Source organism: Hemibagrus wyckioides, linkage group LG06, assembly GCF_019097595.1.
Source record: "Hemibagrus wyckioides isolate EC202008001 linkage group LG06, SWU_Hwy_1.0, whole genome shotgun sequence".
NCBI lineage: Eukaryota > Metazoa > Chordata > Actinopteri > Siluriformes > Bagridae > Hemibagrus > Hemibagrus wyckioides.
In genome coordinates, this window is record NC_080715.1 from 7,489,573 (window position 1) to 7,614,572 (window position 125,000).

The 125,000-nt window shown below is 40.5% G+C and overlaps 2 protein-coding genes across 5 annotated transcripts in view; both read right to left on the bottom strand.

Moving 5' to 3' along the window:
- Nucleotides 1-30,353, bottom strand: part of znf385b (zinc finger protein 385B) — a 225,347-nt gene extending 194,994 nt beyond the window's left edge. For 3 of the 4 annotated variants that reach the window (XM_058393037.1, XM_058393036.1, XM_058393034.1), the window contains exon 1: nucleotides 30,233-30,353. The gene's annotated coding sequence lies outside the window, so the exon portion shown is untranslated. Of the gene's footprint in view, nucleotides 1-9,736; nucleotides 9,875-30,232 lie in introns of those variants that run through there. The other variant, XM_058393035.1, reaches the window with a different exon arrangement.
- A 12,218-nt stretch (nucleotides 30,354-42,571) lies between these two features.
- Nucleotides 42,572-87,827, bottom strand: cwc22 (CWC22 spliceosome associated protein homolog). Its single transcript, XM_058392250.1, has 21 exons — nucleotides 87,703-87,827; nucleotides 84,535-84,637; nucleotides 81,315-81,490; nucleotides 81,159-81,214; nucleotides 80,984-81,067; nucleotides 79,537-79,788; nucleotides 78,091-78,219; nucleotides 77,521-77,689; nucleotides 77,191-77,244; nucleotides 76,498-76,633; nucleotides 73,374-73,580; nucleotides 70,104-70,166; nucleotides 69,250-69,348; nucleotides 67,916-68,000; nucleotides 58,661-58,721; nucleotides 51,802-51,879; nucleotides 49,235-49,387; nucleotides 48,867-48,994; nucleotides 48,683-48,784; nucleotides 46,821-47,008; nucleotides 42,572-44,706 (listed from the first exon to the last, which is right to left on the bottom strand). The coding sequence occupies exons 1-21, from the start codon at nucleotides 87,754-87,756 to the stop codon at nucleotides 43,082-43,084; spliced, it is 4,002 nt and encodes a 1,333-aa protein (XP_058248233.1). The 5' UTR covers nucleotides 87,757-87,827; the 3' UTR covers nucleotides 42,572-43,081.
- Nucleotides 87,828-125,000: the final 37,173 nt, after the last annotated feature.

Below are 125,000 nucleotides of genomic sequence, written 5' to 3' on the forward strand. Positions count from 1 at the left end.
ATAAGTTGAAGAAAAGAAGAAGAAAATAACAAAAAATGAAGATGAAGAAAAGAAGAAGAAGAAGCCGGCCTCTGTAGGTAAAGGTGGGAACGATTTACCCCTCATGACCCTCGGCGGGGGCAAACACAGGCTCAGACAAGGCAGAGCGGCTTTTAATTACTAACAGCAGCAGTGCAGCTGCAGGAGGATGCAGGAATATAAATAACACCAATTATTAAATAAGCATCAAGATACACCAGAGACCACAGGCGGAGAAAAGGAGGACGGATGAAGAGACAGGAGGACAATTCCACCCTTCTCCCCCCCCCTCTCCAACACACACACACACCCGGTCTTTCATACACACCTGGTCCCCTTTAACAGAAAATAAAAAAGGGGAAGCGAGTCTCTTACTCTGAGCTCTGTTTCTTCAAAATACAGTGTGTTTTCATGCCACCATCATACCAGGTGAGAGAGGGAAAGATAAAGAGGAAGGAAAGAGGCATCTTTTAGCATTTTATCACCTTTCCCCCCCTCACACCACAACGCTGCTGAATTCTGTGCTCTGATTGGTCAGCTGCTGTTGATTCCTTTTCTAAAAGCAGCAGCTCTTACAGCACTGCCATATCCCTGCTTTCCAGGTGCTCTGCTGTCCTCGTTACTATAGTAACGACCTGTTCACACAACACACAGAATCTGAACATGAACAAGTTTTACTTAACAAAGGAAATCGTTAATAATCACTGAGACGCTGATGGTTTCTGTAAAGACACTTTATTTTGAACCTTTATTGAAGGAGTCTCCAGTGTAGATGCTTCCTCCAACAGGGGAATTTGATGCATTCGCGATAACATACAGAGAGAGAGAGAAAGAGAGAGAGAGAATATTGAGAAACACAGAGTGAGAAAGTGAGGGAGAGGGAAAGGTATTGAGAGAGAGAGAGAGAGAGAGAGAGAGAGAGAGAGAGAGAGAATATTGAGAAACACAGAGTGAGAAAGTGAGGGAGAGGGAAAGGTATTGAGAGAATATTGAGAAACAGAGTGAGAAAGTGAGGGAGAGGGAAAGGTATTGAGAGAGAGAGAGAGAGAGAGAGAGAGAGAATATTGAGAAACAGAGTGAGAAAGTGAGGGAGAGGGAAAGGTATTGAGAGAATATTGAGAAACAGAGTGAGAAAGTGAGGGAGAGGGAAAGGTATTGAGAGAGAGAGAGAGAGAGAGAGAGAGCGAGAGAAAGAGAGAGAGCGAGAGAATATTGAGAAACAGAGTGAGAAAGTGAGGGAGAGGGAAAGGTATTGAGAGAGAGAGAGAGAGAGCGAGAGAAAGAGAGAGAGCGAGAGAATATTGAGAAACAGAGTGAGAAAGTGAGGGAGAGGGAAAGGTATTGAGAGAGAGAGAGAGAGAGAGACAGAGAGAGGGAGATAATTGAGAAACAGGGTGAGAAAGTGAGGGAGAGGGAAAGGTATTTTGAGAGAGAGAGAGGTGTCCCAGCTCAGCTCCAGTCAGCCATGCTTGTTTCAAACACGTAGCCTGTGTTGCTAAACCTCACAGCTAAAACACTCTCTGCACCAGATGGTCCTTCCCTGTGTGCTAATGCCTTTCTCTGGAAGCTGTGTGCAGAATCAGGATATAGCGGCCAAGCACTTGACTCACGTAAGCTTTTTCTGCTCACTGACAACACACACAACATCTGGGCAGAAGGCAGCAAAATGGTGTGTAATAAAAAGTTGAGAGATTATAGCATTTCACTATCTCTCTTTCTCTCTCTCACACACACACACAAAGTGAGGTGAAGACCCCAAATTGATTAATAAGCCCTCTTATTAGGATGGAAGTCAAACAAGAAGCTGGCGTTAGTGTTTAACTTCCTAACCTTTAGCAAGTCTGTGATCAAATCAGTGGAACAGCAGCTAATAAATAAACCCAAGCAGCGTATCAGAAACAATAAAAAAATAAAAAATAAATAAGACAGCTATATAACTTGAGGGAGCTAATTGGCTAATAATAAGCATGTTATAACTATTTCTTTGCCTTTCAAAACAATGTTTTATAGATTATTTCTCAGCAAAAGTGATAAATAGCTCAATTTACATCATATTTACCACAGAAGAAACTAGCACGCTAATGCTAGGAAGGCTAGGTGACCACCTTACTGAGGAGTTACAAAGCTACAACGGACACTTTGCTCGGCTAACACACGAGCAGCATCTCTGCTTCGGGGGCCGACGTTATAATCGTCAAACCTTGAAGCTGTAAGCGTCGTGAGGCGTTGTATGCCTTTAATTTCTCTCTGGTATAATTTCTGAGATTGCTGTGTCCTTCCCGTCAGCGTTATTTTCCTCTCTGACCTTCTCTCATCAACAAGGTGTTTCCACCCACTGAATCTAAACTTCAGACACTAGTGTGTTGTGTGTGAAAATCTCAGGAAATCAGCAGTTTCAGAGATCCTCAAAACGTCCTCTCTGGTACCAGCGTCTATGCTATGGTTACATACACAGAGCTGATGCTAACTGAACAGTAACTGAAGCTCTTCACATGAATCTGTGTTTTATTCACAGTAGTGCTGCCATATGACTGAATGATTAGATAACTGTATAAACAAGCAGGTGTTCCTACGTGTGTTTGTATGTGTCTCTCATCAGTGCAGGCTTAGCATTAGCATTAGCACTGACAGGACACCAAGTCACCAGGTTCTTCCAGAGTTGCAGTATTTTAGCTGAATTGTACTCACAGTTTTTAAGTTCTAGGGGAAGGGCTAGCTCAGTGGGTAAGGTGTTGGACTACTGACCAGAAGGTTGTGAGTTTAACTCCATAAACCACCTTAGCAAGGCAAACCATTTATTTTATTATTTTTTAATGAATTAATGCATTTAGTTTATTTTCATTTTGTTTTCTTCTTCTTATTATTATTATTAATTATATCTAAAGTATAAATGAATTTTATATATAAAATAAAAATGAATAAAATGTTATTTATTATATTACTTTATAACAGATGATAACTATCAAGCTGCCACTGCTGGACCCCTTTTTTTTTTTTTTTATTAATGAATGCACTTATATCCTATTTTCATTTTCTTTTTGTGGCCTATTTTAAACTTAACAGTGCTGTACTTTTAATAGACACTTCTTTTATTTTAGCAATAATAATGAAACTCAAATTAAATTAAATTAAAAAATAAAATAATAATAATGCTAATAATAAGAATAAGGTTTTATCCATCAGCCAAATGTCAAGCAGGATGGATATGTGAGGGTTATTGCTAAGTGTCAGAGAGCAGACTTAGTCTCGTTACAGCAAGAGGGGGGGAAAAAAAAGAACTGTTCTAGATCCATTATTATTATTATTATTATTATTATTATTATTATATAAACAATAAAAGCATGCATAAGACCATAATGTGATCTCAAACCCTCAGGTTTATTGTTTGTGTTATTTATTAAGACAGAGATTTGTTAGAGTGAGGATTAAAAGCCTGTGAGCTAGTGATGCTCTGTGCGTGTGTGTGTGTCAGTAAAAAAGTTTAAAAAAAAAAAAAAAAAGGTAATAAGATGGAGACAGTGGTGTGGATTCCTCGCTCAGGAATGCTGAGTGTTTGGGAAAATCAGTCAAGATTACATCTGCTTAGAGGAAAAACTGCAATGTCCTCACCATGCAGGTGTGATACCTCCAACTCAGCATATTCTCACACACACACACACACACACACACACACACACACACACACACAGCAGTGGCCAAGGAGGTTCAACCTTTGATGTTTTTGACCTTCATTAAAATAACTTTTAATCGCTTTTAAATGAGTTTTCCTGTGTGTGATTTTTTTAAATTAATTGATGAACTCATGTACTGTTTTCTTCTTTTCTTTTTGTTTATTTTCATTTTGTTGCCAATTTTTTTTAATAAACTTTTAATAGCCACTTCACTTATGTTAACAGTAACAGTGAAAATTAAATGATTATTATTATTATTATACAATTTAAATAAATAAATGTAATTTATTATATTACTTTATAACAGTTGATTTATTTATTCTACTGTCTACCTTTTTAAAGCAAAAAAATGTTTTAACATGTCACTGATTTTTTAACTATTATTACTTTATTGCTTTCTAAATTAATTTAAATATGGTCATTTTTATGATAAGTTTTCTTTACACAATTTTTTTTTATTGCTGCTATAAAAATAAATACTACGATAAAGCAAGAGTCCATTATATTTTTACATCCAATATCTCATGTATACAGTGAAAGAGACTTCTCCTTGGTTACTGTGCACACTCAGCCAAACACACCATAAATCATAAGAAGCGTGGTCTTTTTTCTAACAAATATCCAAAGGAGTGTTCATTTTTTCCTGGTTTGTGGTGACTAATTCTGCAAACACTGGTCTGTCTGGGAAAACGTCCTGCACCATGGTTCGGTCTCGCTCAGAAAAAGTGCCTCCTCCTGTTAACAGTGCTGCCACAGCTAATAAAACACTTCATAGGTGGGCAGCAGAGACGGGAAAGAGTGACACACTCCAGATTTAACACCCACCCGAAGCAGAGAAGGTGGGAAACGTGTTCTCAGGTAGGAAAGCCACAAGCCTCCATTATTCTCAGTACAGCAGTCAGAGTTTCCAAACACAGCTGAATTTACAAGACAGTATAAACTTACATAAACTTCAGGGCACAGAGGGGGTAAAGGTATTAGTAAGGTATTCTGTAGTATTTTATTAATAGATCTGCTCATAATCAGGAGGTAATGCTTGCTTAGCGATAGATAGATAGATAGATAGATAGATAGATAGATAGATAGATAGATAGATAGATAGATAGATAGATAGATGTACAGACAGAGACAGACAAACAAATGGACAGGCAGACAGACAGAGAAAGACAGACACAGACAAATGGATAGACAGACAGACCGACTGAGATAGGCAGACAGACAAATTGATAGGCAAATAGATAGATAGATAGACAGACAGACAGACAGGCAGGCAGGCAGACAAATGGATAGGCAGATAGATAGACAGATAGAGAGAAAGACAGACAAATGGATAGACAGAGAGATGTATAGACAGACAGACAGACCAAAAGACAGATAAACAAACAGATAAACACAGAAAACTAAGAAAAAACAAAATTCTTGTTTTCCTCAGCACAGCATTTCCAAATTTATCTTTAAGTTGGAGAGCTGAACTGTTTGCTTTTACTCATTCCCATCTGTCAGCATGTGGCTACAGTCACCATTTCTCCCGAGACCAAATTATATGATTACACTGCCTCTCAGTTAGCCCTGAGGAAGATTCGCCTCCATAATAAACCTCAAACAAAGTCTTGACCGTCCAGCTGTCTCTCTGGCATGTGTTGTTTAGGAATCTAGCTTTCGCATCTATTCAAGCCGATCAAAACATGTTTTCCTAAACCTGGTATCTGAATGACGCTAGGGTGCTTAGAAATGTTCTAAATAAATATAAACTGTAATGAAAGTCTTAAGTGTCCTCACATGTATGCAGTTTATTTCCACCAGTCTTAATTCTAGTATTTGAGTATTACACTTGGTGACTACACAGTGTCCAGAACACCATGCATTTATTCTCCTTAATCTGTGTTCTGAATTGAGGTACATTTACAGATCAGACTACAGAAACTCAGTGCAGCAGATGAGTGCTTGGTCAGCTTATTCTTAGACAAGGAAGAAGCACAATGAAATTCTATCATGCGTTTACATTTCTGGGATTTGGCAGACACCATTATCCAGCGTGACTTATAATTCTCATTTTATGCAACTGAGGGTTAAGGGCCCTGCTCAAGGCCACAGCAGGGGCAGCTTGGTGGACCTGGGATTCAAACTTACAACCTTCCAATCAGTTGTCCAACACCTTAACCACTAAGCTACCACATTCCCTCATGATGCAACATCCCTCCCCTGGACCAGGAAGGGTTAAGGGCCTTGCACAACAGTGCTGCTGAAGTTCAGAGTGAACAGAAGTGATTTGTTTAAACTGGACCCATCTTTTTAATCTCCTACAAGGTTAACGAGACTAAATCTCAAAGCTCAGTCCTCTACCTCCAACACCAACGTCTCTGATATTTCACCCTGTTCTCATCCCGAACTTCAGGGATTATTTTGTTTATATCTCTGATCAGCTCTTGGTCTTTATCTTTATTATGTGAGTGAATGAAGATCCTCGTGATGATTCGTTTACTCTAAACTGCGCCGAGTTTCCGCGTCCTTGCTTGACTTCCCTCCAAACTGTAATCTGATATACAAGCTCCACTGGAAAGGACGGCAGTCGGCCTTGAGAACATAAAGATCGATGTACATGAGCTATTCAGGGAAATGTACGATGATATAATGTTCCCTAGAGAAGGATGTAGACCACATATATTCTATATATATTTATGTGGCTCAGCGTTTTTCCCCAGCACATGCTGACACTGGCACACTGGGAACTTGTAAGTAGGACATTATTAAATAGCAGTAAAGAGGGAAAAAAATGTGGAAGGAGGAGAGGAGATAGAATGATGAGGAGGAAGAGTAAATATTTGCAATTAGCACACTTTTTCGAGCTGTTTGCTCTGCAGGGGAACAGGAGGCACTGTAGGACACCAGGTCAGGGTCAAGCATCTTCGTTTCAGAAGCCTCGGGTAGGCACCGAACGTGACCCTGATACTGAAGATGTCCCCGAAGCTCGTCTCATCTCCTAGCAGGTTTAGGAAAAAGAGAGCGAGAGAGAGAGAGAGCGAGCGCAAGCGAGAGCGAGAGAGAGTAGTCGCTTTTTCATTTCGTTTCGTTTAATTGGAGAAAAATGCTTCGGGACATCTCCATCATCCTAATGGAAGACTGCTCATTCTAGTAAATACACTTTATTTATCCCCAAAGGGGAAATACTCCACGGGAACTGCATTTATTCGCCCTGTTCAGAATGGGATTAACTTTACATGCATTTGCATGTGATTTTATTTTCAACTCCTGTTAATCAGACCAAATCATCTACTGCTGGTTGAACGACTCTACGGTGGTCTGATACTTTCAGGGTGTTTTCACATGCGTCTGAATATCCAAGGAACAATTCTGGGCTCGTTTGGGGCGGAGCTTATAACCACAGGTTTGTTTTCACTGAAAAATTCCTTCCTTTTTATCATTTTTCTGGAGGTAACAGCACTCAGATGCTTTTGTCAGATGCACAGCAATGCCATCAAGCAATGTGACTGGACTTTGAGCTCAAAAACAGTTTTCTCTAACAAAAAAAAACTATGAAAACATCAGTCCTGAGGTAGCAGATGTGTCTGCGATTTGTCTGGAGGATTTAAAAAATGTATGCATTAGTACACTACTTGCTGAGGGTATGTATCTATCAAACACACCAGACAGCAAAAAGATGAATGCTTTGGAGAAGTCTTCCAACACCTTACCTGATTTGGATTACAGACACACCTTTATCTCCATATTGCTAACAGTAGGAGTCCATTAACATGAGAAATCAATCAGAAAAGCACCATCATGCAGCTGGATTTAATGCTCTGTCATTTAAATCTACAGGTATAAAGCTGCTTTATATTCACCCCTACTGAAATATTATGCAAGGTTTATGTAGAAATAAATAACCGAGCACTTGTATCACTCTATGTTTATTATTCATGTAAAGCTGGATGATGGCAAATAAAAATCAATCGTTTAGGTTCGTGGGAAATCGACCTGTCAGAAAGCCGTCCCTCTCTGGTTCTCTCATTGCCATTCGGATACGAGAGATTTACAGAACTGTCTGTTTCTTTGATTAGCTACCAGAAACATTAGCTAGATGAATGTTTCACACTCAGATGCACTTTACTTATTACTGTAAACTAATAAGAGTCTCTGTAAATATTACACCCAGCTAGCAAACTAGCATTCCAACATGTATTTTGGCTAATTTCTGCTCTTCCTACAAGATCCAATAGTGCCACTGGGATCCAAGTGTGGATGATAAAATGAGATAAAACCGTAAGTCGCTCTTGATAAGGGTGTCCGCCAAAAATAGCCAATTAACGCTAAGGTAAATGGAATAAAAATGAGCTAAAGGAATAAAATTAGACACAATGAAGTAGAAACAGAAAATCTACAGCAATTATGGTGGAATAGAAAAATAAATGTTAAAAATAGAGTGTCTGAATTCAGTTACTGGATCCAAGTATGTGAATATACAGATGATGCGTATGAATACGAAAAGAGAATCTTACATATACATTGTAAAAAGTGACTAGTGAGCTACAGAGTTAATGCTAAATTCCTGGAACTGTGCATCTCTGATTAATTTCACACCAAATACAGCAAGCTCCTTCCCTAGATATACCCTGGACTCATCAGGGGACGGCGTCCGGCTTGTTTTAACATGATCTTACAGTCTGAACCAACTTGCACTTAAGGGAAATTATTTATAATTCAATGTCACCCAGATGAGGATGGGTTCTCTGGTTCCACTCAAGCTTCATCATATCGTCTCAGGGAGTTTGTCCTCGTCACATCACCTCTGGCTTGCTCATTTGGGTTACATTTAAAATGTATAACTTATGTCCTAAAATTCTTTTATATATAGATACAGTATAAACACGCTATACAAAAATAGAACTGATCAAAGCTGATCAGTTTATATCACCATTTTTTACGTCACTTCTGCTGCAGGAAAAATGCAATTTTTTACCAATTTACTGCTCCAATTAATGTCCATTTAGATCAATGCTTGTGTATACACAAAGATGTAGTTCATTTTCATCAAAAAGTCCAGACGGTTCCCAGTTTCAGACTCCATCTTTCATAACTAATTTACAGGTTCAGCTTTTTAACCATTGTGCAAGCAGTATACACCAAAGTAGTACTAATGTCTAGTCAGGAAAGCATTCGCCATAACAAGGGGGTTAAAATTTGAATGCTGCAACTGGGAGTCCAAAATTTTTCGTAGTCAAAGTGACTTAAGAATCCTGGCCATCATGTCTGTGGAAAAGGGCAGAAAGGGGCACTTTTCTCTAGGTGTTCAGCTGCCATGTGACACAGCGATGGTGACTGGCTTCAACTGTATCTGAGTATCTGAGAAAATGCACAGCCTTCACCCTTTCCAGCTTCCACCTTTCCATGTTATAACTTCCAACCCTGAAAGGTGTGGTAGCTTAGTGGTTAAGGTGTAGGACCACTGATCAGAAGGTTATGAGTTTGAATCCCAGGTCCACTAAGCTGCCACTGTTTGGCCCCTGAACAAGTCCCTTAACCCTCAGTTGTATAAAATGAGAAAAAATGTAAACTGCTCTGGATAAGGGTGACTGATTTTTTTTCTGCATTTTCATCCCAGCCCTTGCCTATCCTAGTTGTGGAGAAATTAACAAACTGGGAGAAAATCACTTTACAAATCTACCACCAAAACTGGTGAAATCAGCTTGGAAATAATGGGGCAAGTCCAAGGTGAATAATTTCATTTATGTTAAAGAAACAAGACTTTTATTGTGTTTAGTCTTGAAATATTAGCTCACAACCATATCTATATTTTCAAACCAATAGGTCTTAAAGTGACCGGCTAAAAGATGAAACACTCTCGCACTTCCTCAGACCTTCACAGCTATCAAAGACTAAGGTCTACTTTAAGACACACAAAGAAATCCTCCAAGAAAAGCTCTTAACAGCACAGTTGGTATACACTACAGTTGATTTCTGTCACTTTACACAGAACATGAGACATACTTTAGACACATTTCAACAGTTGCCACACAAAACTGTTCTATACAATGACAATAAAAGCTTACCTTATACAGCAATGAAAAATTGGCACTACACCGATATTCAGACCAAGCTTATACAGATGGACTGAAGCTCAGCCAATTTGTGAATGACTGACGCTGTCACCACACAACAAACAGTATTATAACACAATCTGATAACAGTGTGTTCATATGTGTGTGTGTGTAGAGTGCTGATTCTTAACGGCAGCAGGGGGTGGAAATGGGCCAGGCCTCAATATCAATAACACGCAGCAGAGGAAACAGAACGTTCCTCAGCATGGGCTGGAGATAACGTAATCAGAGAGAGAAATGTGTGTGAGTGAGAGAGAGAGAGAGAGAGAGAGAGAGTGTGTGTGTGTGTGTGTGTGTGAGTGAGTGAGTGAGTGAGTGAGTGAGTGAGTGAGAGAGAGCGAGCGAGAGAGAGAGAGCGAGAGAGAGAGCGAGCGAGCGAGCGAAGGAGAGAGAAACATAGCATTAAGGATACAGTGACCTTGTTGAGGGACACCTTAATTAACCCGATCTGCTTGCATGGTGAACAAGCGTACAGGGGAAAAAGATGAATTATTAAAGAGGTTCCGAAGATAAAGCCTCTTGAAGAAGGACACTTATCAATCACATTACGCTGATACAATGTGAAGAGCAGGGAGGTGATTCACACACCTTATCAGCCAAATTAAACCATCGCAATGTCAAGACAAGGAAGGTAAAATGACTCCGATGGGTCAAAATATGATAAACAATAAGAACATAAAACATTCAGAAAAACATAGTGCTGCAGAAGAATGCATGAAAAAAGTAAAGAATAAAATACTTCAGGGGTATGCTGTAGTAAGAAATATTAAGTAATAATCATTTCTGTAAAGCTGCTTTAAGATAAAGTCCATTGTTAAAAGCGCTACAGAAATAAATCTGATTTGATTTGTATTGAAATAAAGTGATGGGGTGGGGTGATGCAGCCAGAGGTAACCTGGAGTCACTGTTACCATCATAAAGTTTCCAATTACAGCACATCCTGAAGTGTTGTATTCTTAAATTTATGGCATTTGGCTCTTATCCAGAGCAACTTACATTTATCTCTCTCTCTTTTATACAACTGAGCAATTAAGTGTTAAGGTCCTTGCTCAAGAGCCCAAACTCACAACCTTCTGATCATTAATCCAACACCTTAACCCCTGAGCTACCACGTCCCTTTGTATTCGTCTTCTACAGTGTGAAATCATTAATTAAACATTAGAACTGGAGACTCCTTCCATAGAGGTTAAATAAATCTTACAGAAATAATCATAATAATAATAATAATAATAATAATAATAATAATAATAATAATAATAATAATGACATTTTCTTAGCTGCTTGTTATTAGGCTTTGATTACACAGAATATCTGCCATCAAGGTTCCTGTGGACTATTTATACCAAGCTGTGGTGGCTCAACAGTTAAGCCACTGGGTTAGGTTGGGGGTTCAAGCCCCAGCATTTCCAAACTGCCCTTGTTGGTTCTTTGTGCAAGATCCTTAACCCTCACATGTTCTCTTTACAGGGTGGTGGTAGCTCAGTGGTTAAGGTTAAGATCAGGGTCCAAGCCCCAGCACTGCCAAGCTGCCAGTTTTGGGCCCATGAGCAAGGTCCTCAACCTCTCCTACTCCAGGGGTGCGGCATCATGGCTGACCCTGCGCTCTGACCCTAACCCTTGAAGGATGGGATCTGTGAAGAAAGACTTTCACTGTGCAGTAATGTGTATGTAACAAAGGGTACTCAAGTCTATACCATACAAATTCCCATACAAATACTGTTAGATATTGTGACTATAATGAGTTTAATAAACAAATATCATCCCCAAAATATAAATATATAGAACCCTTATCCCTATAATTATCCAAAAGCTCCAAATCCATCCCTCACTAATCATCTCAGAGAAGGACATTTCCACACACAGTCCTGCTCATAACCTACATGGTGATCAGGGCTATAATTTGTCCCTCTGTGTGTGCAGATTATCTTTAATCGAAATGATCTGCATCCTCAGTGAAGGGATTAGCTTTAAGCACTGTGTTTTGAGCATGGACCGGATACGAGCGCGCTGATGAGTGTCCTCTGGTCAGTCACCTACTTTTGTCCTTGATGAGGTCAGGAACATAGGATTCCCGTAAACTGTGTTTGTGCAGCTGAATCGAGAGCTTGGGATATTGCCTTTGAAGAGATTTGTGAGTTTGTGAGGCTGTGGGTGCTCCAGTTTGCTTGCATCTCTTGAAGACATGCCAGTAGCTGGACTCTAAATTCCCGCCAGAGGTGAATGTGTGTGTGTGTGTGTGTGTGTGTGTGTGTGTGTGTGTGTGTGTGTGTGTGTTCCGGCCGAGTGTATATTCCCGCAGGATAGGCCTGGGATCCATGACAACTGTGACTAGGATAAAGTGATTTGACACAGATTATGTTTAATGATATAAACCTGTGTTTAAGGGTATTTTTAAAGCAGCAGAGCCGCTGAGCTAGAAAATCTTCGCTACACTGAGCTATAAAATCTAAATGAAGAGTGATGCACCGGGTCGATGCTGCATTAAATCGCTGACCAGTGAACTGGAAAGAAAAAAAAAAAATGCAGGTCAAACTGAAGACCGTACAATCAGGAGTAGCAAAGAATAAAGACGATCAAAGGATAAAAGAATAAAATGAGAGCATGACACAGATTTCACGGAAAAATACCACCACCAGGTCTTGCGTGATCCGAGGGAGGATAACCAGCCCCTCTCCGATTACACATATTCCCGTTTATCCAGATACGTTTCATGAAAAATTAAGAAGCCGCTCGCTGGCACTAATGGAGGCCGCCGGCTTCGTAACGCAACCACAGGCGCCGGCGCTTACCTGAGAAGACAGAGCAGAGAGACAAGCGAGGAAAAGTGGCACATAAGGTCAAGCTAATGCTCTTGATCACATTAAAACAACCTCAGTGTTGGAAATGCATCGACTCCACTTTCTATATAAAGCTCCAAGCAAAGCGCAGGAGGCTTCTCTTTCCATTCCCGTCTGACGTCAGTGGTTTTTCTGGGCCACTATCGGACCCGGTGGGGTGTGAGTTACCTCTCACACTCTCTGATGTCAGCGTTGAAAGGATTAGCGGTGTCCTAATGTTCCCCATCTGTTCCACGGCCCGGTCGTCCCTCTGCTCATCTTTTCGTGCAAGCTGCCAGCCGTGATTTGGATTTTTTTTCCTTTACCCCAAATCACATTTAACAAATGAGACTACAAACCCCACCGAACACTCACTCCCAGTAAACATCTTCTTCCTGTTTTTAATATCCCAGGTATAATGCCCCATCCCCTCCTGTGTGCAGACTGTTTATATAATACACGTGTGTAGGCTTAGGAATCAGGTGTTTTTCTCTATCCTTTAATATCAGCTGTAATGATATTCTCCGGTGTGGCATTTACAGTCTGATGTAGTTTAGACCACAAAAAGAAAGTACACAATTCAATTTTATCCCTGAATAAGTCGATCAGACATGATATTTTTTTATAGTTTTACTTTCACACTGAAGCTACAAACTTCTTACATAAAATTTCACACAGACTTTCCACAATGGAATAATGAACAAAAGAGAAAGCGCTAATATAATAAGACAATTCCATATGTGTATTTGTGAGTAATTAACACAACACATAGCACTGATGACTATATCTTTCTTTGTGTATTAATTGCACTAATCTGTACAGAAAAGCTCATTCTTGGAGCTACTAGCCTGCAAGCTTTACTAGCTACAACTCTGGTACTAACCAGTTAGCTAAACCTCTGTGCTACTAGCCAGCTAGCTACACCCCGATGTATTAGACACAAAGCTAGACCCTGAGCTACTAACCAGCTAGCTCCAATGCTGTGGTACTAGCCAGCAAGCAATAACTTTGAGCTAATAGCCAGAAAGCTACACTTTAAGCTACTAACCAGCTAGCTACAATTCTGTGCTACTTGCCAGCTAGCTACAAACTGATGTATTACAGACCTAGCTACACCTTGCTGTACTAGCCAGATAGCTACAACTCTCAGCTACTAGTCAACTTTCTATAACTCAGAGCTGTGAACCAGCTAGCTACACTACTACTACTAGCTGCTACTAGACAGCTAGCTACACCCTGATGTATTAGACTGCTAGCTACATCCTAAGGCACTAGCCAGACTAGCCTGAAGTGTTAGATACCTTTCTATCAGATATTAGCCAGCTAGCTACACTCTGAGCTACTAGGCAGCTAGCTACACTTCCTTGAAAGAACATTATTTGTCAGGATGGATCTACAGCCTGTTTGTTTTAGCTATAGAACATATTTTTTTCATAAATGTTTCAAAAGCCACATCAGAAAGTTTGCTGGCAAGTGTGAGAAAGACGAGTATGATGATTTGGATGTTTATTATGGATGATGATAATCTGCTAGCTATAAACCATTCAAATTTGCTAGACACGTTACCCTTTTAGTTTCAGAACAAAAGTAAAGAAGCAACCTGTCTTGGCAAATTCTTACTACGCACCTTTAATTGAACAGTACATCAGTCGATGCGCGCACGTGCACACACACACACACAAGCTAAGCATCCAAAACTTTCTGCATGATTTACATTCATTACATAAATCTTTAATGCAATATGAAATATAAATAGCTTTACACACACAATTCACAACTTTCTCTCTCTCAGTTTATCTGTGTATTTCTCTGCATCTGTCTATCTAGTCTATCTATCTGTGGATATACATATAGATAGATCTATCTATCTGGCTCTCAGTCTGTGTCTCTGTCTCTCTTTCTCCCTTTCTCCCAATCTGCCTGTTTGTGTCTCTTATTCTCTGTCTGTCTGCCTCTCTTATTCTCTCTCTGTCTGTCTGTTCGTCTCTCCGTCTTCCAGTCTCTCATTTTCTGTCTGTCTGTCGCTGTGTCTTTCACAGTCTCTCTCTCTCTCTCTCTCTCTCTCTCTCTCTCTCTCTCTCTGTGTGTGTAAACCGTGACTGGCTGAGGAACAGAGAGAGGGTGAAATGAGTGTGTCAGGGTAAACAGAGTGAGATCTTTTAGAGCTCAGGTGTGAATGAATCACACACGCAGAAAGAGAAGTTCAGTGAGATGAACGTAAACCTCAGCCCTCTGTGAACCAATAAATCTCTCAGTTATCCCTCTATAATTCTGGTGAGAAATACTTAGCAAATACTCAGTTTATTAACTGTTTCACTCAGTATCACAGTGTAAGCTGCATGCTTTCAAAGTGGAGCACATTAAACGTCACAGAACGCCACAACGAATGAACTATTTATTCTTTTCATCAGCATTAGTGTGTAGAAAGTACTTCATATGCATTTCTGGTATAAACCCTAATCTTACAATAGAAATGGTCTGTATATCAAAGACAAACTATTTACACACAATTATATTTTTCCTTTTTTTCTTTTTTTTTTAGTTCAGGTGATTTTCCAAAAGCAAGATCTTGGTACCTGGGGCATCTTGGAGTATTTTTCATTTCCATTATAAAGTAAATGTTTATAGAGATCATGTGGGGCAGCCTGAATCCTGCCCCTTAGAATCTCTAGCCAGGCAAACAAATGATTGACCAATCATCTTAAACTTAATAAATAAAAATAAAATATATAAAAATAAATAAATTTTCTGAAATTGGTGGACACTTAAATGAAAAATAAATTTGTTTAGAGTTTAATATATGGATAAAAGGTTAAAAAAATGGAATGGTGTAAAAGCAAAAATTCAGTCATTCCTTATTAATTAAAATAACGTCAAAATGTATTATAAGAAAAATAAAACGCTTCAGGATTCGCAGTTACAGAAAAATCATCAACGTCGGGGTGATAACAGGAACTCCATTTTGCATCTGAATTCATTTCAGCAAGCAAAATAATTATTTTAAACCTAAAAGCATCGTTTCCTTTAACTTTTTATAAATGAGGACAAACATCTGTAGCACGGTCCATGTTACATGAGAACAGAAAGCTGACAAATTATTGAGGAAGAAAAAAATACCCAAACAATCGAGAAGCAGAAGAGTCCAGGTCAAAAATAGCACTGGCATTGTGAAAACAGCTGTCCAGAAAAACCAAACTGTGGTACAAACAGTGTGACAAACCCGAGAGAGACAAATCTGAGTGTAAACAGAATAAAGTAAATCAACTGGGAACCGCACAGACATAAAGGACTGACCACACATTACAACAGGAAGTGACACGTAACTGGCTGGATGTTAAAATCGATTCTTTTTTTTTGTACTGGACAGTTAAAATGAGCCATATTGTTTTGCCATAATGACCAAATAATATTATACTTGTTGTGTATACGTGTTTTTTTTTTTTTTTTAAATGTTATTGCACATCATAAAAGTGACAAACTAAGAATATCCAGCATAAAAATACAACATGAATCAGCTACTGTTTATTGCACATATTTGTTGTTTTATGAAAGAATAATGACGTTTGTGTACCAACGCTGACAGATTTGTGTTACAAATCATAACAGATTTATCTTTGGGCTGTCAGCTCAAAGCCACTTCTAAAACTTGTACTTCATTTATTCTGTCTGTCTGTCTCTCTTTCTCAGTGTCTGTGTGTCTCTCTCTGTCTGTCTGTCTGTTTGTGTCTCTCCATCAGTCTGTCTGTTTGTGTCTCTCTTTCTCAGTCTGTCTATCTGTCCCACTTCTAAAACTTATACTTCATTCACTCTGTCTGCGTCTCTCTTTCTCAGTCTGTCTGTGTGTGTCTCCCTTTCTCAGTCTGTCTGTCTGTCTGTCTCCCTTTGTCTGTCTGTGTCTCCCTTTCTCAGTTTGTCTGTCGGTGTCTCCCTTTCTCAGTTTGTCTGTCTGTCCCACTTCTAAAACATATACTTCATTCACTATTATGTTATGCTGATCATTAAACTCCAGACTTGAACAGTTAAAACCTGAATCAGTGTTATGTCATCATACAGAGCAAGTTGTAAATCAAACAACAAGCAGTACCAACTTTAATAAGCTGACATTTTGCAAAAAGAATAAGTGTCAGTCTGCGTTAATGCTAAACGGGTGTTCGAGATAAGGAACCGCGCTTTCACAAACACACAAACCACAGAAGCAGCGGCAGGCAAACTGGAAAAGGTGCTGATGATGTTATCGACTGTGACGCGACAGCTCCAAATGCCACCACGCTGGCTTCTTGCTGCTCGACAACAAGAGAGTTATAAAGTGTAATAAAGTTTCATATGGATGTGAAAAGCACGTATAATATAAACCACAGCTGACTATAGAAAATGATTCATCACTTACTTTTTCTGCACCAAATGAATGAACGCAAGATGCAACCTGTCCTAAAGCGCACAATCTTGGCTACACCTGTTTTCAGAGAGACTCTCAGTTTCTAAAGAGTCATAGAAGCACCAGATCAAGTATTCAGACCATGTAGTTATGCTAACAAATAAAAAACATCCTCATATTTAATTAATTTAAGGTTGCTTTATTTAAATATAGCAACCACCAGTCTGCTAGCCTAGAAGCAGGTTGTTTGCTGTATTTGTCATGTTTCCTGTGGTGTGTATCATGCTGTGTGCGTGTGTGTGTCACTGGGACCCGTCATCTGTCTCTGCTCTGTTCCCGCGGAGTTTGGCCTAAGATTAATGAAGCGGAGAAAAGTAAGCCGAGCACAAACGCAAGCCTCCTGTGCATTTTACAGCACGGTTTTCCTGAAACAGATCAAAGCTATTTGCGGACTAAATTACGCTGAGGCTGGGGATTCTCTCTGTACAGATAAAACCTTATCTCAGCTCGACAATCTATCAGTCTACGTACTGTACAGCTGTCAGGGGAAAAATGTTCCATAAAACCCGCTGTTCCTCAGTCCCAAGGCACTTAGCTGCTCTATTAACTGATTTCTTTTTAGTGTGGGGAAACTGGCTGGAGATCCATCAGCCTACGTGCTGTCTACATTTAGCCAACTGTTTTATCCATGAGTCACAATCCAATCCAATCCAATCCAACCACAGTGCAAAGGGTTAAAGGTCCTGCACCGGGATCCTATGGTGGCTCTATATTTCACAATTTAAACTCATAACCTTTTGGTTATTAGCAGAGAAAAAGAAATTGCAGTATTAACTGCAATGACATCAACCTTGAAAGTTGAAACCTTGAAACCGTCAAACTCCATCCCGAATGAAACTCATCTCTTACCTGTTCCTACAAAATACCACATGTTGTCAAATACTGTCATATATCGACTGTATCCTGGTAGGGGTCACGGTGACAACAGGCTGAGAAGGTCAGCCCAGATATCTGTATTCATGACGCCAGACTCCAGTGTGTCCTGGGCCTGCACTGTGGTCTCTAGCAAGTAGGATGTGCCTGACAGATCTCTAGTGGCAGCTGACCAAAGGGTATCCTTGTAAGGTGCCTGAACCACCTCAAATGGATCTTCTCGATTCATAGGAGCAGTGGTTCTACTCCAGGAATCTCCCAGATTGTCAAGCATTCCCACTCATCATGGAGTGTAAACCCAGCATCCCCGTGAAGGAACCTTATTTCCACTGCATGGACTTGTGACCTTATTGTTTTGGGCAATACCACAGCCTGTGGCAATAGGTAAGGATAGGGTAAAAAAAAAAAGAGCGCTTCATTTATAAGATTCTGAGATTCTATCAAGTCACAGGATCCCTCTTCACCTGAAGAAATCATCCCATACCTTTGCAAGACAGAATCATGGCCTTAGAGGTGCTGATTTTCCACTCCAAAGCACTCTCATATTGTCATGTATCCCTGTGGAGGGACTTGTACTCGCAACCTTTTGTACCACAGCTTGTGACCATATGTGAGGATGTTTTGTCTGCAACCTGACCAGACAACCTAGGATAAACTGTGGCTGTAACACTGCTGCCATTGACCCAATCAACTGACAAAATTCCTCATGAACAAGATATTAAAGTTCTTAAATTCCTCTACCAGGGTTGAGGTCTCTCTCCTAAACCAGCAAAGGTATAAAATTGCCTTGCCTTGGACCTGTAGATGCTGATTTTTGTCCACAAACTGGTCAGACAGTTTGAAACCACCACTACCCCCACTGCACCAATCCTCTGACCCCACTCCTGATGAATAAGTTTACCATGGATCTTAGGGTTACAGAACAACTTGGTTTTCTCTCAGAACATCAATAACAACACATATCTGAGTTTTGATGATCTAAAATAACACATCAGCAATTTTCTGCTCAGGTCTGGAACATGTCTCGAAACACTCATTTCCAAGAACACATCTGCTTGCACTGACTCCGGACTCTGAAATGACTTACTTCTTCATCCAGGTAGACAGGTGCAGTTCCCTTCAGCTGCCTCCTCTCTCAAGTTTTCTTTTAAGTGACTTTATAAATGACATGCAATTACAGGGGTACAGGGGTGAATAAATCAATAGCCCAGGTGCCTGGTACAAGCAGATTACCACATGTCCAGACTATTCTTTTAGGTCCAAGTAGAATCCTACCCCTTACTGGCTTAAGGCTTACTGGCTTGAATCTTTTAAGAATCCGGTCCATGCAAGTGAATGAAAACTGAAGAAACTGAAGAAAATAAAGCGAGACAAAGCCACCATATAACAAGGCAATTCACAGTTAAACAGAGACAAAAATAAAGACACTAGATACTATGCTTGCAAAACCCAAATCCTATTATATGTGATGCATATAATATCTAGTAGCTGAAACGTACCGACTTTTTAACAAAGATACATTAAGTGAATGACGCTATAATAGCATAGTTAGTGTTTCTTAGTCTGCATCACTGCACAAGGTGTCATGACGAGATCACATCTAGACCTCAGGATGGGTTGGTAAGAGGAGGAGGAAATCAAATATTTAGAAAGAACATGTTTGAACTGCAGATTGATGTTTTATGCAGATTGCTCTACATGGCCACCATGTTCTTTTCTCTTCCTCTCCCTCTAAAGAGGAGTCCCAGTACTGTCAGAAAAAGTGCTGGAGGAGTGATTCATTACCTAGCTCTCTCTCTCTCTCTCTCTCACAGCACTCTCCCTCATGCTAATTACCCGAACTAGTTGACCTTCCACATATCCTACTTTCCCAGCTCAGGTTATCGTGTGTTAAGCTCCAGAGACGTTCGAGACATGGAGGCAATTTATTTCTGCCCCGTTCCCCAGCATCCGCCTCGCACTCCTCAATCGGACAAAACATACGGGAGGTCTGCCAAGTGATGGAGGTGTGTGTCCCATAGCGTGTGTGTGTGTGTGTATCAAAGCTGAAACTAAAGGCGATGCTGCACATTGCTGCTCTGACATAGCAGTAAGGAAAAGAAAACAAATTCTCAACTTTAAAGTGACAGATGGGCTAAAAATGAAATGTACACACACATTATCCCTTGCTTCTTTAATTCCGCACTAGAGCTACAAGCCTAATAAATCAGGAACCCTTAAAGCTTCCAGTTTAGCAGCGCATCATTTGTAGGTTGTTAAATTTGCCTCAACGCTTTGATATACACAAAGCAAGAGCGTGACAAAAAAAAAGGGGCACAAGAACAAGTCGACAGAACAAGGTGAAGAAAGCTCAGGGAAGAAAGGGATAAAAATAACCCAGAAAAAGCCATATTAAGCACATTTTCACACATGGAGCTGTCAGTTTGTCATAAAATCGTCATGCATCAACAACTGTAACACACACACGCTTCATATTTAGATGTGAAAATAACCGCCATTGCAATATTTCCACACGGAGAGACGGATAATAAAATTATCTTTTCTAAAAATACAAGATCATATTAACATTACAGGTGCAATGCTCAAGCAGAACCTCTGCCTAAAGCCATAGATCACTTTCCCCCTCAGCCGAGAGGGCTATAAATCACCACAGACAGAATGAGACCAATAACCGCTCACCTGCACCACTCCAGCACAGCTTTTTATGGGAGGAGAGAAAACTGTACTGTATGTCAGAAAATGCCCTTTACTGAAATTCTGCAGCGAGACAGCATCTGCTCTGCAAAGACAAACAGGACACTTTGGATTATCACTCAATTTCCTCTACAGCAAACAGGCTTTCTGTTCTACTCACAATACATACATCCTGTCCATACTCAGAGACATGATCATATCTCCATTTGTCCCAGAGACACGCCCACCTCTCTATCTGTCCCCACTCAGAGACAGACCCACCTCTCTATCTGTCCCCACTCAGAGACATGCCCATCTCTCATTCTGTTCCTCTCAGAAATACAGCCATCTCTCTATCTGTCCACTTGCAGAGGCATGAACATATCTCCAGCTGTCCTACTCAAAGACACACCCATCTCTCTGTCCCAATCAGAGACATGCCCATCTGTCTATTTGTCCCACCCGGATATACAACAATCTCTCTGCCTGTCCACCTGCAGAGGCATGAACATATCTCCATCTGTCCTACTCAGAGACACACCAATTCTCTCTGTCCCAATCAGACACACAACCGTCTTTTCATCTATCCCACTCAGAGCCACACCCATCTCTCTATTTGTCCCACTCTGAGATACAACCATCTCCAGCTGTCCCACTCGGAGACACGCCCATGTCTCCAGCTGTCCCACTCGGAGACACATCCATCTCTCCATCTGTCCCAGAGACACACCCACCTCTATATCTGTCCCACTCACAGACACCTCCACCTGTCCCACTCACAGACACCTCCACCTGTCCCACTCACAGACACCTCCACCTCTCCCACTCACAGACACCTCCACCTCTCCCACTCACAGACACCTCCACCTCTCCCACTCACAGACACCTCCACCTCTCCCACTCACAGACACCTCCATCTGTCCCACTCAGAGACACCTCCATCTCTCCATCTGTCCCACTCAGAGACACCTCCATCTCTCCATCTGTCCCACTCAGAGACACCTCTATCTCTCCATCTGTCCCACTTAGAGACACCTCCATCTCTCCATCTGTCCCAGAGACATGCCCGTCTCTTCATCTGTCCCCACTCAGAGATACAACCATCTCTCCCACTTAGAGATACTCCCACCTCTCTCTATCCATCCCTTTAAAGACACGCCCATCACTCCATCTGTCCATTTTTTGTTCATCATTCATAAGGAAACTGTTGGATAATAAAACAAATTCCTAAATCAACTTATATCACAGTATTTTGCTACAAAATTGCAAGCTTTTCCTTTTCACGCTGCCCTGACTGGAATCCGGACTCGTTTCTGACATTTGACCCTGCAGGAATCTCACAAAGTCATGTCTTAGTCCACTTTGAGGTTGGGTGCTGAGTAGTGAATGTGCAGAGATTGAACTGAGCAATGAGTTAAAATCAATACATGACCTGCTGTTAGAGTCCAGCTGTGAAATTGACAAGGTCTTTAAGCAGCCATGTGTAAATGATGAGGGAGGGGACAGAGGGAGTCAGACATGTGTTCAACTCTCTTCCTCTATATATAAAAAAAAACAAAAGCATACATATAAAACAATCCTGATAAGACTGAGCATCACAGAGTAGTCAAGTCATTTGTGTAGATTATTATGGTGAATAAAAATCTGGAGAACATCTGAATAACACTGTGGATTCTGCATCAGCATGTGGGGTTCAAATGTGTAAGAATCTTATTATATATTATTAGAAGCTTATTTTTAGCTCAAGTGGTTAAGGCTCTGGGTTGTATATTGGAAGATCTGGGGTCAAGCCCAAGCACCGCCAAGCTGCCACTTTTGGGTCCTTGAGCAAGGCCCTCAACACCCTCACCCCCCCGTCCCCCCGCTCCAGGAATGCTGCATCATAGCTGACCCTGCACTCTTACAACAAATCTCCAAGGATGGGATATGTGAATTTCACTGTGCAGTAATGTACATGCGACAAATAAAGACTACTTAACTAACTTAACCGCAATTCCCGTTAAACAGAATCCTGGGTTTTCTTTCACGTTTCACACTGCTTATACTTTATCTGGGGTTAACAATTTTGTCATCTTTTACAGCTTTCTAATCTTCTTTCTCTATTTTTTCCACCTAATTTTCCCCCTCGCTACTGATTACACTGCTAAGATGTTCAGGGTTTTGCCGCCTGACACTACCAAGCTGTTGTTGCCATGTCTTGGTTTTTTTACGTTTTATGAGGCATTCAGGGGCGCGGTGTCATTTCTCATGTTGTTGCTAAGCCTCTTGCCGTAGCATTCTGACACCCCCTTGTTTCACGCTTTACATGTTCAGCACCACAATATGTGGTTAACACTGCGAGAAGTCAGGCTAATCCTGCTTCAGATGAGAATTTTTGAAGAAGAAAAAAGCAGCCACGCTAACCCCGCGTTCATTTACCTTGGGTTAAAAACAACAATAATATCCTGGGGCTAAAAGCACTAATGTATACCAGAAACTAGAGGTTTGCATGATTGTTTCAAAGCTATAATAATAATAATAATAATAATAATAATAATAATAATAATAATAATAACCCAGGCAGAACATCACTGCATTAAACCTAAAGTTTTTGTTTTTTACAAAAAGTGAGAAAATCAGTAAACTGACTAAATAATAAAACACTGTTGTGGCAAAAAATAATCAATAATGTTACTGGGGATGTGCTAGCTTTGTGGTTAACGTGTTTGACTAATGATCGGAGGGTTCGAATCCTAGGTCCATCAAGCTGCTACTGCTTAACCCTCAAATGCTCAGAGATAAAATCAGATAAAATGCAAATCACTCTGGATAAGGGCATCTGCTAAATGCTGTACACGTTAGCATACTGAAGAGGATTTATTTTTCTTTAAATCACATATCCTGTGTGTTTTATTCCTCTAATACCACAGCAATTCGTCAACAATCAAAAACTTCTGACCAATCAGAACCGTGAACTATTAATCCATGACTTTGAATACAGCAATTTCTCTATTACTGATTTATTGTAGCGATAACTCGGTCATGCTAACTAGCTGCCAAGTTAGTTTGACCTGCTAGTAACTGGGTACTAGTAATTAACACACTGACTGGATTTCTTGAACGTTTTATTTTTTTTGTAAATACAGACATTATAAATCACAAGCATTTTGTTAGCAATCGAGCAAGTTAGCAAAGAAATATGATTTTCCACACAGTTTATGAAATACTGCTTGTAAATCTCAGAAGAGCTTATCAGGTGTCAGCTACACACTCTCTCCTTTCCCTTGTAACAGTTTTAGGGCATGAAAAGAATCTGACAAGGTCGTATTAAATGGTATTGGAAGACAGGGCACGTCTGTGTGTTTGGCTAGCGCTAATTTGATATCGTTTTAGTTCCCCTCTGCAAAATATTCAACAGCAGTAGATGAGACCTCACTGAACCTTTTTTTGTTAAATCACCAAAAATCTCCTAAATGTTTGGAAGAAACCATGAGAAAATCACAGCCGAGTTTTACAACACGACCATTCATTTAATCTTTTACAGCAGTTGAGTGTTGATGAGCATCATAACCGTGGGTTTATTTCCAGACTCGCTCTGCTACAAATCCACCGTTTAGCTCGCTTTAGTGCGTCCAATAAAACCCGGCTCTGTGTTTCATTGGCGTCGTATAAATCAAGGCGGCGTATGAACACAACTCGGCCCAGCTCGCCTTGCCAAAAGCTGTGGAGCTGCAGCCAAAGCTTCCATCAGCTTATTTACACACCGGACACCCGATAGCCTCCGTGGCACCATCACACACCAGCGGCCTCCTGCAGAACAGAATTAATCAGCGATGCAGCTCGTAAATCTCTGATTAACAGGCATTAGCGGATCCTGGCTTGGGCGTACAACTGATACCAAGCCGCGAATGCCATGTTAGAGTAAGCGGAGATGTTTGTTATCATGAGGGAATAGGAAACAATGGTTTGAAGATGAATAAATGATTCAACTTCAAGATTACTACAGATTGAGAGGATAACACCACTTCACTGAAACTTCACTACCTATTAACCCTTTTATACCAGTATATTCATGTGGTAGCTTAGTGGTTAAGGTGTTAGATTACTGACCCGAAGGTTGCGAGTCTGAATCCCAGATCAACCAACCTGCCACTTCTGGGCCCCGGAGCAAGGCCCTTAACTCTCAGTTGTATAAAATGAGAAACTGGCACTCTTAATAAGGGTGTCTAAAAAATGTCATTTTCAATCAGTATTAAAAAAAATACATCTATTTTCTGACCACAAATCTGATATAAAATGAGTCAAGGACTCCGTTGTCTTTCAGTGCGAGTCATGTGTTTTTCCCTCTGTTTGATTACACAGAATTTTAGTGGTTGAAGATAAACACCTTCAAATTTTAGCTGCTTATGAACAAGTACTTCAGCATCTCAGAGAGCAGAAATGGGTTTGATAACATTTACACAGAAAACAGAAACATTTGTGTGGGGAAACAAATCCATTTTTGTTTTTAGGAACTTTTCTATGCATATATTGCCCCTAGCAGGTTAGAGAATAAACAGAAATACTTATGGAAAACTACAAACTCTTAAAACTGTGAGTATCTACTTTCATATTTACATTTCTGGCATGTGGCAGACACTCATATCCAGAGCGACTGGATATGAGGGTTGAAGGGCCTTGCTCAAGGGCCCAGCAGTGGCAGCTTGGGCTCAGCAGTGGCAGACCACACCCTCATATGAGCTTCATATTAACCACCACTGTGTGTGAGAGTTTGGGGGTTTCCTCATGGTACTATAGTTTCCTCCTCCAGTCCATAAAGATGAATATAAACTAAAATTGTCCAGTGTGTGAATAAGTGTGAGGGTGTGTGATTGTGCCCTGTGATAAATCGGCACCCTTTCCAGAGTGTCCCCCGAGTTTCTGGAATAGACTCCCAGATCCTTGCTACTCTGTGACAGAAAATGGATGGATATATCCAGTAATATAGTCTGGACAGATTTTCCTACAATTCTCTGAATTCTCAGTGAATTCACGCAGTGAATGAAGATAAAGGTAACAAGGTAAAAGTGGAAGCGCTACCATGTTTTTCTATTTAAGCTAAACATTAACACGTTTATTAAACCTTGCACAAAAATGTTCTAGATTGATTAACTGGACTTGCTTTGGAAACGTTTTATGGTAGCGTAGCCTGCTTCTCCTCAGAGTCCTTGAATCATTTGTTCATCTCGGTTTTAATTCAGAGCGTGAGTCATTCAGCTGAGTCATTTTGTTCAAGAACTACATTCTACAACCTTCTTTTATTCACGGAATCCTAAGTAAATTCATGGTCAGTGGTGGGGGTTTTTACATTCAGCCATTTCCCCAACCAAGGACAGGGTGTTCACTCGTGTGTGTGTCCTGGATCCCAAAGTCAAATGATTCAACACATGGTTTATTTGTTCATCTTCAGTTAGCAGTTTATCCACCAAGTCTGGAGAAATAGATTTTTTGGAGCAGTGGTGGTTCAAGTTCTGGGTTGTTGATCAGAGGATTGGGGTTGAAGCTCCACTTGGGGTGGAGTCAGCTGCTTGCAGCCGGTTAGCTCTCTTTTCTAGGGCAGTGGTAGCTCAAGTAGTTAAGGCTCTGGGTTGCTGACTGGAAGATCAGGTTTCAAGCCCCAGCACTGCCACGCTGCCACCGTTGGGCCCTTGAGCAAGGCCCCCAACCTACCCTGCTCTAGGGGCACTGTATCATGGCTGACCCTGTGCTCTGACCCCAACCCTCCAAGGATGGGATATGCAAAGAAATACATTACTGCACAGTGAAATTCTATGTGACAGACTACACTGTTGGACAATCGAGCAAGGCCCTTAACCCTCTCTGCTCCAGGGGCGCTGTATCATAGCTGCACCTGTGCTCAGAACTTCCTCAGCTGGGATATGTGAAGAAAAGAATTCCACTGTGCTGTAATGTATGTGTGGGGATAATAAAGGCTTCTTGCCCTCAGTTCTTCTTCTAATCCTGGGAATATTTGGGGAATACTGGATGTGAGGTGGGAATACACCTTGTCTGTCCCAGGATATCACACACATGTTCACACAACCTTCACACACTCATTGATGCAATTTAGAGTTGCCAAGCCAAGCCGACGGATCCACCAGAAAACAAAGCTCAGGCTCAAACCCCAACTATTTGCCATACCAGCAGGCTGAGATGAAGTTGCAATTCAGTGGTTAAGATCTTGGATTACTGCAAATCCCAAGACCACCAATCTGCTACTTCTGGGCCCTTGAGCAAGACCCTTAACCTGCACAACTGTATAAATGTAAGTCACTCTGGATAAACATGGCCATGAATGTAAAAACATTTATGAACTGGAGTGAGGTTGAGGAACTGTTAGAACCAGAATTCAGGATTTTTCAGGAAACTATGAGACACAATGAGATGCATGATCACCTGAGATACCTAATCAGTAGATTGATTTCTGGTTACTCACGTGAGAAATCTACAGATGAATCATATTATGTTTTAAAAATGCCTTATGCATTAAAGGCCACCAAAAACTGGCTAAATTGGCTAAATTCAGTCAGAAAAAAACAAGACCATGGGCATAAAAGCAGCTAATAAAAACAGAATATGGGTTTGTTTATAATTCTAGTGTTTCCACATGTTTTTTGGAAGTGACAGGTGGAATATTACTCATTTAGCTCCCACAGTGGAAGCAAAAATTAATTTCAGACCCTGACTCCGGCTCTCGGCGTGGGAGACGCTGCTGTGTGAATGGATTTCCCTGAGAATGTGAAGAGCCTCCGAGTTCTGCTTTGATGTAGCGCGTTAGGACGCAAATAATAAAATTACCCCGTTCGCTGTTCTGCATAATAAACAAGCTGGTTTCAGACTTCTGTTTGAAATGTAGGAAATGTTGAGGTCTCCTCTGAGATTTCAGGAAAGTGTGTGTTCACATCAGCAGCATGCTCACTACACAGCAAGGAGATACCCGGCGTGTTAAACACGAGAGATACAGTGTCGATGTGGAGGTGAGTCAATGTCATCGTGAAGGTCAGGGACTCTGAGGAAGTACATTATTAATGATAGATTAAATCGATTTGAATTCTGGTTACAACTCATTACAAGTTCCCTGGTAATGGGGTAAAAAAGCATTTACACACAAAAAACAAAACAAAAACAATAAAGCAATAAAGTTAAACACTGGAACAACCGACAATGCAACACCATGCAGTCATAAAACCGCAATTTATGTCTCTGTCAATCATCTACGTTTAAACATGTATTAAAATAGTAGTTCCGTCCTTTTTTTGGAGTTTGATATAAACCCTGATAGATTAGTTCCAGTTACGCTGGAGTCTCACTAGACAATAACACAAGTGCTGACTCTACAAGTGGTTCTTTAAAGAGGAATCAAATTCACAGCAAAAGTGCTGTGAAAGATATCTGACCAGACACACTCCTTTCTCAGACACACTGTCAGTTTTCTTCACCTTGTTGTTGCCCAATTCAATAAAGCAAGTGGAAAATCTAAAACATTACCAAGCCAGAGAAAAACAACAACAGCACATCTAAGATGCACCTGATTTTTATAAACCATTATATTTCCATACCCTGGGCTATTTCGGTCATTCAGTGTGTAAAATCTGCATGTCCCGTATTCACTGATTGCTTATGAGACCTATCACCTGATTCCACCCCACAATTATGGACTAGCGTATAAAACTCCAGTTCAATAAAGTATTCCACTTCTCCTTGTGGGAAAAGGTAAGTGGAGCAGCGGTAGCCTCAATGTGTCAATGTGCAAATGCAACCTTTCTAACCTTTATATAGACAAAATGTGCCTTCATTTTAATGTCTGGTTCACCAGCTCTAGCTTTCCGAGGGATTTTAATTTAGGCTGTGGCATTTGGGGGCACATCGTCACACTCACTGTTGACTTTGTGACTGGCGCTAGATTTTCAGGCATTTGGTGCGAGTCAGAGTTCCCATGGACCATGTTCCCAGCAACTAATCAAATGGTACCATTGTTCCCAATGACTAATCATTGTCTACAATAAACTAATCACCAATTGTTGTTCCCTTACAACTAATCACTGCTTGACTAACTCACTAAACAACCAATCACTAAACAAGTAATCTAAAAAAAATACTAAATCACTGGTCACCATTGTTCCTGATGACTAATCACTGGATCACCGTTTCCAAAAATAATAATTGATCACCATTGTTCCCAAAGACTAATCACTGGGTTTGTCAGTGACTAATCACCTATCACAGATGTCTGCAACAACCAATTACTGTTGTTCCCTTACAGCTAATCAATCACCGGTTGACTGCTAAACGACCAATCACCATTGTTGCCAATGACATATCAGGGATCACCACTGTTGCAAATAAATAAACAAACATGTTCTCACTGACTAATCACCATTGTTCTAAAAATACTAATTCTTGATCACCATTGTTTTCTCAGGGACTAATTACTGATCAGCATTGTTCCCACTGACTAATCACCCATCACCATTGTCTGCAACAACCAGTCACCAATTACTGTTGTTCCCTTACAACTAATCACTGGTTGATTAACGGACTAAACGACCAATCACCATTGTTGCCAATGACATCAGGGATCACCACTGTTCCCAATAACTAATAACTGATTACTGTTGTCCCCAGTGACTAATCACCCATCACCATTGTTCCCAACAACTAATAACCGTTCACTATTGTTCCCAAAAACAAGTCATTGATCACCATTTTTCCGAGTAACTATTGCCCCTAACAAATTCATTGATCACCACACGACCATATTTAGAGCAACAAAAGCAAGCCATTTCATCCATTGCAGATTCCTTCATACCTTCATGCCTCTTTTAGTCTGAGTTCTTAATAGTTTGTTTGAAGAGAACACCTCTCTCTCTCTCTCTCTCTCTCTCTCTCTCTCTCTCTTTATAAGCAAAATATTACCATTTCATATCTTCTCCGCTGATATAACTCTATTCTCTTCTGAGCCTTTTTCAGAAAATCCTCATGCAACACGTTTCGATGTCATTTAATAAATACGCACGTTAGTCTAGTGCGTTATATGATGGTTTCTAAAGACCCTTCCGAGCATGCGTGAGCTACTTTCTCCTGGAAAGAACTTTGCGTAAAACAGGTTCATCCAAAAATTCCACATTTCAGTGCAGTTCCTCTGTGTGTGTGTGTGTGTACAGCTTGGCTCCTGCGGATTACAGATGGACACACTGCACTGTGCTTGTGCACTTTGAATGATACCGCAGAAATGTATTTCCTTTTAGTCCTGGAAGACGATGCATTGATAAAGAAAGAACCGTCAATTCACATCGCACGCGCTTCCTGGAAACCCACCCCAGCACAGGTGAGACTTTTTAAGAGACGTGACTCAATATTAACCTGGACCGCACGTGCAAGAGAGGCAGAGGATTATTTTGAAACTTGTTTTCATCACAAACATCCACCGACATGTATACACCGGATACCTGTATTTCATCCTGTGCACCTTTCACATCTCGCGCACACCCCCTAAAAAAAGATCCGCGCGTGCATCCTTCAACACGCTGCAATAAAACTACTCAAACATATACAGAAAAGAAAAAAATAATAACAACAACAATGCACCCTTCCCGCAGTTCTCTCTGACTTAAACCTGGGACAGTTACTGACCTTGTAGGAATAGGAGCTGGTTTTCCAGTACTAAAGTTGAGCGTTGTCTTCCTGCAGCAGGTCGGACGGCGCGCGGAAGCTATTTCTCAGCGATGTGTGATACGCGCGCGCGCCCTCGTGCCCGCGCCTTTAAGCGGCAGCGCGCCGCGTGCACGCGCCTGGTTCAAACATAGGCTAGCATACACTGACAGCGTTAGGGCTGTTAGGGTTTTCTTTTTTTTTTTCTTAATATATACATTTTAAAAGAAGAAACATCTCAGTGTTAAAATTGGTTTTAAATTCAATTCCTTGAGCTACCATATAGGATTTATTAGAGCTGGTAGATACTGTACTGTAATATAAGTATCTTCCCAATACACATATATGAGATATCAATAGTTTCATAAAACTACACTGTTCTCCGTATTAGGTTTGTGGTTTTCCTGTTATCCATTCTGGAAACGTTCACGGTTCCAATCCCCAGAAACACTGGGCACAAAGTGGGATTGATGGGATGTCAGTCCTTTACATGGACTAGGGGCAATTCAGCATATCCAGTCCATATAAGGGAAATGGGAGAACTCAAACTCAAACCAAGAAGCTGTGAGGCAGCAAAATACATTCATAGGTGTAATAAACAGGTGCGAGGTGGATTATTTACTCGTCCTTCCTTCACCTAAAATCCTTTTGCAGAAGAAACTAAAAGTAGATACACTACACACACTCTGTCCAGTCAAATCACAGAAAAGACAGACGACTGTGAAAACTATACGTTTAGTGAATTTTGGTCTTTAAACTTGTGTGGCATTCATATGATCCCAGTAGAGCATTACAGATTTAAAATGCTTGCAAAAATGCAGCTACATAATAATAGTCCTTAAGTGTGTGTCTGTGTGTGTGTCTCTCATATCATTCTTATTACACCAACAATGAGACCTTAGAATATAATGCACTAGCCTCTCATCTACTATCACAAAAAGCACACACACCCACACATACACACACACCATCACATATCTCTTCATATGATTCATCAAATCATGAACGATATACCAACCAGTACTAATCCAACACTTCAGTTTGTACAGTCTCCATACAGTCAAGTCTGCATGTGTGTTTGATTTATTTCAAGCTGATACAGGGGACTGAGTTCATTTGCTTTTCTTTACACTTATTTAATTTGCTTCCATCTAAAAATTGCTACTTCACCAGATCAGAGTGGTGTGTGATGCCGCGGTGAGCGTCTTCCTGGGTAGGTGTACGGCCTCCTAATTGCACGCTGCAGTCGTGGTCATCCACTAAAGCTCTATTTTAGAGTTTAAACACAGGCTTTCAAGGACGCAGGCTGAACTCCACCCTCACTCAACATGTCCTATAGAGAAATGGTAGCCAAATCTTCCTCCAGAGCATCGTAGCTCTCTATCCTCTTTCTGATTAGCATACATTCTAACAGGAAAATGCTCTAAAAGAACTATGGAATGGTACACAAGCTACAGGTGACTTTTTTTTCTCACTTGGTTGCCATTAACCACAGCGTGTCTGGCGGACATTTCATCTTGGATGACAGCTCATCAGCTGAAACTCAATCCCAGCAAAACTGAACTGCTGGCTATCCCAGGTGAATTATCCCCAGCCCAGGATCTTGCTTTATCTCTGAACAACTCCATGATCTCCCCTTCAGCCACTGCTTGCAACCTTGGGGTAACCATGGACAATCAACTGTCCTTTTCCTCCCATGTTACTAATGTCACACGCTCATGTCAGTTTCTTCGGAAGGATTCGGCCATTTCTATCCACACAGGCTGCTCAGGTGCTTGTTCAGTCACTGGTCATTTTGAGACTGGACTACTGGAGCTCTCTCCTAGCAGGTCTATCTCAGAACGCAATTCATCCACTGCAAATGATCCAAAATGCAGCTGCATGACTTGTTTTCAAAGTTCTCCCACACCACCCCACTGCTGCTCCTCCACTGGCTTCCAGTAGCTGCATCAGATTCAAAACACTGATGCCTGCCTACAAAGCCAAAAATGGACCAGCACCATCTTACCTCAAAGCTCTTATTACTTCTCACACTGCACCATAGTATGAAGCAGTAAACATTAAGTAACTGTAATGCAACCAAGCGAAAGATACAAAGACGGCTGATATTGGTCCAGTTAGTTTCTGGAAATGTCTAGCCAACTAATATAAGTAGCTAGTTACTAGAAAAGCGATATCAAAAAAATATCAAAGCTACAGGCATGCTGTTAAAAGTTAATTGGCTCACTAATTATAGCTAGCTACTCCCCAGCACTGTAAGACGGTTTCTAGGTTGTTAAGCCTTTAATTGATCATTTTAATTTTATCCAAACTAAATTCATGAATGAGAAAAAAAAAAGAAAGTTGATAGAGAAAGGAGATCTTCGAAAAAAATAAAGACAATAAATTTCTCATCCGCTAATGAAAACACTCACTAGACAAGAACTGTAGCATTTAAAAGCGCGACATATTTCTACCCTGCTGTGCCTAAAACACCTAATTCAAATAATCTGCCCATGATCGGCTTTTAGTAAGTTAGGTATTAGAGTGGAAAAATCACTAAACCGTGACTGCAGACACTCATTCAGCTAAATTCATTTTAATCTTCCACACGGCTCTGGGACTCACAAATCAGAAGCACATTTGCCAGATTGGATTTTCTCTTGCCAACCTTTCATGGTCTAAAACCAGCCCAAACAGTTACTTTGCCAAATTAGATCCATCAGCCCAAGGCCATTTTTTTTCAGCTCAGTGTGATTAAAATGAGCCCAAGTGAGCAGGGAATTACTGAATCTGGCAACATTGATCAGCTTCCTCATAACAGGAACTCATCTAATTCTCAGAAACAGCCTAGTGAGGACAGATGTAGATGTAGTGGTGTGAAAATTATTAGCATCATGGAGAAAAAAATATGGTGTGAAGCTTTTTCTGGACTTTCCTCTTTAAATTATATCCAAAAGAGATGGCGGGTTATCTCCCTGTTGGAAGACTCTCCAGTCTGTCCGATTGGGGTGGGTCAGATTCGAGATATCCCTCACCAGTACCTGAATATCATCTCTGATCCTGTCCTCTGATTTCAGATAACAAGGTAATCAGTAAAAATTGGGGAATGGTGGAACAGTAGCACTGGCACTAGTGTAGATGGTACATCAGGTTGGTAAAAAGATTGTATATTTTCACTTTCTGTGTTCACATTGGCCCTGCTACATGTGCGTAGATTGTGTTATTTTTTTTATTTATTTTTCATTAATTGTTTTTGTTTGAGAAATGCAGAAATTACACACAGAAAGATATATACGGTGACCAACTTGCATATGTGTACACGTAGTTAAAAGCAAGTATAATCTTTTGTTTTGGGGCTTTTTGGTTGGATTGGGGTGAGTGATGGGGTGGAGGTAGCTCAAGTGGTTAATGCTCTTGGTTATTGATTGGAAGATCAGGGTTCAAGACCCAGCCACGATTGGGCCCCTCAGCAAGAACCCTCAACGCTGCCCCATCATAGCTGACCCTGTGCTCTGACCACAAACCTCCAAGGATGGGATATGTGAAGAAAGAATTTCACTGTGCAGTAATGTATATTTAACAAATAAAGGCTACTTATCTTGATGATTGTAGTTTGGGTTAAATGTGCTGTAGATTTGAACTTTTGGTTTCAGAAATGGGCCTTATAATTGGAATTAAGGTTTAGGGTTGGGACTCAGAGTTGGAGTATACGTGAGGAGTAAGGTTGGGGTTTGTGATTAGTGTTAGGGTTTTGGGGGTTGGGTTTGTGATTGAATGATTCTGATTAAGGTTTAGAGGTTGGTTCAGTGTTAGAATTAGGGTAGGGTTTTTGACTATAGTTAGACTCTATGAGGAGATTAGGATTGTGTTTGGGGTTGGTGATTGGAGCTGGATGTAGGGTGGGGATTATGAATGGATTATGATTGGAGTTAGGGGTAGGATGGGGTTAAGGATTGTAATTGGGGTAAGGTGGGGTTTAGTACTGGAGTTAGGGGTGAGGTGGGGCTTTTGATTGGGGTTAGGTGTAGGATGATTTTTATGACTGGGGTTTGGGTTTATGAATGGAGCTAGGGGTAGAATGGGGTTTATGATTGGATTTGGGGATTAGGGTTTATGACTAGAGTTGGAGTAGGGTCAGATTTACGATTGGGATCAGGGAATATGATCAGGTTTTCGGTTTATTATTGGAGACAGGGGTACATGAGGTTTAAGATTGGATTTGATGATTGAAGTTAGAGTTTAAGGTGGAGTTTAGGATTGGTTTTAAGATTAGGGTTTAGGGTTATGGTGAGGTTTAATGCTATGGTTAAGTTTTATGATTGGATTCAGAGTTTATAGTTTGGTTTAGAACTGGGTTTAAGATTAGAGTTATTGGTTTATTGGGAATTGGGTTTGGAGTTTACGAGTCACAAGAACTTCGTAATGTCCATCAAAAATGCACCACTAACACATAAATGGATTTGTAATTTTTAAAAAATGATCTTTTTCTCTGAATATACACTGATTTGTACCTACATCAGGCCTTAGGAAACAGCCTGGGGGAGTCATAAATATCAAGTTTAAGGAAGATGGAGGAGAAACTGATTGCTCTCATTCAGTGCAAAGACACAGCAAGACACTTTTTCATACTTCTGTAATTAAGATCTCTCCATTAGCCCAGCACGGGTTAATCCAAAATCCCACCAACTACGTCAGTGATGAATAGCGTCATTACCATAGTGCAAAGTTCTCTTGTGAGGGACGGGCCAAGGACATGAAGGATGGCATGCAAACACACACACACACACACACACCAATCCATCCATCTTCATACACCCTGGAAAAATAAACAAGTTAGGCTACTTATATTCAAGGACCAGTGAGCTGAATTCTGCCGAAGTAATGGAAACATCATGCGACTTGAAATAAAGATTTGTGGTGACCTTTAACACATAATGAATGGAAGTCCATTGCAGGGCATCATGCACACACACAGACACACACAGGGGAAACCTTAACATAGACAGCATCCTGAGTTCAAAATCAAACCATGAACCCTGAATCCATCCTTAACGTCAGACGACAGGGATCAAAACTTTGAAGTCTCCAAATATGGCGCTAAGATTGATAGTCAGAATAATTGAGAAGTTAAGGCTTGCAATATTCTGAAACACACACTTGCTTCATTTCATTAAGCTCTTTATCCTGATCGGGGACGCAGTGGATCTGCCGTTTATTCTCAGAATTATGGTTTCACTCGTTACAGAAGAGAACAACAGAACTGTACATATATATCAACAGCTCGGTGTCTAGTCAAGAAGAAAGGAGTAAATAAAAAAAACATACAATTTATGAAGTAAATAAATTTAAAAAAATATTTAGTACTCTAAGTCCTCTATAGAATTAAGGTTTATGACATGAGCAGATGTATTCCAGTCATCTGGAGTCTGGGGAACTCAGTTAACTGAGGATAGATCGATGGATGGATTTTCTTGGATGGAATCCATTATTCAGAACGAACAGATAATAATAATTAGGTACATGTACATGGATTGAAAAGTTGAGAACCAGATAAATTTGTCATATAATACGGCAAGTAAATATAAACATAAATAAGTTTGAGCAGGATTTTTTAAAAAACTGTGCACATCTCTAGTGGAGACCAATTAGCTTAATGGTTAAGAAACAGCTCTTCTGATCAGACTGTACTAAGTTCAAATCCCACCGCTGCCCATTAGCAAGGCCACACACACAGTTAACCTATCGAACATGCCTATGCCTCTCCATACAGGAGACAATGACAGTGACCTCTGCCAGTGAGGCCTCTAATTGTTGTTCGATTTCTGTCTGGTCACCTGACAAATGTACAGCTTTACAGTGAGACCAGAGAGTCTTCTTAGCCTTTACTCAATATGGACAGAGAAAAGGGGGAGCAGAAAAGGCCAAGGGAAAGGTGTTAGAGGGAGATAAATGTAGGTACGGATAACAGAGGTAAACGCGCCAAATTTAGAGACTTTATTGCAACAGGAACAAGCTCAGATGATGCAACTGTGGAGACTGGAATCTACTTCAAAGTCCACACAGACTGTTGTGCAGTCATTCCAGTGCAAATAATATAAATGGAAATGACCTACAAAGAAAACATCCCCATAGATTCCCTATCGATCCATCCATCCATCCATTTTCTATATCATTCATACTATACAGGGTCACAGGGAATCTGAAGTCTATCCCAGTGAACTTGGGGCACAAGGCAGTGAACACCTTGGACAGGATACTGACCCATCACAGAGCACACACACATTCAGACACTATGGACAGTTTAGAGATGCCAGGCAGCCTACAATGTATGACTTTGGACTGGGAAAGGAAACCAGAGTAAAAATAAGATGGATCCAGATCCATCTTATTAAACCCTGGTGTCCCTGTTTATGTCGTACTTTACACAAATCTCCCTTGACTTTAGAAAAACAATTGAGTATCATGAGAAACAGGATGTTTTCAGCATCACTCGTTCCTCAGCGGAACATCCTGCTTTCTCAAGAACTTTATGACCACTGTGTTTATTTATTATACCAAAGTACACTGCCGAGCCTCTCTACACGTTTTTACCCATCCGTCAGCATCCGAGAAGCAACATCTGGATCACAACAACAGCTAAGTTATTTGCAAATTGTGGCTTAAAACAGCAAGCGGCAGACTGAACAGGGCTGTGTCCTAAATAGAGCTTGGAAAAAGAAGTGCGAGAAGCGCAAGACAGACGCACACATTGTCACATAGCTGCGAACGGCTGAGTCCTGTTTCCAAAAGAGTCTCTGCTAATGGAGTGCTACATTCAGCACTGGGATGAGAAATTCCCAACACAACTGGTCAAAATGTAGATGATAACAAAAAAGAAATAAACAATCAGTAGCTCAGAGTCACGTGAGTGATGGATGTGTTTGTGCTTGATGGACGATGGAAAGACCAGGGGTTCGAGTCCTCCAGCCCTGAGGTGAACAATTCTCTCTCTCTTCTTCTTTCTCTTTCTTTCTCCCCTTTACCTTCTCTATCACCTGATAAACCACACAACAGACTTCAAGCCAGAACCTGATTTGATTAACAGGATTAATGCAGATTACACCCATTACTAAATATGTTAATTCCATCCATCCATTCATTCATTTATTCATCCATTTTATTGGTTCAGTCAGTTCATCTTCTACCCATTATTACACCCTCTTTCTGGTTCTATCAGTTTATCATTCATCTATCCATCCACCCAAAATACAATCCAATCAGTTTGCATAACATGCATTCCATCCATCCATCCATGTTTTTCATGATCAGTTTATCATATATCCATAATTGTACCTTTTTAGGTTCAATCAGTTTATCCATCCATCCATCCTTTTTCTGTTCTATCAGTTTATAATTCTTCCATCATTTTTCATTTATTTAGTTCTTTCTTCCATCTGTTCTATCAGTTACTCAGTCATCTATCCATCCATCCATGTTTTCACATCTATCAGTTTATCATCCATCAATAATTGTACCTTTTCAAGTTAAATCAGTTTATCCATCCATCCATCCATCCATCCATCCATCCATCCTTTGCTGTTCTATCAGTTTTAAATTCTTCCATCATTTTTTTCAGTTTCAACAGTTTTTCATCTATCTATTCTTCTTTCCATCTGTTCTATCAGTTACTCAATCATCGATCCATCCATCCTTTCACCCATCTTGTCATTTAACCATCACTTCTTTTGTCAGTTCCATCAGTTTATTATCCATCCACCCATCCATCTATCCTTTTTTTTTGTTTGAATAATTTAACATTCATCCATCTCAGTTCTATCACTTATTCAATCAGTTCAGAACCATTCTTCTATCCATCTAGTCATCTAACCATTCATGCTTTTGTTACTCCGTTTATTATCTATTCAACCATCCATCCATTTCAGTTCTAGCTGTTTCTCATGCATCCATCCATCCATCCTTTTGTCAGTTTTTATCCATCAATCCTGTTTTGACCTATCTATCTATCTATCTATCCATCCATCCATCCATCCATCCTTGCACCATAACCCATTAATGCACTCATAATTTCATCCTTTTACATATTATACATTCCACAGTTACATCCAAGCAGCCCCATCATTTTATCCATCCTTCCTTCAATCTTTTATCCCTTCATAATCCGTTCACCCATCTATTCAGTCTTCACCTTATAAATCCATCGATCTTTGCTCTATCACTTTATAATACATTCTCCTAGCCATTTGTTTTCCACCATATCCATCATCATCCATCCTCCCAGCGATCCATCCTCCCATTTATCTCCGAATTCACATCCATTCTCACATCCATCCCATCAACGTTATCTTCAGCATTGTACTTTATGTTCTACTTTCCATCCTTCCATCTCCAGTCTGAGTTTATAATCCATCCACCCATTCATCATCCACTCTTCCTTCCATCCATCTAGTCACCTTTTTATTCTCCAATCCATCCATCTTTCCACAAATTTTCCATCTGTTCTCACTTCTCCTCCATCACCCATTTATCATCTAGTCTCCACTCCAGCAGTCTGTTCTAGCTAAAAAAAAATCTGAAAACTCTTTCCAAGATATACACAGCTGCCCAAGCATGCATCATAACACAAATCAGTGAATAAATAAAATAGAGATTTTACACAAATATGATGCCGAACAAAAATACAGAGCTATCCATACCTGGAGTTTATCTTCTAAATCAAAGCATACTGTAATGTTTCTGATTGTTTTTCTAGAACAGCAGATCTGGTAGTTCCAGCTGCAAGGCAAATCATTTTTAGTAATATTTATATTATATTAATGCACTCAGTTTATATAGTAACCATTTCATCATTCATTCATTTTTGGCTGTTCCCTGTTCAGGGATTTGGTCCGCATGTTTCAATTTGGCACAGGTTTTACGCCATGTTCTATGCCCTTCCTAGCGCAACCCTCACATTTTTTATCCGGGCTTGGGACTAGCACTGAGAGTTAACTCTTAAATGCCTGGGTTAGCTCCGTGCCCAGGAATCGAACCCAGGCTGCAAGGGCATGGGAACCTGCCAGTGGACCAACTTTTTATCAACTGTAAATGATACTAAATAAATTTAAAAATGTTATAGATAGATAGATAGATAGATAGATAGATAGATAGATAGATAGGTAGATAGATAGATAGATAGATAGATAGATAGATAGATAGATAGATAGATAGATAGATAGATAGATAGATCGATCACCTGTTAGTGGGTCAGTATCTATCAAAAGTGGTCCAAGGAAGGAACAGTGGTGAACTGGCGACAGGGTCATGGGTGGCCGAGGCTCCTTGATGCACATGGGGAGCGAAGGCTGGTCCATGTGTTCCGATCCAACAGACGAGCTACTGTTACTCAAATTGCTGAAGAATGCTGGTTCTGATAGAAAGGTGTCAGAATACACAGTGCATCGCAGTTTGTTGCGTATAGGGCTGCATAGCTGCAGACCAGTCTGGGTGTCCATGCTGACCCCTGTGCACTGCCGAAAGTGCCAACAATAGGCAAATGAGCATCAGAACTGAACCACGGAGCAATGGAAGAAGGTGGCCTGGTCTGACGGATGGCCGGGTGCGTGTGCGTCGCTTACCTGGGGAACACGTATGCACCAGGATGCACTATGGGATGAAGGCAAGCTGGCAAAGGCAGTGTCATGCTTTGGGCAATGTTCTGCTGGGAAACCTTGAGTCCTGCGATCCATGTGGATGTTACTTTGACACGTACCACCTACCTAAGCATTCTTGCAGACCATGTACACCCAAACGGTATTCCCTGATGGCTGCAGGATAATGCGCCATGCCACAAAGCAAAAATGGTTGGATTGATGAGCACAACAACGAGTTTGAGGTGTTGACTTGGCCTCCAAATACCCCAGATCTCAATCCAATTAAGCAGCTGTGAGATGTGCTGATTCATGGAGATCCATGGAGACCTCGCAACTTAGAGGATTTAAAGGATCTGCTGCTAACGTATTGGTGCCAGATACCACAGCATACCTTCAGGGATCTAGTGGAGTCCATGCTTCAACGGGTCAGGGCTGTTTTGGCAGCAAAAGGGGGACCAACACAATATCTTAAATATGGAATTAAATTAAACATTGTATAGTGCAGATATGAAACACAGTTGTGGATTTAACCATATTTACATCAGTATTTACATCACAGTACACATGCGCAAACTGAAAATGTTATCACCTGTCACACATAGGTGAGCTGTTACTGCGAATGGTATGAATGTTCTCCTGTAATGTTCTCTGTGACAACTAATCTGAATGAGTCTTTCAGAGAATGAGCTCCGCTGACTATGTGTGTCTTGATAGTGTATTGCAGAGTGGGTGAGACGGATTCATGGCCCATGATGAAGAGCGTTTTGTTCAGTGACCTCCTGTTCCTCACTGACTCAAACTTCTCCATTTTGTATAAGAAATCACACTCATACTACACATGTATTTGTACTGTACATATTAGCTAGCATCGTCCAGTGCTATAAATAAAATTCTCCTCGTTGAGGGTAGGATATGGAAATAAATTCTAGCTTAGGTCAGCACAGACCTCCAAGGGATAAAACACATCAGACTGTATCATTAACTCCCTCTATGAGTCTAAACACAGAGCAGCCTTCACAGATTTATTTTGGAATAATATAGAATCACACAATTGTATATGTCTATCTATCTGTTCATTCCTTTTATTATTATGGATCTGGTTTTATTTATTTGTTTGTTTGTTTTAGAGTTTCATTCTGTATATATTCAGTGTAATATTGCAGATACAAATAATGTTCCATTCATCCACCCATTTGATATGCAAAATGATTCCATAATTCATCCATCCAGTGTGGGAGATTATCCGCATCCATCTGTCCATCCACTGTGGCTTTCAGTCCATCTATCCATCCATTTGGGAAGATTTCATCCATCCATCTTTCGATCCAATGTGCAAGATTCCAAGCATCCATGTAAGAAGGCTCCATCTTCCATCCATTCATCCAAAAGTGTTAGAAGATTCATCATGCATCCTTCCATGTGGGTGAGAGGGATGGAAGGATGGATGGAGGGATGGATTCCCATCCATCCATCTTTATTTAATTTAATTATATTTAATATTCTTCCTTTCTCCATTTATTAGCTTTACATCTATATATCCTCTTAATTTATCCATCTTAACTCCTCCATCCATCAATTCCGTATTTCCACTATCATTTTCATAATCCCTGTCCTACCATTTATTTTCCCTCTCTCCATCCATCCATCCATTCATTATTGTGTTGGTCTCCCTTTTGCTGCCAAAACAGCCATGACCCATTGAGGCATGGACTCCACTTGATCCCTGAAGGTGTGCTGTGGTATCTGCCTCCAATATGTTAGCAGCAGATCATTTCAGTCCTGTAAGTTGCGAGGTGGGGCCTCACAGATCAGCACAGATTCTTGATTGGAGAGTGGACAAAATGTTCACTTGCTGTCTAATATATCCCACCCACTAACAGGTGAGTATATGTATGTATATTCAGTGTTATACTTTATTGTCTAATTTCTCCATGTTGGATCGATCCCTCTGTTTATGTGAATAACTCAAGTTGGAAAAACATGCTTCCTCTCCTGCTGCTTATTTTAAGAACTTTACACTCTGTATTGCACACAAATTTCACCATGGAGATCAATAACATCTACTGCTCTATTTACCTTTGAAATTTGTTGGAAGTTAGAGCTTGAAAAACGAGCCATGCTACTGCCAACTGATTCAGAGAAAATAAAAAACTATCTACAGTTGTAAACTCAGAAATAGGGACATGCCTCAAATAGAGCCAAAGAAAATGATTTCCACCGTTTCAATGAAGTCCGTTTACCCGACTATCCGTCAATCCACAGAGCCTCCGCTCCGTTGTCCACATCCTGCACTCTAAGGAGCTTGTGATTGGCTGCTGCATGATCACAAAGGACAGTCTACACCCCATTACATACCACTACAAAGGCAGGACGCGTTTCTAGGTTAGGCATTCACTGTTTACCCTCTGAGAGGTGAACGGTGGCTTTATTAAAGTGCAGCCTGCTTCTTTTTCCCAGCTCCTGGAGGGCAGAAAGGACGCATCAGCGTCAGCGCTCGTGAGATTAGAAGTGACAGTGTTGGTTTGTGTGTTGTTTTCTTTACAGAATGACCAAGAACAGGAGAGACAGGATGTCTGCCTGACTGGACATTATTTTTCCTGTCACAAAGAAAAAAGGAATAAACATACCAATATTTAACACACATTTTATTTGCATATTTTTAGGAACCTTTCACACTTTTAGAATAAAGTCTGTCCCATTCAGGATTCACCATTTTTCCCCCCTGAACACACATGAATGAAAAAGCTACAAAATTAGGCAGAACAAACTAAATGAAAAAAGAAAACGTTTAAGGTGCATTTATTTATTTTACTGGCATGGACTTTAAACCCAACACCTAACATCACTGTGTTTAATAGTCGCATACAAACATCCACCCACAATGTATGCAAAAAATGTGATTAGATGTTGTTTATTGTTCTGCTGCCATGTAAGTATCTGGTAAGACTGGTGAGATATTAAATCAAGGCCACATTTCAAATGAAACACCGAAGCCAGTTGTTTAATCGATTCTTTTAATGGTCATATAAACACAAAACATTTTTCAGGAATTCTGAAAATACAAAATATCCTCCAGGTTCCAAACACTTTTCTCAAATTTCTACAGTCCAATGGGAATCTAAAACCGTCCATATTTCCCACAATGCACTGCTAGTTTGTACAGAAACATGGTCCAAAGTTAAGGTTGCAACGTAATAACCGATTTATCCCGTGCTGTGGGCTATCTGCGTCTTCTGGGCGATCTCTCCACGCTCCTGTCCTCTCTCCTCCTGGACTCTCTGTACCGGTTCTCCTTGTCCTCACGCTCCATTCCATTCCTATAGTCTTTGCTGCTTCTCTCCTGAGATTTTGACTTTGACCTCTCTTTCTCTTGGCTGCGTCGGCGCTCTCTGTCTCTCATGGTGTCCTTGTACTTACGCGAGTCCTCGTTCTCTCGGTTTTTGTATTGCCGATCCTTGCGTTCTCCCTTGTCAGGCGTTTCCTTTCGTGAACGCTCTCGCGCAACAGGAGAGTCCTTCCGCCTGCGCTCTCGCGCATCAGGCGAGTCCCGTCTGCCGCGCTCTCGCGCATCAGGCGAGTCCCGTCTGCCGCGCTCTCGCGCATCAGGCGAGTCCCGTCTGCCGCGCTCTCGCGCATCAGGCGAGTCCCGTCTGCCGCGCTCTCGCGCATCAGGCGAGTCCCGTCTGCCGCGCTCTCGCGCATCAGGCGAGTCCCGTCTGCCGCGCTCTCGCGCATCAGGCGAGTCCCGTCTGCCGCGCTCTCGCGCATCAGGCGAGTCCCGTCTGCCGCGCTCTCGCGCATCAGGCGAGATCTTTCTGCCGCGCTCTCGCGCATCAGGCGAGATCTTTCTGCCGCGCTCTCGCGCATCAGGCGAGATCTTTCTGCCGCGCTCTCGCGCATCAGGCGAGATCTTTCTGCCGCGCTCTCGCGCATCAGGCGAGATCTTTCTGCCGCGCTCTCGCGCATCAGGCGAGATCTTTCTGCCGCGCTCTCGCGCATCAGGCGAGCCCTTTCTGCCGCGCTCTCGCGCATCAGGCGAGCCCTTTCTGCCGCGCTCTCGCGCATCAGGCGAGATCTTTCTGCCGCGCTCTCGCGCATCAGGCGAGATCTTTCTGCCGCGCTCTCGCGCATCAGGCGAGCCCTTTCTGCCGCGCTCTCGCGCATCAGGCGAGCCCTTTCTGCCGCGCTCTCGCGCATCAGGCGAGTCCCGTCTCCCACGCTCTCGCGCATCAGGCGAGTCCCGTCTCCCACGCTCTCGCGCATCAGGCGAGTCCCGTCTCCCACGCTCTCGCGCATCAGGCGAGTCCCGTCTCCCACGCTCTCGTGCAACAGGCGAGTCCCTTCTGCCACGCCCACGCTCATCAGGCGAGTCCCTTATGCCATGTCCATCAGGTGAGTCTCTTCTCCTGCGCTCTCGTGCAACAGGCGAGTCCTTTCTGCCACGCCCACGCTCATCTGGAGAGTCCTTTCGCCCATGATCATCAGGCGAGTCTTTTCTCCCACGTGCTCGCATGTCTGGAGAGTGCTTTCGCCCATGATCATCAGGCGAGTCTTTTCTCCCACTAGCTCGTGCATCAGGCGAGTCTCTTCTCCCACGTGCTCGCATGTCTGGAGAGTGCTTTCGCCCACGCTCTTGCACATCAGGTGAGTCCCTTCGCCCACGATCTCGCTTGTCAGGAGAGTCCTTATGGGATTTGTCCTGTCGTCTTTGGAGGTCCTCCACGCTTTCATCTCGTCTCTGGTTCCTTTTGTTTTGTCTCACTTCTGGAGGACAGTCAGGTTTAGAGCTCTTCTCCTTATGCTTCTTTCCACGCTGAGAAACCTTTTTCCGCTTCATGTCCGAGTCTGTGGAACAGCAGAAATAGCAGAAACAATTAGTACGAGGAAAGCAGACAGTGCTTCAGTCAAGTCATTGTGTGGTGTAGATAATTATGGAGGAAAAAAAAGTTATCAGGGGCTTTCATTTTGAATTTGTGGAAGTAAGTTTTAAAGGAGCTGTAAATTCCCTGCACTGCACTGATGCAATGATGCTGCATGGATGGACTTGTCAGTCACTCATGTATTATAAATTATGTTGGGAGAAACTGGGGGAAATTCAAGGGGGGGAAACAAGGTCACTCAATAAACGTTCTGAATTAGGACATGACTGGAACTCGTTTCAGGCTGTGTGTGTGTGTGTGTTGGGGGGTGACAGAGCCTGCTGCTGAATACCCTTAAGAATTACACCAGTGAGTTCTGACAGCCTCAAACCAGGTCACCACTGTAAAGCTTTCCACAGTGTGTGCGTGTGTGTGTCTGTCTTCCGTCTATTACTGAGTAACTCTCATCCTCATTAGCTGGATGCTAATGCTCAGTCACGAAGAGACATCTGTGTGTGTGTGACCTGTCATTTAGACTACAACACACCCTTAACTAGCACAATAAGCCAATTAAAGCATATACAAGAAGCCATTTAAAGCACTCACACACACACACACACACACACACACACACACACTAATACAAAGGCTACAGCTGATTCAGCATCACTTCACTTACTGCAGGGTTCATTTACAGCAGTCTTTTAAAGCCCTTTGCTGTTTATATAAAGCTCTAAATAACAGAGTACCTGCACTCATCTCTGAGCACCTGACAGGCTGGAAACGATAAGGAGGAAATGATGCGCTGGAAATGATACGCTCATATCATCTCCTTTTTCCTGTTTCTCTAGAAACCGATCTCTCGTCTTGTGCTGCAATTTTTTTTCTTTTTACGTATACAGGGTCATTGAGGACAGACAGGCTAGTGCACAAAGGAATGGACTAATGCACTGGAGGGATAAGTATACTGAAGGATGGGTTAGTGTACTGAGAGGGGGATTAGTATACTGAGGGATAAGCTAGTATACTGCGAGATGGGTTAGTATACTGGGGGATGAGTTGGTATACTGCGGGATAGTTTGGTATACTGCAAGAGAGATTAGTGCACTTAGAGTTTGTGTACTGAGGGATGAGTGAGTATACTGATCTTTCCCTAGAAACTCATCTCTCGTTTTGTGCTGCAATTTTTCTATTTATATATATACAGTGTCATTGAGGACAGACAGGCTAGTGCACAACGGAATGGACTAATGCACTGGAAGAGGGATAAGTATACTGAGGGATGGGTTAGTGTACTGAGAGTAGTGAGTTAGTATACTGCAGAGAATGAGTTGGTATACTGCGGGATGAGTTGGTATATTGAGGGATGAGCTAGTATACTGCGGGATGAGTTGGTATATTGAGGGATGAGCTAGTATACTGCGGGATGAGTTGGTATATTGAGGGATGAGCTAGTATACTGCGGGATGAGCTAGTATTCTGAGGGATGAGTATACAGAAACGAGCGAGTTTACTGGGAGGTGGATTAGTATTCAGAGATGAGCAAGTGTACTGAGAGAGGGATTAGTATACTCAGGGACAAGTTAATGAACTGAGAAAAGGATTAGTATACTCAGAATAGTGAATGTACTGAGAGAGGGATTAGTATTCTGAGATATGAGCAAGTGTACCGAGAGAGGGATTAGTATATTGGGGGATGAGTTAGTGTACTGAAAGGAGGATTAGTATACTGAGAAATTTGCAAAGGAAGTGGGAGAGGGATTAATATACTGAAGGATGAGTGACTGAACTGGGCAAGGGATTGATACACTGAAGGATGAGTGAGTGTACTGAGAGAGGGATTAGTATACTAAGATAAGCGAGTATACTGAGAGAGGGATTAGTATACTAAGATAAGCAAGTATACTGAGAGAGGGATTAGTATACTAAGATAATCGAGTATACAGAGAGGGATTAGTATACTAAGATAAGTGAGTATACTGAGAGAGGGATTATTATACTCAGGGATGACCTGGTGCACTGAGAAATGAGCGAATGTACTGAGACAGGGATTGGTACACGGAAGGATGAGCAAGGAAAGACAGAGGGACTAGTGTGTACCTGAAGAGCTGGAGCTGCTGGACGAGTCATCCGAGTCACTGGAGGAGTCCGAGTCACTACTGTCACTGCCCGAGGATGAAGAGTCTGATGATGAGGACGAGGAGGAGGAAGAGTCCGATGACTCGACGTCCTGGTTCTGGGTCATGATCATCTTTGGGGCATTCTTTAGATGCTCTCTTAGCTCATCTCTGTTAGAGAGAGAGAGAGAGAGAGAGATTTAGCAGACATTAGAGCTCATCTAAGAGCTGGCGTGTACCAGAACTAATAATAGCACAAGCCCATGGCTCCATGATCTACAAAACACATCATAACAACAGACACTGTCAATATTGTAAATAAACTCTGTGCCATCTTTCCATCTGTGATAAACTGTTGTCTGAAAGCCGAGGCTTGTTTCGAAGCCAGCTTCTTGTTATCGTTTGAGCTCAGTCAGGCTCATTATAGAACTTGCACCTTTTATTAATTCACGATGCGTTTTAAATGAAATCCCTTAATAACACGTTCATAATCCACTAACAATTCAACACCTGACCTCACCTCATAAAATAATTCATAAGACATAATTAGATCTGTTATTCATATTTGAAACTTTTCCTAAAATTCTTACTTATTATCCCATCTAGATTTTTTTTTTTAACTTCATAAAATGATATTCTTTTCCCTCACTAAGCTGAAAAACTGTTTAGCCCATAACAGAGTATAGAAGATTTTCAAACAAAGATTTTGCACTAATATTAACAGGCAACATAATCACGTAAATAATTAAACAGAATTATATACATATAAAAATAACGATGTTTTTAAAAAGAAAACAAATCAACTGCTGGCAAATCACTGCACTATAAGCGCAATAAAATACTTTGGAACATGCTGTTATTGGAAAATAAGCGGCGGTAAAACTTGTGAGGTCACTAAACCCTGTTGTTGATAGTTTTACAAAACCCTGAATGTTTTATTCCGTACTTATATTTTTTCTACCAAACACTACATTCGGGAGATTTTTTAAATGCGGCATTAAAATGATGTTTAAATGTCCATCCTGTCATCCCCAATTATTTATTCTGTCCTTATTACAGATGCCATGTTGTTTTGGTTACAAAGGCTACGTCTCAATCCGCTACCTAATTCAGCTGATCAGGGAGTCGACCATTTAAACTTCTCTCTCTATCTCTCTGTATCGCAAAATCCTTCCGTCGTTCTCTAGCTTAAAAAAAAAAAAATCACACAATGCATTACAAAAACCAGTGAGCAGAATCAATACTTACTATGTTCTCTTACTGGAAATAACATTAACTCTCGGCCAACTTCGTCTACAAGTGTAAGTAGCTTGTTATCGCTGTTGTAGGTTTCGAACGATTTTTGATGTACGTTAGTAGCTTTATTTGATGCTCTATAAACGAACTGAAAAAATCCACTAGCTAGAAATGCTGCAAGGATATGTAACAAAAAGGATAATGTCTGATTTATCGATCCTGTATGTTGCTGATAAATGCCAGTGGTGACATTTTAAAGTACTGTTTTAATTTCCTAAACTGTATCCCGAATTAATCAGTAAGGGTACTAGAGAGCTGATTGCGACACACCCAAGGCTACTTTATGTCCAGCCACCTTTTGATTGGCCTCGTTATTCAAATTCAAGTCCACTGCATTTATCAGTTGGATTATTAACACGTTATTAGGCTGTATGTTTGCTTGGCAACTGGTGACATTTAATCACAGCGGTTAAACCCCTAAACTTTATTTTCCTCATTCTAAGCTTGACATTTCAACAAAATCGCCCTGTAAAAGGTTAGCATTATCATACTATAGAGAAATGTAATATATGTGCACATGGCCTACAGAGAAAAAGAGGTGTTTCTTACGTGAGGCCACCGAGACCGATGGAGGTGAAGAAATTGATGGCGAATCTGGTGTTTCGCGGGTTGTCACGCGGGAACAGGCCTTCGAAGAACGGCTGCAGAGTCCTGGCGACAAAACAGCATTGTTAACACACGTGCGTTTAAGAGGAAAACTTAAAAAGGCACAAATCCATCAGGGGCAACTCACATGTCCTTGAGTCTCTCGTTGAGCTTCGGAAGCCCCATGTAGGCGCACAGCTCCTGGAAGAGGATCTTGACAAAAATACGGCTAGAGGACGTCGTCGTCTCTTCGCTCATTCGAATGCACTCTAGAACCTGCGGGAAATTACAGACCAGTTCAGTATTTAAAAATGAGCTTCAGTATAGCAACCAAAAATGGCTTTTTCTTTAAGGCGATATAATTCCGATTAAATGAAAAGGCTGTTAATGGTTTTCTATGCTGAAAGCAACACCATCTTTGTGACTAAGTGATGAGTCATTTCACTAGCTCTAGGAGATGTGTATTATTCCATTATTAAGCAGGAAGGAATGCTTTAAAAAACCCCAAAAACTCACGCTCCACGGGACGGAGTCTGTATAAAGGAGGTGTGCGAACATTCGAGCCACGTTGCGAAGTTTGTTGGTCTCCAGCCTGTGAATGGTTTCGTACTGCTCCTGGAAGATGGCCTCAAAACTCTCCATGTACTCCTTCTTCAACAAGCAGAACCTCTGCAGAGATTCACAGAGGGAGATATAAACCACAGAGTCGTGGAGAGACAGACAGCAGGAAATAAAATAGGTAATGAGATGAATCGCCAGGCTGGAGTCGATCAGCCGGGCCGGAAGGAAGGAAGGAAGGAAGAGGAATGGAAAGTGAAGCTCATGGACAGATGCAGACACAGACAAAGGAGAGATTTTTATAACAAAAAAATAAATAAAAAAGAAACATGAAGCCTGTTGTCTCTCAGTGTGGCGTCTGTAATAAAAAAAAAAAAAATCTGCATGTCTCCTACGTGATAAAACACTCACCCTCAGGCACCAAGTTTCTAGGAGTTTTGTGTTTTAAAATTCTCTGGATACAGCAGAGGAAAGAAAAAAAAAACTTCAAACTTAGAAACAAAATAACTTCTGATGATATCAACGATCCAGACAGAAATAAAATCACCAATTAGCAACCCTAAGGTATAAATAGACTCTGAGAAAAAGACTGTGATGGTTCGTGGTTCAGGCTTTCTAAAGAGAGTGTGCATTTAATCTTTCCTGTAACCGTCTGTAGAAAATCTGTCTATACAAAACCTACAGAAGGGAAAGATTGAAAAACACCATGGGTTCGAGTTTCAAATTTTCCCCCCGTGAGTGACGAGATTTTTATAACCACACAGAGACGAACAGTAAGATGAAACCATCTAGTGGGAAATATGCAGAGAGACAAGTAGGTCAATGGACAGGTAGAGAAGAGACAGGTAGACAGACAGGTGTATGGACAAGATAGACAGCTGGGTAAGCAGACAGGCACATGGGTGGGTGAGTGGAGAGATGGATAAAATAAACAGGTTGGTAAACTGACAGGGAGATCAGTAGGTAAACAGATAGGTAAGTAAATAGTCAGACGGGGAGATAAACAAACAGATGAAGAAAAGTAAATAAACAGACAGGTAAGCAATTAAACAGGTAGGTAGACAAACAGACAGGGAGATAAACAGATAGTGAGATAAATAAACAGACAAAACAGACAGGGAGATAAATAAACAGACAAGTAAATAAATAAACAGAAAGGGAGATAAATAAACAGACAGGGAAATAAATAAACAGACAGATTAATAAACGATGAGATAAACCAAAAGGGAGATAAACAAACAGATGAAGAAAAGTAAATAAACAGACAGGTAAGCAATTAAACAGGTAGGTAAACAAACAGACAGGGAGATAAACAGATAGTGAGATAAATAAACAGACAAAACAGACAGGGAGATAAATAAACAGACAGGTAAATAAATAAACAGACAGATTAATAAACGATGAGATAAACCAAAAGGGAGATAAACAAACAGAAAGGGAGTTAAATAAGCAGACAGGCAGATAAACATACAGGGAGATAAATAAACAAATGGAGAAACAGACAAGGAGATAAACAGATGAAGAAAAGTAAATAAACAGACAGGTAAACAATTAAACAGGTAGGCAGACAAACAAGCAGGGAGGTAAATAAACAGACATTGAGAAGTACAAACAGAAAGGGAGATAAACAGATAGTGAGATAAATAAACAGACAAAACAGACAAGGATATAAATAAACAGAAAGGGAGATAAACATACAGGGAGATAAATAAACAAACAGACAGATTAATAAACGATGAGATAAACCAAAAGGGAGATAAACAAACAAAGGGAGTTAAATAAGCAGACAGGGAGATAACCATACAGGGAGATAAATACACAGTCAAGGAGATAAACAGAAAGGAAGATAACAGACAAGGAGATAAATAAACAGAAAGGGGAAGAAAAACAGACAAAGAGATAAACAAAAACAGGGAGATAAATAAACAGAAAGGGAGATAAACAAAGAGGGTGATCAACATAAACTAAGACAAACAAACAGAAAGAGATAAACAAACAGACAAGGAGATAAACAAAAGGAGGGAGATAAATAAACAGACAAAAAGATAAACAAACCGAAGTGGAGATAAATAGACAGACAAGGATATAAACACAAAAAGAAGGAGATGAAGAAAGAGAAAGGGAGATAAATAGACAGAGATGAACAAAAAGAAAGGGAGATGAACAAAGAGGGTGATCAACAAAAAGTAAGATACACACACGGAAAGGGATATAAACAAAGGAAACAGACGGGTAGTTAAATTAACAGGTAGATAAACAGACTGACGGAGAGATAAGCAGGCGAACAGACAGGTAGACAGACTGACAGAGAGATAAGTGAGTAATCAGACAGGTAGATAAATAAACAGAGGGAGATAAGGAAATAAATAGACAGGTAGGCAGGTAATCAGACAGTTATACAGCCAGACAGTGCAGTAGACAGGTAAAAAGACATATTTAAATAGACATGTAAAATGGCAGGTAGGTAAAAAAACAAACATTGTGGTAAATGGAGATGTAGGTGAGTGTGAAGAGACGAGCCTCACCCCAGCCAGAAGACCAAAGAACTTCTCGTAGGTTCTCTGTTGTGCACAGCAGTCCAGGATCATGTTACACAGCTCCTTCTGCAGAGACACAGAAACACTGATCAGTGCTATTATTACACACACACACACCATTCAAACCCTCATGATAAACATCAGCCTGGATTCAAATAATGGCACAGATCTTGTGCTCCATTCATATCCAGATGTCAGAAGTCAAAAATATTCAGTACAGACTGGAACCCACCCCCTCTAGACCATATATTTTGGGAAGAAAGGAGAAAAAAAACATGTTCAGATCTTCATTCATATTATTTTATAGGCATATACAGATGTGTGGAGGCAGCGAGCTTGGCAACCGTAAACCTGCTCCCACAAGACGTCATCATGACAACATCGTCAGCTTATCGACTTCAACACCACACAGCAGTGAGAACTTTTAACACGTCAACCATCAGCAGATCAGATGCTGAGGAATTCACTCAAGGGCTGGATTAGTGAGCTGATGAAACATTCAGACACAAAGAGCACGGGACCTGAAGACCAATGCAGATGAAGCTCTAATGAGAGGAAGGAAAGAAGGAAGAAAGAAATGAAGGAAGGAAAAAAGAAAAGCAAGGAAGGAAAGAAAAGGAAAGGAGAAAAAAGCAATAAAGAGAGGAAATTAAGGGAGAGGGGAAAGAAGGAAGGAAGGAAGGAAGGAAGGAAGGAAGGAAGGAAGGAAGGAAGGAAGGAAAAGAAAAGAAAAGAAAAGAAAAGAAATGAAAGAAGGAAAGAAGAAAAGCAAGAAAGGAAAGGAGAAAAAAAGCAATAGAGAGGGGAAATTAAGGGAGAGGGGAAGATGCAATGAAGGAAGGAAGGAAGAAAGGAAGGAAGAGATAAAGCAATGAAAGACTAGGACAGAAGGAAAAATGGGAGGAAAGAAAAGAAGGAAAGAAAAAAAAGAAAAGGGAGGAGAAAGAATGAAAACAGAATGAAAGAGAGAGCGCAATGATGGAAGGAAAGAAAAAAGAAAAGCAAGGAAGGGAAGGAAAGAAAAGGAAAGGGGTGGGGAGCAATAAAGAGAGGAAATTAAGGGAGAGGGGGAAAAATGCAATAAAGGAAGGAAGATTTAGACACCAAGTGCACATGTCCTGAAGACGAAGTCAATGAGACTGGACCTGTGTTCTAGTCATGTAGAAGTTTTAGCACTCAGTACAGTGAGTTGTTTGGGTTCTAAACAGATTTACAGCTTACACACAGACACACTCAATTTTATATTATAATACACATTCAGATTCAGGGTGTATTTTAAATCCTCACTGCCCTCTGCTTCTATCCTACACACACACACACACACCATACACACACACACACCATACACATATACACGCTAAAAGTAAATATAAGTTACTTTTAAGTGGTAACACTTCCAAGGTTTCACGATGTCTTCTTACAGATGACACAGTAATTAATAAAGCATCACGGCGGATGTTATTTTAGCCAATCCTCTCTCGCACGCTCAGAGAGACAGCCTGGCTAATTAAATCATCCCTGAACACACTGAAGCTTGTGGGTGAGATTAAATGGCTGGGCTTTTCTCTGCCCGTGAACAGGTCACTGATTCCCTCATTATCCGCCCTAATGCTTCATCCATCTCCACAAACTGAAGGCATGTGGAAGCGAAAAGAGGAAATCTGCCTCGGGGAGGAGAAAGAAAAAGGGAATCTCTTCAGGATGAGGGACCGGGACTTTACCTTATCATCAAACCCGTGGAACTATTAATGAGTGTATTACTAATGTCTGGCGTTTGAACCTCTGTTTGTTTTGTTTCTTTTGTTCTGAAGTCAATTTATTAAAATATTCCAAAATCAAACATTATAATAAATCTAAAATGTGTTTATTATTAAACACCAGGGAGAACACTGCTTTCAGGACGAGTTTGATCTGTACTTCCCGTGTGGATTATTATTTTTTCAGCCTAAAGCAACATGAAGCACAGCGAGCCTGAGCGAGTTTGTACTTTATATATGAGCTGTGTCTCATGAAGAGCTTCTCTGATACAGAAAGAAAGAAATGGATGTCCAGTGTCACTGACCTCAGAGTGAGGCAACAATGAAGGATGGAAGGATAAAAGGTAGAGGGGGAGTTAGCAGGATAGAAGGAAGGGGGATGTGAGTAAGTAATGAAGGGTGGAAGTAATGGAATAGAGAAAGGGTGCAAGGATGGAAGGAAGGAAGGAAGGAAGGAAGGAGATAAGAGAAAGGAAAAAAGAGGGAAACACAAGGAAGGAAGGATGGAAGGAAGGAAGGATGAAAGAGAAAGGATGAAAGAAAAGATAAAAAAAAGAATGAAACAGACAAAAGAAAGGATGAAAGGAGGGAAAGAAAGAAAAAGAACCAGGCATCAAGAAAAGAGTAAAAGAAGTGTGTGTGTGTGTGTGTAGAAAAACCATCACCATCTGCTCTCCTCATTTCCATTAGTGTGTATTACATCTTTATAACTGTCCATCATTCTCTCTCTGCCAACTACACCATTTCATTTTCTCGTCCTGAACCCTCGGACAAACGGCCCGTGAGGACCGGAGCAGACGTTCCTCACACTGAGAGGATCAATGAGAGCTCGAGAGACTCCACGTTCCTCCTACAGCTTTAGTACTGATATTTGGCGAAAAAACTAACAACATGAAGAGACGCATGAAATAATCAGGAGTTAATAACATCCCAAAACCCGACATTTCCTACTAACAGCTACAGTGAGAGGAGCTGAGTCCATCATGGTCATGTATCTTTAATACACAGTCTGAATGAACGTGTACTTTATCTGGTCAGTTATGGGATAAAAAGACGTGTGGAAATTTGAAGTGGATGTACGCACTCAAAGTGGAGAAAATAAACCAAACTATCATTTCAGAATACGCATTTCTGCTCACTCTACATCATTTTAATAAATGATCAAATAATAAAAATGAGAGATAAATGACGTTTCAGTTTCAAAACACGAGCTATGGCACGTGAATTTATTTATTGATTGAAGGAACGCTTATGAACTCATTGGAAATGATGGAGGGAAGGTAGGGAGGAAGAATGCAAAGACGGAAAGGGAAAAAGAACAGAGCAGGAAGAATCAAGGAAAGAATCAAGGAATGAAGGAAGAAAGGAGCATGCAGAGGAGGGAGAAAGGAAAAATGGAAGAAGGAAGTGAGCAAAGACAAGATGCAAGGAAGGAGGGAGGGAGGGAAGTAACGAAGGAAGGAAGGAAGGAAGGAAGGAAGAAAGAAGGGGCACAGAGGGGACAGAGAAAGGGAGAAAGAAACAAACACATGAGCAAAGAAGCAAGGAAGGAAAAAATGTGGAAGCAATAAAGGAAGGAAAGAAAGGAAATGAAAAGGTATGCATGGAAGGAAGAAAGGCAGGGAAAAAGCACAAGCAGAAAGATGCAAGGAATAAAGCAAGGAGGCCACAAAGGGAGGTAGGAAAGGAATTCAGATAGGATGCAAGGAAGGTAGGAAGAAAAGTAGGAAGGAAGGAAGGAAGGAAGGAAGGAGAGATTGGTGAGAGACTGGTGTATTTTGGAGTGATAAGTGATGTCACTGTCCTCTGATGCTACATTACAGAGATACTACTGAAGACTATTAGATCCAGTAGCAGCTCCAGATGCTGAAAACCAGAGAGTCAGCATTTCAAAAGATCTAATAAAAATCCAAAAGCAGCAGCGAGAGACAGAGAGAGAGAGAGAGAGAGAGAGAGAGAGGTCGCTGACTAACACTGCGTCTGTGAGGAAGTGAGTCTGTAACCAGGCAGAAATGTTCTGGACACTGCAGCGTTTCCACTTCAAAATCAAAACTCTTTCATATTCCTCCTTTATTTTATTCAGTTGCAGAAATGCTATTTTATGCTAGATCTAGGTGACACTATAACAATATCGATAAATAAATTAGAATTGCGTCCTTATAATTTCCAGAGACGTCGCAGATATCAGGAAAACATTTCAGGTAAACACAGGAAAGTGATCTGATCAACAAATTTAAAGCTTTGCTGCAAACTTAAGAAATTAACAAGCTACATAAATACAAAAAAAAATATATATATTATTAATTTATTTTTGGATCATTTGAGGTGTAAAGTACTTTATTTATTCAATAACATTATGTACTAATATTTTTCTTAACATAAATATATTGATTCATTTTTTTTTTAAAAAAAACAAAAAAAACCAAGCATTTCATTTATTTATACTGTAACAGTACAGCTCCAGCATTTTTCTGAAGCCTTCCCAGCAAACCTGTCTATCACGATACAAATACCTCCAAAGCCTTATGACCCGAGAGCCATAATTTCATTTCTTTTTAAAACAGGAAGTTAGGGATGAAACCGGAGGAAGCAGCGGACTCATTTCTGCCAACAGACTTCAGGGAATTAACAGTGGCTTTTAATGACTATATTACAGAAGTGAATTTATAAGACAGCCTGTTTCAACTGTGTGGGATTTTCTAACTGCCGGGTTTTGGTGTCTGTTTTCCCGACCGGATTGCCACAGCGGCTGTGTCTCATCGCATCCCGACCTGACGCATCGCATGACACTTTAATGATGCTAGTAAATTTTCTAAACCACATCCTCTGGATAAAAAACCCTTCATCAATCACATCACGGTGACAGGAAACGCTGTTCAAATCCACATTTGTGTGTGTCTGTGTGTGTGTGTTTCCCTATTCATTCTCTGTCAACATAATTATTATCAGTTGAAGTTTTAACAGTAAAGTGTGATGAGCATAAACAACATATAATAATGAACAGGAAGCAAACTCTGCATGGCGATGCTATATGATGAATTCACATCAATATTTACAGATAATGTGGATATCCTGATCAGTTTTTTTTTTTTTTTTTACTTATAACATGATGCGAAAATTATTTTATTAATTATCGGGATTTTTGTCATAACTTTTATTAATTCTTGTTAATATCAGTAAGTATTATTATTATTTTTTAATTATAAAGATTTGTTAATTATTTCACATTATTAACTGTGTGCATTTTTTTTTTAAATGATTAATTATAGAGATTTGTAATAATTATCTTTTATGCTCTTAATTTGTAAAATTGTAGAAAAGATTCTATTTATTAATTCTGTGCTTTTTTAATTTAATTATATAACATTTTATATATTTACTTTGATTAATTGTATTGCCCATTATATTGTCGTATATTGTATTAAGTAATAAAGACCATACATTTTTTTATATTTATAAATAACACTAACTAATGCTAAATAAATGAAAAAATTCTTATATATAATAATATATTATTTTATTTATTTATATATATATAAATAAAAGAGACATTATGTAAATCGACCAAACAGTTTATTTATTGACTGATTCATTTATTTTTTTTAAATCTGATGCTATTGCAGAAAACATATATTCTGTGATAAATAAATAGAAATCTATTAGTGTCATATGGCGCTCCCTTAATTTGTTAGAACATAATGTGACAATGTGAAATCTCCACCTTTAGAAAGATGTGATGTTAAGAAAACATTTTACATTTATTTATTTATTTTTTGTAAAAGAACTCCACTTAGGTCTATAGTAAGTGCCTGACGACGAACCTCGAAGTGTTTGAGCAGTCTCATGATCCGGTCTTGGGATTCAGAGCCATACGTCCTCGTCTACTGTCTAAACACAAACCCTGGGCTTGAAAACTTCCTTACGTGTTCTGTCTGATTACTTGTATGGCTTTTTATGTATTACGTGTATGACTATAATGCAAAACGTTGGGGTATTAATGAAGCGAGTGGCGCCCCCTAGCGTCCTGCAGTGTGTTTAAAACAGCACTGCCTTCATTAATTTATTACTACAGCGGATGTAAGGAGACATCAGTGCTTTATCACTGAAATTTTCCCAGAGTGAGTTATATTATATCTGCAAGCTGGATTTCATACCCTAATAGACTCTCTCTCACACTCTTTCACACACACACACTCTCGCTGTGCCTCTCTCTCTCACAAGCTGTTAACCCATTCTGTCTATTTATAGCTGCCTTCTTCAGCTTGATCCCCCGCTTACTTTGCCCTTTGGTTATGTTTCGCAAATGCTCTTTTTATATTCCTTGTGGAAATGCCGGAATGGCGAATCCTCAGCATGGAGGATTCCTCAACTTTCCCTCTCAATCGGCTCTCTAGCTCCCTAGATCGTAAATCAGTATTATAGTGTACATGACGGTGAGGATTCTGGCTCGGTCATGTCTCAATTTCTGGCAACATGAGCGCAATTTTTCACTGTAAAAACCCAAACATATCAAATATTTGGAGACTCCTTCCAGATATTTCAGTAACAGAGTTTTATAATAATTAGTAAAAACCATTACTGTGTAATTGCCTGCATGATGCTCTTGTAAAACTGGAACAAAACACTTTGATCAGTTATGATAAACATTCAGGAGAGGGGAAAAAAAATCTCAGAAATCTTGAGAAAGTCATCTCAAAAATATCTTCCTAAGGACACATGGCATGAAGCTAAGCCTGTAGTTACTAAATGATAACGACAGAAAGTAGCGAGACTGAGCTGTAACACAGACCGTACTCTCTCTGCGCTTTAGAAACCAGATGGAAGACTAAACTGGGTCTGAATTCCCCGAGCAGCTCCAGCGCCAATCAACTGGGAGCTAGAACACTTCTAGAGGAAAAGCATGAGATCAGTTACAGGGCAGGAAAACGGGGGAAACACCCGGATCTGTGGATAAACCCCGGCTTTCTTCATCAACAGCTGCCAAACACAGACATTACGAGGACTAAACTGCTCCTAAGAAGCTGCAGAGACGGTTATTAAAAATAGATATTTATCCGGGGGGAAAGGATTGGGTAATGAGGAGAACGTACCGTCTGGTTCTCAGGGAAATTCATCTTGATCAGCTTGTGAGCACATTCCTCAAAGTCCAAGCTGCAAGAAGAAAGAGAACAGAAATATTAACACAGCACCAGGCACTGGACAGCAACAAACAGCAGAAAAACATTAAAAAGTCATGCTCCCACACACACACACACACACTCCATTACATTCACTCACTCCAACACACACACTCCCACTCCATTACATTCACTCACTCCAACACACACACACACTCCCACTCCATTACATTCACTCACTCCAACACACACACTCCCACTCCATTACATTCACTCACTCCAACACACACACACACTCCCACTCCATTACATTCACTCACTCCAACACACACACACACTCCCACTCCATTACATTCACTCACTCCAACACACACACACACACACACACACTCCATTACATTCACTCACTCCAACACACACACACACACACACACACACTCCATTACATTCACTCACTCCAACACACACACACACTCCCACTCCATTACATTCACTCACTCCAACACACACACACACACACACACACACACACACACTCCCACTCCATTACATTCACTCACTCCAACACACACACACACTCCCACTCCATTACATTCACTCACTCCAACACACACACACACTCCCACTCCATTACATTCACTCACTCCAACACACACACTCCCACTCCATTACATTCACTCACTCCAACACACACACACACTCCCACTCCATTACATTCACTCACTCCAACACACACACACACTCCCACTCCATTACATTCACTCACTCCAACACACACACACACTCCCACTCCATTACATTCACTCACTCCAACACACACACACACTCCCACTCCATTACATTCACTCACTCCAACACACACACACACACACACACACTCCATTACATTCACTCACTCCAACACACACACACACACACACACACACTCCATTACATTCACTCACTCCAACACACACACACTCCCACTCCATTACATTCACTCACTCCAACACACACACACACACACACACACTCCATTACATTCACTCACTCCAACACACACACACACTCCCACTCCATTACATTCACTCACTCCAACACACACACTCCCACTCCATTACATTCACTCACTCCAACACACACACACACTCCCACTCCATTACATTCACTCACTCCAACACACACACACACTCCCACTCCATTACATTCACTCACTCCAACACACACACACACTCCCACTCCATTACATTCACTCACTCCAACACACACACACACACACTCCCACTCCATTACATTCACTCACTCCAACACACACACACACTCCCACTCCATTACATTCACTCACTCCAACACACACACACACACACTCCCACTCCATTACATTCACTCACTCCAACACACACACACACTCCCACTCCATTACATTCACTCACTCCAACACACACACACACTCCCACTCCATTACATTCACTCACTCCAACACACACACACACTCCCACTCCATTACATTCACTCACTCCAACACACACACACACTCCCACTCCATTACATTCACTCACTCCAACACACACACACACACACTCCCACTCCATTACATTCACTCACTCCAACACACACACACACTCCCACTCCATTACATTCACTCACTCCAACACACACACACACACACTCCCACTCCATTACATTCACTCACTCCAACACACACACACACACACTCCCACTCCATTACATTCACTCACTCCAACACACACACACACTCCCACTCCATTACATTCACTCACTCCAACACACACACACACACACACTCCATTACATTCACTCACTCCAACACACACACACACACACTCCATTACATTCACTCACTCCAACACACACACACTCCCACTCCATTACATTCACTCACTCCAACACACACACACACACACTCCATTACATTCACTCACTCCAACACACACACACACTCCCACTCCATTACATTCACTCACTCCAACACACACACACACTCCCACTCCATTACATTCACTCACTCCAACACACACACACACTCCCACTCCATTACATTCACTCACTCCAACACACACACACACTCCCACTCCATTACATTCACTCACTCCAACACACACACACACACACACACACACACACACTCCCACTCCATTACATTCACTCACTCCAACACACACACACACACTCCATTACATTCACTCACTCCAACACACACACACACACTCCCACTCCATTACATTCACTCACTCCAACACACACACTCCCACTCCCACTCCATTACATTCACTCACTCCAACACACACACTCCCACTCCATTACATTCACTCACTCCAACACACACACTCCCACTCCATTACATTCACTCACTCCAACACACACACACACACACTCCCACTCCATTACATTCACTCACTCCAACACACACACACACTCCCACTCCATTACATTCACTCACTCCAACACACACACACACTCCCACTCCATTACATTCACTCACTCCAACACACACACACACATTCCCACTCCATTACATTCACTCACTCCAACACACACACACACTCCCACTCCATTACATTCACTCACTCCAACACACACACACACTCCCACTCCATTACATTCACTCACTCCAACACACACACACACTCCCACTCCATTACATTCACTCACTCCAACACACACACACACTCCCACTCCATTACATTCACTCACTCCAACACACACACACACACACACTCCCACTCCATTACATTCACTCACTCCAACACACACACACTCCCACTCCATTACATTCACTCACTCCAACACACACACACTCCCACTCCATTACATTCACTCACTCCAACACACACACTCCCACTCCATTACATTCACTCACTCCAACACACACACACACTCCCACTCCATTACATTCACTCACTCCAACACACACACACACTCCCACTCCATTACATTCACTCACTCCAACACACACACACTCCCACTCCATTACATTCACTCACTCCAACACACACACACACACACACACTCCCACTCCATTACATTCACTCACTCCAACACACACACACACACTCCCACTCCATTACATTCACTCACTCCAACACACACACACACACTCCCACTCCATTACATTCACTCACTCCAACACACACACACACACTCCATTACATTCACTCACTCCAACACACACACTCCCACTCCATTACATTCACTCACTCCAACACACACACACACACTCCATTACATTCACTCACTCCAACACACACACACACTCCCACTCCATTACATTCACTCACTCCAACACACACACACACACTCCATTACATTCACTCACTCCAACACACACACACACACTCCATTACATTCACTCACTCCAACACACACACACACTCCCACTCCATTACATTCACTCACTCCAACACACACACACACTCCCACTCCATTACATTCACTCACTCCAACACACACACTCCATTACATTCACTCACTCCAACACACACACTCACACTCCATTACATTCACTCACTCCAACACACACACACACTCCATTACATTCACTCACTCCAACACACACACACACACTCCCACTCCATTACATTCACTCACTCCAACACACACACACACTCCCACTCCATTACATTCACTCACTCCAACACACACACACTCCCACTCCATTACATTCACTCACTCCAACACACACACACACACACACACACACTCCCACTCCATTACATTCACTCACTCCAACACACACACACACACTCCCACTCCATTACATTCACTCACTCCAACACACACACACACACTCCCACTCCATTACATTCACTCACTCCAACACACACACACACACTCCATTACATTCACTCACTCCAACACACACACTCCCACTCCATTACATTCACTCACTCCAACACACACACACACACTCCATTACATTCACTCACTCCAACACACACACTCCCACTCCATTACATTCACTCACTCCAACACACACACTCCCACTCCATTACATTCACTCACTCCAACACACACACACACACACACACACACTCCCACTCCATTACATTCACTCACTCCAACACACACACACACACTCCATTACATTCACTCACTCCAACACACACACACACACTCCATTACATTCACTCACTCCAACACACACACTCCCACTCCATTACATTCACTCACTCCAACACACACACACACACTCCATTACATTCACTCACTCCAACACACACACACACACTCCATTACATTCACTCACTCCAACACACACACACACACACTCCCACTCCATTACATTCACTCACTCCAACACACACACACACACTCCATTACATTCACTCACTCCAACACACACACACACTCCCACTCCATTACATTCACTCACTCCAACACACACACACTCCCACTCCATTACGTTCACTCACTCCAACACACACACTCCCACTCCATTACATTCACTCACTCCAACACACACACTCACACTCCATTACATTCACTCACTCCAACACACACACTCACACTCCATTACATTCACTCACTCCAACACACACACACACTCCCACTCCATTACATTCACTCACTCCAACACACACACACTCCCACTCCATTACGTTCACTCACTCCAACACACACACACACACTCCATTACATTCACTCACTCCAACACACACACACACACACTCCATTACATTCACTCACTCCAACACACACACACACACACTCCATTACATTCACTCACTCCAACACACACACACACACTCCATTACATTCACTCACTCCAACACACACACACACACTCCATTACATTCACTCACTCCAACACACACACACACACACCCACCCACCCACTCCATCACACACACACTCCCACTCCATTACATTCACTCACTCCAACACACACACACTCCCACTCCATTACATTCACTCACTCCAACACACACACACACACACACTCCATTACATTCACTCACTCCAACACACACACACACTCCCACTCCATTACATTCACTCACTCCAACACACACACACACACACTCCATTACATTCACTCACTCCAACACACACACACACACACACACACTCCATCACATTCACTCACTCCAACACACACACACACACTCCCACTCCATTACATTCACTCACTCCAACACACACACACTCCCACTCCATTACATTCACTCACTCCAACACACACACACTCCCACTCCATTACATTCACTCACTCCAACACACACTCCCACTCCATTACATTCACTCACTCCAACACACACTTTCATATATACACACACACTCTCAATCACACACATACACTCTTACACTCCCACACTTCCTCTCCCTCACACACACACTCAATCACACACCCCTGACTCTATTATATACACCTGGATAAATAAAAGCAGCACTCGCTAGACGGCACATCAGAGCCTGAACATCCCTGACTGTCTGGTTTCCACAGACAGCTGAACTGTAATGTTTCCGGATTTCGCGAACACAGTGACATTAAACACTCACAAGATCTGTTTCTCTTTCAAACCTTCGTCATCATGAACTTACAAACCCATAACGCACAATCAGGAGTACTTAGTAACACAAAACCGAGCTTTTGGGTTAATGCGAATGCTAACTGTAATAAACTCACTGATCTAAATAAATAAATAAATAAATAAAATATATGACATTTGAGACAACTTTGTTTATTCCATTACACACCATAACATCACGTGGCAGCCATCTTATGTAGTTACTAGCAAGTATACCTGAGCTTTTAGTGGATTCACAGACAGGCTTTACCTCAGTGCTGAACTGACATAACACTAACAGGTAAATAAAAAAAATAAATACAGAAATGTTTTCTAATATTTAGGTCTTGCAGCATTTATAAGCTCCTTTTCCTTATTTTCTATTCTTTCTCAGAGAAGCCAGTTTCATGCATTGTCTTCTTTTTAAAAATAAATAAAATTATTAATTAATTAAATAAATAAAATCTGCACACGTATTAAGACCAATTCTGTAACATCCTTAAAAAAATAAAAATAAATAAATAAATATATTTAGCTTTAGCGACTTAATATAACCTGCAGCTATTTGAATTCTCCTCATTTCCATACATACATATTCATTAGCTCATTTCTGGTAGCATGCGGTTAAAAATAAGCTCCTTGGGTGTGCGGGTCCTACAAGTGAGAGGCTGCTGGAGAGAGAACAGATGTTTAGCTGTTTTTGGCAGTGAAACTGCTTTCGTGCTGTGGGACATAAGGACACAAACGGCCCTCCTGTCTCTCTTTCTTTCTCTCTGTGGTCACGGCAGGTCTGTAAGAGCCACTAGGCAATCGTTGAGCAGCAGAGGAGACTGATTCGGAAGCTAATATCCCTCCTGTAATTACAATGTGCGTATTACAATCTGAAATCCTTTGTATTTCATCACTCACAAGTGACCCATTTATTGCTATTACAACTGACCAGCTGTTCGAGACCCAGGACTCCCGGGCAGGAAACAAACCCAATCCCAAGTCTGGATAAAATGTCAGGTTTGTGTCAGGAAAGGAATCGGGAGTAAAAACCAGTGCAAAAACAATTATGCGGACTGGACGATCAGCCGAAAAAGGAACAGCCGAAAAACAACAACAAGGCCAAGTGTGAGTGCTGAGAACCAGAATCAGACGACAAAATTTCTTTGAAGATTCTGATTCTGGTGACCAGGAAAGTCTACATAAAGCTGTCCTGTTCTGACCAACAGAGGTTCACATTCGGTGAGAGATGAGGATTTGTTGCAAGAGTGTTACCCTCATTTAAAAACTGGGAATAACAGTAGAGCATGGATCAGGACTCATTAGAGAACAAGTAGTAGTCATAGAGTTCCTTGTGACGTTTCTATTAATTAAGTCGCTTTTTTTTGTCACATATATATTACTGCACTTTCTTTGCATATCCCATCCTTGGAGGGTTGGGGTCAGAACACAGGGTCACCTGTGATGTAGCACCCCTGGAGCAGGTTGAGATAGGGGCCTTGCTCAAGAGCCCAATGGTGGCAGTGCTGGGGCTTGAACCCTGATCAACAACCCAGAGCCTTAACCACTTGAGCCATTACCTCCCTTGGTAAAGCTGCCATAATGGAGACAGAATTTGGAATGAAATTACAGAATGGAATTTGGAATGCAGCCAACCGAACGGAATTCTAAATGAAATGAACAGGATGGAAACTGGAAAGATCAACAAAATCAAATTCGGAATGAAATGAACAAAATCCAGCTCAGAAATAAGCTAACAGAATAGGCAGCTTTGCGGTGCTGGGGCTTGAACCCCGATCTTCCAGTTAACAACCCAGAGCCTTAACCACTTGAGCTACCAGCTTGCCAGTAACGGGTATTGAAGTGACAGATCAGTGCATAAGACCTTGGACTAAGGATCAGAAGGTTGCGAGTTCAAATCCCAGAACCATCAAGCTGACCCTCACCTGCTAATTTGTATAAATGAAATAAAAGCAAGTTGCTCTTAATAAAGACACCTTCCAAATGTCATAAAAGTAAATGGTCCACATTTCAGATGCATACAGCTCCCCGGTGTGAGGAAGCTACTTATCGTACAATAAATCTGAGAATAAAATAATGACTGTCATTTCTAGGAAGTAAAACTTGATGTATATCATAAAAGAGTATTAAGAACTTTCCACTACAGTGGAATCCCGGAATTTAATTCGTTCTGGAGGCGAGTTCTTAAGGTGAAAATTTGTATTGCAAAACTAATTTTCCCATAAGAAATAATGTTAATGCAGATAATCCGTTCCAGCTGCCCAAAAATATGACCAATAGGAAGCGTATGTAAACTGTATGTCTCCTTACAAAGAACTGACCCAAGCCAAGCATTCCATGTCAAGTCTCCTCACAGGAAGTCGTGCCACCAAGCTTGGGCTAAAAATAGAACAAATCACCCACACCACCAATCTGTCAACAAAAAAAACGCCTGAAAAATCATCTAGCTTTTGAACGCATGACGAAGGCAACGTTGGTATCGTGGGTTGGCACTTTCCAAACAGCTTTCGCTGCGTTCGTATGCCAAAAATGCTTTGTATGCAGATGCAAATTTCTTTCAGATAATCTAATTTCTTATAACAAACAGAAAAGCCACCTACCTAGGGAGCCTTAGGTAGAACAGGTAAAGTGAAAATAACTCAAAGTGTCCGAAGAGGCCATACTAAACATGTTGAAAACGTAAGGAATAACACACGACATGCAAAAACAATACACTTACCACAGCACCCTGGTGTGTATTATTAGAAAGAGCAGGTTAAAGTACACCCGTGGTTTGGCTCGCAGTCAGAGCTGCTGTGATAGAAAGCACCTTCAATCTGACCAATCAGATTCGAGAACTCAACAGAGCTGGGGTATAAAGCTAAAACTTAATATTCCAGCAGTCCCACAGTTCATAGCAGGAGTTCAGTACATCTCAGCCTGGACACAGAGTTCCTGGAGCTGATCGGAGTGTACTGACAGACTTCATCAAAGGGCATTGAAGAAAACCAGGTTAAGCAAGGGGTTGATTGAGATTTCCCGAAAGACTAGACTTTCTGAAGCTGATCATGTGATCACTGGGTCGCACCTCAGGGGGCACTCAAAGGCTTGACACACTCAAAGAGCAGTTCTGCTTCAGAGGAAGGCTAAAAATCAGGCCACTGCTGCTCTGCAGAGCTAGCCTTTTCAGAGATAGAATGGAAAAAAAATAATAAAAAAACAAGGACAAGATAAATCTAAATCTCACTACAGATAATACTTCAGGAACATAAGTAAGCTTTGGGTTTGTTCACCAGTGATACATTACCATAACTATTAAGTCGCTCCCATACCGCTGACATTTCTATCTTTCTGTCTCTCTCTCTCTCACACACACACACACACACACACACACACACACACACACACACCCACCCCCAACCTCCTTTGGGCCCTGTAGAGTGCGTGTGCTGTGTGTACGGTGTGTGCGTGTGTGTGCTGTGTGTACGGTGTGTGCGTGTGTGTGCTGTGTGTACGGTGTGTGCGTGTGTGTGCGTGTGTGTGCACGGTGTGTGCGTGTGTGTGCTGTGTGTACGGTGTGTGCGTGTGTGTGCTGTGTGTACGGTGTGTGCGTGTGTGTGCTGTGTGTACGGTGTGTGCGTGTGTGTGCTGTGTGTACGGTGTGTGCGTGTGTGTGCTGTGTGTACGGTGTGTGCGTGTGTGTGCTGTGTGTACGGTGTGTGCGTGTTCTCACCTTGACTGAATGGCCAGATAAATGGTGCGGCGAAATGATACCAGGTTCACCTCCGTCTTGTCGAAAATGGTGACTTTGTCTTCATCTGAGGACACAAAACAAGAACATGAGGATGAACAAAGACACGAGGTCAATGATGACAAAGCCGTGACAAGTCACATGACCTGTTCTCCTCTACAGAGGTCACAGCGCTCACTGAGCTTGGAGCGCTATATATATATATATATATATATATATATATATATACATATATATATACATACATACATACATACATACATACATACACACACACATACATACACACACACATACAAACACACACATACTACTTGCAAGGTCAACGAAGTAAATAACAGGGCTGAGCTTAAACAGCCTGAACTGCATTTTAGGGGTCATCAAATCCCTCCACACAGATATAAATATTTTAAACATCTACATGAACATAATCCACAGGACGCTTTACAACTTTAATGCAGACACTTATCATTCAGACTTGTGCTCGGCCTCAGAAAATGCTTCCTGAATATTTAACTATTTCTAATCTATCTATTTGACCCAAATATCCTCTTGCCACAACACAGTAAACTGCTTTACCTAGGTTTTGTGATTAATGAAGCGGGGTCTGATCTTCATCCTGGTCATAATAGTTGAAAAATAGATTCAATGTAAAAAATTAAAATAACGAACAATTCAGGTTAAACAGAAGTTTTAATAATCTTGTATGATTGATCTTTGTCTATCAGCAGTAACTAGCAGTAAATATTTCCTGTAGCTGTTGATTAGATTTGGCAAATTGTGAGGAAGTACAGTGAAGCATGGTGGTGGGTGCATCACAATTTGAGGTTGTTTTGCTGACCGCATAATGTCACTAAGGGACACAGGAAATTGAGAATATGAAAACAGCTTTACTTAAAGCTTAATAAACAATTTGGATGGTGCAAACAAAAAGGGACTGTAAATGTTCCAGGAGGCTGATCTGAGAATTTTGATAAAAATAAATAAATAAAAATAGCATTCAATTCAAAGAGTTATGTTTATGATTGAATGTCCTAGAATTCATCACAGTATGCTTTCCTGAGATCATGAAATGTTAATATTCATTTTTAAAAAAATTAAATACACCCTGCCTGGGAATCTGCCATTAAATAAAGCCTAAATTTATTTATTTATTTATTGATTGATTTATTTTCAACTCTACATGATTACTCAAGTTATTTGCAAACTTCATGCATCAGAGAAAGATCTGAAAATCCAGATACGACTATGTTAGCTGAGTACTAGCACTAAACCTCAGTACCAGATTGGACAAAACATCCAAAGTCAACAAATACCATCTCCGGCTTCTGCCTCTTCATCTCCTTCATCGTCATCCTCATCGTCGCTGCCGTCTGCATCGTCACCAGAATCGCTGCTCCCCTCGTCCAGAATTTCTGTTTCATTTAAAAAAATAAAATCAAAACGTGCAGCTCTTATTACAAAAAAAATAAATAAGAAGGAACATATGGGAAATAACATTTTCAGTGATTAAGAAACGCTCATACACCATCGACACTTGAGAAGGGTGAAGTGGGCGTGGCCTAAATTTGCTATGAGCATGCAGGACAAACACAACAGCACAAAGTCCTGAAAACTCCAAGAGAACCTTGAGAGCGGCTCAGAAGGGTCAGGCATTGATGGCAATACTGATGGCCATGAATATTAGCTCCTCCCACTGAATATTAAAAGGCTAAATTTGCTATAACGTCTTAAACTATTGAAACAACAATACTTGCTCGGGCTTTGTACTGAAAAATGGGACCATGTGACCAACATTAAGCTCAAGAAATCATGCAAATTAAGTGTCCTCTGTATAAAACAGCAATGGGCGGGGCTAAAGTGGAACATTTAGATAAAAAATATAATAAAAACTTGACAAAAAAAAAATCAATGAATATTTCAATTATAGTTCAGCTACAGCATGCTCAATTTTTTCTTCATTTAAACCTTTGTACTATTATCATAAATAACGACTATTTGAAATGATAGATAATATTTAATTTACTTTAATCACCTTATCTTTATATAAATAAATGTGCTTTGCAAAAAAAATATACTATACAAATGTTCTTACCCAATTACAATATAAACACAGTCCTAAAGTTCTAATAAAATGGGAAAAAAACTGAAAAATGTTACTAATCCTCACCCTTCTTAATCGCCTTGTACTTCTCCTCATTCTCCAGGAAGTCAGGATCCATCTTGAAGACATCTGTGAAGCGAAAGAAAACAAACCATGTGTTGTGTTTTAACACGATTCGTTTACAATTTAACATTTCGAAGGGATTAAGTCTCTCGCCAGCTTGGTGTAATCAGGGGTAATTACCCACAAAGAATTGTGTGTATGAGGCGTGATTCATAAAAAGACCTTAATGTGATAATGGCTGTTTCTGCACCCTGAAGGCCCACGTCGTACGCCTTTTCAATTACGCTCTATTGTCTCCGAAGGAAAACAACATGCTGACACCAGCCAAATGGAAATAAGCGGCGAGAGAGACGTAAAGGTCAGGCGTGAAAATGCGAGAGTGGTGCATGATTTTACTCGGCGGAAGGGAAGTCGGCTACTCAACGCGGCATCCGTTCTGCCCAGGTGAGCCGTGCTGTTATTAGGTACAATTCATCTGAACATGCGTTATATTTTAATATTCTATGGATCGTTACATAAAATGTAGGAAATGTGGATTTGTAAATCTTGCTTAATGCATGTTTTAGACTCCAGTGTCCATCACCAACATACTTAAACATGTGGCCATAAGTTTTATTTCTAAACTTCTGATTGGTCACAGGGGCATTTCTTAAGCAGGATTGTATGTCAGATTACTTACAAGCGCATTTTTCGGTGGTAATCTATGAAACATTGGATAAAGGGGCATTTTCTTGTGGTTACAGGGGTGGTAATCCATGTCAGATTGGTTAGAGAGGTGTAGTATTTGGGTGGTAATCCATGTCAGATTGGTTAGACAGATGTAGTATTTGGGTGGTAATCCATGTCAGATTGGTTAGAGAGGTGTATTTGGGTGGTAATCCATGTCAGATTGGTTAGAGAGGTGTATTTGGGTGGTAATCCATGTCAGATTGGTTAGAGAGGTGTATTTGGGTGGTAATCCATGTCAGATTGGTTAGAGAGGTGTGTTTGGGTGGTAATCCATGTCAGATTGGTTAGAGAGGTGTATTTGGGTGGTAATCCATGTCAGATTGGTTAGAGAGGTGTAGTATTTGGGTGGTAATCCATGTCAGATTGGTTAGAGAGGTGTATTTGGGTGGTAATCCATGTCAGATTGGTTAGAGAGGTGTATTTGGGTGGTAATCCATGTCAGATTGGTTAGAGAGGTGTAGTATTTGGGTGGTAATCCATGTCAGATTGGTTAGAGAGGTGTATTTGGGTGGTAATCCATGTCAGATTGGTTAGAGAGGTGTATTTGGGTGGTAATCCATGTCAGATTGGTTAGAGAGGTGTGTTTGGGTGGTAATCCATGTCAGATTGGTTAGAGAGGTGTATTTGGGTGGTAATCCATGTCAGATTGGTTAGAGAGGTGTGTTTGGGTGGTAATCCATGTCAGATTGGTTAGAGAGGTGTATTTGGGTGGTAATCCATGTCAGATTGGTTAGAGAGGTGTGTTTGGGTGGTAATCCATGTCAGATTGGTTAGAGAGGTGTATTTGGGTGGTAATCCATGTCAGATTGGTTAGAGAGGTGTGTTTGGGTGGTAATCCATGTCAGATTGGTTAGACAGATGTAGTATTTGGGTGGTAATCCATGTCAGATTGGTTAGACAGATGTAGTATTTGGGTGGTAATCCATGTCAGATTGGTTAGACAGATGTAGTATTTGGGTGGTAATCCATGTCAGATTGGTTAGACAGATGTAGTATTTGGGTGGTAATCCATGTCAGATTGGTTAGAGAGGTGTATTTGGGTGGTAATCCATGTCAGATTGGTTAGACAGATGTAGTATTTGGGTGGTAATCCATGTCAGATTGGCTAGACAGGTGTATTTGGGTGGTAATCCTTGTCAGATTGGTTAGAGAGGTGTATTTGGGTGGTAATCCATGTCAGATTGGTTAGAGAGGTGTATTTGAGTGGTAATCCATGTCAGATTGGTTAGAGAGGTGTATTTGAGTTGTAATCCATGTCAGATTGGTTAGAGAGGTGTATTTGGGTGGTAATCCATGTTAGATTGGTTAGAGAGGTGTATTTAGGTGGTAATCCATGTCAGATTGGTTAGAGAGGTGTGTTTGGGTGGTAATCCATGTCAGATTGGTTAGAGAGGTGTATTTGAGTTGTAATCCATGTCAGATTGGTTAGAGAGGTGTATTTGGGTGGTAATCCATGTTAGATTGGTTAGAGAGGTGTATTTAGGTGGTAATCCATGTTAGCTTGGTTAGAGGGGTGTATTTGGGTGGTAATCCATGTTAGGATGTCGGGGGGGGCATTTTATGGGTGGTAATCTGTGTGAGATTGGTTAAAGGGGCAGTTTATGTGTGCTAATCTATGTCAGACTGGTTATGGGGCATTGGTTAGGCAGGGCTTGCAGTCAGTTGGTTACGGGGCATTTTGTGGGTGGTAATCTTCATCAGGACAGTTACAAGGGCAGTGTTTAGGTAGGAATCTATATCTGACTGATTACAAAGGGAATTTTAAGGGTGGTAAATTTTGGTCAGTGTGATTGCAGGACATTTCTGGGTGGTATGCTATAGCATATTAGTTACATGGGGCATTTTTGGGCAGGACCTGCATTCTGATTGGTTACATAGGGTATTTTTGGGCAGGAAGTGCAATCTGATTGGCTACAGGGGCATTTTTGGGCTAGGACTGCAGTCTGTTTGGTTACAGGGGCATTTTAGATAGTATTCTAGGTCAGATTTGTTATAAAGGCATTTCTGGGCAGAAACCACAGTCTGATTGGTTACAGGGGCATTTTTGGGCTAGGACTGCAGTCTGATTTGTTACTAGGGCATTTCTGAGGAGGAACTGGGTCTGGTTGGTTACAGGGGCATTTTTTGATTAGGATCTGTAGCCTGATTTGTTACTGGGGCATTTCTGAGCAGAAACTGCAGCCTGATTGGTTACTGGGGCATTTTTTGGCAGGATATGCAGTCTAATTGGTTACAGGAACATTTTTTGTTTGCAGGAACTGCAGTCTGATTGGTTACAGGAGCATGTTTTTGGCAGGAACTGCAGTCTGATTGGTTACAGGGACATTTTTTGGCAGGAACTGCAGTCTGATTGGTTACAGGGACATTTTTGGCAGGAACTGCAGTCTGATTGGTTACAGGAGCATTTCTGAGCAGGCTGTAAATACAGGTTGTTACAGTGACATTTGTGGGCAGAAACAGGTTACAGTATTTTGGATGGAAAGTATAACCTGGTTGATGAGTCCTGTTTGGTAATTTTTCTGGTTTGAGTGTAAGCGTTCTTACTGAGCACATCCTCCGTGTTGTACTCGTCCTCTAGAGGAAGCATATGAGTGAACTGGTCCTCGTCCTCCACCAGGTCCAGGCCTTCAGTAACTATGGGATGGTCCTTAAAGCCGTCCTTCCTGATGGCGAACATCACCTCGATCATGTACTGCACACGCTTATCAATCTCCGACTCGTGCAGGATGTTCCTCAGGCGCTCAAAGATGGCTAAGGAAAAAAAAAAAAACCTCATCAGATGCTAGCCTATTTGCATAAGTTCCAAACATCACGCCTCTATGCTACGCCATGCTAATCTAAACTTGTCCGCTCGAGTTACTCCGTGGAACTCCGAAGCGGAGGAGGACTGTTACATTACAAGCTAGCAGATTCCTTTTCATGAAAATCTAAGTAGCGGTGTTACATCTCATTAAGTTTACAATCAACACGTCTGAAAGCTCTTACATCAGAGAGATTAATGAGGCTTTCGCAGCAGAGCTAGCAGCCTGTAAATTATACAATAAATTATTCACGTCGGTTCTGTCACCGTAATCAGCACCTAAAATGAAGGTCAAACTCATAATTGTCCTACTTTTCAAACTTGTAGCACCACTTGTTTGTCTAAGGTAGTCCCAATTAGCGTGGAATAGAAGGGATGTGTGTATTATACTCAGAGAACAGCGAATGTTCATCTATTTTTTTCTCTCCTTAAAATCTGAAAAGGATTTCAGAATCAAGTCAACTACTCGCAGTACCTTTATACAGCACTCTAATCCTGTCCAGTCTGTCCAACTATAGACAGGCTCTAAAAGCTGATAGGGCTGAGCATCTGAGCAATCTGATAGAAATAAACCAGAACAATCCCAGATTCTTATTTAGTACAGTGGCTAAACTAACAATACATCAGATTTCTGGAGAGAGTATTTCAGCACAGTTTAGTAGTGAGGACTTTATGAATTTCCTCACTAAAAAAACTGATAGTATCAAGAACAAAATATTGGATGTTCAACCTTTGACGGCATCCGGTGATCCAGACCAGCCTATAGCTCCACACTTAAAGCTACAATGCTTTACCAGCATAGGGCAGGAAGAGCTATTTAAACTTATCACCACGGCTAAACCAACAACGTGTTTGTTAGATCCAATTCCAACTAGATTGCTGAAAGTAGTGATACATACAACTGGAGAGTCTCTTCTCAATATTATTAACTCCTCGTTATATCTAGGCCTTGTCCCAAAATCTCTCAAGTTAGCAGTTATTAAGCCTCTTCCTAAGAAACTAAAATTGGACCCTGATGAAATATCAAATTACAGACCGATTTCAAACCTTCCATTTATATCAAAAATATTAGAAATGGTGGTGTTAGCCCTACAGGAAAGCAATATCCTTGAAGAATTTCAGTCAGATTTTAGGCCCCATCATAGTACAGAAACTGCACTAGTTAAAATCACAAATGATTTGCTTTTAGCTTCGGACCAAGGCTGCATCTCCATTTTAGTCCTGCTTGATCTTAGTGCTGCATTCGACACTATAGATCATAATATTCTCACAGATCGCTTACAAAATCACACAGGTATGCAGGGACAGGCATTAAAATGGGTTAGATCCTACCTGTCTGATCGATACCACTTTGTAGATTTAAATGGAGAACTGTCCAGTGTAGTGCCAGTGAAATACAGGGTCCCACAAGGGTCAGTTTTAGGACCTCTGCTTTTCTCGGTATACATGCTTCCATTGGGTAACATCATTAGAAGGCATGGGATTAGTTTCCATTGTTCTGCCAATGATACCCAGCTATATATTTCATCAAAACCAGATGAAATATCTAATTTTCTATTACTAAATTCTGATAAAACAGATATTACTTATTGGCCCAAAAACCAGTACACAGAAGCTCTCGCAATTCAGCTTGCACCTAGAAGGATGTACTGTTACCACTAGCTCAACAGTGAAAGATCTGGGCGTAATATTAGACAGCAACTTATCCTTTGAAAATCACATATCCAATATCACAGAAACAGCCTTCTTCCATCTTAGAAATATTGCCAAGCTTAGGAACATTTTATCTGTATCTGATGCAGAAAAGCTAGTTCATGCATTCATGACCTCCAGACTGGACTATTGTAATGCATTACTAGGTGGTTGTCCTGCATCTTCAATAAACAAGCTACAGTTAGTCCAGAATGCAGCCGCCAGAGTTCTTACCAGTTCAAGAAAATTTGATTATATAACCCCAATATTATCATCCTTGCACTGGCTACCTGTTAAGTTTAGAATTGACTATAAATTAGCTCTACTTACGTACAAGGCTCTAATTGGTTTAGCTCCCACCTATCTATCCAGTCTTCTAACACGTTCCAATTCACCACGCTCTTTAAGATCACAAAATTCCAGACTTCTAGTAGTTCCCAGAATATCAAAGCCCACAAGAGGGGGTAGAGCGTTTTCGTATTTAGCTTCTAAACTTTGGAACAGTCTTCCTGACAGTGTTCGGGCCTCAGACACAGTCTCCCAGTTAAAATGTAGACTAAAGACTTATCTCTTTAGCCTGGCATACATCTAACACATCCCATAACCTTATGCTCCAGTACATCTGATTAAATGCACATTATCATTTAGTACTGCTAATATTATGAACAGCAGCTACGCTAATGCTGTTCCATTGTTTCCCTTCTTCTACCCAGCCCGAGGCATACAGAGACTGTGCCGGCTCCAGTGGTATCCGGAGATGGACCAGCTCCAGCCGGGTTCTGCTTTGTGAGGATTGGGGTATTCAAAGCAGCGCTGTGGACAACAACCTCCTTATTGATTTAAATAACACTATACACATGCTGTATCTGCATCACACAATTGTCACCCAAATGAGGAGGGGTTCCCTTTTGAGTCTGGTTCCTCTCAAGGTTTCTTCCTCTTACCATCTAAGGGAGTTTTTCCTTGCCACAGTCGCCTCAGTCACGTCAGGCTTGCTCATTTGGGATAACATCTAGGACTGTCTGTCTGTTTATATGTTTGTTGTTTTCTTATGTTGTTTCTCATGTAAAGCTGCTTTGAAACAATGCTCTTTGTTAAAAGCGCTATACAAAAATAAACTGAATTGTATGTGGGGACGAGTTAAAAAAAAGCTCTCTTCTAGGTTTGGGAATGTACCATTAATGCCGCGGGGGGAAACCTCTGTGAGTTTGAGGCCGCACTCCTTCAGGAAGTTGATGGCCACCTCCACGCTGTCATCTGTGGGCCGCTCCAAGAGTAGAGTCAGGATTTCCAGACACAGCACTTCGTGGGCCTGTTTACGTCACACACACACCAAAATCAAAAGATCTGTCTAGTCATCTGTCCACATTAACATCTCCACCTTTAGAGGAAGCATCCGTCTGTCGTCTGCGTATGTGCATCTGTCTCTGTGCCTACCCATCTGCCTGTCTGCTTTTGCATGGCAAGGTCTGTTAGTCCCCGCCTGTCTGCCTGTCTCTGTCTGCCTGTCTGTGTGCCACTCATCTCGGTCCACGTCTGTCTGCCAGTCTCTGTCCATCTGTCTGCCAGTCTCTGTCCGTCTGTCTGCCAGTCTCTGTCCGTCTGGATGTCTCTGCTAGTGTCTGTCTCTGTCCATCTGCATCTTTTCGTCTTTGCCTGTTTTTCTGTCTCAGTCTCTGCCCCTGTTCATGCCTGTCTACCTGTTTCCATATTTACACCAGTGTTCCTACCCACCTCCACGCCTCACTGTGCTCTGTATGTTCTAAAACCGTCCAGTGATGATTATATTAGCGTCCACCTTTTTGACCTACAGGAAGTGAAACAGATAAAAGCACCTCTGTGTGAAATGTCGAGGCTGACGGTACGTACCACATTCTGATTGATGAGGTGAGCCACAAACTTGGAGGCTGTGAGACATTGTTGCTGAAAAGAAAAGAAAGGAAAAGTTAAATAAATAAACTTTTCTTTAAGAAGCTGTGATGCAGGAGTTCACAGTTGATTCATGGATTCTCGTGTAAGACCTGGCTCAATACTTCAATTAGATTAGATACTTAAATTAGACTTTAGATTGGATTCTAATGATAGTGCTGTAGTTACAGCATCATAAAGACATCCAGATTACCACAAAGTCTTTTTAGTGACACTAAAAAGTGGAGGAGCACAAGGTAATTATGAATCGTGACGATGAGAGATGTTTACTTTGTCGTTTCTTCTGAAGCCTTTGCGGAAGTTGAGGATGAGCCTCTTGAGGATGAGCTCTCCGATCTGAGGGAATTTGGTGTTGATGATGGCCACCACGGCAGCGTAGACGTGGGTAAAGATGGGAGAAGCGCTCTGAGCCTGGAGCACAGACCTCGCCAGAAGACCTCTGAAACACACACACACACACACTTCTTATAAACTCAAATAAAAGTCAATTATTTCCTGGCAAATAATAATGAAATAAATAATAAAATAAAAATAATTAATAAAATAATAAATAAATAATAAAAGCACACAGACATTTTAATACAAAAACAATAACAATTCGAATATTATTATTCTATTCTATTATTATTACATATATTATATGTATTTCACTTTATGAGAACTGTAAAGTATTTGAACAAAATACTAAACAAAGATCTCTTTATACAAGTCTCCAAAATCCTAGATTAATATCTTGAATTAGACATTTTGATTTCTTTAATGCAGACTTCACTAATCCTGACATTACAGACAAATCTGTGACCTTGAGCAAACCAGTAGAGCTGGGTGTAGCTCCGTTACCTGCCGCGGACGATGTTCTCCTGCAGCAGCTCCTGGATGATGTTGCCGATGTTGGACACGTTTACTTTGTTGATGAGACCGTTGATGGACTTCTTCAGCGCTTCCCAGCTCATCCTCTGGTAGGCCAGACTGCAGGGGAGAGAAAATCATAAGCCAGGGGGGAAAAATAGAATTTACCTCCCTTATATTCCGGTTTCTCAGTGGGTGATGCATTCCAAATTGGCGTTCTTGAGACTAAATGAAACGTTCTGGAGGGAGATTTGGTGTTGGTATTGCTGCATCATATCATACATGATGAAGGAGAATCAATGTATACCATTGATCACATGACCTCTACTGTCTTCACTCCCAATTGCACTCCATATTTGCATGAAGTTCAATGTCAGGACACATCCACATCTAGTCGCTGGAAGTTGCCAGCTCTCGATAAAAATAAATGACTTCTGTTCGCTTTGTAATTACAAGTTTCCTCATACAATCTCACGGACACCTGTGATTGGCTGGAGAGAGAGTAGGGCATCAATTTAAAGTTATAGGTAGACGACTACTGATAAAAAAAGAAGAAAAAAAAAGAAAAGGCAGTCGGTCCTCAACTCTCAGACAGAATCAAACCAAGCAGAACGGATTCTACAAATCGGGTGATTTCACCTTGACGTGTACCACGCCACCCTGTTACTATAGTAACTACACTTTCTGGATCTCAATTTTTTTCAGGAGACTTTGGTAAAATCCAGCAGAACTGTTTCGTTTATCTTGGCTTTCACAAACGTCGAAAAGGAATGATAAATGAGTCGTCACATTAATCCTGATGACTTCAATAATTACTGGAAACCATTATGTCACTTCAAACCATCCCACATGCAGTACAGTGTGAAATTAGGCCCCATGACGTCGTCGTCCTTCGCCGCTCCTGGGATTGAAACTATCTGTAGGTAATTATCACCAACAAGTCTTCAGGCTAGAGTACGAGGACTTCGGTTCAGCTATAAAAACCCACCCAGTCCCGGGAGAACCGCTTCGTGTCCCGTTTCCAATCAACCCCTTCAATGAACTCCTAATAACACCTCAGTGAGGACATCGCACTCCATTTCCCCAGCCTCTGAAATGCCTCTGGATATTCATCTGATAGAGTTCTGTCTAAATGTATTTTTTTTTCTTTGTCACTTTTTACCACTTTGATTAAATGATTTACAATTTAAAAGGTTTGACTAGAAATTTTAATACATATTCATGCCCTGGAGGGAGTGAGTGACCAAAGTTTGAAGCAGTATGTCACAAAATTCAAAACCATTTTAGCCTACGGATGTCAAACTCATTTTAGCCAACAAGACACATTACAATTAGACCATCATCAAGTTGGCTGGACCCGGGGAAAAAAAAGTTTAAAAAGTGACCAATAAGACATTGTTCCTCCCATGTGACTGACGTTAAATGTAAATTGATGACCTGCTCTTGTCAGTGATTTGCGCCTGCATCATGCGGAGCTTGGCCGGAGGGATGTACGCTCCTCCTGTGCGAGTCAGGATGGGATCCAGCTCCTCCTTTCTCTTCTTGACTGGAGGCTCATCAGCTGGGGGTTTGTCTCTCTGTGATGGAGACGCAGATCTTCCCCTCCTGGACCTGAACCTCTCCCGATCTCCATCTCGCTCGCGGCTGGAGCGCCGATCGGAACGCCAGTCTCCGTCCCGATCTCGAGACCTGATGAGGAGGAGTGCAAAGAGGAAGTGAGTGCTACTGAGAGAAGAGTAGCAGTGATTTTCATAAATAACAATAACCTCAATGATCATGATTATTTTTAACAATGTGAGATGGCTTTTAAAAGCTTCCTCCACTTTCACTGGTCATGGATTTCACGTCTCTAACCCTTTTTTGTGTCAAGAAGTCTCTCTGCCTCTAACTTTCAACCCCCATCTGCTCTGACACACCCACCTCAGCCCTCAGCTACACAGCTGCATTTCCCACCTGCATGTCCCCTCTGCCCAGACACACCCTCATCTAGACACACCCCATTCCTCAAGACACACCCTCATCCAGACACATCCCATTCCTCCAGACACACCCATCTAGGCATACCCCATTCCTCCAGACACACCCTCATTTAGACAAACCCCATTCCCCCACACACACCCTCATCCAGACACACCCCATTCCACCAGACACAACCCATTCCCGGGGCACACCCTCAACTAGACAAACCCCATACCCCCACACACAACCCCTTTCCACCACACACAACCTCATCTAGACACACCCCATTCCACCACACACACCCTCATCCAGACACACCCCATTCCACCACACACACCCTCATCCAGACACACCCCATTCCACCACACACACCCTCATCTAGACACACCCCATTCCTCCAGACACACCATCATCCAGACACACCCTATTCCACCATACACACCCCATTCCCCCAGAAACACCATTACCCAGACACACCCCATTCCCTTAGAAACACCCTCATCCAGACACACCCTATTCCACCATACACAACCCATTCCCCCAGAAACACCATTATCCAGACACACCCCATTCCCCCAGAAACACCCTCATCCAGACACACCCCATTCCACCACACACACCCTCATCCAGACACACTCTATTCCACCACACACACCCTCATCTAGACACACCCCACTCCTCCAGACACACCCTATTCCCCAGAAACACCCTCATCCAGACACACATCATCATCCACAGACATTCCCTGTTCCATGCAAGAACTAACACATCCCCCATCTGCCTAGAAATGCCCCATACATAAATATAAGCCCCCAAACACATGCATGCTCTTATCCATATTCACATCTCATTCCCCCAAACATATGACCAGGAAATAGAGCTGATCGGAGAAAGGAGCTGTGTCGAACTCCTCGTTCAGCCTCACCTGCGGCCTCTGTCTGTGCGTCTATGTGGAGACGGAGATCTGGAGCGAGAGCGGGAGCGGGAATACGACCTTCCACTGCCGTTCCTGAGAAAGCAGAAAGGACAGAGCAACTTTTACCTTCCCCACAAAAAATGACACATAGCGTGGAGATGTGTTAAACGTGCTCCATATCTACCTGTCTGCAGAGGAACTCCTGCGTCGGGGTCTGCTGCTCTCGTCCTGAGCATCACGCTACAATGGGAACAACAGGCATCAGAGAGGAACATGAGATCGGAACAGCAAGAAGTGTAGAGTACGTATGTAAACATGGACACTTGTATGCTTTGCTAACCCTGATGTGTGCCACGCTGCTCTTCATCCTGTGCATCACACCATCATCACTGTCCTCACTGCTGCTGTCGCTGTCTGAACCGCTGGACCCGGGTGACCGTCTTGGCGCTGCGTCTTGCTCCGCTTCTTCGTCTGCATCATTTCTTCTTTCTGGGGAAGGACTACGACGCTCTTTGGCTGCAAAACAAACGGTCTGAGTGAGACGATACCTAGCCCAAGTCAGCTAACAAACCTACACTATATGATCACTAGAACTAAGAGGCTCAAACAGCATGACAATTCTCCGGTGCACAAAGCGCAGAGCTCCATGAAGACATGGTGTGGAGGTTAAGTTTAGAGCTGAAGAAATGGAGTGTCCTGCACAGAGCCCTGACTCTGACTCAACTCCACTGACCACCTTTGGGATGAACTGGAAGACTGACTGAACCCCAGACCTGGTATTCTGGTACATTCTGGTTAGATTCTGGTATACTGAAATATTGACAATGACTATTTTTAAGACTCCCTCGCTTTCCCACTGCATGACTGGTCAGACGATTTGCATGTGAGGACAGAGTTACATGCTGTCTTCCAGATGATTAACATAAACACGTCTGCTAACACAGCTGGGAATCATTACCGAGGAGCTTCGGTGTAATCGAAAAACAAAATAAATCTGGTGGGTTTCATTTAAAGATGCGCACTGCAGATGAAGAGCCAACGCTCCGCAGGTGGCTGGATGAAATGGTCTTGAAGCTGAAACAGCAGGAAGGTTGCTGGAAGAGCAGCGAAAGGTCACTTACTCTGAGCCGAGGAGCGCAAAGATCCGCATGAAATAATGATGAAGAGCAAAACGTTTCTGCTGGGAAGAAATCTCCAACACACACAAACCCAAGGTACTTAGCTTGCTTTAGAACAGATTTAAACCTTTATTTATAGGCTTCGCTGCTCTTTTGGGACCGAGTCACCATAAATCAGGCGTGTGTGAGAATTATGACCAGCTTTATTGGACGACGGACCGGATATCGCCCTAAACAGCTGAGATTTAAGGAGCTGTATTATAATTTATAAGGCTTAGAGTAGGCATAGTGTAAAAATACTAATGACATTTTGATTTTTATTGCTCTGACTAAGGGAACAGTTCCAGAGGACTATCAGGATCAGTGGAAACTAGGGGACGGGAGACATCGTGTGGGCGATATGCCAAAAAGATCATATCACTATTCTCACTGGGATTCCTACGATACATGACATGGAGGGTTTTCCAAAGAAACTGGCAAATCATTAGTGCTGCTTGGATGACACCGTTACTTTGATTAATGTCCATGAAAATAGAAATAATAAAATTAGATCATTTTATTAAAATAATGGTTAATTATTGAGAAAAAAAATCCTAAAAAGGTCTAAAAGATCCAACATTTAAAAAAAGATTTGGTGTCCATGCGCTGACTGGTCAGGCAATTTGCACATGATTCACAAAATTCATTCACAGACAGAGCTTAAAGAACAAATAAGACGTGACAATATCCACTACATTCTATTTGTAGGCTACAACATCCACCTACCGCTATCTACTGTATTTGATTCATTACCAACTGTATTTGATTCAGTATCTACTGTATTTGATTCGTTACCAGCTGCATTTGACTCAGTACCTACAGTATTCAAATCAGTGCCTAGCGCATTCGATTCAGTACTTGCTGTTGCATTCGATTCAGTATCAAATGCATTTGATTCAGTGCTTGCTGCTGCATTCCATTCAGTATCTACTGTATTTGATTCGCTACCTACTGCATCTGATTCTGTACCTACTGCATTTAATTCAGTGCCTACCACTGCATTCGATTCAGTGCTTGCCGCTGCATTAAATTCAGTATCTCCTACTGCTACATTTGATTCAGTATCTACTATATTTGATTCACTACCTGTTGCATGTAATTCAGGGCTTGCTGCCACATTTGATTAAGTACGTACTGCATTCAATTCACTACCTAAATCATTCGATTCAGTATCTACTATATTTGATTCACTACCTACTGCTGCATTTGATTCAGTATATGCTTTATTTGATTCACTACCCACTGCTGTATTTGATTCAGTAACTGCTTTATTTGATTCACTACCTACTGCTGCATTTGATTCAGTATCTGCTTTATTTGATTCACTACCTACTGCTGCATTTGATTCAGTAACTGCTTTATTTGATTCACTGCCTACTGCTGCATTTGATTCAGTATCTACTTTATTTGATTCAATACCTACTGTTGCATTTGATTCAGTATCTACTATATTTGATTCAATACCTACTGTTGCATTTGATTCAGTATCTACTATATTTGATTCACTACCTAGTGTATTCGATTCACTACCTATTGCTGCATTTGATTCAGTATCTACAGTATTTGATTCACTACCTATTGCATTTGATTCAGTTCCTACTGCTCTGGTAGTGCAGTACGTACTGATCAGTATATGTGTGTAGTATGAAATATAATCTAGACATCCATCATGCTTTTTTTTCCACCATTTTTGATTTGGACAGCTTTTCCACACCAGTCCCTTTGCATTATGAAACTGCATGGTGTCTGCACAGTGTCGAAAACAGATGCAGGTATTGTTCTCTCCCCTACTGTTTTATGAATACTAAGAATTTGGATACGATACTCTGACGACGTCGAATAGTAGAGATATTTGGGCACAGCTTCAGAGCTAGAATAAATAAAACGTGCTGAATCAATTGGTGTCTTGTCTGACTGACATCATCGCCTGATGATATGGTCCTGCCGTGAGAGATTATCTGATCAGTGTCAGTAACAGTGGAGGTGCAGGTCAGAGTGGAAACCTCGGGAGGCATAAAGCGTCGTTAGGAAACGTGGGTATGAGGAAGAGTAATGTGGAGCAACTAAGAACTGACTCAGGAATAATGCAGAAATAATGACAATGATACAAACAAACTCAGCTAGTTGATCTTACAGATCCCTGAAGATTCCATAAAGACTCTTTTACTCCATTGTCCTTCTGCACAGTGCACTTTTACTGTTACTTCATGTTGAAACGCGTGTTTAATACATCACTTCCTGTTCTGTAATGTTTGTACATTCTCTACTGTTTCTATATCTAAAATAACTGCACATTATTTTCTATATTTTGATAGCTTTCTAGCCCAAACAAATCTGGCCTCAGAAGTTTGGGTAGAATTACAGGATATATTCAGTTTATAAAGAATCTGATTTCGTCTCTACCCCTGCTCCTCATGCGCTCGCCTCCATCGCTGTCGCTGTCACTGGAAGAGCTGGAGCTCCTCGTCGTCCTCTCAGGATCACGGGTTCCTCCGGGACTGGAGTGCTGGAGAAAGCAAAAAGAGAGAGGTATGGTCAGTTCTGCTACAGTATTTTGGAAGTGCTGGGTTCAGTGTTTGTTGAATCCTCATCCAGACCACAGTCTGCCAGTTGCTAGATTTAGAAAATCTTAAAACGCATTTAGTGTGTTTAGTTCAAAAAAGCTTTTTAAACAGATGTTAGAGACCGTCCTGGATATGAAACGGCTCTCCAGGGTAAATCACAGCTGCTGATAAATGAGTTGAAAGAGCAGGGTCAATCAACTCACCACCAGTTATTCCCAGGCACACATCACAGACATAACTCATCACTATCAATCCCAGTGGCACATTATCAATCCCAGTCTCTCAACACTATTATTCCCAAGCACAGACATAAATCATCACTATCAATCCCACTCACTCAACACTGTTATTCCCAGGGACACGTCACAGACATTCCCAATAACTTATCACTAGCAATCCCAACTGCATATTACCATCAATGCCAATCACTCAACACCATTATTCCCAAGCACACATCAGACATAACTCCTCACTATCAATCCCAATCACTCAACACCATTATTCCCAAGCACACATCAGACATAACTCATCACTATCAATCCCAATCACTTAACGCCATTATTCCCAAGCACACATCAGACATAACTCATTATCAATCCCAATCACACAACACCATTTTTCCCAAGCACACATCAGACATAACTCATTATCAATCCCAATCACACAACACCATTTTTCCCAAGCACACATCACAGACATTCCCGATAACTTATCACCGCCAATCCCAATCACTCAACACCATTACTCACAATTACCAATAATTTATCTCCTTTATTCTCAACCACTCATTACCATTATTCCAAACGACCTATCACTCATCACCATTACTCATCCCTTTTCCCACCATTGCAGTTCTTCATCCATTAAACTCTCTTGGTGGAGATATTTACTATTCACAAGTATTAAAAGCATCCGTTTCCTTCATGACTGCTCACCTTTTTCAACTACTGACCATCGCTGCTTCTTTTTCTCCATAACTTGAAACAGTGAAGCATAAAATGCCATGACCAAAGACAACTTCTTTCTATGAGAATAATCCAATGTCTTCTACACAGAAACTAAAACTCCATCCTACTGTAAGTGAAAATCTTCTTCATGCCCCCTAATTTGTGATGTGACTATACCAATGCTCAAAAACAATAGACCCTTTTTCAGTCAGTAAACATTGTGATGTTTTTTTGTGGGCGGAGCTTAAGTGGAGGCAGAAAGATTTCCCTGACAAGCGGTATTTATTAAGTTTTCTTAGTTTGTTTTTAATTAATGACTGGTCAAAATCTGAATTTGTCTCAATATGTTAGGTCCAGGACCGCAAATGTTACTTGAAAATTTTTTTTACATAACAGACGGAACTGGATTGGCCGACCCATACACGCTCACTCGATGGATGGACGATGTGACAGGTGTAGATGTCAGGTCATCCTATCTGACAGAAAAAGTGAGTGCTTCTGGCAGCTGTAGAAAGGGAGATGACACAAACTGTTTCCTTTGTTTAGTCTCCGGTGGTTAGCTACCAGTAAGCTAACTTACACGCTAAAGTTAGCGTTAGATGAGAAATCACTGAACTTGTTCCCCAATTTCTGATGAGGTGGGCATACATAAGAAATATTTGGACATGTAACCAAACTATAAACCATACCAATGAAAGACAATACAGTGGTACCTCGGTCCTCGACCACCCCTGTGTTCGAATTTTCGGTATTCGCTTTCCATGCGGCATACCCTGGCATAGACAATAGAGATGAAGCAGTTTATGCGGGTCATCTGTTCTGAAAGCATCATCTGGGAGTGCTTGTGTTATAACCCCATGCTATCTTTTGTGGTACAATTTCAGTAACCATGTCTAAGAAAAAGGGGAAGTCAGGCATCAGTGTTGCCAAGAGGAAAGTTGCGAGATCAACCATCGAGTTGAAACAGATTATTTCCTATGGGGAAAAATAATTCGGTATTCAACCAGACTTTTGGAACGAATTAAGGTCAAACCCCGAGGTACCACTGTAGTTTTAACCTTATCTGATATGAAGTGTGCGCTGCAAACGCGAGCATTTTTAATGATAGTTTCTGTCCAGTCCGCTCGTTTTATTGCGTTTGACCACATCTGTCGTGGGTTTTTTTTTGTCCAGCAGTGCCAGCAGGTATGCGATAAAACTTCAAATTGGAGCCTGTACTCTGTCGATTCTGTCGCACAACAATACGACATCTGCGTTCCTCATGTAGCTGGACTCTGTACCGGTTTGCATTGGCCGCCTCCAGTATTCCCTTTGTTTTGCCTCCGAGCTAGCGCTGTGACGTCAGCACAAAAAGGGTCTATATGCAACGTGACGTCACCTGGCGACTTTCTTTTTGTTCTGCCATGCTTTAGCTACTTTCTCCTGAAAGGACTTGGTGGGGAAAAAACAAAATGAAGTCTGTAACACAGACATTATTAAATTGTTAGTGCACTACATAAGTGTGCAGATTCCATATCATGTTTAGGGAAACTTTAGGTTACTGTACACTAATCAGACACATGTTGACATCTTTTAGGAAGTTAAATATGCTCATTGATCGATATTTGACAATCAGGATAAGAGATAAAAACGATCTTAAACTGATCAGAAGTAAAAAAAAACAAAAACAAAAGATAAATCAAAGCACAACATTAAGCTCCAGATATCTGGAGAGGAAACAGGTTGTTTTTAGCTAAGCCAATCATCGCATTGATTACAACTTTATAACATCAGTTCTTCGCACTAAGACACTCAATGAAGTAGATTTTTCTCCTAAAACAATAAAACCGATCGATCTAAGCATTTAAAAACTCTACTAAACAGAATAAGTGATCTTTCTAAGGCGCCATTATCCCCAACACACCGCGCTCAATGTGCGTGCGTGTTAGCCCGATGCTAACTAGCCCAGGCCCATAACAACACCATCAGCCAGCTTTAACAAATGATTAAACCTCCACACGCGGTTAATAACCCATCCGTGATTATAGATCTAGAACCGATTTAGTACCCGAGCATCATACCTCGTCTTTTTGGGGCGAATTCAAATCCACAACCGCTTCGTTTTCCGCCGCCATCTTTCACGCTTTCGGTCCTCTTCCTGGAAGTGGTGCTACGGGAGCCCGCGAGGTAATTTCAAAATCAAAAAGCGAAACGCGTTTAGCTCAGAAACACAAAGACATAACTTACATTATAACTTATATTACATTACATTTCCGAATGCAGACACATTATACATGTTTAATGTGCAAGGAATGATTGTTTTTGTTGTTAGTTTTATTCTTATAGCCAGCAGTTTAGCATCACACCAGTTTAGCACGCCGAAATCAACACGTCAAAAAATACCACAGTAACTCCATTTCTACTCAAGCTGCAGTTTAATGAAATAAAAAATAAAAATAGGTAGAATTCATTTGAATTAAAATGCAAATCAAATTTGCTCGATTTTATTATCTGAATCAATCCCAATTCTGCTTTCAGCGTTTGGGCTTCAGCTTATCATCAAGAGTGACAACGAAATACCGTGGAAAGAAAGAAAATGGTCACAGTTTTGATATAGATTTGTAATTTTTATTTCTTGTTTCTTAACCGCACTTCTACGTGTGTGATAAACTAACAGAAACTACATCAGAAAACATTTGAGATACTGAACTGCTCATCAAGATTGTGATGATGGTCTGAACAGAAATATATCATGTGTGAACAAGAATTTATATATATATATATATATAAATGTGTAAGACATTAAGTTATGGATAATCACATCAAAGAAAATCAATCATTTGTAAAATAAATAAATAAATAAATGTAAAAAAATCACATCAAATAAATTAATTGTGTGTAAACACCATTTGTGGAAAAATAAATAAATATAAAATAAGATATAAAAATTGCATATAAATATATATATAATATATAAAAATCACATAAAAATAAATTCATGTTTTAAAAAAAAATATGCATATGCAAATAAATAATTTAATACATTTCACACAAATATCACAAGAGTATACCTTTTAAAATTCACATAACTTTTCTTTATTGCTATTTATTGACTTTTTCAGGCACATAAATCTACTTCTTTTTTTTTTTAATCTAATCTGATTCATTTTGATCAGATTTTTACACAACTATATCTCTCCCAGTATTATTCCTTTACTAGCCCTGAGTCCTGAAACTCATAACTACTGTATTATCTTTACCATGAGCTTTATATATCTGTTTCTTTGTTTACTTTGCATTTTCATAAACGGAGTTATTACGAGCGAAAAAGCTTTTAGTGGCCACAAATATTGGCGTAACATGCTGCATTCCTGAGATGTATTTCCTTATTTCTTCCTGCACTTTGGTGAAATTAAAAACAGAACAGAAGTGCATTTCTAAAAGCTGGCTGATTAACACAAACACATTGCCTCCACACTGAGTCATCAACAGCTTGGGCTCATTGAGCAGCAAACAAACCACACACACCTACTTCGGATTCGGTTACACACACACACACACACACACACACATTCACACAAACATACAACCAGTCTTCGGATGATGCTTCACTATGAGACGTGAAAGCTCAGACACTTACATGCCAGCTGCAAGAAAAAACAGCATGTAATATTTCAGTGACATGATTGTGTAGAACCGATTTCATTAAATAAAACACACACCTGATCAGAGCTGATGCTAAAGGGCTCAAAATAGGTGAATGTTAATTTACTGATCAAGTTATGTCCTAGGTGTGAATTTTAATAGCTAGCTAGCTGGAAAAAGGAGTCAGGTTTTACATTCATAAATGATTTTATTGTTATTTACTTATATATTCCAAATCTGGCAACCCGCTCCACTAACTATGCTCTGTAAATGTAAAACAAGTAATGATCTGTATTTATTTAGAACGTTATCTGTTTTATCTGATACCCCCCGATAGATAGATAGATAGATAGATAGATGTGAACTATAATAAGATATTTGTGAACATAAATGCTTGCTAAACATCCTATTCTAGATTTATTCCTCCTTTGCTGTTCTAATCAGCTCCACTCTCTCTTCTGGGAAGGTTTTCCACTAGATGGTGGAGCATGACTGTGGGGATTTGTGTTCATTCAGCTACAGTGAGATCAGACACTGATGTTAGGATGGTGAGGAGGTCTGGGGTTTAGTCGGTGTTCATCCTGAAGGTGTTCAGAGGTGTTGAGTCAGAGTCAGGACACTCCAGTTCTTCTACTCCAAGCTTAACCTCTACATCATGTCTTCATGGAGCTCTGTGCTTTGTGCACAGGGGCATCATCATGCTGGAACAGTGTTTGAGCTGTAATTCTACAGCATACCTTGCCTTTGTACCTCTAACCTCTTTTTATATCGCCTGAACCACTTTCAGATCCTCTGAGTTATAATATTCCTCTCCTCACACTTTCATTTTTCTTTCCAGCTGTTATAAATCTGTCAGATGTCATATACTTTTTTTGTTTTTAAACCAGTCTTGGAGTCTGAGAGAGTCCTAACAAAGCCTTTACTTCTTAATGTTGAGGATTTTGTGTTATGTTTTAGATTATTGCTTTGGTGTAGGATATGCCTATATTTAATTTAATTTAATTTAATATTAATATACATTTTTAGGTAGCTGGACCTATAAAATGGAGATACAATGGCATTTGAAATTTTAAAACATACTACCATTAACTGATTTAATGATAATAATAATAATGGAATATTATGGAATAGTATATGTAAGTGGACCTTCGGTAATCACATGATTATTTAAAAACATGATCAGCCAATCAGCTTTTAGCAGGCATTTAACAAGGTTGAATCTGACATACTGTCATGAATCATGAACACTACATTCCTCCATATACACACTAGTAAATCATACATTTTTAAAAAAAAATCTTTGGCTACCATTTAGCCACACCCACTTAAACTGATAAACAGGTAATGTGCATAATTTACTGAATATACACCGATCAGCCATAACATTATGAGCACTGACAGGTGAAGTGAATAAGACTGATGATCTCCTCATCATGGCACCTGTTAGTGGGTGGGATATATTAGGCAGCAAGTGAACATTTTGTCCTCAAAGTTGATGTTAGAAGCAGGAAAAATGGACAAGCGTAAGGATTTGAGTGAGTTTGATGAAGGGCCAAATTGTGATGTCTAGACCACTGGATCAGAGCATCTCCAAAACTGCAGCTCTTGTGGGGTGTTCCCGGTCTGTAGTGGTCAGGATCTATCAAAAATGGTCCAAGGCAGGAACAGTGGTGAACCGGCAACAGGGTCATGGGTGGTCGAGGCTCATTGATGCACGTGGGGAGTGAAGGCTGGCCCGTGTGATCCGGTCCAACAGACGAGCTACTGTTGATCAAATTGCTGAAGAAGTTAATGCTGGTTCTGATAGGAAGGTGTCAGAATACACAGTGCAGGACGGGTCAGGGCTGTTTTGGCAACAAAAGGGGGACCAACACAGTATTAGGCAGGTGGTCATAATTTTATGCCTGGTGGGTGTATTTTTGCAAACTAGGATCTCACAAAATTGGTTTTGAATTACTTGTAATCCTCATTAATAATAAAAGACATGTTGGGATTTGCAAACAACATGGCCCACACATGCTAATCAATCTTAGTAGGGTAGAGCTTTTACAGTTTATAGCTGTAACTACAAATCTCTTCTTCATATTTGCGAAATGTGCTTGGACGCTGATGATAGCTGCTTACAGCTAGGTTTATTATTATTATTATTATTATTATTTTTCAGAAGATAACAAAATATGCATAAATAAACACACATGCTCTGATTATGTAATCAGCACCGACCGAAGGTGAGGTATATGGTTAATAATTAATGCTGTTATGTGTTATGACATCATCATTGCATCATCCAGAATCTCCCTAGAAAAGAAGCAGGGGAAGGAATCGAGTGGTTATGACCCCCTCACTTTCATAAGACAACACTGCCATCTACTGATGCTGAGAAATATCCACACTGTGTTTTTAGACACCAGAAAAAAATTAGACATGGAAATTAAATTAAATTAAATTAAATTAAATCCTAAAAAGTCAAATATTATTTGTCAACACAATACAAGAAATGCATAAAAATCAAATAAAATCAATATGTCACAATAAAAATAATAATAGAACTATCTGTACAAGCAAAGGAAATTGTGTGCAGTTTGTCTGTGTCTAGTTTGTTCCTACCTTGTCTTTGATATTCATCTTTATTTTCCATTCGTATGCCTATAGGTGTACCTTGTAGGAGTACAGTAAAAATCTACTGAAAACATTTTGTCTCTACCCAGTGTGTGTTCATTGTTTTCTAGTCTTCAGCAGGTTTTCTGCCAAAACACACTGATGGATTTCATTTTCTGAGTTGCAAACTGCTCTCAGCCCAATAGTCACATTAGATCAGTACTAAGAATGATCTGTATCCCTCATTAAAGGAGATATACATGTGGAATGAACTAGGGTCTGAAAGATTTGTTTAAACCCCAAAACACCAAAGGAACAGGTGAAGGAGTTAAGAAGGAATGGAGTTTTGTATCACCATGGCCTGAAAGGCTGTCACATAGCTTTAAAAAGCCAGACTGAAGTTTGCAGGTGATCACCAGGACAAATCTGAAGCCTTTTGGAGGACAAATATTAAACATTTTTGCCCATAGTGAGATCAGGACTGTGTACAGATTTCATTTGAAGAGCATTATCTCAGCTGTGAAGCATGGTGGTGGCAGCATCGTGTTGTGGGGACACTTTGCTAAGAAATGGTCCTGGTGCAGTTTAAAAAATAATAATAGATGAGTCTATGAGGAAGGAAGATTAGCTAAAAATGGCAAGCAACATTTAAGAAATCAGCCAGATATTTATCCATCCTCTAAGGCCAGTTTCTCTGATGGACAGTTCTTTTTATTATTATTATTTTTGATTGCAAACGGCCCAAAAGTGACTTTAGAATGATTCAACACCCAAATAATATCTGTAACAGTGAGGACCAATCAGCTGCTCAGTGGACACGAAAGAGGCTGGAGCAAGCTATTGTCATGAATTTCCTCTTCACATCATATCCTTCACATCAGGACCAAATTGTATTCACATTTTCTGTGCTTAGCCCTTGATTAGTTTGTCTATGTTCCAAGCTTTGGCTTCCTGTTCTGGTTTATGATTCCGTGTATTGATGTTGATTATGGATTGCTTTAGTTTGTTGCTTCCTGCTTGCGCACCTGGATTGCTTTAGTATCTATCTAAATAATCACCAGTCTGATTTACAGTGATTAAGTTAAATTATGTATTAAGTTAATTAAGTTATATATATGCTATTTGAGAATCTTTATATCACATTCACTGCTATTTGCTAATTGTTTGCACACAATTACTGTATATGTTGTAGGCGTGCTCGTTAAATTAGAAACTCAGTGTAGGCATCAAAACAGCAGCAGAAAATTGGTAGGTTTTCATCCCACAATATGTTTCTTCAACAATCACTCTTCAGAAGGTCTAAGAGGCTGAATGATTTGTCTGATCCTGTTGGAGAGCTCCCCCCCCCTCTGATAGAAGAGCTAGAGTGAGCAGAACACGGTGATCATAACTGAGAGTTCCTCTTTCAGTGACCTGTGGATACAGAACACGCTCCAGTGATCACAGCTCAGAGGAAGAGATAGAGAGAGACAGACAAAAAATAAAGAGATGTACCCAATTCCTTCTCTTTCACAGCATTGTACTGTCTGAAAGATAAAATATAGTTCTCCAGGAAACAGGGTGCAGGACAAAAAAAAAAAAAAACTGAAGCTATGCAAGTATTAAAAGTGGTGAAACAATATCAGACAATATCTGCTAGCTCTAAATTTGCCTTTCCTTTTTAGAGTAGCTAGCCTTATAAGCTAAAATACACCGATCAGGCATGACATTATGAGCAGTGAGAGGTGAAGTGAATAAGACTGATGATCTCCTCATCATGGCACCTGTTAGTGGGTGGGATATATTAGGCAGAAAGTGAACATTTTGTCCTCAAAGTTGATGTTAGAAGCAGGAAAAATGGACAAGTGTAAGGATTTGAGTGAGTTTGACGAAGGGCCAAATTGTGATGTCTAGACCACTGGATCAGAGCATCTCCAAAACTGCAGCTCTTGTGGGGTGTTCCCAGTCTGCAGTGGTCAGTATCTATCAAAAGTGGTCCAAGGAAGGAACAGTGGTGAACCGGTGACAGGGTCATGGGCGATCAAGACTCATTGATGGACGCGGGGAGTGAAGGCTGACCCGTGTGATCCGATCCAACAGACGAGCTACTGTTGCTCAAATTGCTGAAGAAGTTAATGCTGGATCTGATAGAAAGGTGTCAGAATACACAGTGCAGGACGGGTCAGGGCTGTTTTGGTGGCAAAGGGGGGACCAACACATTATTAGGCAGGTGGTCATAATGTTATGCCTGATCAGTATATGTATAAGAACTTTTTTTTCCCTTCCTTTCTGCTCGGTAACTGGCTAATAGGCTGATGGGGGATGTGGTAGCTTAGTGGTTAAGGTGTTAGCCCTCTGCTTGGAAGGTTGTGAGTTTGAATCCCAGGTCTAACAAGCTGTCCCTGTTGGGATCTTGAGCAAGGCGAAGAACCCTCAGATGTAAAAAATGAGATAAATTGTAAGGGCATATGTCAAATGCTGTAAATGTAATACTTCTCATTCTTCCTACCAGGTCAGTGCTGTTTCGTCTCCTCTGAGTAGTCCACTTTCTCTGCAAACTGCACTGCCTGTGGCTATGTGCCGCTAGCATTGTTAAGTAATTTTTTTTTTTAACCAATGCTTTGTCAGAGGAGCATGAAGATACTATTTTTACGGCTGCACCCTTGAGGTTCTTCCAGGCTGATAATGATCTAGCAGCAGAACCACCATGTTTAAGGCCAGCCTCAGCTATGTCTGAAAATGGGTCTGGGTTGGACTCTGCTAGCTCACAGGAACTAAACTAGCAGAGGATCTCTGTCAGTGTTAAAATGGTGAAACACTGAATATAGACATGTAGTGTGAACTAACAATTCTCCATGAACTAACAATACTAGCTGATCCTTTTTTAAGGAGCTTACACCTTGCTTGTAGCGGTGGGACACCAAGGCCTGGATAGGGGGAACCTCTTCACCTGATTTCTGAAAGATCTGGCCCTTGTGCCAAGATTGTTATTTGAAAGATTCCCACCAATGGAGAGTTTCGCAATTATCACATCAGCATCCATCCATCCATCAACCACAGGAGTCTCACTTTCTTTGCAAAAGAACAACAAGGAAACAAATGGCTCTACTGAACATACTGCTTTAAAAAAAATATCTCCTCTCGGTATGCTGGAATAGTCAGACCCAAGAGAAATAAAAAAAATATACAAGGGATGTAAAAATAGGACTGGTTGTTATGTGCTGGCTTCTATTCTGTTCTGTGCAAATTTGAAGTTTTGGGGTGGACATTGTTGGAGTAACAGGGTGAGGATGATTTGGGGCATGTTGTGGTGTTGGAGTAGGGTGTATGTTTTTTGGGCTACTGGGGTGGAAGGTTTTGGACTGGTGGGGTAGTTTGGAGGTATTGTGTTGGGGTGAAAATGTTGGGATTTAGGAGTTTTATGATGGGGTGTTAAAACTTGGAAAACGTGAAGGAAGGGTTTGTGGTGTTGGGTTGTTGCGGTGGGGGGCTTTCTGGTGTTGTGATGGGTGAGGTGTTACGTTGTTGTAGTGTTAGTATTGTTGGGTGTCATAGATTCAATGTAATATAAAAAAGCTGTTCAAGATGTTAGGACTCATTGAAGTAACTGCAGTATTTCTCCTTGAAAAAGTAGATTATCAGTCTTGGACTTGATCCCAAACACCACAGTCTTCACCTTGACAAGAGTTCTACAGATTCTGATTTGATGGAGACACAAGGCTTTTCCAGCAAAAGTGTTTACTTATGGATGAAGCCTGGTCAGAAAGCAATAGACCTCATGATCACTCCCCAACAGGTTAGAAACCAGCATGGTGCTATAGGGGCACAAAGGGTATGTGGCCCCCTGGTGTTAAGATCAGAACACATCATTCACCTAGAACTGTCAAGCAAGATCTTTAGACTTTTCTTTTGCCGAGTCTTTCCTACGTTGTCCTTTTAACGTCTTCATACCATCTATCTTTCAAGGATGTCTGTAAATTTCTTACATATTTTTTTTTACCAGTCATATGCCCTTCATGTTACAACATTGTAAAAGGAGATTTTTTTTCCTGAGATCAGTTTATCTTTTAAACTAAAAGCATGTAGATTGTATTTACCTGTGAGAATTAATTTGTCCCTTGCAAAAGATGTCCGCATCAATTCAGTTTAGTTGTAGTGATGGAGAGCATATTTCCAGTCATTTAAGCTATTCCAAAGCTGTCTGTGCTTGTCGTTTTAACCTCCAAATATTTTTCAGATATAAAGCATTTACAACTATAATTATCACAACAGAATACAATAACTGCAACATTTCTCAGAACTTTAAACCCACGGTGAACAAGGTGAAAGAGATGACAAGGGAACGTGAGGGCTTAGACAGATGTCTGAGTCATTCTCTCACTTGCATTAATAAAAACGTCTTTGTTTTAAAAAACCAGGTGATCTGACAAACCTCGCTAGCTTTTCACTGAACTGAACCCGAAGATGAGGTGAGTGTGCCAGAAACAAAAACACTCTAATAAAACACTCTGTCATTTCAATGTATTTGCTTTTCCTGCAATGTTCCTTGCTGTTTTAGTCTAAATAAATGGTAAAGGCATAGAATAGCAGATAATTGGATGCCAGAAGGGGGTCTTAGTCATTCAGTCGCCAAATTTAACACACTGGCGGTGCACACGGAAGGTTTTGTGCTAATGCTTTTCTGTTTGCTATCTATGAGTGCAATAAATCAATACACAAAGGCCAGAGAGAAAAAAAATGCTTTAAAGTGACAAGGTATTTGATCAGTGGGAAAACGCACAAAGAGGGATTTATCAAAGGATTCCCAGCGGGGCGATGAAAATTACTAATTATGAATTTAAATAATCAATCTTTCTGCTTTCTTTAAGAAGCCAAATGTTTAGGAGATATCACACAGCAGATAGAGAGACATACAAGAATACAACAGAAAGGGACGCTGATACACCACATGAACTATTATGGGATGCTAATTGGTTTGTGTCAGAGAAAAAGACATTTCTAGAAGACGCTAGAAGACTTTACCTTAGGCAAAACAAAAAAAAAAGACAAGTAATAAATAAAATATTGTTGTGGTGGGGGGTGTGAAAGACTGGGGGTTTGTGTTAGGGGTGATTTTGTATGTTGTATTGAGGCATAGTGGAGCTTTGGATTGCTGGGGTGAAATTACTGGGGTTGGGATGGGATGGGGATGTAGAGATAGGGTATGTTGTTACTGAGGGTGTGTGGTTGTTGGGATATTGGGAGGTTGTTGAGATGGGGTATGTTTTTACTGAGGGTGTGTGTTGGAATATTGGGTGGGGGTTGTTGAGATGGGGTATGTTGCTACTGGGGGGGTGTTGGGATATTGGGTTGGGGTTATTGAGATAGGGTATGTTGTTACTGGGGGGGGGTGTTGGGATATTGGGTTGTGGTTGTTGAGACAGGGTATGTTGTTACTGAGGGTGTGTGTTTGTTGGAATATTGGGTTGGGGTTGTTGAAATGGGGTATGTTGTTACTGAGGGTGTGTGTTTGTTGGAATATTGGGTTGGGGTTGTTGAAATGGGGTATGTTGTTACTGAGGGTGTGTGTTTGTTGAAATATTGTGGTAGGGTTGTTAAAATGGGGTATGTTGTTACTGAAGGTGTGTGGTTGTTGAAATATTGTGGTAGGGTTGTTGAAATGGGTTATGTTGTTACTGAGGGTGTGTGTTTGTTGGGATATTGGGTTGGGGTGGTTGAGATAGGGTATGTTGTTACTGAAGGTGTGTGGTTGTTGAAATATTGTGGTAGGGTTGTTGAAATGGGGTATGTTGTTACTGAGGGTGTGTGTTTGTTGGAATATTGGGTTGGGGTTATTGAAATAGCGTATGTTGTTACTGAAGGTGTGTGTTTGTTGGGATATTGGGTTGGGGTGGTTGAGATGGGGTATGTTGTTACTGGGGGGTGGGGTGTTTGTTAGGATATTGGGTTGGGGTTGTTGAGCTAGGGTATGTTGTTACTGAGGGTGTGTGTTTGTTGGAATATTGGGTTGGGGTTGTTGAAATAGGGTATGTTGTTACTGAAGGTGTGTGTTTGTTGGGATATTGGGTTGGGATTGTTGAGATGGGGTATGTTGTTACTGGGGGGGGTGTTTGTTGGAATATTGGGTTGTGGTTGTTGAGGTAGGGTATGTTGTTACTGAGGGTGTGTGGTTGTTGGAATATTTTGTTGGGGTTGCTGAGATGGGGCATGTTGTTACTCAAGGTCTTCGTTTGTTGGGATATTAGGTTGGGGTTGTTAAGATGGGGTATGTTGTTACTGAGGGTGTGTGCTTGTTGGAATATGGGGTTGGGGTTGTTGAGATGGTGTTTGTTGTTACTGAGGGTGTGTGGTTGTTGGGATATTGGGTTGGAGTTTGTTGAGATGGGGTATGTTGTTCTTTAAGGTGTGTGTGTTGGGATATTAGGTTGGGGTTGTTGAGATGGGGTATGTTGTTACTGAGGGTGTGTGTTTGTTGGAATATGGGGTTGGGGTTGTTGAGATGGTGTTTGTTGTTACTGAGTGTGTGTGGTTGTTGGGATATTGGGTTGGAGTTTGTTGAGATGAGGTATGTTGTTCTTTAAGGTGTGTGTGTTGGGATATTAGGTTGGGGTTGTTGAGATGGGGTATGTTGTTACTGAGGGTGTGTGTTTGTTGGCATATTGGGATGGGGTTGTTTAAGGAGTGTTTGCTTATTGAAGTGGGAGATGTTGGGGTGAGGGTGTTTGGGTAGGGTCCGTGTTTGTTGGTCTATTGGAGTGGGGGATATTTAGAAGGCTGTGTGTTTTTGGTGTGGCAAACATTGGGGTCTTGAGATGGAGAGTGTGATTTTTGGGATGTTGTGATTGGGGTGTTGACATGGGGTGTGTGGTTATTGAGGTGATATATGTTGGGGTATTGTGGTACTTGTGTGAGTGTGTTCGGTGCTGTGGTGGGAAGTGTTGAGGTAGGGTGTGTGATTGTTGGGTTATTGGGTTGGGGTTGTTGAGATGGGGTGTGTGGTAATTGAGGTGGGATATGTTGGGGTGTTGTGGCACTTGTGTGAGCATGTTGGTTGATTGGGGTGGAAAGTTTTGGGGTATTTGAATGTTGGATAGAGGGTTGTTGTAGTGTTAAGGTCAGTGGTGCTGTTATCCTTGGATTTTACGGGGATGTTGTGGTGCTGTGAGGGGGGTGGTGTAGTGTTAGGGTGGGGTGTTATGATGTTGTGGTGCTGTGAGGGGGGTGGTGTAGTGTTAGGGTGGGGTGTTATGATGTTGTGGTGCTGTGATGGGGGTGGTGTAGTGTTAGGGTGGGGTATTATGATGTGGTGCTATGAGGGGGGTGGTGTAGTGTTAGGGTGGGGTGTTATGATGTTGTGGTGCTGTGAGGGTGGGGTGTTATGATGTTGTGGTGCTGTGATTGGGTGGTGTAGCGTTAGGGTGGGGTGTTATGATGTTGTAGTGCTGTGATGGGGGTGGGGTAGTGTTAGGGTGGGGTGTTATGATGTTGAGGTGCTGTGATGGGGGTGGGGTAGTGTTAGGGTGGGGTGTTATGATGTTGAGGTGCTGTGATGGGGGTGGGGTAGTGTTAGGGTGGGGTGTTATGATGTTGTGGTGCTGTGATGGGGGTGGTGTAGTGTTAGGGTGGGGTGTTATGATGTTGTGGTGCTGTGATGGGGGTGGTGTAGTGTTAGGGTGGGGTGTTATGATGTTGTGGTGCTGTGATGGGGGTGGGGTAGTGTTAGGGTGGGGTGTTATGATGTTGTAGTGCTGTGATGGGGGTGGTGTAGTGTTAGGGTGGGGTGTTATGATGTTGTAGTGCTGTGGGGGGGGTGGTGTAGTGTTAGGGTGGGGTGTTATGATGTTGTGGTGCTGTGATGGGGGTGGTGTAGTGTTAGGGTGGGGTGTTATGATGTTGTAGTGCTGTGATGGGGGTGGTGTAGTGTTAGGGTGGGGTGTTATGATGTTGTGGTGCTGTGATGGGGGGTGGTGTAGTGTTAGGGTGGGGTGTTATGATGTTGAGGTGGAGGTATGGGGGTGGTGTAGTGTTAGGGTGGGGTGTTATGATGTTGTGGTGCTGTGAGGGGGGTGGTGTAGTGTTAGGGTGGGGTGTTATGATGTTGTGGTGCTGTGATGGGGGTGGGGTAGTGTTAGGGTGGGGTGTTATGATGTTGAGGTGGAGGTATGGGGGTGGTGTAGTGTTAGGGTGGGGTGTTATGATGTTGTGGTGCTGTGATGGGGGTGGTGTAGTGTTAGGGTTGGGTGTTATGATGTTGTGGTGCTGTGATGGGGGTGGTGTAGTGTTAGGGTTGGGTGTTATGATGTTGTGGTGCTGTGATGGGGGTGGTGTAGTGTTAGGGTGGGGTGTTATGATGTTGTGGTGCTGTGATGGGGGTGGGGTAGTGTTAGGGTGGGGTGTTATGATGTTGTGGTGCTGTGATGGGGGTGGGGTAGTGTTAGGGTGGGGTGTTATGATGTTGAGGTGGAGGTATGGGGGTGGTGAGGGTTTGTCATATCATAAAGATCATTTAAATCCAACCTAAAACAAATACCAAAAAATGAAACCTGCCCATTTCAAGCCCTCCAAAATGAACATACCACTAGCCTTCAAACCAGTATTCCAAAGAAATGTCAAAAAATATGAACAATTCTTTTTCTAATGAAATAATTATGAAAAGCCTCCAACATCAAGCCTATGCATTAAATGTAGAACATGCCACTGAGCTGATGAATTCACCGACACACTTATACATAAACCCACTGTAGATAGCATAACAAAAGAGGCATGAAAAAGTAGAAGGAGAACTGGATAGGATGGTGAGTTAACAGTGAAGTGGCTGGCTGCTTTATGTAAGAGGGTGTCCTTGTGTCTGTGTTAGTGTCTGTAACTGAAGGGAGCTTTTATTTATTCTGGCATAGCTAGTGCTCCCTGCTTGCAGAGTCCCTGCTTGCATTCTGTGCACAGTGTACATCATCTTAAAGCATTAATACAGTATAATACTGAAGTACATTACCACACCATCCTTTCTGCTGCACATGTTCCTCCTGAGATACCAGCCATCCTGACTCCTTCTACCTTCCAGACCTTTACCACACACACATACACCCTAAAGATGGCTGTAGATGTTCTTTCATAGAAAGGCAAAAAATAATACAGCCATCGGTGTCCCTTAGGTGAGGATGGGTTCCCTTTTGAGTCTGGTTCCTTCCTTACGTCATTTCAGGGAGTTTTTTCCTTTTTTGACACTGTCACCTTTGGCTTGAGCATTAGGGACAAATTTAAATAAAAATGTTTATACAAGTGAAATTGAACTGAATGGGATGTGACATGACATTAGTGAGACAGTAAGAAACATTGAACCAGAAATGAGAGAGAGAGAGAGAGAGAGAGAGAGAGAAAGATCAAGGGGGGGTTGGGGGGCAAGTGAGCAAGGGAAAAAGAGTGAGGGGGGGGCGAGTGAGAAAGAGAGAGAGAGACAGAGGGAGACAGGGGGGTGAGCAAGAGAGAAAGAGAGAGAGAGAAAGAGAGGGAGTGAGCAAGCGAGTGACTGAGTGGTGGGGGGGGGTGCGAGTGAGCAAGAGAGAGAGAGAGTGAGCGAGTGACTGAGCGAGAGAGAGAGAGAAAGAGAGAGGGAGCGAGCGAGAGAGAGGGAGAGCTAGGGGAATGAAAGAATGTAAGACAGACAGCATGTGACAGAGACCTGAAGGAGAAACATAAAAGAACATTTATATATTAAAAAATACAACACAGAAGGATAGGGAGAGAAAGAAGGATGTCTCGAGAAAGAAAAAGAGACAGAGATAGAGGGAAAAGGAGAGCAAGAGAAAATGAGAGAGAGAGATAATCGTGAGACAGGAAAAAATATAGTGAGGAAGGGAGAGAACGGTATAGAGAGAGAAAAGAAATAAAAAATGAAGACTGATATGACAGAAAACAGGTGATACAGATACAGAGGGAAAAAATAACAGGGTAAAAATGATTAATCCTTTATTTGTCTTCAGGGTTGCATCCCTCTCTCTCTCTCTCTCTCTCTCTCTCTCTCTCTCTCTGTGAGTGTGTGGAAACTGTGCTGTATGGCTCTGCTGTTGCTTCACTTTTGCTATAATTACATAATCACATTTGGCTGCCAGGCAGCAGCACCTTTTCATTAAACGCAATTTAATGAAATTTGCACAGTTACACGGTGAAGTTTCAGCACGACAAAATTGCACCAAACACACTCTGCTTTAAAAGAACACATCATTGAACAAGAAAATATACACAATTCTCCCCGTGGCGCCAAAATAGTGAAGCAGCTAAGATATATTCGGTGTGTGATATTTGGCCGCGTCTTTGGATTTGTTAATACACAAACATCCACAAGCTCCTGTTTCTCAGATTTTTGCCTCAGCCCTGTGTTTATTGATCCTCTGACCTAAGCTTGACTTTGACGTTGACCTTGGCTTATGGTTTGGTTTTGTTTGCGTTGTTCTCATTAAAAACTCTGCAAAAACTGCAACTGTATCCGACTTACTTTCCTGACAATCGCAGCCAGAAGGATTTCACATCCAGGCTGAAGCATCATACACTTTTTTCAAGCAACATGATTAAAAGATGTGATAAGTTTAAATAAAGAATTGGTTTTTATCTACAAACTGAAGTTTTATGTGAAACTATATTATCACATCCAGCCTTAAAAGGTGGGTGTGTTAGCTTAGTGGTTGCACTGATCTGAATGTTGTTAGCTCAAATCCCAAGTCCACCAAGCTATCACTGCTGGGCCCTTGAACAAGGCCCTTAACCCTCAGATGCTCAGTTGTATAAAAACAGGGCAGCTACAGGAAACCAGTGGAGGGAGAGGAGCAATGCGGTGGTGTGGGAGAACTCAGGAAGGTTGAAAACAAGTCACATAGCTGCATTATGAATCAGTTGCAGAGGTGGAATTGTGCTCGGAGGCAGAGTTGCAGCAGTCCAGTCTTGACATGACAAAGGGACAAAACAAGCACATGAATGACCTATGTGGATGGATAGAACTGGACGAAGGAGAAATTTGACATGAGGGTGTCAGATTAGCAGTGTGAGCGGGAAAAACACACTACGACACCATACAAGGGGAATTATACATGCAGTGTACAACAGAATAGTGAGTAAGTTGTATATAAATATATGTAAATATTCCATGTTCTTATTCAACTTATAATACCTTAATAATTAAATAATAAATCATTAGTGATCCTAAATCAGCTTATTATTTCATATTATACAAATCGATAAAGAACATCTTAAAGTAAACTTTTCATGTCTCAGGAATACTTAGGATAATACATTATCGTTTCTATAGCAACAGCTCATCCACAGGGACTTGTATAGCTAATGCTTCACATTACAATCAGATTTGAAGATACGTTTCTTTAGCAAAGAAAAATTAAACATTAATACTATTTGTATATAGAAAACAGTATAGAAAAATATAAATATATTTTTAGGTGTCTCCAGTGTCAGGGGTAGAGCTATAACTTTAGGATTTCCATCATTTCCAAAAGCTTTGAGGTTCGAGGATTTTCTGGAACTTTCTGGTTTCTTTATGTCAAACAATCCATTTTCTATAACTGCTTTATTCCTAATTAGGGTCACAGGGATCTGCTGGAGCCTATCCCAGCAAACATTATGCAAAAGGCAGGGGTACACCCTGGACAGGTCGCCAGTCCATCACAGGGCCACATATAGACAGACCACCACACACACTCCTATGGGCAATTTAGAATTACCATAATAATCAACCTAATATACATGTTTTTGGACTGTGGGAGGAAACCGGAGTACCAGGAGAAAATGCAAACTCCACACAGAAAGGCCCTTGCCTGTTTTAGCCCAGGATTCGAACCCAGGACCTTCTTGCTGTGGGGCAACAGTGCTAACCACTAAACCACTCTGTTCTGTGCCAAACCCCATCCCACCACTTTGTTGTTGATTATTTCCCCATAACAGCACAACCCCAGCATTTTATTCCTTCCACTATGTAATAAAATTTTGTAAAGATGGTTTCTTCCTGAACACTTTCATTTTCACTACGCTGTCTGTTTTTGCTCGCGTTGGCATTAATAGACCCGAAATGAACTTTTCGCCACGAGAACTGCAGAGCTGCACGTTGTGAACTATAAAAAGTTAACAGTGAAATATGTAACCGTCATCTTTAACATTGACTTCTGATATTCCGTTTATGAGGTACTCCTCGCACCTACTGTACAAGTGTAGTAAAATTATGGGGCATCTATTTCATCTTTATTACTGATATTACCTCAAGAAAATGGTTATGACTCCTTCAGAGAGAGAGAGAGAGAGAGAGAGAGAGAGAGAGAGAGAGAGCGAGCGAAAGAGAGAGAAAGCGAGAGAGAGAGAGAGAGAGAGAGACTCGCAGGCTGTAGACTTTATTCTTGCCTGGAGATAGATTTCAGATCAATCAAAACACAAAATAAAATGTTACCCTTTCAGTTAACGTTCTGCAAGGATGACTTATTTTTCATTCGTTTACATTCGTGAAAAATGTCGTTTTGATTTTAAATGATAGTATAACAGCCGAATAATTGTTCCTTCTTATTCTCTCTTCAAAATATAATAGTTCAGTAATGTAAAGACTAGAATTAATCGCTGGACGATGTCTTGTTTTATCTCCCTGACTGCTCATCAGATATTTTTCCCCCCGTTTCTTTGCAGTTAATTAAAGACGTTAAGCTATTGATCATCAATCCCAATTCAGTTGAGTCACTACAGCCATTAGAGTGTTGCATAACAGCAGTTATTACATTGTCTGACCAATTATTACGTGTGATTGAAATGTTTTTGGCTGCATCATCTACTTGCTAATCATCCTCATCAGACAAGCAATCAGTAGGGCCAGCCTTAGCCTTAACACACACACTGAGCACATTCAAAGTGCATTAGCCTACTATCTATCAGCCTAATTAATACGACAGAAAAGCCTCGTACTGTGACAGTGAGGTTATTTCATGTCAGTAAATTCAGCTTCGGAGGCATTACAGTAATCTGAGTGTAGATTTCATTAGGTTTGAATAATAGCGCTAATGACTCGGAACAGAACGTTTAATCCACTTATGATGAAGCGGCATGATAGATGATCGTGCTCGATGAGCGGACTCGTAAATCACACCGGAGACGCTCGAACGGGGGACTTAAGGCCCCTGAATAACTCACTAACATTGAAACAAATGTGTGGCTGCTTTTCCAGCATTTGTCCTTCACCAAGAATATTTCTTCTGACGCTCTTCTTCATCTGTGAGAGCATTGGTCTTCAATTGCTGGAGTTAACATGATACTGAGAAATCCATGCAATGTACATGTAGAGGTTAAAACCGGAAGACACCAGAATATGAGGAGAAAAAGTACTGGACTAAGACTAAATGTTCATGTAGAAGTAGACAAGTTATGACACGAAGATGCAATCAAGAAGCCAAGGATTAATGTGAAGCTAAACAAATGCGCTGCTAAGACTAAGCAAAGATGGAAATAAGGATCTCTGGTCTGATTAGTCCCAAAGTGAGCTTTGTGTCTTTAGCACAAAGCATGATGTTTAGCCGAAAGCGATCCCTTAGAACAACATCCACACTGTGAAGCATGGTGTCGGTAGCATCATGTTGATTAATTTGATGATTGACTATGATTTGGTTAATAGTTGTTAATAATATTGAGCAAGGAGTAGTTGGGAGGAAAACATTTTTATATTTGTATTGCAAAACAAATTGTCCCATAAGAAACAATGCAAATGCAGATAATCTGTTCCAGCTACCCAAAAATATGACCAATATTCCCAATATGAAGCGTATGTAAACTGTATGGCTGCTTACAAAGAACTGACCCAAGCCGAACATTCCATGTCCTCACAGGAAGTCGTGCCACCAAGCTTGGGCTAAAAATAGGTCAGACCACCCACGCCACCAATCTGTCAACAAAAAAACAAAATTTTAATTCTTTAGGTAAAAATTTGTAAGGGAGGGCATGCGTTCCACTGTAGTGGCATGTTGGTGACCTTTATATGTGTAAGGAATTGCCTGCATGCCTGCAAATATATCCCTTGTGATTATGAAAACAAGAAAAACAGATAAAAAGTGGTCTGGTCTGTCTGTTGCTCAGTGCCCCTCACAGCTATTTTAACAAAGCTCAGCTTTGCAATCTGTCAGTTTTTTGCATCAAATTTGTCTCTAGATAAGGTCTAAAAGACACTAAACAGTACGCTGTTCCTGTTTCATTTCATTTGTGGTTAAGTTGGAAATTCAGCAAATGTGCCTAAAAACAGGAGCAGAAAAACCCAAACGTCTGTTTGCTTTTGTGAAGCTTCCTCTGATCCTTCTATCTCTAATAGAAGGAGACACCCTGTTCAAACATGATGTCCAGCCACAGCTGGTTAAACACAAGCGCTGTGTAGTTGGCCTCAATCCAGCACACACTCAAATTATCTCTCGGCTTCGGCAGTTAGTGGGAAGAATCGAAAGACGGACAATAACCTGCAGCACTGCACAGGGCCTCGGCTGAGCTGCACCCCATGCTGAGCTTCTAATTAATAATAATAATTGTTTTTTAAACATTATGTAAGAATGAGGACACTGAGGCCGTAATGGACAGGGCAGGACATTGGTGTGTGTGACTGTGTGTGTGTTGTTGAATGACAAGACTCCAGTGTCTTTCTACGCATGTGATATACTATGGAGTTAGATCACTAAACTTGCATAAAGGCAAAGCTAGTATATTATTTGAATTTATATCATTATAACTAATCTTTAAGGCTTTATATCTGCATTCGTTTCAGCCTTTACTTCTTTTTTTCTTTATTTTTTAAAGCCTCCACGGAAATGGTTAATGACTCATATATAGAGAGACACTCAAGACTTTAAGAATTTGCATTTTTTCATAAGTATTCCTTTTTTTTTTTTTTAGTTTTAGTTGTGCTATCTGTTTTATTTCTGCACCACTGTTATTGTGGAGAAGTGTGAAGTATTTGAGTGTGAATTGAATAGTTTGAATTGGTCTTTCTTTCCCAGGCAGTGTCATGATACTCTACATACAGAATCCCAACAGCATCCTGGTTAATATCTTAGCAGACTTGCACTGATAAAATAATGCATTTGTTTATACTAATTAAAAATGTCTTAAAAGATGTCCATCCTGCTGCCAGTGTACAGTGAGAAAGGGGTAAAGCCGCATTTACATCCCATCCACTGCCTTTACTATAAAAAGACTAGATAAAACTCTGTTTCTTCAGTATGAAGGCACACCAGGAAGTGCTCTTTCCATCATCTTCTGCCAAAACTAAATTAAAAGCAACCAACTGGCTGAATTTCCAGCTATCCGTCCAATTTCTGGGTCACATGAAGCCTGGAATCTATCCCTGTGTACCTGGGGCAGACGGTTGGGGACACCCTGGATGAAGTGCCAGTCCATCACAGGATACAATTAAATTTCTGACACACACTTATCCTGAGCAACTTACTTTATATCTCATTTTATACAAACTGAGCAAATGAGGGTTAAGGGCCTTGCTCAGGGACCCAGCTTGGTGGATCTGGGATTCAAACCTACAACCATCAGTCTAACACTTTAAACACTAATCTACCACATCCCCTATGGTACAGTCTCACACACTTACACACCCATTCACATGCTATGGTTTATTTCAAGATGTCAGTGCATATCTTTTAGACTTGGGGAGGAGTTCAGAAGAAACCCTGAAGCACAGGGAGAACCAGAAACCATCCTTTGATACACAGTGGCTGAATCTAAAACCCCAAACAGAATAATGTAAACCATATTTAAATAGACTTATTATAGAAGCAAGAATTATTGTGTTTCTAGCATCCTATATCCTATGTTATGGTCATGTGACCTACTAATGATTAAGAACGATTTGCACAGTAACAAGCTCTAGTTTCTTGATAAAGGTCAAAGCAATCAGTATCCATTAATATGAGTTGCGAATCCTATCCCATCTAAATAGTACTTATGGTTTAAAGTGTAAAGCATTTCCAAGGTTTCAGGCTCTGAAAGTTTTCTTCTTGCTTTTTTCCCCCAGCCTCTTGGTCTCAGCTGTAAAAGAGGAAGCCGTGGATGAGAGAATGACTGAAGTGTGGAATATCGAGTAGAGTTTTCATGGCTTCTTTTTGATCCTACACGAGTAACAGACCTGTCAGAGATGGGTTCATATAGCTAATGATTTTCTCTCAACCCACAATGCATTGTCATTTCCACTTCTACTGTGATGATGCAGAGCTTAACCAGGTGGATGTAATGACCAAGTCTGTCAGAGCTGTGTGTAATTGGATGTGCGATTTCTTGACAGGTGAAAGTTTTTTTCAGCTGCTGCTTGGAATCAGAGTAAGAGTAGTGTCCCATTCGAGGCACTGTTGGATGATTTTTCTTCTTACAAATTTCTATAAATGGTTGTTGTAAATTTCAAATGATTACTTAGAGTAGAGATTTCTTTCCCATTGTCTTGCTCACAGGCAGCTAAATGCAGTGTCATGATACAAGATACTTAAAATAAAAGAATTTTTTGTTTATACTGGTTGAAAAAGTCCATTCTGTTGGTGGTGTACAGTGAGGAAGCATTATTTAGACAAGATTAGTTTCACATGAGGGAAACCATTGGGAATCAGATCCACTGTATCAGTAATGTAAGAAAAATAAAACGATGAGGGCGTCGAAGATCTTAATGTAGAAGACGTTTATTGCGGAGTAACAGCGACAAAATACATGGCGTACTTTGGGTTAATCAGAGTCAGGACAAATCCCGCTCAAACATTTTAAACTGTGTTTCTTGTTTGTAATTTAAATGGTGTTTTGCTTTAAATGTAAATTGAGTGTAAGAACTGAGTATCACCCAAATAGCCGGGTGATACTATCGTCTAGCCGGATGTCTTTAAATGGTGATCACGGTCATGTACACCTTGGCCTGGTATTGTTACAGGTGTTATCACCCAAATGGTCAGGTGATACTAAATGGCAATCATGGTCACTTATACCATTTGTTCAGTGATGGTCCTTGATGTCCTGCTGCCGCTCTTATACTAATAACTGATTGGATTAAGTGTTCTAAATGTTTGGTAAGGCTGCTTTGAGAAAATGTCCATTGTTAAAAGCACTATACAAATAAACTAAATTGAACTGAATTAAACATACACAGATCAGGCTTAACATTACGAGAGCCTGCCTAATATTGTGTTGGTCCCCCTTTTGCTGCCAAAACAGCCCTGACCCGTAGAGGCATGGACTCCACTAGATCCCTAGAGTGCTGTGGTATATGGGACCAAGATGTTAGCAGCAGATCCTTTAAGTCGTCTAAGTTGCAAGGTGGGGCCTCCGTGGATCAGACTTGTTTTTCCAGCACATCCCACAGATGGTGGATTGGATTGAGATCTGTGGAATTTGGAGGCCAAGTCAACAGCTCAAACTCGTTGTTGTGCTCATCAAACCATTCCTGAACCATTTTCTTTGTGGCACGGTGCATTATCCGGCAACTATCAGGAAATACCGTTTCCATGAAAGGATGTACATGGTCTGCACCAATGCTTAGGTAGGTGGTACGTGTCAAAGTAACATCCACATGGATGGCAAGGTTTACCAGCAGATCATTGCCCAAAGCATGACACTGTCTTGGCCGCCCATGACGCTGTTGCCAGTTCACCACTGTTTCTTCCTTGGACAACTTTTAATAGATACTGACCACTTACACCCCACGAGAGCTGCAGTTTTGGAGATGCTCTGATCCAGACATCTAGCCATCACAATCTGGCCCTTTGTCAAACTCGCTCAAATCCTTACACTTGTCCATTTTTCCTGCTTCTAACACATCAACTTTGAGGACAAAATGTTCACTAATATATCCCACCCACTAACAGGTGCCATGATGAGGAGATCATCAGTGTTATTCACTTCACCGGTCACTGCTCAGAATGTTATGGCTGATCGGCATATTTCTCTATGATATGTAAGCCTTTTTGGGGAATGAACTCTTTCTGTACTTTTTACCTACTATAAAAATATACCTACTATGAAATAATTCCTTACATTTGCATGAGTCTAACTTTTTAATGATTTTTAAAAATCCACTAGCTAGCCTACAATCCTATTTGAAGTACAATAACAGAAACAGTGTGATGAAGCTAACACATTTATATGGCATATAAAACTGAAATATTTAATATGCTCGTTTTTTTTTTTTAAGTGATTGATGAAGTCATCAGTGTCTTTAGGGAGCTAGAGAGCTGATTGAGACACAACCCACTGCCTTACAAAGCTCTAAAATAAAACCATGTTAATATAAAATGGCCCAGCATTCACAAAAAGCAAGAACTTTATTTATAGCTCTGCATTAAGCATGAATAATTTTCATTATTCTTCAACATAAATACAAATCTTCCCAGAAAACATACTGAAATGTCACTTCAAGGACCCCAGTTTGACTCACAGCAGCACTTTGTTATAGAATTGTAAATGTTTCCGATCTTTCTGGAATGTAACGAAACCCCAAAAATGTATTAATTATTTGATGGGTATAACGATGATGTTGAATTTCTTGAAAGCCATTTATTGTATAAATTCATTTTTTATGACTTCTGTTGTGTTTAGAAAAATTTTCCAGGGGCATAACCTTGAAATTCACAATTAATTCAAATAAAAAATAAATAAATAAAAATAAATAATAATAAATAAATAAATAAATAAATAAATAAATAAATAAATAAATAAATAAATAAATAAATAAATAAATAAGCCACACCCACTTCTGGTTCAAATCCAAATACAGCTACAGATATTTGGAGCATTAAAGAGCAACAGCTCCAGATTTGCACTACACCATCCAGTTAGAATCTAGAAATGTCTCTAATCCGTCTTTTCCTCTCCACTCCATTCTTGCGATTTGTGTGTGTGCAGGCTTCAGTAAATCACGGTTATTTAATAGTAACAGCATTAAAACTTGCAGCTGTCAGCCTGCTGCTCTGAATAAATGCACACTGGTATGTTTCATTTGAATGATTGTCCCCTGTAGCTGTGCCTGGCTCTGCCTTTCTATATAAAATGACTGATTGAAAAGCAAAAAAAAGAAAAGAAAAAAAGAAAAAAAAAACAAGCCGGTGATTTATAGCCGTATTTGACACAGTGATGTGTAACTCACTCAGCTCTATGACTTATTTGCTGAGCAGCGAGTGAAGAGAATGATTGTTTCACTTATTAAAGACGTCAAATCGTTGTGGTTATTTCTTCCTAGTGGATGTATGGTTGAGCGCGGTCATCTCGTTAGATTTTATGCCAATGCGACTATAACAGCTTGATTTTCGGTGGAGCTGCATGGCATAAAGTGGGGGAAAGTGTACAGAACTTACTCTAGGTGATATGGCTGATCTAAAAATCTATATCTGAAGAAGACATTCTGTATGTGAAAACAAAGGAAAACAAGTAAGTTTGCTAACTAGTTGAATGCAGAAAGGAACACCACCTGCATTATCAGCAGCATGGAAAGAAATGTAACATTTGGTATTCATTTACCAATTAGGCATAATATTATGACCACCTGCCTAATATTGTGTTGGTCCCCTTTACGTGTTTCATCAGCTCAGGCCACCTTCTTCCATTGCTCTGTGGTCCAGTTCTGATGCTCACGTGCCTATTGTTGGTGCTTTCGGCAGTGCACAGGGGTCAGCATGGGCACCCTGACTGGTCTGTGGCTATGCAGCCCCATATGCAATAAACTGTCATACACTGTGTATTCTGACACCTTTCTATCAGAACCAGCATTAACTTCTTCAGCAACCTAAGCAACAGTACCTCGTCTGTTGGATCGGATCACATGGGCCAGCCTTCGCTCCCAACGAACATCACTGAGCCTTGACCGTCCATGACCCTGTCACCGGTTCACCACTGTTCCTTCCTTGGACCACTTTTGATAGATCCTGACCACTGCAGACCGGGAACACCCCACAAGAGCTGCAGTTTTGGAGATGCTCTGATCCAGTCGTCTAGCCATCACAATTTGGGCTCAAATCGCTCAAATCCTTACGCTTGTCCATTTTTCCTGCTTCTAACATCAACTTTGAGGACAAAATGTTCACTTGCTGCCTAATATATCCCACCCACTAACAGGTGCCATGATGAGGAGATCATCAGTCTTATTCACTTCACACACATCAGTCAATAGTCAAAATGTTATGCCTGATCATTGTATAGATTGAGAGAGAGAGAGAGAGAGAGAGAGAGAGAGAGATAAGAAGATAGATAGATATTACATATTAGGCCAGGGTTCCAGGGTTTATAGATGGACAAACAGATAGACAGATGATCTTCTTTTCTTCTTAAAGATAAAGAAATGATGGGCAAAAAAAACCCTAAATTAGCTTTTCGTGATTTACAAACACCAGTCAGTTTTTATTATCATCAGCATGTCTTTATTTCACCTTGTTCAGTAATTCAGTAAACAGTAAATGGTCAAGGCAGCAGCTCAGCAGCTAATCCCTGGAACACACACACACACACATTCTTAACTAAAGTGTTCAATATAAATATTATTACACCAAAATAACCTTTTATGCTCATTAGGAAAAGCGAGTCGAGGAAAAGTCATGCGCATTTTTTAAGCACTAATGCAAAATGGGGTTGTTTTGTCCTGTAAGGAGCATAATGGTGCAACAGCAGGAGCAGAGGAGTGCAGTGCTCATTAAACAGCTCTGAAAAACGGTGCCTCAGGCTGGATTAATGATCATGAAGGAAGCGTTCGAGATTCACCAACGCTGAAATGCTTCAAGCTTTAATGCTGTATTCAACACAGGAACGTCTAGTAGCCACTCAACTCTGCTGTTTATTGCAAAAGTAGCTCTTATTTATCTATCAGTTATTCTGTCTGATAGAAATTAATCTTCCCTTTATATTCTCCTTTGCTTTTTTCATGGCCAGAGACCCACATTTAGTGAAATTAACATTTCACTTTCCCATTTCTTGTAACATTTGATGGTTTACTCTTATCTGTAACACATGCAGAAATACTTAGCTGTAGCTAATAAATGTAAATCATTCAGTTCAGGCATCATTAAGCACTAATATAATACATATTATTAATATATGTGTCCAAAAATCACTTAGTTTTTCATCTCTTGCTATTACAGAGAAAAAAAAAAAAATAAGCCAATTAGTTCTGTACTGTCATGCAATGTCACCATCTCTTAATATGAAGCAATGAAAAATCAGTTTGTCCTTAATGTTTAATGAGTAGATATAATGCCAGTTTGTACATATTACATTCCCCCCCCCTCAGATTTAGTTTTAACCATTCCATAATTAACTGATTCAGGACATGGTTATTGTAGTCTTTTAATCTGATTAGTCCTGACAAAATAAACCGATGAACAATAAATACTGCATCAATTATTCAAAACTCCAAATATTGAGCAGTTTTAGATCAGTGTTTCCTGGGGCTCCAGTGTTAACATAAATAAATGAATAAATAGATAAATTAATAGATAAGTGCGACAAATATGTAGTCAGAAATCTGTGTATCAAATTATGTTATCTTAAAATATACTTAGAGTACACAGCATGCAAGCCATCCTCAGTGTCTGGGAGGATTTTACACCGTTTTTAACCCAGATCTTGCAAGATTTCATCTACATTTCTGGCAACCTTATCTAGAGCAACTTACATTTCTTCTCATTTTATACAACTGAGGGTTAAGGGCCTTGCTCAGGGGGCCCAGCAGTGGCAGCTTGGTTGGCATGGGATTTGAACTCACAACCTTCCAGTAAGTAGTCTAACATCTTAACCACCAAAAGCTACCACATCCCTTACCACTGCCTGAATGGTATTGGCTAGTGATGTCCAACCCGTAACTCCAGATTCACTCTTACACACTCTTATTCATGCAGCGTTCACAAGTCAGTTTACAACGTCATTGTGTTAGGTTTTTTATTTCAATTTTATTCAGCTTTAAAGAATAGGGTAGGGAAAAATACACAGTTCTGCTCACACTTCTACACTACACGTCATATAAAGTCATACAAGTCATATAAGTGATGCACGATTCACATGCGTCCAATATAGATAGATAGATAGATAGATAGATAGATAGATAGATAGATAGATAGATAGATAGATAGATAGGGCCCGAATTATATATACATACATATATACAGTATAGATAGATAGATAGATAGATAGATAGATAGATAGAGAGAGAGAGAGAAAGCGAGAGAGAGAGAGAGAGAGAGAGAGAGAGATAGATTGATTTTATATATAGGGTTAGGGATTATATGCATAGATAGATAGATAGATAGATAGATAGATAGATAGATAGATAGATAGATAGATAGAGAGAGAGAGAGAGAGAGAGAGAAAGCGAGAGAGAGAGAGAGAGAGAGAGAGAGAGAGATAGATTGATTTTATATATAGGGTTAGGGATTATATGCATAGATAGATAGATAGATAGATAGATAGATAGATAGATAGATAGATAGATAGATAGATAGATAGATAGATAGATAGATAGATTGATTTAGGGTTTATATATACATACACAAGGTCAAGGCAGCGGCTCAGCAGCAGACAAAGAAAGCAAGATTTCACGTTTCCGCGATCATAGAAATGAACACATAATCAAGCAAACTCCAAAACATACAGAAGAGTTTCCAGATAAGATCCAAATGACCGCAGATTGTCCATAGGTTTGGGCAGAGACGTGTTGTGTGACGTCATCTCAGCCGAAACCCTCTGATTAATTCAACTCTCACAGAAACTCTAATATAAAGTCAAACATGAGTACAACTCTAATATAAAGTCAAACATGAGTACAACTCTAATATAAAGTCAAACATGGGTACAACTCTAATATAAAGTCAAACATGGGTACAACTCTAATATAAAGTCAAACATGAGTACAACTCTAATATAAAGTCAAACATGGGTACAACTCTAATATAAAATCAAACATGGGTACAACTCTAATATAAAATCAAACATGGGTACAACTCTAACATAAAGTCAAACATGAGTACAACTCTAATATAAAGTCAAACATGGGTACAACTCTAATATAAAATTAAACATGAGTACAACTCTAATATAAAATCAAACATGGGTACAACTCTAATATAAAATCAAACATGGGTACAACTCTAACATAAAGTCAAACATGAGTACAACTCTAATATAAAGTCAAACATGGGTACAACTCTAATATAAAGTCAAACATGGGTACAACTCTAATATAAAGTCAAACATGGGTACAACTCTAATATAAAGCCAAACATGGGTACAACTCTAATATAAATTCAAACATGGGTACAACTCTAATATAAAATCAAACATGGGTACAACTCTAATATAAAGTCAAACATGGGTACAACTCTAATATAAAATCAAACATGAGTACAACTCTAATATAAAGTCAAACATGGGTACAACTCTAATATAAAGTCAAACATGGGTACAACTCTAATATAAAGTCAAACATGGGTACAACTCTAATATAAAGTCAAACATGGGTACAACTCTAATATAAAGTCAAACATGAGTACAACTCTAATATAAAGTCAAACATGGGTACAACTCTAATATAAAGTCAAACATGAGTACAACTCTAATATAAAATCAAACATGTGTACAACTCTAATATAAAGTCAAACATGGGTACAACTCTAATATAAAATCAAACATGGGTACAACTCTAATATAAAGTCAAACATGAGTACAACTCTAATATAAAGTCAAACATACGTACAACTCTAATATAAAGTCAAACATGAGTACAACTCTAATATAAAGTCAAACATGGGTACAACTCTAATATAAAGTCAAACATGAGTACAACTCTAATATAAAGTCAAACATGAGTACAACTCTAATATAAAATCAAACATGGGTACAACTCTAATATAAAGTCAAACATGGGTACAACTCTAATATAAAGTCAAACATGGGTACAACTCTAATATAAATTCAAACATGAGTACAACTCTAATATGAAGTCAAACATGAGTACAACTCTAATATAAAGTCAAACATGAGTACAACTCTAATATAAAGTCAAACATGGGTACAACTCTAATATAAAGTCAAACATGGGTACAACTCTAATATAAAGTCAAACATGGGTACAACTCTAATATAAAGTCAAACATGGGTACAACTCTAATATAAAGTCAAACATGGGTACAACTCTAATATAAAGTCAAACATGGGTACAACTCTAATATAAAGTCAAACATGGGTACAACTCTAATATAAAGTCAAACATGGGTACAACTCTAATATAAAATCAAACATGGGTACAACTCTAATATAAAGTCAAACATGGGTACAACTCTAATATAAAATCAAACATGGGTACAACTCTAATATAAAGTCAAACATGGGTACAACTCTAATATAAAGTCAAACATGAGTACAACTCTAATATAAAGTCAAACATGAGTACAACTCTAATATAAAATCAAACATGGGTACAACTCTAATATAAAGTCAAACATGGGTACAACTCTAATATAAAGTCAAACATGGGTACAACTCTAATATAAAGTCAAACATGGGTACAACTCTAATATAAAATCAAACATGGGTACAACTCTAATATAAAATCAAACATGGGTACAACTCTAATATAAAGTCAAACATGGGTACAACTCTAATATAAAATCAAACATGGGCACAACTCTAATATAAAGTCAAACATGGGTACAACTCTAATATAAAGTCAAACATGGGTACAACTCTAATATAAAGTCAAACATGGGTACAACTCTAATATAAAGTCAAACATGGGTACAACTCTAATATAAAATCAAACATGGGTACAACTCTAATATAAAGTCAAACATGGGTACAACTCTAATATAAAATCAAACATGGGTACAACTCTAATATAAAGTCAAACATGGGTACAACTCTAATATAAAGTCAAACATGAGTACAACTCTAATATAAAGTCAAACATGAGTACAACTCTAATATAAAGTCAAACATGGGTACAACTCTAATATAAAGTCAAACATGGGTACAACTCTAATATAAAGTCAAACATGGGTACAACTCTAATATAAAATCAAACATGGGTACAACTCTAATATAAAATCAAACATGGGTACAACTCTAATATAAAGTCAAACATGGGTACAACTCTAATATAAAATCAAACATGGGTACAACTCTAATATAAAGTCAAACATGGGTACAACTCTAATATAAAGTCAAACATGGGTACAACTCTAATATAAAGTCAAACATGGGTACAACTCTAATATAAAATCAAACATGAGTACAACTCTAATATGAAGTCAAACATGGGTACAACTCTAATATAAAGTCAAACATGAGTACAACTCTAATATAAAATCAAACATGAGTACAACTCTAATATAAAATCAAACATGGGTACAACTCTAATATAAAGTCAATGTATCTTCATTGGTAGTTTGAAGAATCTTGTGCTTGCAATTTCATCAATTCAATTGCCAAATGCCGTAAATGTTTAATCTTGCTAGCTACACTGTTAGCTTCAGTTACTGACTAGCTTCATGTTTCCTGGTTGCCAAGCAACACCGTTCTCGACAACGGGTGTTCAGCTTCCCGCGCTCGAATAAATGCACCATCTGACCAGGATCTGTAAAAAAAAATAAAAAAAATAATTGGAATAAAGACACATTTTGTGCCACCTCAGAGTCCTGATGCTGCATGGCTGAAAACCTGAAAACACTTTCAGCCTTGTCTGAGCGGCACCACAGGAACCGAAGACGTGTCTAAGAACATTGAGCCGAGCCACGGTTCACAGCTCCTAAACACAAAAGGCCAGAAGATCACATAATCACAGGGTGCTCATGTATGGCTCTCCAGCTGGAGCTGCAAACACACCAGACCTGCCATCTCTGCTGTCCTCCCTCTCCACATACTGTAATTCATCATTTTAATTCTACTGAGGCATCAGACACTATATACAGCATCTCATCTAAAACAAGCCTCTTTCCCACAAAGGTGGGAATTTGTGTCTCGGCGGATTTATTAAAATCGTGGTTGCAACTGTAAACGTTTCTTTCAAGCTTTTGAGAAAAGAATATTGAAATAGTTAGATGCTGAAAAAGGGAATCGATGGATAAATCAGAGCGGCTCGTAATATAAATGCGGTGAACTTAATATGGGAGTGCGCAGTGGGAAAAGAGAGAGAGAGAGAGAGAGAGAGAGAGAAAGAGGGGAAAAAGCAAGGTGAATAATGATTCTCATCCTGAGCACCCTTGGCAAGAGAGGGCTTAGACAGGGGGGCTTTAAATTCCGTAAGCATTCGGAATGATTATGAAAAAATGCTTCTCTCTCTCTCTCTCTCTCTCTCTCTCTCTCTCTCTCTCTCTCTCTCTCTCTCTCTCTCTCTCTCTCTCTCTCTCTGTATGAGGAGGAGATTCTCTCTCCTTACTCCAGACCACTGCTGAATTCCAACATGCCAACATATTCACAGGAGATGTAATACTATGGGCAGATGGAACTTCCTTAGATCTTCCAGAGTATCTCTTTTAGTCAAGAACCACAATGCACCTCTCTCTCTCTTTCTCTCTCTCTCTCTCTCTCTCTCTTTCTCAGTTCAGTAGTGCTTTGAATGTAAAATCACACTGCTAAAGCAAAGTTATATGAGTAATACACATATGTACATTTATGCATAAGCATTACACTTATTGAACAACAACAAGAGCAAAAGAGGGAAAAGAGCAAAACAAACAGGAAGAAAAGCATGACAAGTAAACACATAAACAAACAAACAAACAAAACTGACAGGTAAGTGTCTGGATGTGTTCTGTATGGTGTATGTTCATGGTGTGTGTGTGTGTGTTATCTCTCTCTCTCTCTCTCTGTCTCTCTCTCTCTCTGTCTCTCTCTCTCTGTCTCTCTCTCTGTCTCTCTCTCTCTTTCTCTCTCTCTGCATCAGGAAGAGATTCTCTCTCTTTACTCCAGAACACTGCTGAATTCCAACATGCCCACACATTCACTACAGGCAGATGGAACTTCCTTAGATCTTCCAGAGTATCTCTTTTAGTCAAGAACCACAATGCATCTCTCTCTCTCTCTCTCTCTCTCTCTCTCTACACACACAATAATTAGCATAACATAACATTAAACTGGTCGATCATCTTTTGGATGTTCTGGACAAATAAGTCTGATCCATGGAGGCTCCACCTCTCTCAACTCAAAGGATCAACACACCTTCACACCTTTAGAAGTCTGGTGGAGTCCGTGCCATGATAAGTCAGAGCCGGTTTTAATGTTATGGCTGATTTATTGTAAATACATTGCTTATTTACTTTCATTTCCCATACAATGATTCTTTGTTAGTTTTATTTTTTTATATTTTCTTACACATACTCTTTTGCATTCATTTCTGTTCCTTCTGTTCCTCTAAACTGTCATCACAAAAATCAATTCAAATCTATATTCTTAATCAATCTTCTCTTAGCTCAAAACCTACCCGGAAGCTCCATATCCTCTATATCCTCATCTGCTTATCAGGGATAAATGCAAAATTAATTATAAATGCTGTAATTTTTATTCTGAATTCTTAACTTTAATCCTAACTTTAGTCCTTCCAGTCAGTGAGCACATCCATCCATCCATCCATTTTCTATACCTGCTTTATTCCTAATTAGGGTCACAGGGATCTGCTGGAACCTATCCCAGCACACATTGGGTGAAAGGCAGGGGTACACCCTGGACAGGTCACCAGTCCATCACAGGGCCACACATATAGACAGACAACCACACACAGGCAATTTAGAATTACCAGTCAACCTAATGTACATGTTTTTGGACTGTGGGAGAAAACTGGAGTACCCGGAGTAAACCCACACAGGTACGGGGAGAATATGCAAACTCCACAGTGAGCACCAATAATTTAATAATCTTTTAAAGAATTTCTGGTCATATAAAATGCATAGTATGCTATCTAAAATAGGAATAAATTAATAGTCAGGCATTCAGTCTTATATATTAAGTATTTGCTTCCTGAATTGACAGATTGACGTATGTACTAATTGGTTAGATGTTGGTTTACATCATTCTTTATTTCTTCTGTTTCCAGTCTTGGGGTGCCACAGAGCCCGGAGTTTCTTGGTTGGAAAAAAAAAACAAATTTTTTTTAAAGATGCTAGAGGAGCCAAATATTAAAAAATCTTTAAAAATCAATGAGTCCACCTAAAAAAAGCCCCTGGATTTAACAGCAATTGGATTATTCGGCACAAACTCCAACAGATAGAGAAAAGCTGCCCTGGATTCAGTAAATTGTTCAAGTAGGTTCAATGATTTTTTTGAAACCTCAGTGTCTGTAAAGCCCTGGGCTGTAACAAGAGTGAAAAACTCCCCACAAATGATCCAGATCACCTTCACTCAACCAATCAGGACTGTGTACTTTACCTTTCAGGCATGTTGCTTACCAATTCAAGAAGCTGTGGCTCTTTTGGTTCTAGACCTAGTTTAAATTTTAAGGTTTAAAATCCCTGACCACACCTTTAATTCATCACTACATTAACACGATGGTGACTTTTTTCAATGGAAGCTCACAAAATCTGATTTTGCTTTGCGCTTTTCAGATTATTTCATACACACATACTGTAAGAACGCCATTCGTCCATTTTCTGTACTGCTTATTCATCATAGGGAGACTTGAGTCTATCCCAAGGAGCTTAGGGCCCAGGGCTGGGGCCGCCACACTACAGGACACAATCCCATATACACACTCATTCACACACTATAGACAATTCAATTCAATTTATTTGTATAGCGCTTTTAACAATGAACATTGTCTCAAAGCAGCTTTATAGAAGTCTAGAATGAAAATTAAAGTTTTAAATTAAGTTACATTTATCAATAATCAGCAAGCCTGGGGCAATGGTGGTGAGAAAAAACTTCCTGAGGTGATATGAGGAAGAAACCTTCAGAGGAACTAGACTCAGAAAGGAACCTCATCCTCATTTGGGTGATGTGGGACAGTAAGTGATGTAAATGTATTTTAAAGATGTAATTTAAAGATGTTGATCAGCCTACACACATGTCTTTGGACTGGGGGAGGAGACTAGAGAACCCAGAGGAAACCCTGAAGCACATGCAAACTCGATACAGCAAGGGTCGAGGTATAGGAATCAAACCCCCAACCATGGAGGTTTGAGGCAGACATGCTAAAATCTAAGGCACCATCTTCCCTAAAAACATTCTCTGAGTCAGAGATGAGAATTTGGGTCATGGGTCATGAGTTGCTGTCTGGATTGAGTCAATATGTCACTGCCCAGTCAGTGATAGTTTAGTGCTTACCACTAACCTCATCTGGCTCACATCTCAACAAAATTCAACAATTTTAATAAACCCATCGCAATCTAGTTTCCAGAACACAGCATTGATGATGTTAGGTCTCGCAATCAGGCCAATTTTACACAAGCTCCATATACAGGTCAAATACATTCGCATCAATTTCCAGCCTTCAGCGTGGCTCCGTCCAGTCAGTCCACTTTTTCCCAAAATACAGTCGTCTTTGCCCATAACTGAACTTTATATGTCTAAACTCAGCCATGTTTGACCCAAAAATGTCTGCTATCTGGGAATATGGGAGTTGTGGTGTCTATCTTTAGGCTCGGTGATCCGCAGCATTACAGACATTTCTTTCAGAGTGTAGAAAACATTTTCATCTGAGACAAATTACAACCGAGGCTGAATATAATCTGAGCAAACAGTAAAGTGTTAGAGGTCTTGCTCATGAGTCCAGAAGTGGCTCTCTCCGGAGGTCCAGAGGTTTGAAATCACATTTATCATGTCACAGAAGAGAACCATAGCCACTGAAATGAAACGACAACTTGAATGACATCTAACTTCTTCCATAGAAAAACTCCAACCTAAAGCATTAATAATAAATAGGTTTCTACTGAAATGTTTGTGATAAAGCGTTTAGTAAGGCTGGAACTATTGGATGATTTGGATCCATGTATGTATTTCACTCCCTATTTTCCAGCGATGTTCAGAGGCATAGTTGTCTCTGCTTCTCAGAGGCAGACCTTTAATGCTTAGTGTGTTAAAAGAACTAAACTGATAAATAACTAAAGTTTATTATACATAGGTTATATCATACCATGTGAAATAACATATCATGTGCAATATTATCTTAATTCTCAAGCACCTTTTTTTGGTACATTTTGTATATATAGCATATTTCATTTATATTTATTTCTCTGAAGCAGTTTTTGGCAAAATCTAATAATTTTCTTCAGGAATAATAAAGTTCTATCATATCTTATCTTATCTTATCTTATCTTATCTTATCTTATCTTATCTTATCTTATCTATAAAGTATACACCAAACAGCAAAATGTCCAGACAATAGCAGGCAACACAACAAAAAGTGAAATAGGAAAGAGGAGCGAGTGATTTAGTGTCAGTTGATGTGCTGGGGCTGATATATATATATATATATATATATATATATATATATATATATATATATATATATATATATATATATTTATATTATAGTATAATAATACTAATACTAATATATATGTATGCTGCTTAAAATTCTAGCACCCCGGTGTAAATGCCCCTGCATTACGGTCTATATTGTAAATATTGTAACCCCTAATCCTAGTCCTAATCCCAAAAGATACCATTTCTCAGGAATACTCACTGGATCTGGTTTTAGTAATAACAAAATACTAATAAAGTTTACAGAAAAAAATCTCTAAAAGTTCTTTTTCCCTCTATAATTTCTTCTACAGAAATCTATTTGATCAGATGTTGTCATGTCACCTCAAGCAGTTGTGCCATATTTATCTGTCCAGGAAGGACTGCTGAAATCGATGCAAATGCAGAGAGAGTTTATTGTGACAAACACAGTGAAACAAATGCAAATCATGAGGCAGGTGAAGTTCAGGAGATTTGTGACAAGGCTAGAGAGAATAAAAGAACCAAGAGAGAGTCAAAAAATAAGGTAAAAGGTCTTGGAAAAGTCTTTGAGTGTGTATTCTGCACTGGCTGACTGTTTGTGTGTCCTGTTTCCGGTGACTGGTGTGATGAGGGACGTGTGAATATGAGTGGTTGTGATTTGGGAAGTGTAGTCTACAGTTATGTTTGTAGGCCGCCATGTATTCTGGGAAACAATGAGAGTTCTCTGTAAATGCATTCAGCATCAATTTATTAAAGATTTATGCCTAGAAATGTGTTATGGAGGCTTAATAAATATATATATGAACATACAAAATAGACAGAATATATATTAATATACAGAATACAGTGGAACCTCAGCATACAAATGCTCTCCCTTACGGATTTTCACCTTAAGAATTGAAAATTTGCAAGAAATCAGCATTTTCGGCATACAAATGAACTGAACCGAACAGTTCAACAGTCAGCAAAAGCTGTTCGGAAAGAGTCAGCCCACGATACCAACGTTGCCTTCAGCATGCGTTCAAAAGCTAGGTGATTTTCCGCTTGTTTTTTTTGTTGACAGATTGGAGGCGTGGGATTTTTAGCCCAAGCTTGGTGGCACGACTTCCTGTGAGGACTCATGACATGGAATGCTTGCAAAAATATGATTATAGTGTAATTTGGTAATATTGGTAATATTTTTGGGCGGCTGGAATGTGTTTTCATTATTTCTTATGGGAAAATTCGTTTTGCAATTCGTTATGTCAAAAACAGTATGTTTTGTATATGTAATTTGTAATATGTAATAATATGTAATATGTAAGTATATGTAATTAATTACAGTTTTTTTTTAAGTAGCTCAGTTATAAATAGAAATAAAACACTTATGTGCATGCTCTTATAGGAAAATAATCAACTTGTATAAAAAAGAATGACTTTATTTGGTTGCATCACCCCACTGTTGATTATTCTTCTATAAGAGCATATCTGTAAGTGTTTTATTCCTAACTGACCTATTGTTTTTTTTCTTCTAATAAGATAATTAATAAAGTCTGATTGTGTGAGTATTTATTGAGGTCTTAGTAATTGTTCTGATTATATACTGAAATATATTGATATTGATTAACGCTTTATTTGATTAATGGGTTATTTATTAAAACACTAAACCATCCTTAGATGATGTGAAACTATTATGTTGTGTAAGATACGTATTAATGTTTCTCAGCTGAGCAATACAGTTTGTAAGCTTATTAACTTATAACATAATGTTCCCTCATGTTTGAAATCATTCTCTGCTCACCAGCTGGATGGAATAAATATTTCATAAGAGCAGAAAGCATCCATCCATCTGACGCCAGTCCGTTCGGAGCCCTTGATGCCACATACCCACAGATGTCCATTTGGCACACAGACTCGGCCTACTGTATATTTGGCTTCTTCAACAATGGCTGCATTATGGAGTGTATCCCTGCAATGACGGAGTTTCCTGGCTGTGTGTATAAGAGTAGTGTTAGGTAAAGGACAGTGGCGTAATCACCTCGAACTGGCTGCTACATAGCGACCTTATTCACACAGATGTCCATTTTCTTGAAGTAAATCTGGCTTTCTCAAAGCTGGTAAAATTTGGATTGAAGTGGACACTATGAGTCAACTCCAGTCCTAAACCGTGACACTTCTACTCAGTAAACAGGAGGCCATTGTTCACAGAGAACAGCAACCAAAAGCGCTCATTCAGAGGCATCTGTCAAACCGGATGTTTGGTATTTGGCAAAATGGACGCTCATTTGGCTGACATTTTTTATCCAAACCGGCTTACCAGCATGCCAATATCCAGTCCTAGCAAAACAAAAAGAAAAAAAAAAAAGCTAAACAGTGGAAGGTTAAGCGCTTCGCTCAAGGGCACAACAGTACTGGGATTTGAACTCACAAGCTTCCAGAAACATGACACGGCCTTGATGATCTCATTAAACCAAACAGTCTCGTACAAGGTCTGTAGAAATTCTTAGAAGAAATCACAGCTCTTTGTAGTGTTTACTTTGTGTCCTTGTGGGTTTCCTCAGCATTCGACTTCCAGACAGATATATGTACATAGACTGGTTACTCGTAATTTAGTGGTGTAAAGGGTGTTTTCCCAGCTCATGCAAAATATACAGACTGTAAATGCTAACACTGGAGACTCCTTCTATAAATGCTGAATAAGTGTCTTTGTTGAAATCTAGCCATGGGGTCACAGTCCAGTAACTTCTGTGCCGGTCCCAAGCCCGGATAAATA

Coding starts and splice junctions, on each gene's coding strand:
- cwc22 (XM_058392250.1), bottom strand. CDS start 87,756: ATGGCGGCGGAAAACGAAGCGGTTGTGGATTTGAATTCGCCCCAAAAA. Junction 77,690..78,090: donor GAGAACATCGTCCGCGGCAG/GTAACGGAGCTA, acceptor TGTGTGTTTCAG/AGGTCTTCTGGCGAGGTCTG. Junction 51,880..58,660: donor ATTTCCCTGAGAACCAGACG/GTACGTTCTCCT, acceptor GTGTCTCTGCAG/AAGGAGCTGTGTAACATGAT.